We start from the raw sequence: 112753 nt of genomic DNA, 5'->3' as shown, positions 1-112753 counted from the left end.
GTACCCTTCCGTAAAATTGCCTTCTGCAAAATTGTAAATTGTAGGATAGTGTGAGTGCACAGGCGATCGATGGTAGGCGTGGACTCGGTGAGCCCTGCTGTATATCCAAAGGAAGATTTTGACATTGCGATAGACACAACATGCTGGAGCAACTCAGCGGGCCAGCCAGCATCTCTGGCGAGAAGCAATGGGTGACGTTTCGGGTCGAGACCCTTCTTCAGACTTTTCTATCTTCGATGTGAACCAGCATCTGCAGTTCCTGTGTAGGAAGGAACTGCAGATGCTGGTTTACACCGAAGATAGACACAAAGTGCTGGTGTAAGATTACAAAATTCTTAAGGGGTTGGACAGGCTAGATGCAGGAAGATTGTTTCCGATGTTGGGGAAGTCCAGGACAAGGGGTCACAGCTTAAGGATAAGGGGGAAATCCTTTAGAACCGAGATGAGGAGAACTTTTTTCACACAGAGAGTGGTGAATCTCTGGAACTCTCTGCCACAGAGGGTAGTTGAGGCCAGTTCATTGGCTATATTTAAGAGGGAGTTAGATGTGGCCCTTGTGGCCAAGGGGATCAGAGGGTATGGAGAAAAGGCAGGTACGGGATACTGAGTTAGATGATCAGCCATGATCATATTAAATGGCGGTGCAGGCTCGAAGGGCCGAATGGCCTACTCCTGCACCTAATTTCTATGTTTCTATGTAACTCAGCGGGAGAGGCAGCATCTCTGGAAGAAGCGTCTCGACTCAAAACATCACCCATTCCTTCTATCCAGAGATGCTGCCTGTCCCGCTGAGTTACTCCAGCATCTACAGTTCCTTCCTACACATCTAATAATTGATATTTCCTGAAAACAGCCATGTCACACACATGTGTTCAAGAAGGAACTGCAGACGCTGGAAGATCGAAGGTACACAAAATTGCTGGAGAAACTCAGCGGGTGCAGCAGCATCTATGGAGCGAAGGAAATGGGCGACGTTTCGGGCCAAAACCCTTCTTCAGACCGTCTGAAGAAGGGTTTCGGCCCGAAACGTCGCCTATTTCCTTCGCTCCATGGATGCTGCTGCACCCGCTGAGTTTCTCCAGCAATTTTGTGTACCATGTCACACACATCATTGATGCACTGTTCATAGGGTGCTTGGATTCTTTACATGGAACTACAGGGACCTAATAGGATTAATTAGTCTGAAGAAGGGTCTGGATCCGAAACGTCACCCATTCCTCCCTCCGGAGATGCTGCCTGTCCCGCTGAGTTACTCCAGCATATTGTGTCTATCTGCAGTTCCTTCCAACCAAAGATACTAGAGGAGCTCCTCTAGTATCTTTGCTTGCAACACATCTAATAATTGACATTGTGTCGAAAGGAACTGCAGATGTTGGTTTTACACCGGAGAGAGACGCAAAAAGCTGGAGTAACTCAACGGGTCAAGCAGCATCTCTGGAGAAAAGGAACAGGTGACATTTGAGGTCAAGACCCTTCTTCAGACTGAGAGTCAGGGGGAAAGGAAAACGAGAGATACAGTATAGACGGTGATGTAGAGCGAGAGATATGGAACAAATGAATGAAAGATATGCAAAACAAAAAAGAACAATGATAAAGGAAACAGGCCATTGTTGGCTGTTTGCCTATTCACTTATTGCAGGGGTTCAACCCTTTTCATCCCGTTTACCCCTGGCAACTTTAATAGCACATAACAATATTATTTAACTTGTATATGAACAACTAACGATGAACAGAACCAGACACAGTCAGTCAACGAGAAAAATATGTACAAATCCAGAATCAACAAATGTACCCCCTGGGTAGGCGAAATTTACCCCAGGATGGGAACCTTTGCCTATTTCCTTCGCTCCATGGGTGCTGCTGCACCCGCTGAGTTTCTCCAGCACTTTTTGTCAACCCTTGATCTTATTGCTTCAGTCCAGAGATGCTGCCCGGAGATCATAGAGTAGATGCTGCCTGCCCCTCTAAGACACATCTGCACTTTAGTCTGTTTTGACTATTTTACTGTTGTAATGTTCTTTGCACAAACCATGTTCTCGGGGTATCTAAACCTAAATTTTTGTAGTTACTTAAGTTATGATGTCGGATGGAAGCTGCATACCCAAATCTCGTTGCACTTATGTGCAATGACAATAAAATATTATTATTATTATTATTATTATTATTAAGTTACCCCTGGGGGTAAAATTGCCCCCTGGTTGGGAACCCTTGATCCTATTCTACCACTGCACCACAGAGAGCATATTAACGTATGGCATCTCTGTGTGGTATCTCAGCTGCACGGAGGCGGAGAGGAGAGCTCTTCAGCGCGTCGTCCACAGAGCGCAGAGGATTATTGGGACACAGCTACCAGACTTGGAGGGCATCTACCACACACGGTGCCTCAGGAAGGCCGCCAGCATGCATAAAGACTCCTCACACCCTTGTAATGGACTGCCCAAACTACTTCCCTCCGGCAGACGTTACAAGGCCTTAAGGATAAGGGGGAAATCCTTTAAAACCGAGATGAGAAGAACTTTTTTCACACAGAGAGTGGTGAATCTCTGGAACTCTCTGCCACAGAGGGTAGTTGAGGCCAGTTCATTGGCTATATTTAAGAGGGAGTTAGATGTGGCCCTTGTGGCTAAGGGGATCAGGGGGTATGGAGAGAAGGCAGGTACGGGGTACTGAGTTGGATGATCAGCCATGATCATATTGAATGGCGGTGCAGGCTCGAAGGGCCAAATGGCCTCTACTCCTGCACCTAATTTCTATGTTTCTATGTTTCTACGCCCGAAACTCCAGACTCAGGAACAGCTTCATTCCCAGAGCTATAAGCGGCTCTGAACCGGCCCTGCTGAGTGCCCCCTCACCCCCCATGGACTATCTCCCTCGGATGGGCACGTCCCACAGACACATCTGCACTTTAGTCTGTTTGAACTGTTTTGACTATTTTACTGTTCTTTTTACAATCCCTGTTCTCGGGGTATCTAAATATCTAAATCAATATTTTATTAGTTATTTATGTTATGACATCGGATGGAAGCTGCATACCAAATCTTGATGCACTTATGTGCAATGACAATAAAACACATCATTTATTTACTTATTTCTTTATTTTATTATTTATTTCGAACAGAATAAAAGAATAAAAAGCAAGTGTGAAACAGCATACAAAAAAACAAAACAAAAATATTTATAAAGTGTCATAAACAATATACATACATAAATGAAATCGTATGTGTCCGAAAAGGAGCAGGAAGAAGCCAAAGCTTATTAATTCCCACCCCTTATTCAACTGCTTGTAATTATCTTATACAAATTTAGCAGCTATATGTACACCATATGTACACCAGCCACTATATGTACACCAAATTATTTACATTTAAACACTAATCAAATATTTACAAAGCCATACAAAAAAGAAAAAAAGAAAAAAAAAGAAAAAAACCCTTCATATACTATACAGTATCTTAGTCATATATACAACCCATCACTCTATAATCACCCTTCCCAATACAATCAGTATAACAAATATCCCACACAATCACCTATCCTCATCCCAATATCCTTTTAAACAAGTGTTTTTGTACATCTTTTTAAACTTATTATTATTATTATTCAATTGCTTCTCTCCAGAGATTCTTCCTGCCCCTCTAAGGTCCACCAGCATTTTGTGTAAACCAGAATAGATCAGCAGTTTGTGTAAACCAGAATATATCTGTAGTTTGTGTAAACCAGAATATCTGCAGTTTGTGTAAACCAGCATAGATCAGCAGTTTGTGTAAACCAGCATATCTGCAGTTTGTTTGTGTAAACCAGAATATATCTGTAGGTTACACAAAAAAGCTGGAGAAACTCAGCGGGTGCAGCAGCATCTATGGAGCGAAGGAAATAGGCAACGTTTCGGGCCGAAACCCTTCTTCAGACTGACCGTCCCGAAGACCCATTGTCTCTGCCTGTTCGTGCCCCACCGAACTAATTTCCAAATACCTTGACTCCATCCTATCACCCTTGGTTAAATCCCTCCCTACCTATGTTCAAGACACCTCAGACACTCTCCGTCGTCTCCGCGCATTCAATTCTCTAGGCCCTCACCTAGGTATGTTACAAAACTTACCTGAATCGTCATTGGGAATCTGCCCACAGCCATGTCGGCGATTTTGGCGCTGTTTGGAGGGGGCGGGTTTAAAACGCGATTTTTACTAGGCTGTACTAATCGCAGATGTTCAGCCTAGTAAATCATTAACGAAAAATCGCTGCAAGACCCGGTCGCAAAAGGTATTATTAGTTTTATAGGCCTCGATAATATAGTTATAATAGTTTTAAAATTACTGTCTCATTCCGCAACCTCTCGCAGCCCCAGGGTTTTATAAAGCAAACAATTAAAGGTATGTACCTTATTTTTACATTAAATGGGGCATATATATAACCCTGTATATCAAGTTATCTATAACGAGTAGTTCATTTTGGGCTTTTTATATCCCGCAGTATTTTTCTCGGCATTTGAGGGCACTAATCCAGCGCGCTATGTCAACGTTCTAAATGCATTTCGCGTCTCTTGTACACGTTCACGTATGCTCTTCACTGAACCCACTAGAAAGCCGATTTAAATGGGCATTTATTTACAGCAATTGAACACTAAATTCCTTCCATTTGGCCTATAAATTAATGTAAATTAGATATAAAAATCATGTTATATTGTGAATTATTTGTGAATAATCTTTGGACACTTAGGCTATTTAAAAATGTTAATCTTTCCTTAAGAAATGGGCTTTTGACTATCCAAGATCACAGCTTTTTTGTAATGTCCATTGAAAATCAATAGGGAACAAGATGCTAATTTCCGAGTATGAAAATGGCCATAACTTTTTTAATACTTGAGATATGAAAGTGAATTTGGTGTCAAATTAAACTTATTGTAATGCTTTATCTGATGGGATAAATTGCAGACTTGATTTTTAAAATCTCAAAATTTTGTAACATTGCTAGATGCTGCTGCACCCGCTGAGTTTCTCCAGCTTTTTTGTGTAACTTTCGATTCTCCAGCATCTGCAGTTGCTTCTTAAACCCAGAATATATCTGTAGTTTGTGTAAACCAGAATATCTGCAGTTTGTGTAAACCAGAATATCTGCAGTTTGTGTAAACCAGAATATATCTGTAGTTTGTGTAAACCAGAATATCTGCAGTTTGTGTAAACCAGAATATCTGCAGTTTGTGTAAACCAGAATATATCTGTAGTTTGTGTAAACCAGAATATCTGCAGTTTGTGTAAACCAGAATATCTGCAGTTTGTGTAAACCAGAATATCTGTAGTTTGTGTAAACCAGAATATCTGCGGTTTGTGTAAACCAGAATATACCTGTAGTTTGTGTAAATCAGAATATCTGTAGTTTGTGTAAACCAGAATATCTGCAGTTTGTGTATCTGCAGTTTGTGTAAAACAGAATATACCTGTAGTTTGTGTAAATCAGAATATCTGTAGTTTGTGTAAACCAGAATATCTGTAGTTTGTGTAAACCAGAATATACCTGTAGTTTGTGTAAACCAGAATATCCTGTAGTTTGTGTAAACCAGAATATACCTGTAGTTTGTGTAAACCAGAATATCTGTAGTTTGTGTAAACCAGAATATACCTGTAGTTTGTGTAAACCAGAATATCTGTAGTTTGTGTAAACCAGAATATCTGTAGTTTGTGTAAACCAGAATATACCTGTAGTTTGTGTAAACCAGAATATCTGTAGTTTGTGTAAACCAGAATATCTGCAGTTTGTGTAAACCAGAATATACCTGTAGTTTGTGTAAACCAGAATATCTGTAGTTTGTGTAAACCAGAATATACCTGTAGTTTGTGTAAACCAGAATATCTGTAGTTTGTGTAAACCAGAATATATCTGTAGTTTGTGTAAACCAGAATATATCTGTAGTTTGTGTAAACCAGAATATCTGCAGTTTGTGTAAACCAGAATATATCTGTAGTTTGTGTAAACCAGAATATCTGCAGTTTGTGTAAACCAGAATATATCTGTAGTTTGTGTAAACCAGAATATCTGTAGTTTGTGTAAACCAGAATATACCTGTAGTTTGTGTAAACCAGAATATATCTGCAGTTTGTGTAAACCAGAATATATCTGTAGTTTGTGTAAACCAGAATATATCTGTAGTTTGTGTAAACCAGAATATCTGCAGTTTGTGTAAACCAGAATATATCTGCAGTTTGTGTAAACCAGAATATATGTAGTTTGTGTAAACCAGAATATACCTGTAGTTTGTGTAAACCAGAATATCTGCAGTTTGTGTAAACCAGAATATACCTGTAGTTTGTGTAAACCAGAATATACCTGTAGTTTGTGTAAACCAGAATATATCTGTAGTTTGTGTAAACCAGAATATACCTGTAGTTTGTGTAAACCAGAATATATCTGTAGTTTGTGTAAACCAGAATATATCTGTAGTTTGTGTAAACCAGAATATCTGTAGTTTGTGTAAACCAGAATATATCTGCAGTTTGTGTAAACCAGAATATACCTGTAGTTTGTGTAAACCAGAATATATCTCTGCAGTTTGTGTAAACCAGAATATATCTGTAGTTTATGTAAACCAGCATAGACCAGCAGTTCCATTCCAACAACATTTCGAAATGGAGATCGACATTGTCCTCAGCCAAAACGGGTTTGGCGCCAAAAATGCCGAGTTGACGCCGCTGCCTTTGGCCGGAAGCGCCTGCCGTAGCCCCCCCCGCGCGCACGCGCAGTCCCGGCCGCCGGAGCCCTTTTTATTTTAATTTAAAACTAAAGTATTATTTTTAAACTCACAATTTCCAGCTTTTTATTTTTTAAACCGAAGATTCCTTTCCCGCCGCCGTGTTTTCCTTCGGAACCGCTGAAGAAATGAACAATAAATTCCAAGCGTGAGTTACCGATATTATAATGTTTATAATCTCTTTTTTTTTTCTTGTATTTTGTTTCACCTCACGATTTTATGAGGTAAACAGCTTTTCTTGGGGGCCCAGGGTATAGATTTGGGGCCTGGGTTGTGGGGGTTCGGCCTCCACGACTTGGCATTGACTGCTGGCTCTAAGCTAAATAACAAGGAGGCTAAATAATATAATGTCGCCCTAATGAGCTACATGGCCCTTCAAGTTACATGGTCAATGGTAGGGAATTGAAGAATGCAGTTGAACAGAGGGATCTAGGAGTAACTGTGCACTGTTCCCTGAAGGTGGAATTTCATATAGATAGGGTGGTAAAGTCAAGAGAGTCAAGAGTCAAGAGTCAATTTATTTGTCATTTGGACCCCTGGAGGTCCAAACGAAATGCCGTTTCTGCAGCCATACATTACACACAAATAGACCCAGACACAACATAATTATAATTTTACATAAACATCCATCACATTGCTGTGATGGAAGGCCAAAAAAAACTTATCTCTCCACTGCACTCTCCCCCCCCCCCCCCCCCCCCCCCCCCGATGTCAGAGTCAAAGTCAAAGCCCCCGGCTGGCGATGGCGATGGCGATTGTCCCGCGGCCATTAAAGCCACGCCGGGTGGTGCGAGGTCGCACACCGGGTCTTGGTGTTGGAGCCCCCGGTGTGCGCTCGTAAAGTCCCGCAGCCGTTCCAGCCGCGCGGGGCAGTGGTGTTAGGCCCCGCTCCAGGAGCTCTTCGACCCCGCAACTCGGGCGGGAGAATTCACCGCTGCAGGAGCCCCGAAAAGCGGTCTCTCTCCAGAAGCAATAAAGAAAGCAATATCTCCAAGTTTGAAGGCAATATCTCCAAGTTTGCGGATGACACTAAGCTGGGGGGCAGTGTTAGCTGTGAGGAGGATGCTAGGAGACTGCAGGGTGACTTGGATAGGCTGGGTGAGTGGGCAAATGTTTGGCAGATGCAGTATAATGTGGATAAATGTGAGGTTATCCATTTTGGTGGCAAAAACAGGAAAGCAGACTATTATATATTAATGATCTGGATGAGGGAATTGAAGGCAATATCTCCAAGTTTGCGATGACACTAAGCTGGGGGGCAGTGTTAGCTGTGAGGAGGATGCTAGGAGACTGCAGGGTGACTTGGATAGGCTGGGTGAGTGGGCAAATGTTTGGCAGATGCAGTATAATGTGGATAAATGTGAGGTTATCCATTTTGGTGGCAAAAACAGGAAAGCAGACTATTATATATTAATGATCTGGATGAGGGAATTGAAGGCAATATCTCCAAGTTTGCGGATGACACTAAGCTGGGGGGGCAGTGTTAGCTGTGAGGAGGATGCTAGGAGACTGCAAGGTGACTTGGATAGGCTGGGTGAGTGGGCAAATGTTTGGCAGATGCAGTATAATGTGGATAAATGTGAGGTTATCCATTTTGGTGGCAAAAACAGGAAAGCAGACTATTATATATTAATGATCTGGATGAGGGAATTGAAGGCAATATCTCCAAGTTTGCGGATGACACTAAGCTGGGGGGCAGTGTTAGCTGTGAGGAGGATGCTAGGAGACTGCAAGGTGACTTGGATAGGCTGGGTGAGTGGGCAAATGTTTGGCACATGCAGTATAATGTGGATAAATGTGAGGTTATCCATTTTGGTGGCAAAAACAGGAAAGCAGACTATTATATATTAATGATCTGGATGAGGGAATTGAAGGCAATATCTCCAAGTTTGCGATGACCCTAAGCTGGGGGGCAGTGTTAGCTGTGAGGAGGATGCTAGGAGACTGCAAGGTGACTTGGATAGGCTGGGTGAGTGGGCAAATGTTTGGCAGATGCAGTATAATGTGGATAAATGTGAGGTTATCCATTTTGGTGGCAAAAACAGGAAAGCAGACTATTATCTAAACGGTGGCCGATTGGGAAAGGGGGAGATGCAGCGAGACCTGGGTGTCATGGTACACCAGTCATTGAAGGTAGGCATGCAGGTGCAGCAGGCAGTAAAGAAAGCGAATGGTATGTTGGCTTTCATTGCAAAAGGATTTGAGTATAGGAGCAGAGAGGTTCTACTGCAGTTGTACAGGGTCTTGGTGAGACCACACCTGGAGTATTGCGTACAGTTTTGGACTCCTAATCTGAGGAAAGACATTCTTGCCGTAGAGGATTTGAGTATAGGAGCAGGGAGGTTCTACTGCAGTTGTACAGGGTCTTGGTGAGACCACACCTGGAGTATTGCGTACAGTTTTGGTCTCCAAATCTGAGGAAGGACATTATTGCCATAGAGGGAGTGCAGAGACGGTTCACCAGACTGATTCCTGGGATGTCAGGACTGTCTTATGAAGAAAGACTGGATAGACTTGGTTTATACTCTCTAGAATTTAGAAGATTGAGAGGGGATCTTATAGAAACTTACAAAATTCTTAAGGGGTTGGACAGGCTAGATGCAGGAAGATTGTTCCCGATGTTAGGGAAGTCCAGGACAAGGGGTCACAGCTTAAGGATAAAGGGGAAATCCTTTAAAACCGAGATGAGAAGAACTTTTTTCACGCAGAGAGTGGTGAATCTCTGGAACTCTCTGCCACAGAGGGTAGTTGAGGCCAGTTCATTGGCTATATTTAAGAGGGAGTTAGATGTGGCCCTTGTGGCCAAGGGGATCAGGGGGTATGGAGAGAAGGCAGGTACGGGATACTGAGTTGGATGATCAGCCATGATCATATTGAATGGCGGTGCAGGCTCGAAGGGCCGAATGGCCTACTCCTGCACCTAATTTCTATGTTTCTATGTTTATAAATCAGAGCATTGAGTATAGAAGTTGGGATTTAATGTTAAAATTGTACAAGGCATTGGTGAGACTAATTCTGGAGCATGGTGTACAATTTTGGTCGCCCAATTATAGGAAGGATGTCATAGAAACATAGAAATTAGGTGCAGGAGTAGAGGCCATTCGGGCCTGCACCGTCATTCAATATGATCATGGCTGATCATCCAACTCAGTATCCCAATCCTGCCTTCTCTCCATACCCTCTGATCCCCAAGGGCCACATCTAACTCCCTCTTAAATATAGCCAATGAACATAGAAACATAGAAATTAGGTGCGGCGGGGTAGGCCATTCGGCCCTTCGAGCCTGCACTGCCATTCAATATGATCATGGCTGATCATCCAACTCAGTATCCCATCCCTGCCTTCTCTCCATACCCCCTGATCCCCTTAGCCGCAAGGGCCACATCTAACTCCCTCTTAAATATAGCCAATGAACTGTGTGGCCTCAACTACCTTCTGTGGCAGGGAGTTCCAGAGATTCACCACTCTTTGTGTGAAAAAATTCTTCTCATCTCGGTCCTAAAAGACTTCCCTCTTGTCCTTAAACTGTGGCCCCTGGTTCTGGACTTCCCCAACATCGGGAACATGTTTCCTGCCTCTAGCGCGTCCACACCCATAACAATCTTATATCTTTCAATCAGATTGCCTCTCATCCTTCTAAACTCCAGTGAGAAATAGAGAGAGTACAGAGGAGATTTACTATTATCTGAATGGTGGCCGATTAGGAAAGGGGGAGATGCAACGAGACCAGGGTGTCATGGTACACCAGTCATTAAAAAGTAGGCAGGGTACATAAAATTGCTGGAGAAACTCAGCGGGCGCAGCAGCATCTATGGAGTGAAGGAAATAGGCGACGTTTCGGGCCAAAACCCTTCTTCAGCAAAGGAAATAGGCGACGTTTCGGCCCAAAACGTCGCCTATTTCCTTCGCTGTTTTGGCCCGAAACGTCGTCTATTTCCTTCGCAGTTTCGGCCCGAAACGTCGCCTATTTCCTTTGCAGTTTCGGCCCGAAACGTCGCCTATTTTCTTCGCAGTTTCGGCCCGAAACGCCGCCTATTTCCTTCGCAGTTTCGGCCCCGAAACGTCGCCTATTTCCTTCGCACCATAGATGCTGCTGCGCTCGCTGAGTTTCTCCAGCAATTTTGTGTACCTTCGATCTTCCAGCATTTGCAGTTCCTTCTTGAAAACATTAAAAGTAGGCATGCAGGTGCAGCAGGCAGTGATGAAGGCGAATGGTATGTTAGCATTCGTAGCAAAAGGATTTTAGTATAGGGTGATTTCACGAAAGGTCACTGGAGCGTAGATCCGCACCCACGTGACCGAAAATCTCAAGTGGAGTACATGCTATACATCCGGTACATGTTAGTGAATGGGAAAACACGCACTTTCCCACCCGTTAAAAACGGCCAGTTTTTGAGCTGCAATTTACTGTGCCAGTCGGGGTGACCGTGAGGTCCTAGATTTACAGTCCAAAAAAAAGATAGAAACTAAGGTAAATTAAAGAGGGAGCTGAAGGTGCCAATCCAGCGGAAGTGAACAGCGGACATTTGCCGTGGTCCAAAATATCAGGAATTATCACGTTTGCTCGCTGAATTTCATCAAAAGTAAGGCATTATTGACTTTTTTATCTTTATTCATTTGTTATATGAGAAGTTTTAAAAGTGAAAAATCCCTCAGTAAAATTGCAAAATCGCCCATGGTTCTCAGGTGGGTTTTAACATGCAAAATGAAAACGCTTCTGAAGCTACATTTACCATTTAAATAATGGTAAACTATCAATGCATTTTGAAATAAATTTGACTCGGATGCAAGCTAAAGAATGGGATAATTGTCAGCTGTCAGTTGGACAAAATTAGGACATTTTATTATTTGCCAAAATATATTTCTCAATGTTTCTTGTTTAAAGCCTGCACAATCACCCAAACTACTTATTTATTTATTTATCATCTAATAACAGACAAGCCTGCAGCATGGAATGATCTCAACAATCCTGATTTTGGCAAATAATAAAATGTCCACATAAGATAAGAGATAAGAGATAAGATAAGATACATTTATTGTCATTTGGACCCCTTGAGGTCCAAACGAAATGCCATTTCTGCAGCCATACATACAAACACATAGACCCAAGACACAACATAATTTACATAAACATCCATCACATCGCTGTGATGGAAGGCCAAATAAACTTATTTCTCCACTGCACTCTCCCCCCCCCCCCCCCCCCCCATGTCAGAGTCAAAGTCAAAGCCCCCGGCTGGCGATGGCGATTGTCCCGCGGCCATTTAAGCCACGCCGGGTGGTGCGAGGTCGCACACCGGGTCTTGGTGTTGGAGCCCCCGGCGTGCGCTCGCAAAGTCCCGCGGCCATTCCCAGCCGCGCGGGGCGGTGATGTTAGGCCCCGCTCCAGGAGCTCTTCAACCCCGCAACTCGGGCGGGGGAAGTCGCCATTGCGAGAGCCCTGAAAAGCGGTCTCCCTCCAGGGAGCCGCGGGCTCCCGGTGCCGCCGTCCACAGACCTGTCGTTGGGGCCTCCGACTCTCCGGTCGGGCCGCAGCAGCAGCAGCAGCAGCGCTCCTCCACCGCTCCACCCGCTCCGGACTCGGCCAGCCCCGCGACGGCGACGGTGAGTTGTAGCACCAGAGTCCCCGGCTTCTTCCTGTTGGAGGCCGCTCCTCGTTGCGGCCCCAACGACAACGGAAACCCGACGAGAAAAGGTCGGGTCTCCAGTGCAGGGAGAGATTTAAAAAGTTTCCCACCCCCCACCCCCCCACACACACACCCCATCAAAAAATAACAAAAACTACATTAAAACACAGACAGAAAATAATAAAACGCGGACAGACTGCAGAGGCCGCTGCTGGCCAGAGCCGCGCCGCCCACCGGAGTGCCGTATGAAAGCTCTCCAAACTAACTGACTAACATTTAAGCAATTACAAATGTTTAAGTGTCTCCCCGGTCTCCGGGGAGGAGGCAGCCGCTACAGTAGTACAGACCTGGGTTGACTGTGGGTCGTTTCGGGTCAAGTTTGGCGCCAAACGCGAGCTTTGGCGTGCAGACGACATCCTGGAAAAAATGTCCGGTTTTCGGAACTTTTCGGTTTCCGGAACTCCGGATAAAAGGTTGTGCACCTGTATTTGTATATTCTATTTTCACAGCTTAAAAGATGATGATAGTGGAGACCATGAACACTATGAAGAGAACGAGGCACTGAAGGAGAAGGAAACAGAATTGTGTGAACAGGAAAAGACACAAAACACAGCCAAAAGAAAGGTAAGAATTGAAATTTCCTGAACGCAGTCATGCAGCATACATCACTGGTCAAGTATTCACAGGATGTTTTACAGGGAACTACAGATACCTAATAGGATTCATTAGTGTGAAGAATGGTCTTGACCTGAAACGTCACCTATTCCTTATCTCCAGAGATGCTGCCTGATCCACTGAGTTACTCCAGCGTTTTGTGTCTATTTTAGGATTCATTTATCTTGTTTATTGTCACTTCATTGGCAGCATCGTTGCAATGTATCAGAGGTTTGCACCTACAGTTCTGGGATTGTTATTTTCAAATCTAAAGTTGAACAGAAGAGGGTGGACTCTTTAGTTTTCAGTTTGGAGATACAGCATGGAAACAGGTCCTTCGACCCACCGAGTCCACGCTGACCATCGATCACTCGTTCACACTGGTTGCATGTTATCAAGAGTCAAGTCAAGAGAGTCAAGAGTCAATTTAATTGTCATTTGGACCCCTGGAGGTCCAAACGAAATGCCGTTTCTGCAGCCATACATTACACACAAATAGACCCCAGACACAACATAATTACATTTTACATAAACATCCATCACATAGCTGTGATGGAAGGCCAAAAAAACTTATCTCTCCACTGCACTCTCCCCCCCCCCGACGTCAGAGTCAAAGTCAAAGCCCCCGGCTGGCGATGGCGATTGTCCCGCGGCCATTGAAGCCATGCCGGGTGGTGCGAGGTCGCACACCGGGTCTTGGTGTTGGAGCCCCCAGTGTGCGCTCGCAAAGTCCCGCGGCCATTCCAGCCGCGCGGGGCAGTGGTGTCAGGCCCCGCTCCAGGAGCTCTTCAACCCCGCAACACGGGCGGGAGAAGTCGCCGTTGCAGGAGCCCCGAAAAGCGGTCTCCCTCCAGGGATCCGCGGGCTCCCGGTGCCGCCGTCCGCAGACCCGCAGTAGCAGCCTCCGAAGCAACAGCAGCGGCATCGGCAGCAGCAGCAGCAGCAGCAGCAGCAGCGGCAGCAGCAGCGGCAGCAGCAGCAGCAGCGCTCCTCCACCGCTCCACCCGCTCCGGTCTCGGCCAGCTCCACGACGGCAACGGTGAGTCGGCACCAGAGTTGAGTTATCCCTCTTGCTCATCCACTCCCTACACATTAGGCTCAATTTACCAAGGCTAATTACAAACTACACGTCCTTGGAATATAGGAGGAAACTGGAGCACCCAGAGGAAACCCACGCGGGCACAGGGAGAATGTGTATACTCCACACAGACAGCACCCAAGGTCAGGAACAAACCCATGGGTCTCTGGCGCTGTGAAGCAGCGACTCTAACAGCTAGGCCACTGTACTAATTTTTGAAAGAATGGGCTTATATTCCATTTAGAAGGATGAGAGGAAATCTTATCTGTATAATATTAAAACTCTGTGGCTGCTGGCTTGCTGGCTGGCTGGCTGCTGGCTGGCTGTGTTTCTGCCTCACTTGTGGTTGCCAGCCTTTGATTCGTTGCTACGCCAACACCAAACCCACAAACGCCCAGAATATTTCCATTTCGGTAGATTCAAATAATCCACTCCTGATTAAATTTTGGCGTGTTTATGTACGCATTTTTAATAAAATCCTTCTTCCCCCCCCCCCCTCTCACTCATTTTGTCGCCTCCTGCTGGCCAGCGACCATAACGGCTGCTGGCGCCCGCATCTCGCCTCAAAAACGGCATTTAAAATCAGCCGCACTGCTGAGTCCTGAACGGCTTGAGTTGGAGGACCACGTCTCCCGTGGGGGCTACGGGAGGGGGGAGTTGGGGGAGCAGACCCAACGGGTCTGCACTTGGTCTAGTAGAAACATAATATTCTTGAAGGATTGGACATGCTAGATGCATAAAAATGTTCCCCATGTTGGGGGGAGTCTAGAATCAGGGGTCACAATTTAAGAATAAGGGGTCGGCCATTTAGGACTGAGATGAGAAAAATTGTCTTCACCTAGAGAGTTGTGAACCTGTGGAATTCTCTGCCACAGAAGGCAATGGAGACCAATTAACTGGATGTTTTCAAGAGAGTTAGATTTAGCTCCTAGGGCTAAAGGAATCAAGGGATGTGGAAAAATCAGGAATGGGGTACTGATTTTAGATGATCAGCCATGATCATATTAAATGGCGGTGCTGGCTTGTATGTGTGTGGATGTTCCGGTGGGCGGCGCGACTCACGTCGCAGCGGCCTCTGCAGTCTGTCTGTTTTTTTGTTATTTTTTGTCCCGTTTTAATGTAGTTTTTATTTTTTTGATGGGGTATGTGTGTGTGTGTGTGTGTGTGTGTGTGTGGGGGGGGGGGGGAAACTTTTAAAATCTTTCCCCTGCACGGAGAACCCGACCTTTCCCTGTCGGGTCTCCGTTGTCGTTGGGGCTGCAACGTGGAGCGGCCTCCAGCAGGAACGTCCTGGGGCTCCAGTCACGGAGCTGCGGAGCTACTCACCATCGTAGAGCTGGCCGAGTCCGGAGCGGGTGGAGCGGTGGTGGCGCGCTGCTGCGACCCGACCCCGGGGATTCGGAGGCTCCAACCGCAGGTCTGGTGGACAGTGACACCGGGAGCCCGCGGGTCCCTGCTGGGAGACCGCTTTTCGGGGCTTCCGCAACGGCGACTTCTCCCGCCCGAGTAGCGGGGTCGAGGATGACCTGGAGCGGGGCCTGACATCATCGCCCGGCGTGGCTTCAACGGCTGCGGGACTTTGCTAGCGCCCGCCAGGGGCTCTGACTTGGGCTCTGACTTTGACTCTGACATCGGGGGGAGAGGGAAGTGCAGGGGAGAGATAAGTGTTTTTGCCTTCCATCACAGCGAGGAGGAGATGCGCTGTGATGGATGTCTGTGTGAATTGTGTTGTGTCTTGGTTCTTATTTTTTCTTGTATGTATGACTGCAGAAACAACATTTCACTTGAGCCTCTATGAGGTTCAAGTGACAAATAAATTGTATTATATTGTATTGTATTGAAGGGCCGAATGGCCTACTCCTCCTGCACCTGTTTTTCTATGTTTCTATGTCCCTCTGAGCTACTCCAGCATTTTGTGCCAAGCTTAATTTTACTGATGTCTGGTTTCCACAGGTAGTGACTCCTGGAGTTGGCGAGCACCCTCTTCAGTATAACTACACATTCTGGTACTCCAGGCGTACACCAAGCAGACCAGCTAACACCCAGAGCTATGAACAGAACATTAAACAGATTGGTACCGTCGCCTCAGTAAGTCACTTAAAACAATGATTTAAAAAAACGGTGTTTATTTTTATATAAATGAAACAGTGCATTGAATAATCACAGGGAGTGGACATCAACATTAACTTTTAATGAACTTTGTAATAAAAGTTGATGCCAATCTGATTACATTTTTAATACCATTTTACTGCCCCTGCTGAGTACAAATCTACAGACGTATTAGCGGCAAGTACTGATCTAATTCTCCTAACAGTCTCACAAAAACAGTACTGACGTGTGTTAATGCTATCACTCATAACGATGCAATTACTAAACTGGGGTCATTTCTTTCCAACGCCTTTATTACCTGTTGAGTTTCACAATCTGGGCTCTTGCAAAAATGTTTAAAATGAGAATGTGCAGAGCAAAGTTCATTCTGAAAAAGAACAGATAGAAATGTTGGACTGATAAAACAGATAAAAATGTGCAAACAACTTACTTTGGTTGATCCCCAGTGATTTAATTTATAGGAAAATGTGGTATTTATTGCTTAGAGAAATTAATTAATTGCCTGACAAAAAAATTCCCTGATCCTTCTGCTTGGTAAAGAGTTTTATTAGGAAGGTATTCAAAGAGGGCGGTGGAGGCCGGTTCTCTGGATACTTTCAAGAGAGAGCTAGATAGGGCTCTTGAAGATAGCGGAGTCAGGGGATATGGGGAGAAGGCAGGAGCGGGGTACTGATTGGGGATGATCAACCATGATCACATTGAATGGTGGTGCTGGATCGAAGGGCCAAATGGCCTACTCCTGCACCTATTGTCTATCGCCTATTGAGTCTGGCAATCCAAAAGCTAATTTTATTTTCATGACAAGTTGTAATTGACAGACCATTTGTATACAAGGGTCCCAAGCTATAGAGCATTTTGTAGTGAGTGAGGATATGTTGTTTGAGGGATAAGAGTGTATGAGAACCCTACACCATCAACATTAACTTTTAATGAACTTTGTAATAAAAGTTGATGCCAATCTGATTACATTTCTAATACCATTTTACTGCCCCCGCTGAGTACAAATCTACAGACGTATTAGCGGCAATTACTGATCTAATTCTCCTAACAGTCTCACAATGTACTGATGTGCAGTTAATGCTATCACTCATAACGATGCAATTACTAAACTGGGGTTATTTTTTATGTATTAACAAGGAACTGCAGATGCAGGTCTACCAAAGAAAATCCATGGGTTTAACAGTTCTTTATCCATTTTTGGGCTCATACCTGTCTTTTCATCTCTAAACTCCCTGCAGACAGCACCCGTAGTCAGGATCGAATCCAGGTCTCTGGCGATGTAAGGCAGCAACTCTACCGCTGTGCCACCCTGCCCTTATTCCAGCATTTTGTGGCATTCATATGTTTATTAGTCAGAGATTTGTTTGGCATGATGAGAACACGGAGGAGTAATTGTTGAGCTACATGGTCTCCCGTATTAACGGCACTAGTTCCACAATGACTGTCATGCCTTTGGGTGTATAATGTCTAAAACCCAGAATCTTTCTCCTCTCTCTTGCAATAATATGGTTTGCTATTGAGGGAGTGCAGCGTAGGTTTACAAGGCTAATTCCCGGGATGGCGAGACTGTCATATGCTGAGAGAATGGAGTGGCTGGGCTTGTACACTCTGGAGTTTAGAAGGATGAGAGGGGATCTTATTGAAGCATATTAGATTGTTAAGGGTTTGGACGAGCTAGAGGCAGGAAACATGTTCCCGATGTTGGGGGAGTCCAGAACCAGGGGCCACAGTTTAAGAATAAGGGGTAAGCCATTTAGAACGGAGACGAGGAAAACAGTTTTTCTCACAGAGAGTTGTGAGTCTGTGGAATTCTCTGCCTCAGAGGGCGGTGGAGGCCGGTTCTCTGGATACTTTCAAGAGAGAGCTAGATAGGGCTCTTAAAGATAGCGGAGTCAGGGGATATGGGAAGTAGGCAGGAACGGGGTACTAATTGGGGATGATCAGCGATGATCACATTGAATGGCGGTGCTGGCTCGAAGGGCCGAATGGCCTACTCCTGCACTTATTGTCTATTGATAACACAACATAGACATAATTCAGTCGATTAATTAGTAAGTAGGTCTTCGATCTTCCTCTTGCAGGTGGAACAATTCTGGAGGTTCTACAGCCACTTGGTGCGGCCAGGTGACCTGACAGGACATAGTGATTTCCACCTCTTCAAGGAAGGAATCAAACCCATGTGGGAGGTGAGTTGAGAGTTCAATATTTGGTTTCACCTCTTGGCTTTAACCTAGAGGTACCCAAGACCAAAGACTAATACGTTTATCTCATTGCAGGATGAAGCCAACAAGAATGGCGGCAAATGGATAATACGATTGCGCAAAGGCCTGGCATCCCGATTCTGGGAAAATATCATCCTAGCCATGTTGGGAGAGCAATTTATGGTCGGAGAGGAAATCTGTGGAGTTGTGGTATCCATCCGATTTCAAGTATGTCATTGCTAGCAAATGTTAAGAGGTGCTTCAGAAAGCATGAAGGAAAAGATACAAAAATGTTCTTTTTTTGTTTTGTTTTTGGGTCATTCTCTGTTGAAAATGGGATGAAATTTACTTCTTTAACTTTCTCTTGCAGGAGGATATAATTTCGGTATGGAACAAAACTGCTTGTGATCAAGCAACCACTGCTAGGATACGGGACACACTGCGCCGTGTATTAAATCTACCACCAAGCACCATTATGGAGTACAAGACACACACGGACAGTATCAAGTAAGATTTTTTTTCTTCACTTAAATTTGTATTGATTTTTCACAGAGATATATACAAAACAGTGCAACACCATCACCATAAATAAAACAAACTAGGAAAGACAATCAAAATATAAAAATAAATAGATAGGGGGGAAATAAAGGAATAAGACCAGAATGTTGCCTGGGTTTCAGAAACTAAGTTACTGAGCAAGGTTGAACAAGTTAGGTCTTTATTCTTTGGAGCGCAGAAGGTTAAGGGGGGACTTGATAGAGGTCTTTAAAATGATGAGAGGGATAGACAGAGTTGATGTAGATAAGCTTTTCCCAAGGAGAGTAGGGAAGATTCAAACAAGAGGACATGACTTCAGATGTTTAGGGGTAACATGAGGGGGAACTTCTTTACTCAGAGAGTGGTGGCTGTGTGGAATGAGCTTCCAGTGGAAGTGGTGGAGGTAGGTTCGATTTTATCATTTAAAAATAAATTGGATAGGTATATGGATGGGAAAGGAATGGAGGGTTATGGTCTGTGTGCAGGGACTAGGTGAGAGTAAGTGTTCGGCACGGACTAGAAGGGCCGAGATGGCCTGTTCCCGAGCTGTAATTGTTATATGGTTATTATATGGTTATATGGAAGTAAATAAATAAATAAAAGGAATAAGACCATGTGGTTCACTTAACAAATTAAGAAAAAACATTACATTGATTCGTTATCTGGAGACATTTCAATATTCACCCAAACATACCATCTAGTTCTATATAACACAAGCTTCCCATATCTAGCTCGGCATTTATCTAATTGGTGTCAATGGGTGAAAGATGTCTCATAGCGGCTGCTAGTTACTGAACCGGGGAGAATGCAGGGCTAGAGATTATGATACGTATTGGAATCAACAACATAGTTAGGAGAAGCGATGAGGCCCTGCACTATGAGCTTAGGGAGCTATGTAGCTGTTTAAAGAGCAGGACGTCAACGTTTGTAGTCTCTCGGTTGTTTCCAATGCCATAAGGTGGTGCGTATATGAAAGGAAGGATCAATCAGAGGAATGCATGGTTGAAGGGATGGTACAGGGGAATGGACGGTCTGAAGAAGGGTTTCGGCCCGAAACGTCGCCTATTTCCTTCGCTCCATAGATGCTGCTGCACCCGCTGAGTTTCTCCAGCATTTTTGTGTACAGGGGAATGGACGGTTGGTTCCATTCAGAAGGTAGACACAAAATGCTGGAGTAACTCAGCGGGACAGGCAGCATCTCTGGAGAGAAGGAATGGGCGACATTTCGGGTCCCATTATTACAATAGGGAGGTTTGCTTTCGTTTCTTCTTCTTGCGTTTGAGGCAGCAGAGGTTGTGTAACACCCTCCAGGCACTGTGCCAGTGTGGGGAAGGTCACACTAAATTACCAGGGCAATGGACGGCGAGTCGATGTTCAGATAACAAAAAGGTTGGTGTTTCTTCATTGTGGGTGTGTTACAGGGAGAGGCAGATGTGGCACTCGGAGGAGATAAAGTTTGTAGTAATTAGTAGGCAGGTAAACGCACCTTAGGGGAATACAAAACTAAATTGCATCTATTTTGAGGCAAAGACTCGAAACAAAGAAGGTAGATAACATGACAGTGCAACTGGGGTTATGATGTTGTTGCTATCACCAAGGAGCGACAAAACTGGCTTGTGGAATGCAGCTGCTTTTGATGAAGGGTGTGTCAGTGGAGCAGCTTTTTGGAGATACTGACTATAATATAGATTTCAAAGTGATTACGGAGAAGATTTGGATAGACCGGGAATAACAACCTAAAGTGGGGGAAGACCAATATCACTAAAGGAAGACAAGATGTGAACAGTAGATTGGGAGCATCTGTTTGTAGGCAAGTCTACACCTACACAGTGGGAAGCATTCAAAAGAGAAATAGCCCAGCACGTTCCTGTAAGATTGATTCAAAATCCAAGAGAGTTTATTGTCATGTGTCCCAGATAGGACAATGAAATTCTTGCTTTGCTTCAGCACAACAGAATATTGCAGGCATAAATAAATACAGAACAGATCAGTGTGTCCATATACCATTGAATGAATATATATATATATGTGTGTGTGTGTGTAAATATATATATATATATATATATATATATATATATATATATATATATGTGTGTGTATATATGTGTGTATATATATGTGTGTATGTATATATATATGTATATATGTGTGTGTGTATATATATATATGTATGTGTATATATATATATATATATATGTGTATATATATATATGTGTGTGTGTGTATATATACTAGACCAAGTGCAGACCCGTTGGGTCTGTTTCCCCAACGCATATGCACATACACATACATACATACATATGTGTATATATATATGTGTGTGTGTGTGTGTATATATATATATATATACACACACACACACACACATATATATATATATACATACATTTATATATATATATATATAACAAGCAGATAAAGTGCAATAGGTTATTAAAGATTTTTGTTTGAGTTGAGTTTAATAGCCTGATGGATGTGGGGAAGTAGCTATTCCTGAACCTGGACGTTGCAGTCTTCAGGCTCCTGTACCTTCTTCCTGAAGGTAGCGGGGAGATGAGTGTGTGGCCAGGATGGTGTGGGTCCTTGACGATGCTGCCAGCCTTTTTGAGTTGCAGTATTTACTGGGTAATTTTATCCAACTTCCTGCCCAATCTCTTCACACCGACTCACTCGTATGTGAGTCGTTGCTGCTCGTCCATGTTGGTGTACTCTGATCAATCTGTGCCATCTCATCTGCCCTCGCCATTGCCATTACTGCTGTTACTATGCTTCACTCATCGATCGCACTCTGCAAACTCTCCGATTAACCCGCCATTGAGCCTTTGTTCCTTCTTTTATTTCAGGGACAATTCAAGCTTTCGAAACACAAAGATCGCAGTGTGATGTAGACTTCCATGGAGCACTTGCCTCCGTGCGGCAAGGCAGGGGTTGGAGCACCTAAACACAAAGAGAAAATTGGATTGGTGTTGGACTCTCTCATTTTATCATTATTTATTGCCCATCTAAACAGAAGCCATTTTGTTTCTGTAGTTTTTTAAAAAACTCCCTTTTTGAACACCGCAGTTAATCATGCAACCGTAAGCTGGTATCTTGTCGTGGTCTAAGAGCATCTTCTTTTCCCAGTAAGCAGACCGACATTATCTCTACTGCTAAGTCCGCAGTGGCAGGTTCTGATCTCACGCCTTGCCTCAAGATCTGAATGGATTTGGTATCTTAAACCTTCAGTTTCAGGTCAGAATCTTTATTGTGTTGAGAGCCATCTGTTTGAAATCCATTTTCTGTGATTATAGTAGAACTGAAATGCATATGATTTAAAGAATATATCATTTTAAAGTGCAGGAAACTGCTCTAGACAAGTAACACAGCAAGGAGGTTTAATGTGTTAGTATTAAACATCTTAGTTTTGCAGAGAAGCTAACATGTTTAAAATAAATACGTTAATGTTAACATATTGCACAGAGGGTTATTACCAAATTTGTTCCAACAAAATAATCTTAATGCAAAGTATTCCCCAAAAATACTAATATAATTCTTGTCACAATAAATAACTGTTACATTTCTCTGAGAATAATGCTTGTCCTTCAGTTTTTTCACCCCTTCTGATTTGATGTTTGACAAGAGCTATTTTATTTATCTGCAAAGAAGGCAATGTTGTCAAAATGTTTATTTCCCAACTTCCTATGACAAATTACCGCTGGACTTCAAACTGCACTGGTGTCATTCTTGAGTTGGCTCCAATTCAGGAATGCTTTGGAAATTCCCGTGATATTGCTCTACCTACTTCTGTGGCGTAATAGATGTTGCAAGAGAGGGAGGCCCTGTCAATGTAATCTTGGAAAGGTTACTGCCTCTGGTTGTTTACATTGTCTAATCAGTAGCCAAAGGTGGCAAGAGTGTATATTGGGGTACCTTTGTTGCTAACTGCATCATCCCATGCGGTTTTATATTGCAGTCACACCCTTAAAGACAGGTGATGTGTAAACCATATCTGTCATAAGGGTGAGTAGATTAATCATCGATGAGAATATTTCAACCTCTGTCCTGCATTCAGAATTGATGGAATCATATGAATTTTCATCATGATACGATGCGATAGAACTTTCTTTCTCCCAAGAGGGAAATTGGTCTGCTAATGCCCCTGTCCCACTTAGGAAACCTGAACAGAAACCTCTGGAGACTTTGCGCCCCACACAAGGTTTCCGTGCGGTTCCCGGAGGTTGCCGGAGGTTGCAGGTGGTTGCCGGAGGTTGCAAGTAGTGGAAGCAGGTAGAGAGACTGACAAAAACCTCCGTGAAACATGAAATTAAAGTGACAAGTGGAAAGTCTAGGATTGAGTAGGTGGGGGGGGGGGGGGGGGGGGGGGGAGGAAAGGGAGGAGGGGAGGGGTAGCCAGGGGGGGAAGGGGAGGGGTAGCCAGGGGAGTCAGTCTATCCCTCGACAGAAGTGGAAAGAGTTGTACAGTTTGGTAGCCACAGGGGGAAAAAGGATGTTGTGTGGCGTTCTGTGCTGCATCTTGGTGGAACCAGTCTGTTGCTGAAGGTACTCCTCGGGTTGACCAGTGTGTCACAGAGGGAGGGGGAGGGGGGGCGAGCAGTATTTGGGTCTTCACATCTAAGCTAGCGGAGAAACGCTCTGTCATGTTTGTATTTTCCCCAGGTCAGCAGTCTTGAAGGTGGCAGCACCTTACCTTACATGCTCTTTCAAGGACATCTCAATAGACAATAGGTGCAGGAGTCGGCCATTCGAGCCAGCACCGCCATTCAATGTGATCACGGCTGATCATCCCCAATCATTACCCCGTTCCCGCCTTCTCCCCATATCCCCTGACTTCGCTATCTCTAAGAGCCCTATCTAGCTCTTGAAAGCATCCAGAGAACCTGCCTCCACCGCCCTCTCGAGGCAGAGAATTCCACAGACGTATCTGATCAGGGCTTTGCTCTTTTGGGGTGTCAACCTCTGGAGCCCTCCACCTGCTGGGTGACTCAGTTTCCTCTCCAGCTCCACCTTGTTCATCTACCAGTTTAGAGCGTGCCACCAGGATGCAGATCGCACTTATCCACCCAACCAGTCTGTCATAAATGAACACTTCCAGATAACAGCATGATGATAATGGAGTCTTGGCAATGGGTGTTGATATTTACATTCTCTTGTTTTGAAATGGGTTTTCCTTGTCAGCATTGGAGCCTTTGTTACCTGCCACACCAGCCCGAGATTGATGAATCATAGGTCTTGGGGCACTTAATTTGGGAAGATTTGTAAATCGAGCTGTAGATCAGTATTGTCAATGATATGTCCCTATAAGAAAGTTCCAACAACTTGCTTTGCCTCAAGGTAACTAACTTCTCTGGGAACATCTTGAACTGATACAGTGGAACCAGGCCTATCAGCCCACACTGTTCAAGTTCAAGAGAGTTTATTGTCATGTGTTCCTGATAGGACAATGAAATTCTTGCTTTGCTTCAGCACCAGAACATAGTAGGCATGAATACAGAACAGATCAGTGTGTCCATATACCATTGTATAAATATATACACACATGAATAAACAAACTGATAAAGTGCAAATAAGCAGATTTATGGGCTATTAATGTTCAGAGTTTTGTCCGAGCCGAGATTAATAGCCTGATGGCTGCGGGGAAGTAGCTATTCCTGAACCTGGTCGTTGCAGTCTTCAGGCTCCTGTACCTTCTACCTGAAGGTAGTGGGGAGACGAGTGTGTGGCCCGGATGGTGTGGGTCCTTGATGATGCTGCCAGCCTTTTTGAGGCAGCGACTGCGATGGATCCTCACGCTGGAAGGGAGGTCAGAGCCGATGATGGACTGGGCAGTGTTTACTGCTTTTTGTAGTCTTTTCCGCTCCAGGGCGCTCAAGTTTCCGAACCCCATACCCCATCTCCACTAGTCCTACCTGCCCGCATTTGGCCTATGTCCCTCTAAACCTATCCTACCCATTTACCTGTCTAAATGTTTCTTAAACATTGTAATTGTATCTGCCTCAACTACCTCCTCCGGCAGCTCATTCCATACACCCACCGCGCGTGAAAAGGTTGTACTTCAGTTCTTGTTAAATCTTTTCCCTCTGGTCTTAAACCTATGTCCTCTGGTTCTTGATTCCCCTACCCTGGGTAAAAGACTCTGCATTCAACCTGTATATTCCCCCTCATGATTGTATACACCTCTATAAGATCACCTCTCAACCTCCTGAGCTCCAAGGAATGAGGTTGCAGCTTGTCCAACCTCTCATGAGCTATCGTACAAGTATCCGGGACAGTTTGGGGGAAACAATGCAAGTGCTCTGTTGCTGTTTTAATACGTTTATTTTAAATCAAAAAGAAAACAAAATCATTTACAAATTAGGATACAGTGAAAGCTATCTCTACACAATCCTATTAAACAGTCCCTGGACAGGTACAAGTTTGGTGAAGAGCCCGTCCCACTTACGCAACTTTTTCGGCGACCTGCCGGCACCCGTCATAGTCGCAGCAGGTTGCCGAAAATTTTCAATCCAGCGGCGATCAGAAAAAGGTACGACTCTTTGGGCGACTACTCACGACCATACAGGCTTCACCCCGTGACATGTCGCCTGTTTGGTCGTGAGCAATCACCCTAAGATTTGTACCTTTTTCTGGTCACCGCTGGATTTTCAACATGTTGAAAATTTTCGGCGATCTGCTGTGACTATGATGACAGTTGCCGGCAAGTCGCCGAAAAAAATCCCGTAAGTGGGACAGGCCCCCTTAAGATACAGAAAAAAAACTCCTCCAACATTGCTCCATCAAATGCTCTTGGTGTTAGTATAGCACAGGTTGGACACGGAAACGCTCTCGGCATCTCACTGTACGTGACCATAACTCAACTCGATCCCAAATAACAAGTGACTCAGAAATAGCTTCATCCACCCTCCCTTATTTCTGGAAAATATTTACTATCATTACTCTCTAGTTATGGACCCCGTTACCATCACAGTCATAGCAGTAAAACTGTGATTGCATTGGAAAGGGTGGGGAAAATTACTTGGATGTCTACAGATAGAGTCATAGAGAGATACAGTGTGGAAACAGGCTCATCGGCCCAACTTGCCCCACACCGGCCAACATGTCCCACCTACACTAGTCCCATCTGCCTGCGTTTGGTCCATATCCCTCCAAACCTGTCCTATCCATGTACCTGTCTCACTGTTTCTTAAACGTTGGGATAGTCCCAGCCTCAACTACCTCCACTGGCAGCTTGTTCCATACACCCACCACCCTTTGTGTGGAAAAAGTTACCCCTCAGATTCCTATTAAATCTTTTCCCCTTCACCTCGAACCTCTGTCCTCTGGTCCCCGATTCCCCTACTCTGGGCAAGAGACTCTGTGCATCTACCCGGTCTATTCCTCTCATGATTTTATCACCCCTCACTATCCTGCGCTCCAAGGAATAGAGACCCAGCCTGCTCAACCTCTCCCTGTAGCTCAGACCCTCTAGTCCTGGCAACATCCTCGTAAATCTTCTCTGCGCCTTTTCAAGCTTGACAATATCTTGACGATAGCCCCGACCCCAAACATCACCTATAAATCCCAGCTGCTGCCTAACCCACAGAATTTTGTATTTTGACATTTAGAACGGAGACGAGGAAACACTTTTTCTCACAGAGAGTGGTGAATATGTGGAATTCTCTGCCTCAGAGGGCGGTGGAGGCAGGTTCTCTGGATGCTTTCAAGAGAGAGCTAGATAGGGCTCTTAAAGATAGCGGAGTCAGGGGATATGGGGAGAAGGCAGGAATGGTGTACTGATTGGGGATGATCAGCCATGATCACATTGAATGGCGGTGCTGGCTCGAAGGGCCGAATGGCCTACTCCTGCACCTATTGTCTATATTGACTAATGCTGGAAGTTGGTTTAAAGCTGGGTAGCTCTCCCCAAACCAGCACAGACGCGATGGGCTGAATGGCCTACTTCAGTATCATACGTTTTCTTGGTCCTGATTCTAGTCTTATCTTATTGAGTTTTCTTTTGTTTCTTCGAGGGGCTGTCTATAGGCAATAACTTTTGTACATCAGCAGAAAGCGTCGTCTGAAAGCATGAAACTTATCTTGCACTAACTATGGCCAGTGCCAGCACATACTAAGTTTCAATCCTGAGTTAATAAATGAACAACTAAACCTGTTGTTACAGGAGGAGAGCAAGCATGTTATATTTGCTTACTGACCACAACTAAAGAGGCATGAAAGGAACGCAAGGTAGACAAAAATGCTAGAGAAACTCAGTGGGTGAGGCAGCATCTATGGAGCGAAGGAAATAGGCGACGTTTCGGGTCTTCGACCCGAAACGTCGCCTATTTCCTTCGCTCCATAGATGCTGCCTCACCCGCTGAGTTTCTCCAGCATTTTAATCTACCTTCGATTTTCCAGCATCTGTAGTTCTTTCTCAAACATGAGAGTACACAAATGAAAAATAATCAACCCTCAAGATTTTTTTTGTCCGAAACGTGGATTGAGGGTGAAAAGGTTTCTATTTTTTAAATGTTTTACGAATGAACCTGTTTGAAAGTGACCACGAGGTGGCTTGCAAATCACCCACTCTCCCTCCTCACCAACCCACAACATCCAATGTTGCCGAATAATGACCTTAAAACATATCAAAGGAGAGGTAAGCCAACCTGTTATAGACAATAGACGCAGCAGTAGGCCATTTGGCCCTTCGAGCCAGCACCGCCATTCAATGTGATCACGGCTGATCATCCACAATCAGTACCCCGTTCCTGCCTTCTCCCCATATCCCCTGACTCCGCTATCTTTAAGAGCCCTATCTAGCTCTCTCTTGAAAGTATCCGGAGAACCGGCCTCCACCGCCCTCTGTGGCAGATAATTCCACAGACTCACCACTCTCTGTGAGAAAAAGTGTTATCTGGAGATTTACTTTCTAAAACCCAGTCTGGAAGCCTTGTCGCTTACCGCTGATGAACAGATGCAGGAGTTACTAAATTATTTTTAAATATTTTAAAACAGAATGCGAATCACGCAAAGGGCGATAGATTGAGCTGCCAGATGAATTGGTCTCCAGCATCTGTAGTTCTTTCTCAAACATGAGAGTACACAAATGATTGGTCTCCAAATCTGAGGAAGGACATTATTGCCATAGAGAGAGTGCAGACGGTTCACCAGACTGATTCCTGGGATGTCAGGACTGTCTTATGAAGAAAGACTGGATAGACTTGGTTTATACTCTCTAGAATTTAGAAGATTGAGAGGGGATCTTATAGAAACTTACAAAATTCTTAAGGGGTTGGACAGGCTAGATGCAGGAAGATTGTTCCCGATGTTAGGGAAGTCCAGGACAAGGGGTCACAGCTTAAGGATAAAGGGGAAATCCTTTAAAACCGAGATGAGAAGAACTTTTTTCACACAGAGAGTGGTGAATCTCTGGAACTCTCTGCCACAGAGGGTAGCTGAGGCCAGTTCATTGGCTATATTTAAGAGGGAGTTAGATGTGGCCCTTGAGGCTAAGGGGATCAGGGGGTATGGAGAGAAGGCAGGTACGGGATACTGAGTTGGATGATCAGCCATGATCATATTGAATGGCGGTGCAGGCTCGAAGGGCCGAATGGCCTACTCCTGCACCTAATTTCTATGTTTCTATGAAATAGTTGAGACAACAACAACATTTGGAAGACAGGTACATGGACAGAAAAGCTTTTGATGTATATGGACCAAACGCAAGGGACTAGCTTAGATGGGGCACTTTAGTCGGTCGGCATGGACGAGGTTGGCGGAAGGGCTAGTTTGTGTGTTGCGTGACTCCATGCATCAAAATGTTTCTGGAGCTAAATTGTGATTGGGAAGGAGATGGGTGAAGCACTCTATTCCGGTGCATATTTCCTGGAGTCTCCAATGAAGGGGAAGTCTGGTGCTTGGTTGAAGTGCCCTGTGAGGAAGATTGTCACTGTTCCCATAGTGAACAGAAGAAGGGCAATCCAGAAACAAGCCTTGTCAATGACTTTTCCAATGAGAATCCAGTTTTCGTTTTCCTAAACGCACAACAACAAAAAAAAATTGGTGTTATTTTTTTAGCGATACAGCGCGGAAACAGCCCACCGCATCCGCACTGACCAGCGATCCCCGCACATTAACACTATCCCGCACACACTAGGGACAACTTACGCATACACCAAGCCAATTAACCTATATGACTGTATGTCTTTGGAGTGTGAGGAAACCAAAGATCTCGGAGAAAATCCTTGCGGTCACGGGGAGAACGTGCAAACTCCGTACAGACATCACCTGTAGTCGGGATCTAAACCGGGTCTCTGGCCAGCATCAATAGACAAAAGGTGCAGGAGTAGAGGCCATTCGGCCTTTCGAGCCAGCACCGCCATTCAATGTGATCATGGCTGATCATCCCCATTCAGTAACCCGTTCCTGCCTTCTCCCCATATCCCCGTGACTCCGCTATCTTTAAGAGCCCTATCTAGCTCTCTCTTGAAAGTATCATGAGAACCGGCCTCCACCGCCCCCTTCAGACTCACAACTCTCTGTGTGAAAAAGTGTTTCCGCGTCTCCGTTCTAAATGGCTTACCATATGTTTAAGGACATGACTTCAGAATTAAGGGACAGAAGTTTAGGGGTAATATGAGGGGGAACTTCTTTACTCCGAGAGTGGTAACGGTGTGGAATGAGCTTCCAGTGGAAGTGGTGGAGGCAGGTTCATTGGTATCATTTAAAAATAAATTGGATAGGCATATGGATGAGAAGGGAATGGAGGGTTATGGTATGAGTGCAGGCAGGTGGGACTAAGGGAAAAAAAGTTGTTCGGCACGGACTTGTAGGGCCGAGATGGCCTGTTTCCATGCTGTAATTGTTATATGGTTATATGGTTACCCCTTATTCTTAAACTGTGTGTGGCCCCTGGTTCTGGACTCCCCCAACATCGGGAATATGTTTCCTGCCTCTAGCGTGTCCAAACCCTTAATAATCTGATATGTTTCAATAAGATCGCCTCTCATCCTTCTAAACTCCAGAGTGTACATCGCACTCAGAACACAAGCCTGGACTTTGCTTCCATATGTCTGGGGAGGAACTTGTCCCACAATGACACAGTTACATCGGAGTGACCCTTCTATGTCCATGCACATACTCACAGAGCCAAAGTCATTCTGTTCTTTGCTGCTTTTGGCAATAAAGTTGCAGGCATCAACACAGGATTTTATCTCTGGGGAGAAGTGTGCCAGATTTTTGTAGAGGTCAACTGTTGTTCCAATATCGATATCTGTGTTGGAGTGATGTAGAAATATAAGCATCGTTAGAGTCATATAGCGTGGAAACAGGCCCTTCAGGGCAACTTGCCCACGCCAACCAATTGGCCCCCCAGCCATGCTAGTCTCTCCTGCCCACAATTGGCCCGTTTCACTCTAAACCTCAATCAATCAGTTTTATTCGTCGCTTGTCACAAGTGAAATGAATTTGCCAGCAGCAGTACAATGATAAAGAACACACAAAAACGCAACAAAAAAAATCGAACACAAACATCCAGCACAGCATTCATCACTGTGGTGGAAGGCGCAAAAATTGGCCAGTCCTCCTCCATTTTCCCCCGTGGTCGGGACCTCAACCCTCCGCAGTCGCCGCTGCGGGCATCCAGATGAGTAAACAAAGTCCAGGTAAGTCCGGAAACGGTGCCTCCCCACCGGAGACCGCGGCTTCAGTTTGGTGTAGGTGTAGGCCGCAGGCCGGCGGTCGAAGATTTAAAGTCCCCGTTAAAGATTAAAATCCTATCTATGTCCCAGTTTAAGAAAGAACTGCAGATGCTGGAAAAATGGAAGGTAGACAAAAATGCTGGAGAAACTCAGCAGGTGAGACAGCATCTATGGAGCGAAGGAATAGGTGACATTTCGGGTTGAGACCCTTCTTCAGGACCCGAAACGTCACCTAGTCCTTCGCTCCATAGATGCTGCCTCACCCGCTGAGTTTCTCCACCGTTTTTGTCTACCTATCTATGCACCTGTCGAAATGTCTCTTAAACGGAACGTTACTTCCTGCCTCAACTACCTCCTCCGGCAGATGGTTAATTACTAGTACATGGTAAAAGAGCTCCAGTATCAGGCAAAAGCCAGCAACATCCGGGGCAAAGCTGTCCACTTGATCGCCACCATTTATCATGGTTTGACAGTGTCTCCTCTAGAAAGTAATGTACAGCAAGTATTTCATGATGTGTCTGCAGCATCTCCTAAAAGCATAACCTCAGCAAAGAGACTGGTTTTGCCAGTGATGTCCATCTTCTTCTTAGACCCTCTTCAGTCATGGCTGACCAAGCAAGGGTGGCTCCAGTATGCTATTCCTATATGGAGGACACCTGTGCGTGACTTTGTTTAACTTAGGGAGCCATGGTCCTTGACAGACCAGGGTCAGGATCTAGTGGCATGGAGTCCAAGATGACCGGAGACCCTTTCCTGCTGCAGCCTTCATCCGCCTTCCCAGCCGTTGTGACGCTCCACTAAGGTCAGCCATCGTCCTCCGCCTGTTCCACCGTTGAGGTCTCGGTTGGATTGCTCTTTGTCCGAGACCTCCCCCTCGAACTTACCGCCATGGGTGGCCCTACCAGGAGCATAGCTCCAGACGGCATCGCTCTCAGGATCTCAGGACCACACAAGCTTCTCCATATCCCAATGAAATCAGATCAACAAATATTAGAGAAGAAGGTTACACAAAAAAGCTGGAGAAACTCAGCGGGTGCAGCAGCATCTATGGAGCGAAGGAAATAGGCAACGTTTCGGGCCGAAACCCTTCTTCAGACTGATCGGGGGCGGGGGTGGGCGGGGACAAGAAAGGAAAAAGGAGGAGGAGCCCGAAGGCTGGGGGATGGGAGGAGACAGCAGGGGGACTGAGGAAGGGGAGGAGACAGCAAGGACTAACAAAATTGGGAGAATTCGATGTTCATGCCCCCAGGATGCAGACTCCCCAAACGGAATACGAGGTGCTGTTCCTCCAATTTCCGGTGCTGCTCGCTGTGGCCATGGAGGAGACCCAGGACAGAGAGGTCGGAGACGGAGTGGGAGGGGGAGTTGAGTTGAAGTGCTGAGCCACCGGGAGGTCAGCTTGGTTATTGCGGACCGAGCGGAGGTGTTCGGCGAAACGATCGCCCAACCTCCGCTTGGTCTCACCGATATAGATCTGCTGACATCTAGAGCAGCGGACGCAATAGATGAGGTTGGAAGAGATGCAGGTAAACCTCTGTCGCACGAGATTATTAGAGAAGAGTCTGTCGGCTGAATAATTTAATGACATCCAAACCCACGAACCTCTCACCTGCTATCGTCTTGTTTATTCTCTTTAAACCGTGTCTGTCTCTCTGTTGTTCAAACATCAGCTCACTCCTGGGCTTCTTAACAATGTATTCCTCCGCTTTGATCATGATCCCGAAGGAACTTCTGCGTCTGGGCTGGGGCTTGTCCCAGGAATCCTCGGAAGACTCCAAGTGCATTCCCAGCAACTGAGGCAGCAACTCCAGGAACACCTGCAACCATGGCATGAAGTTCTTTGACATTGAACTGACGATCAGAGTTGTCCACACGCCACATTGACCACATTCAAACGCCTTCAACATCCCTGGCAATCTAATTTCCTCACACTCAGTCTTCTCTCTCAACATACAACACTGTGGTATGCTAAAGAGCCCGTCCCACTTTCATGCAGCAGGCAGTGAAGAAAGCAAATGGTATGTTAGCATTCATAGCAAAAGGATTTGAGTATAAGAGCAGGGAGGTTCTACTGCAGTTGTACAGGGTCTTGGCGAGACCACACCTGGAGTATTGCGTACAGTTTTGGTCTCCTAATCTGAGGAAAGACATTCTTGCCATAGAGGATTTGAGTATAGGAGCAGGGAGGTTCTACTGCAGTTGTACAGGGTCTTGGCGAGACCACACCTGGAGTATTGCGTACAGTTTTGGTCTCCTAATCTGAGGAAAGACATTCTTGCCATAGAGGATTTGAGTATAGCAGCAGGGAGGTTCTACTGCAGTTGTACAGGGTCCTTGGTGAGACCACACCTGGAGTATTGCGTACACTTTTGGTCTCCTAATCTGAGGAAGGACATTCTTGCCATAGAGGGAGTGCAGAGAAGGTTCACCAGACTGATTCCTGGGATGTCAGGAGTTTCATATGAAGAAAGACTGGATAGACTCGGCTTGTACACGCTAGAATTTAGAAGATTGAGGGGGGATCTTATAGAAACTTACAAAATTCTTAAGGGTAGATGCAGGAAGATTGTTCCCGATGTTGGGGAAGTCCAGAACTAGGGGTCACAATTTAAGGATAAGAGGAAAGTCTTTTAGGACCGAGATGAGAAAATCATTTTTCACACAGAGTGGTGAATCTGTGGAATTCTCTGCCACAGAAGGTAGTTGAGGCCACACAGTTCATTGGCTATATTTAAGAGGGAGTTAGATGTGGCCCTTGTGGCTAAAGGGATCAGGGGGTATGGAGAGAAGGCGGGGATGGGATACTGAATTGGATGATCATATTGAATGGCGGTGCAGGCTCGAAGGGCCGAATGGCCTCTACTCCTCACCTATTTTCTATGTTTCATGACCTAATTCACAAACGTTTTTTACTCGTGGACATTTTTCATCACGCTAGAAAAATGCCCCGACCTTCTTGATGCCACGAGTACCTACGACTAGCATCACGGCCCGCTACGACCTAATCGTAGGTAGACAATAATGCTGGAGAAACTCAGCGGGTGAGGCAGCATCTATGGAGCAAAGGAATAGGCTTCATTTTGGGTCTGGTCTGAAGAAGGGTCTCGCCTATTCCTTCACTCCATAGATGCTGCCTCACCCGCTGAGTTTCTCCAGCATTTTTGTCCACCTTCTGAACTATATATCATCTGTTTGGCTAGCATGCAAACCAATGCTTTTCACTGTACCTCACTACACGTGACAAGAATGAACCTAAGCCTAACCTTTGCCGTCAGATTGTGTCCCTCAACCCACGCCCACGGTTGGGTCAAGTGTCCTTGACAGAATGAATCCAGAGACACAATGAACACTCATAGAAACATAGAAAATAGGTGCAGGAGGAGGCCATTCGGCCCTTCGAGCCAGCACCGCCATTCATTGTGATCATGGCTGATCGTCCCCAATCAATAACCCGTGCCTGCCTTCTCCCCATATCCCTCGACTCCACTAGCCCCTAGAGCTCGATCTAACTCTCTTAAATCCATCCAGTGACTTGGCCTCCACTGCCCTCTGTGGCAGGGAATTCCACAAATTCACACAACTCTCTGGGTGAAAAAGTTTTAAATTACCTCACCTCAGTCTTAAATGGCCTCCCCTTTATTCTAAGACTGTGTGTGTGGCCCCTGGTTCTGGACTCCCCCAACATTGGGAACATTTTTTCCTGCATCTAGCTTGTCCAGTCCTTTTTTAATTTTCTATGTTTCTATAAGATCCCCCCCCCCCCCCCATCCTTCTAAACTCCAGTGAATAATATTGACATATTATTATTAATGTTTAGTGTTATCTGAGTCATTCGTAACTGTCACTGTATGTCATGTTGACACTTGTGGGCGAAGCAACAAGGCAAATTCCTTGTATGTGAATACTTGGCCAATAAACTTATTTACTTAAAGAAATTTATGTTTCTATAAGATCCTCCCCCTCATCCTTCGAAACTCCAGTGAATACAAGCCTAATCTTTTCAATCTTTCCTCATATGACAGTCCCGCCATCCCAGGGATCAATCTGGTGAACCTACGCTGCACTGCCTCAATCACAAGGATGTCCTTCCTCAAATTAGGAGACCAAAACTGTACACAATACTCCAGATTACACAATACTCATGGGAAGATTTGGAAAAATCTTTTACTAGAATGTTGCCTGGGTTTCAGCAACTAAGTTACAGAGAAAGGTTGAACAAGTTAGGGCTTTATTCTTTGGAGCGCAGAAGGTTAAGGGGGGACTTGATAGAGGTTTTTAAAATGATGAGAGGGATAGACAGAGTTGACGTGGAAAAGCTTTTCCCACTGAGAGTAGGGAAGATTCAAACAAGGGGACATGACATGAGAATTAAGGGACTGAAGTTTAGGGGTAACATGAGGGGGAACCTCTTTACTCAGAGAGTGGTAGCTGTGTGGAATGAGCTTCCAGTGAAGGTGGTGGAGGCAGGTTCGTTTTTATCATTTAAAAATAAATTGGATAGTTATATGGATGGGAAGGGAATGGAGGGTTATGGTCTGAGCGCAGGTATATGGGACTAGGGGAGATTATGTGTTCGGCACGGACTAGAAGGGTCGAGATGGCCTGTTTCCGTGCTGTAATTGTTATATGTTATATGTTATATGGTTATAAAAACCCACCTCTGATAATTCCATGGGGTATAATGTCAGGATCACTTACGTGTTTGATCTTCTGCGACAAGCCGTGGGTGTTGGGGGTCCTCAGGGAGACATTTAAGACGATGACGCAATTCATTACGATCAACGTTGATACGATCATCGCAAATATTAAATATCTGCAGTGAAACCAAGAGTCAGAGCAGCACAGCACGTAAACAGGCCCTTCGGCCCGGCCTACCTAGGTGTCATCTGCGCTACGTCGGTGAGACCAAGCGCAGGCTTGGCGATCGCTTCGCCTAACACCTCCGGACAGTTCGCACTAACCCAACCTTATCTCAGCACTTCAACACCCCCTCCCATTCCCAATCCGACCTTTCTGCCCCGGACCTCCTCCACTGTCAGAGTGAGTCCCACCACAAATCAGAGGAGCAGCACCTCATATTTCCCTTGGGTAGTTTACACCCCAGCGGTATGAACATTGACTTCTCCAATTTCAGGTAGTCCTTGCTTTCTCCCTCCTTCCCCTCCCCTTCCCAGCTCCCCCACATGCCGACGGTCTCAGCCTCTTCCTTTCTTCTTCCCGCCCTCCCCCACCCTCACATCAGTCTGAAGAACGTCATCTATTCCTTCGCTCCATAGATGCTGACTCACCCGCTGAGTTTCTCCAGCATTTTTGTTGACCATCGGCTCACCTTGTCCACGTCGACCAAGATGGCGTACTGGGCTAGTCCCATTCGCTTGCATTTGTCCCGTGGTTCTCTAACCCTTTAAAAAGTCAGATTCGTAACTGCGTCTACATCCCTGGGATGGCGGGACTGTCATATGAGGAAAGATTGAAAAGACTAGGCTTGTATATACTGGAGTTTAGAAGGATGAGGGGTGGGGGATCTTATAGAAACATATAAGATTATAAAAGGACTGGACAAGCTAGATGCAGGAAAAATGTTCCCAGTGTTGGGCGAGTCCAGAACCAGGGGCCACACACAGTCTTAGAATGAAGGGGAGGTCATTTAAAACTGAGGTGAGAAAAAACTTTTTCACCCAGAGAATTGCGAATTTGTGGAATTCCCTGCCACAGAGGGCAGTGGAGGCCAAGTCACTGGATGGATTTAAGGGAGAGGTAGATAGAGATCTAGGGCATTTCGTTGTCTCTGTACTGTACACTGACAATGACAATTAAATTGAATCTGAATCTGAATCTGATAGGGGCTAGTGGAGTCAAGGGATATGGGGAGAAGGCAGACACGGGTTATTGATTGGGGACGATCAGCCATGATCATAATGAATGGCGGTGCTGACTTGAAGGGCCGAATGGCCTCCTCCTGCACCTATTGTCTATTGTCTATGAGAGAAATCAAACCTGTGTATACGCATAGTGTAGTTCTTCTTCCCCCTTAACCCCATTCCCAAATTAACACTGCTCAGCAGCATCTAAATTTAGGAGTGGTGATCAACCATTTGTGGATGTATCGCATAGCTCTCCCACAGATTGGCATGGCAATACTTTACTGAACTGAATGCACAAGAAAGAATTTGACTGTACATCTGTGCACGTGGTAATGGGGAACCATTGACCAGTGAATTATCATTAACCAGCTTATAGGACTAAGTTGAGGATGACACTAATGGCCCAGCTGGGAACAGCTGCTCTTTTCCAGTGTACGTTAACATACACAGTTGATGTTATTAATAGATTGTTAAAAGTTAGGCAATGGAAACTCTGCAGCTATCTTTCCCCAGTTTGAATTAACACCTGTAGTAATAACACCAGCTCGAAATCTCCAAAAGGGATATGTTATGGAAGATCGACAAAAATGCTGGAGAAACTCAGCGGGTGAGGCAGCGTCTATGGAGTGAAGGAAATGGGCAACGTTTCGGGTCGAAACCCTTCTTCAGACTCAGCGGGTGAGGCAGCGTCTATGGAGTGAAGGAAATGGGCGACGTTTCGGGTCGAAACCCTTCTTCAGACTCAATAGTCAATAGTCAATAGTCTATTTAATTGTCATTTGGACCCCTGGAGGTCCAAATGAAATGCCGTTTCTGCAGCCATACATTACACACAAATAGACCCCAGACACAACATAATTACATTTTACATAAACATCCATCACATAGCTGTGATGGAAGGCCAAATAAACTTATCTCTCCACTGCACTCTCTCCCCCCCGATGACAGATTCAAAGTCAAAGCCCCCGGCTGGCGATGGCGATTGTCCCGCGGCCATTAAAGCCACGCCGGGTGGTGCGAGGTCGCACACCGGGTCTTGGTGTTAAAGACCCCGGTGTGCGCTCGCATAGTCCCGCGGCCGTTCCAAGCCGCGCGGGGCAGTGGTGCTAGGCCCCGCTCCAGGAGCTCTTCACCCCCGCAACTCGGGCGGGAGAAGTCGCCGTTGCAGGAGCCCCGAAAAGCGGTCTCCCTCCAGGGATCCGCGGGCTCCCGGTGCCGCCGTCCACAGACCCGCAGTAGCAGCCTCCGCATCAGCAGCAGCAGCGGCAGCGGCAGCGCTCCTCCACCGCTCCACCCGCTCCGGACTCTGCCAGCTCCGCGACGGTGAGGTGAGTCGGCACCTGAGTCCCCGGCTTCTTCCTGTTGGAGGCCGCTCCTCGTTGCGGCCCCAACGACAACTGAGACCCGACGAGAAAAGGTCGGGTCTCCAGTGCAGGGAGAGATTCAAAAGTTTCCCCCACCCCCCCACACACACACCCCAACATAAAATAACAAAAACTACATAAAAACACAGACAAAAAATAATAAAAACGCGGACAGGCTGCAGAGGCCGCTCCTGACCAGGGTCGCGCCGCCTTCCGGACTCAGCGGGTGAGGCAGCATCTATGGAGCAAAGAATGCCCCCCCACCCCCTACCCTCACATCAGTCTGAAGAAGGGTCTCGACCCGAAACGTCGCCTATTTCCTTCGCTCCTTAGATGCTGCCTCGCCCGCTGAGTTTCTCCAGCACTTTTGTCCACCTTGTGTTTCAGTTCGGGTTAAGTAATAAGTAATGCCTCAGAGGGCGGTGGAGGCCGGTTCTCTGGATACTTTCAAGAGAGAGCTAGATAGGGCTCTTAAAGATAGCGGAATCAGGGATATGGGGAGAAGGCAGGAATGGGGTACTGATTGGGGATGATCAGCCATGATCACATTGAATGACGGTGCTGGCTCAAAGGGCCGAATGGCCTACTCCTGCACCTATTATCTATTGTCTATTAAGGATCTTATAGAAACTTACAAAATTCTTAAGGGGTTGGACAGGCTAGATGCAGGAAGATTGTTCCCGATGTTGGGGAAGTCCAGGACAAGGGGTCACAGCTTAAGGATAAGGGGGAAATCCTTTAAAACCGAGATGAGAAGAACTTTTTTTCACACAGAGAGTGGTGAATCTCTGGAACTCTCTGCCACAGAGGGTAGTTGAGGCCAGTTTATTGGCTATATTTAAGAGGGAGTTAGATGTGGCCCTTGTGGCTAAGGGGATCAGAGGGTATGGAGAGAAGGCAGGTACGGGATACTGAGTTGGATGATCAGCCATGATCATATCGAATGGCGGTGCAGGCTCGAAGGGCCGAATGGCCTACTCCTGCACCTATTATCTATTGTCTATTAAGTAGGTTTCTTATGGTCCATTGCTCCATAGATGCTACCTCACCGGCTGAGTTTCTCCAGCATTTTTGTCCACCTTCGATTTTTCCAGCATCTGCAGTTCTCTCTTACACAATAGGTTTCTTGTTATCATTGTCCAACAGGAAAACTGAGGCAGGCATGGGTCACTTACTTTGTAATGAGTGGAACATTTAATGATGTCTCCGGAACTTTCTGTGCAATCAAGAACAGAAAGATAGTTTGCGCTAGAAGAACAGATACAGAAAGGGTGCATTTTTGACCCCCAGCTTCAGGAAGGAGAAAAAAAAGAAAATGAAATTAGGAGCAAGCAATATGATTTACTTATTTAACATAAATATGCAGGAACTGCATGCGTTTGGCGATTCAAGTGGTACATTAGTCCTTATTAATTGGGTGTAGGGTCACAAAAGTAAGAGGGTCATGCTAAGATTGGAGATCTTGGTGAGATCGCTTTGGAAGTTGTGTCCAACTTTTGATTCTTTGTCAAAGTCAGGTCAATTTTATTCGTCACTTGCAGCCGAAGGTGCAGTGATATGAATTTGCCAGCAGCGATACAGCACCCGGGAAGGGGAAACGAGTGCAGTCTGAGTGGTGAGTGTTGGTCAGACAACAGCGGCCAAAGTTAGAATCAAAAGCAGATGCTATACTTGCGAGGCCAACGCACAAATTGATACACAAATTTGTACATCGGTTGACATGAATGAATGAATGAATGAATGAATGAATGAATGAATGGATGAATGAATGAATGAATGAATGAATGAATGAATGAATGAATGGATACGTATTATCTAAATGGTGGCCGATTGGGAAAGGGGGAGATGCAGCGAGACCTGGGTGTCATGGTACACCAGTCATTGAAGGTAGGCATGCAGGTGCAGCAGGCAGTAAAGAAAGCGAATGGTATGTTAGCTTTCATTGCAAAAGGATTTGAGTATAGGAGCAGAGAGGTTCTCTACTGCAGTTGTACAGGGTCTTGGTGAGACCACACCTGGAGTATTGCGTACAGTTTTGGTCTCCAAATCTGAGGAAGGACATTATTGCCATAGAGGGAGTGCAGAGACGGTTCACCAGACTGATTCCTGGGATGTCAGGACTGTCTTATGAAGAAAGACTGGATAGACTTGGTTTATACTCTCTAGAATTTAGAAGATTGAGAGGGGATCTTATAGAAACTTACAAAATTCTTAAGGGGTTGGACAGGCTAGATGCAGGAAGATTGTTCCCGATGTTAGGGAAGTCCAGGACAAGGGGGGTCACAGCTTAAGGATAAAGGGGAAATCCTTTAAAACCGAGATGAGAAGAACTTTTTTCACGCAGAGAGTGGTGAATCTCTGGAACTCTCTGCCACAGAGGGTAGTTGAGGCCAGTTCATTGGCTATATTTAAGAGGGAGTTAGATGTGGCCCTTGTGGCTAAGGGGATCAGGGGAGTGGTGAGAGAAGGCAGGTACGGGATACTGAGTTGGATGATCAGCCATGATCATATTGAATGGCGGTGCAGGCTCGAAGGGCCGAATGGCCTACTCCTGCACCTAATTTCTATGTTTCTATGTTTCTATTGGCCAAATATTCACATACAAGGAATTTGCCTTGGTGCTCCGCCCACAGGTGACAACATGACATACAGTGACCGTTAGGAATGACACATGATACATTAAACATTAATAATAAAACATTATCGATTAAACATGTGAATTAAATAAAATACCAGAGCAAAAGGAGGCTACAGATTTTTGGTTATTGAGTAGAGCTACTACTCGTGGAAAAAAAGCTGTTTTTATGTCCGGCTGTGACAGCTTTGACAGTCCGGAGTCGCCTTCCAGAGGGAAGTGATTCAAAGAGTTTGTGGCCAGGGTGAGAGGGGTCAGAGATGATCTTGCCCGCTCGCTTCCTGGTACAGTTCGTCAATGGAGGGAAGGTACAAGAACTGTTCCAGAGCCGCTGTCTGAAGAAAGCACAGGGAATTGCCAAGGACAAACTGCACCCCCTCCACACACACCTGGATCTCCTGCCATCAGGCAAGAGATATCGAAGCATCAAAGCCCGGACTACGAGGCTGCTAAACAGCTTCCTACCACAGGCTGTGAGGCTGCTAAACAGTCACTCTGCACCCACAGTCACCTGACTTGACTCTGCGGCTGGCACGGACACTTTAATACTGGCACTGGCCACTCAAATCAGCGGCCCCGGACATTTTTTATGATTGGTTTATTGTATTTTAACATTGTGTTTTTTTACCTGCTTTTAACTATTTATACTGTTCCATCAGTGACTGGATTGTTTTTTAGTGTTATTATGTGTGAAGTGTTTTAAATTTCATGTGCGATGCTCCGCTATTCACGAGGAAACGTCTTTTCATTTTGCACTGTACAACTGTTGCTTGCAAGATGACAATAAAGGTTGATTGATTGATTGATTGATTGAAGGTTGCAGCCAACAACCTTGGAATCCTCGACTTACCTTGTGCAGGCAGGAAGTAGACAAGGACCACCAGTGAAGAGATGAGGATACACGGGGCAATAATGTTGATGACGTAGAACAGCGGCTTCCTCTGAATTATCAGGAAGAAGATGACCTCCTGGTACTCGATGTCATCCTTCGTGAACTGCCAGTTGATATTCTTCTTGGCCGGTTTGTGTTTTATCGACCACTCGCCATTCTCTAGTGACAGGAAAAACGTCGTTGTTTTAGTTTCGGTTTTAGAGATACAGTGCGGAGACTGGCCATGCACGCCACCGAGTCCGTGCCGATCACCCGATCATACTAGACACTAGGGGGCAATTTACAGAAGCCAATTGACCTCCTACCCGGCACATCTTTGGGATAGAAACATAGGACGTAGTTGCAGGAGGAGGCCATTCGGCCCTTCGAGCCAGCACCGCCATTCATTGTGATCGTGCCTGCCTTCTCCCCATATCCCTTGATTCCACTAGCCCCTAGAGCTCTATCTAACTCTCTCTTAAACAACAGTCCCTACAGTGAAGATGTGGATTACGGAAATGACAGATACACTACATCTAGAGAGAATTAGGCTTAGACAATAGACAATAGGTGCAGGAGTAGGCTATTCGGCCCTTCGAGCCAGCACCGCCATTCAATGTGATCATGGCTGATCATCCACAATCAGTACCCCGTTCCTGCCTTCTCCCCATATCCCCTGACTCCGCTATTTTTGTGAGCCCTATCCAGCTCGCTCTTGAAAGCATCCAGAAAACCGGCCTCCATCGCCCTCTGAGGCAGAGAATTCCACAAACTCACCACTCTCTGTAAGAAAAAGTGTCTCGTCTCCGTTCTAAAGTTACAGAGATAGGTTGAATAAGTTAGGTCTTTATTCTCTGGAGCGCAGAAGGTTAAGGGGGGACTTGATAGAGGTCTTTAAAATGATGAGAGGGATAGACAGAGTTGATGTGGACAAGCTTTTCCCTTTGAGAATAGGGCAGATTCAAACAAGAGGACATGACTTTAGAATTAAGGGACAGAAGTTTAGGGGTAACATGAGGGGGAACTTCTTTACTAAAGAGTGGTGGCGGTGTGGAATGAGCTTCCAGTGGAAGTGGTGGAGGCAGGTTCGTTGGTATCATTTAAAAATAAATTGGATAGGCATATGGATGAGAAGGGAATGGAGGGTTATGGTATGAGTGCAGGCAGGTGGGACTAAGGGAAGAAAGTTGTTCGGCATGGACTTGTAGGGCCGAGATGGCCTGTTTCCGTGCTGTAATTGTTATATGGTTATAAATGGCTTACCCCTTATTCTTAAACTGTGTGTGTGTGTGGCCCCTGGTTCTGGACTCCCCCAACATCGGGAACATGTTTCCTGCCTCTAGCGTGTCCAAACCCTTAACAATCTTATATGTTTCAATGAGATTCCCTCTCATCCTAAACTCCAGAGTGTACAAGCCCAGCCGCTCCATTCTCTCAGCATATGACAGTCCCGCCATCCCGGGAGTTAACCTGGTGAACCTAGGTTTGTCTTGAATGATAAACCCGAACTATTTCTAAAAATATAGTCTCCTTTTATTGAATTCCTTGACCAACGCAATGCTTGAACACAAATCCGAAACTGATCGTAGGGCTGGGTGAGCGGGCTCATGGATGGGTCGACGGACATATCTCCTCATTATCTCCTCGATAATGTTATTAATTATTATTAAGAGTAGGCGCTACAGGTCTCTCCGTTGCCGAACCAGCAGGTCGAGGAACAGCTTCTTTCCGGCGGCTGTCACTCTACTCAACAACGTACCTCAGTTGTAAATTGTTCAAGTTTTTTTGTACAATTGCTTCCAATAAAATATATATTGAAGGAAAAGAAAAATTAAAAAAAAAATGGAATAACCAAAGACACAAAGCCATGATGTACCAGTGAAGTCTCCAGGATCGGTGTGGATCCACTCAACCAACTGCCCATTCTCATCCGATAGATCCAACTTCACCTCATGCGCATTGTAGGTTTGGGACCTGAAAAGCAAACAGTGATGATTTCTCCCGTCAATTTGGTTTTATTTGAAAGCTCCGTTTCCTGAAAACTCTGCCCAGTCCATCATCGGCTCTGACCTCCCTACCATCGAGGGGATCTATCGCAGTCGCTGCCTCAAAAGGGCTGGCAGCATCAGCAAGGACCCACACCATCCTGGCCACACACTCATCTCCCCGCTACCTTCAGGTAGAAGGTACAGGAGCCTGAAGACTGCAATGACCAGGTTCAGGAATAGCTCCTTCCCCACAGCTATCAGGCTATTAAACTCAACTGAAACAAATCTCTGAACATTACTAGCCCATTATCTGTTCATTTGCACATTATCGGCTTATTTATTGATGTGTGTATATATTTATATAATGGTATATGGACACACTGATCTGTTCTGCCATAGAGATTATTGCCATAGAGGGAGTGCAGAGACGGTTCACCAGACTGATTCCTGGGATGTCAGGACTGTCTTATGAAGAAAGACTGGATAGACTTGGTTTATACTCTCTAGAATTTAGAAGATTGAGAGGGGATCTTATAGAAACTTACAAAATTCTTAAGGGGTTGGACAGGCTAGATGCAGGAAGATTGTTCCCGATGTTAGGGAAGTCCAGGACAAGGGGTCACAGCTTAAGGATAAAGGGGAAATCCTTTAAAAAACCGAGATGAGAAGAACTTTTTTCACACAGAGAGTGGTGAATCTCTGGAACTCTCTGCCACAGAGGGTAGTTGAGGCCAGTTCATTGGCTATATTTAAGAGGGAGTTAGATGTGGCCCTTGTGGCTAAAGGGATCAGAGGGTATGGAGAGAAGGCAGGTACGGGATACTGAGTTGGATGATCAGCCATGATCATATTGAATGGCGGTGCAGGCTCGAAGGGCCGAATGGCCTACTCCTGCACCTAATTTCTATGTTTCTATGTTCTGTTCTGCTGAAGCAAAGCAAGAATTTCATTGTCCTATCAGGGACACATGACAATAAACTCTCTTGACTAGACGACTTTCTTGTCCGTGTTCTGTTGCACACAAGCAACAGGAACGGGCCGGACACATGTGTTAAATTCATACATTAGACCTCCACAATCAGTGCCCCGTTCCTGCCTTCTCCCCATATCCCCTGACTCCGCTATCTTTAAGAGCCCTATCTAGCTCTCTCTTGAAAGCATCACTTACTCCCTATCTATAGAAAAAACTAGAAGCAGAATCAATCCACAACTGATATTAATATTGTACGCTGATATACATTAAATGTTTTTACCATAATATGTGATTGCTTCTAGTAAAAATATATTGTAAAAAAAGAATGGAAGCATCCAGAGAACCTGCCTCCACCTCCCTCCGAGGCAGAGAATTCCACAGACTCACATCTATCTGAGAAAAAGTGTTTCCTCGTCTCCGTTCTATCTTTAAGAGCCCTATCTAGCTCTCTCTTGAAAGCATCCAGAGAACCAGCCTCCACCGCCCTCTGAGGCAGAGAATTCCACAGACTCACAACTCTCTGTGAGAAAAAGTGTTTCCTCGTCTCCGTTCTATCTTTAAGAGCCCTATCTAGCTCTCTCTTGAAAGCATCCAGAGAACCGGCCTCCACCGCCCTCTGAGGCAGAGAATTCCACAGACTCACAACTCTCTGTGAGAAAAAGTGTTTCCTCATCTCCGTTCTAAATGGCCGACCCCTTATTCTTAAACTGTGTGTGCGTGTGTGGCCCCTGGTTCTGGACTCCCCCAACATCGGGAACATGTTTCCTGCCTCCAGCGTGTCCAAACCCTTAATAATCTTGTTTGTTTCAATGAGATCCCCTCTCATCCTTCTAAACTCCAGAGTGTACAAGCCCAGCCGCTCCATTCTCTCAGCATATGACAGTCCCGCCATCCCGGGATCAGTCATCGGTGGGAAAGAGTTCAACTCTGACTGGCTCCTCCTTCAGCAGCTGTTGAAGGCCTGATGCATGTCAAATTAGAAACGTTGGCAGTTGTTCAAACACCACTGACCTATCTGTGTGCCTCCGACTGACTGCCCAGTTAGTTGCCGGATGTGGCATGCAGCTCGGAGGCATTTATAGCAACCTCCTGTCCTCGCTACTTCCACTGAATGAAATAGAATCTCAACACTTCCCTGATTCCCGTATTACTAACCGGGGCTGGGAGATCATCTTTCAGTTGGAAGGTTATTTAATCCTCCTCAAGGATGTCCCATAAGATTGTGACGGTGCAGGCTCGAAGGGCCGAATGGCCTACTCCTGCACCTAATTTCTATGTTTCTATGTGACATTAGTTAGAACTAATTGTTCAAGCGCTTTTGATTGCAACATGCGCCTTAATTTAGTTCAACAAAGAAACTGACATAGAAACATAGAAATTAGGTGCAGGAGTAGGCCATTCGGCCCTTCGAGCCTGCACCGCCATTCAATATGATCATGGCTGATCATCCAACTCAGTATCCCGTACCTGCCTTCTCTCCATACCCCCTGATCCCCTTAGCCACAAGGGCCACATCTAACTCCCTCTTAAATATAGCCAATGAACTGGCCTCGACTACCCTCTGTGGCAGAGAGTTCCAGAGATTCACCACTCTCTGCGTGAAAAAAGTTCTTCTCATCTCGGTTTTAAAGGATTTCCCCTTTATCCTTAAGCTGTGACCCCTTGTCCTGGACTTCCCCAACATCGGGAACAATCTTCCTGCATCTAGCCTGTCCAACCCCTTAAGAATTTTGTAAGTTTCTATAAGAGACATTAGTTGAGAGGGGATCTCATTGAAACATATAAGATCGTTAAGGGCTTGGACACGCTAGAGGCAGGAAACATGTTCCCGATGTTGAGAGAGTCCAGAACCGGGCTAATTGTTTAAAAAATATATATTGTCCAATATAAAATTGTCCGACTTTAAGTATAGTCCCTGGTGGACTTTTCGGAAGGTACAAGGTACAAGCAAAGAGGGAGATACAGAGCGAGTCTGTGCTATTTCCGCTGCTCAACTGCTCCCAGTTCCACAGCACACTTACCTGAATACAAGTGAACAATTCTGCCAGTCGAAAGGGAAGTAAGTCACAGCAATAGGACAAGCGCTTCGATAGATAGCGGGTGGCAGCCAGTACATGCTGCCGCTGCTGTAGACCAGTACGTTGGCATAGTAAGCAACCTCAAACTGGCCGTCAACACTGGGGAAAGGAAAGAGTTAACACAAGAATCAGAGCACTGCACAATCTGTTGTGGTGTGGTGCCCACAATTGCAATCTGACAGCCTTATGCAGTAAAACAAAGAGCTGGCAGAGTGGCACGGTGGCACAGCGGTAGAGTTGCTGCCTTACAGCCAATGCAGTGGTGGAGACCCGGGTTCCATCCCGACTACGGGCGCTGTCTGTACGGAGTTTGCACCACAGACTCCCAACTCGCTGTGAGAAAAAAAGTGTTTCCTCGTCTCTGTCCTTATTCTTAAACTGTGTCTGGCCCCTGGTTCTGGACTCCCTCAACATCAGGAACACGTTTCCTGCCTCTAGCGTGTCCAAGCCCTTGCCAAAAATGTGTCATAGAAACATAGAAATTAGGTGCAGGAGTAGGCCATTCGGCCCTTCGAGCCTGCACCGCCATTTAATATGATCATGGCTGATCATCCAACTCAGTATCCCGTACCTGCCTTCTCTCCATACCCTCTGATCCCCTTGGCCACAAGGGCCACATCTAACTCCCTCTTAAATATAGCCAATGAACTGGCCTCAACTACCCTCTGTGGCAGAGAGTTCCAGAGATTCACCACTCTCTGTGTGAAAAAAGTTCTCCTCATCTCGGTTTTAAAAGGATTTCCCCCTTATCCTTAAGCTGTGACCCCTTGTCCTGGACTTCCCCAACATCGGGAACAATCTTCCTGCATCTAGCCTGTCCAACCCCTTAAGAATTTTGTAAGTTTCTATAAGATCCCCTCTCAATCTCCTAAATTCTAGAGAGTATAAACCAAGTCTATCCAGTCTTTCTTCATAAGACAGTCCTGACATCCCAGGAATCAGTCTGGTGAACCGTCTCTGCACTCCCTCTATGGCAATAATGTCCTTCAATGAGATTCCCTCTCATCCTTCTAAACTCCAGAGTGTACAAGCCCAGCTGTTCCATTCTCTCAGTATATGACAGTCCCGCCATCCTGGGAATTAACCTTGTAAACCTACGCTGCACTCCCCCAATAGCAAGAATGTCCTTCCTCAGATTAGGAGCAGAGTTAGGCCATTCGGGCCAACAAGTCTACTCCACCATTCAATCGTGGCTGAGCGATATTTCCCTCTCAACCCCATTCTCCTGCCCTCTCCTCATAACCTCTGACACTTACTAATCATGAGTCTGTCGATCTGCGCTTTAAAAATACCCACTGACTTGGCCTTCACAGCCATTAATTCCACAGATTCACCACCCTCTGACTATAGAAGTTCCTCCTCCTCCCCTTTCTAAAGTTACATCCTTTTATTCTGATGCGACAGCCTCTGGTTCTGGACTCTCCCACTAGTGGAAACATCCTCTCCACATCCACTCGATCCAGGCCTTTCACTGTTTGATAAGTTTCAATGAGGTCCCCCCTCATCCTTCTAAACTCCAGCGAATACAGGCCCAGAGCTCATCATATGTTAACCCCAATAATTCCTGGGATTATTCTCATAAACGTCCACTGGACACTCTCCCCACACTCGTACATCCACAGATAGTCACAAAATGCTGGAGTAACTCAGCAGGACAGGCAGCATCTCTGGAGAGAAGGAATGGGTGACGTTTCGGGCCGAGACCCTTCTTCAGACCCGAAACGCCACCCATTCCTTCTATCCAGAGCCCCGCAGAGTTACTCCAGCATTTTGTGTCTACGGTTTAAACCATCATCTGCCATTCCTTCCCACAAGAACACCTTCTTGCCATACAGGGAGTACAGAGAAGGTTCACCAGACTGATTCCTGGGATGGCAGGACTTTCATATGTAGAAAGACTGGATAGACTCGGCTTGTGCTCGCTAGAATTTAGAAGATTGAGGGGGGATCTTTTAGAAACTTACAAAATTCTTAAGGGGTTGGACTGGCTAGATGCAGGAAGATTGTTCCCGATGTTGGGGAAATCCAGAATAAGGGGTCACACAGTTTAAGGATAAGGGGGAAATCTTTTAGGACCGAGATGAGGGAATTGAAGAATGTAGGTGAACAGAGGGATCTGGGAATAACTGCACAGTTCCCTGAAAGTGGAATCTCATGTAGATAGGGTGGTAAAGAAAGCTTTTGGCGTGCTGGCCTTTATAAATCAGAGCATTGAGTATAGAAGTTGGGATGTAATGTTAAAATTGTACAAGGCATTGGTGAGGCCAATTCTGGAGTATGGTGTACAATTTTGGTCACCTAATTATAGGAAGGATAAGGGGGAAGTCTTTTAGGACCGAGATGAGAAAATCATTTTTCACACACAGAGAGTGGTGAATCTGTGGAATTCTCTGCCACAGAAGCTAGTTGAGGCCACACAGTTCATTGGCTATATTTAAGAGGGAGTTAGATGTGGCCCTTGGGTCTAAAGGGATCAGGGGGGTATAGAGAGAAGGCAGGGATGGGATACTGAGTTGGATGATTAGCCATGATCATATTGAATGGCGAATGGTGCAAGCTCGAAGGGCCGAATGGCCTCTACTCCTACACCTATTGTCTATGTTTCTATGAGTTACTCCAGCTTTTTGAGTCTTATCTTCTGCCTTGCACTCAACTCTGACGGTTGTGGAGGTGGGGGAGATGATGGCAAGACTGTGATGGATTTGGACACGAGAATGGACATTTTTGCTGCAAAAGCCTAATATAGATCATCAAAACAAACTAAAGAGTCAAAATTATCTGTCTAGACGTTACTTGCCTTCAAGTGAGAGGCGTTTCCTAATACATCAGAAGACTGCCCCAATCTGGCATCCAGCCCTCATAGTACTCATGACACATTGGGTAGAGGTTTGCTCGGACAGCGCGATCACAGCTGGGAGTTGTCTGTACGAAGGCAGCACTGAGTTATGGTACTCACTTGTTCTCAAGGACTATGTCAGGAAGCCACAGCAACCCAGATGGAATCCTGAGCAGATCTATCCCTTCATATTCAGACTCGTTCCAGGAGAGGCGATAATCTACCCATTGCTGGTGGAGGAAAGAAAGTTCACATCGACTCGGACATAGAACAAGGAACGAACACCTCCGACCCAGCATGAAGCCAAGTTACACTCATCTCCTCTGTCTACACATGATCCACACTTGTGCAGACAACCACAGACTTGACCTGACATAGAAACATAGAAAATAGGTGCACGAGGAGGCCATTCGGCCCTTCGAGCCAGCACCGCCATTCAATGTGATCATGGCTGATCGTCCCAAATCAATAACCCGTGCCTGCCTTCTCCCCATATCCCCTGACTCCACTAGCCCCTAGAGCTCTATCTAACTCTCTCTTAAATCCATCTGACTTGGCCTCCACTGCCCTCTGTGGCAGAGAATTCCACAAATTCACAACTCCCTGGGTGAAAAAGTTTTTTCTCACCTCAGTCTTAAATGACCTCCCTTTTGGTAGGGTAGTTGAGGCCAGTTCATTGGCTATATTTAAGAGGGAGTTAGATGTGGCCCTTGTGGCTAAGGGGATTAGGGGGTATGGAGAGAAGGCAGGTACGGGATACTGAGATGGATGATCAGCCATGATCATATTGAATGGCGGTGCAGGCTCGAAGGGCCGAATGGCCTACTCCTGCACCTAATTTCTATGTTTCTATGTTTATTCTAAGACTGTGTGTGTGGCCCCTGGTTCTGGACTCGCCCAACATTGGGAACATTTTTTCCTGCATCTAGCTTGTCCAGTCCTTTTATAATTTTATATGTTTCTATAAGATCCCCCCCCTCATCCTTCTAAACTCCAGTGAATAATATTGACATATTATTATTAATGTTTAGTGTTTTCTGAGTCATTCGTAACTGTCACTGTATGTCATGTTGACACTTGTGGGTGGAGCACCAAGGCAAATTCCTTGTATGTGAATACTTGGCCAATAAACTTATTTACTTAAAGAACTTTAGCTTTAGATTTAGGAAACCGGAACGCCCGGAGAAAGACACGCGACAAATATTGGGAAACTTAGTACTCCGGTTTCCTCCCACATCCCAAAGACGTGCAGATTTGTACGTTAATTGGATTCTGTAAATTGCCCTGAGTGTGGGATCGAACTAGTGAACGGGTGATTAGTGGTCAGCATGGACTCAATGGGCCGAAGAGCCTGTTTCAACACTATGTCTATAAATCACACTAAACTGGGGAGAAAGCTGAGTGAAGTTGAGGCAGATATGTAGCATAGTGTAAAAACTGTAAGCGATATATATACTTACTAATTCAAACCAGACATTCGTAGTAAGTACTTCCTCCTTTTCATTCTGATTGGGAAGAAACAGATGATAGAGGCAGGTTATATTGTCATTCTATCTGAAGAGTGTCCCCCGAAACGTCACATAGAAACATAGAAATTAGGTGCAGGAGTAGAGGCCATTCGGCCCTTCGAGCCTGTACCGACATTCAATATGATCATGGCTGATCATCCAACTCAGTATCCCGTACCTGCCTTCTCTCCATACCCCCTGATCCCCTTAGCCACAAGGGCCACATCTAACTCCCTCTTAAATATAGCCAATGAACTGGCCTCAACTACCCTCTGTGGCAGAGAGTTGCAGAGATTCACCACTCTCTGTGTGAAAAAAGTTCTTCTCATCTCGGTTTTAAAGGATTTCCCCCTTATCCTTAAGCTGTGACCCCTTGTCCTGGACTTCCCTAACATCGGGAACAATCTTCCTGCATCTAGCCTGTCCAACCCCTTAAGAATCTTGTAAGTTTCTATAAGATCCCCTCTCAATCTTCTAAATTCTAGAGAGTATAAACCAAGTCTATCCAGTCTTTCTTCATAAGACAGTCCTGACATCCCAGGAATCAGTCTGGTGAACCGTCTCTGCACTCCCTCTATGGCAATAATGTCCTTCCTCAGATTTGGAGACCAATCCATGTTCTCCACAGAGGCTGCCTGTCCCTCTGAGTTACTCCGGCACTCTGTGAAACGTCACCTATCCATGTTCTCCACAGATGCTGCCTGACCCGCTGAGTAACTCCAGCACTCTGTGAAACGTCACCTGTCCATGTTCTCCACACAGATGCTGCCTGACCCGCTGAGTTACTCCAGCACTCTGTGAAACATCACCTATCCATGTTCTCCACAGATGCTGCCTGACCCGCTGAGTTACTCCAGCACTCTGAAACGTCACCTATCCATGTTCTCCACAGATGCTGCCTGACCCGCTGAGTTACTCCAGCACTCTGTGAAACGTCACCTATCCATGTTCTCCACAGATGCTGCCTGACCCGCTGAGTTATGGTGCAGCAGCATCTATGGAGCTAAGGAAATAGGCAACGTTTCGGGCCGAAATCCTTCTGGAAATAGGCAACGTTTCGGGCCGAAACCCTTACGGGTTTCGGCCCGAAACGTTGCCTATTTCCTTAGCCAAGATGCTGCCTGACCCGCTGAGTTACTCCAGCACTCTGTGAAACGTCACCTATCCATGTTCTCCACAGATGCTGCCTAAACCCGCTGAGTTACTCCAGCACTCTGTGAAACGTCACCTATCCATGTTCTCCACAGATGCTGCCTGACCCGCTGAGTTACTCCAGCACTCTGTGAAACGTCACCTATCCATGTTCTCCACAGATGCTGCCTGACCCCTGAGTTACTCCAGCTCCTCCACCCCCATGGTCCACTATACAGGGATTATTGTATCAAATTGTGATCCTTTTGGTTTGGATTTCCTTACCAGTGAGATGAGATTAGTCAGTGTAAGTTTCAGAGTCACATCATTGATGTCTCCCAGGTTTTTTGCAGGGCGGATCCGTTTATCATAGTTGGCAAACAACTTCTCAAAAAGCTTTTCTTCCAGATTGGAGCTAGCTGTAAGTGAAGTATGATTCATTAGTATCTGTAGTACCTTGTCCTTTGTGCACGAGATCGAACGCAAGAAATAGCAAGTGAGCTGTGGGCGCAGCCCAGACCATCGCGCAAACCATCCTCCCTTCCGTCGACTCCATCTATGCCTCACGCTGCCTCGGCAAGGCCAACAGCATCATCAAGGACCAGTCTCACCCCAATCAAGTCAAGTCAAGTCAAGTCAAGTCAAGTTTATTTGTCACATACACATACGAGATGTGCAGTGAAATGAAAGTGGCAATGCTCGCGGAACAACAAAACAACCAAACAAATTATAAACGCAATCATAACACACATATTACACATATTACACACTCCCAGAACTAGAAACCAGAACCAGGGGCCACACACACACACACACACACAGTTTAAGAATAAGGGATAAGCCATTCAGAACGGAGACGAGGAAACACTTTTTCTCACAGAGAGTTGTGAGTCTGTGGAATTCTCTGCCAGGTGGAGGCCGGTTCTCTGGACACTTTCAAGAGAGAGCTAGATAGGGCTCTTAAAGATAGCGGAGTCAGGGGATATGGGGAGAAGGCAGGAACTGGATACTGATTGGGGATGATCAGCCACGATCACATTGAATGGGGGTGCTGGCTTGAAGGGCCGAATGGCCTCTACTCCTGCACCTATTGTCTATGTTTCTATAAACTAAAATAATTACAAAACCTTGCACTTGCAATTGTTTGAATGCTTTGGTCTCTTCAAATTCTATCACTCAACGTTTGACATGATTTAACTGGGTTAAATGGATCCTTAACACATATCGTTATGTCCCCTGTCCCACTTACGAAACCTGAACGGAAACCTCTGGAGACTTTGCGCCCCACCCAAGGTTTCCGTGCGGTTCCCGGAGGTTGCAGGTGGTTGCCGGAGGTTGCAGGAGGTTGTAGGTAGTGGAAGCAGGTAGGGAGACTGACAAAAACCTCCGGGAACCGTACGGAAACCTTGGGTGGGGCGCAAAGTCTCCAGAGGTTTCCGTTCAGGTTTCATAGAAACATAGAAACATAGAAATTAGGTGCAGGAGTAGAGGCCATTCGGCCCTTCGAGCCTGCACCGCCATTCAATATGATCATGGCTGATCATCCAACTCAGTATCCCGTACCTGCCTTCTCTCCATACCCCCTGATCCCCTGATCCCCTTAACTCCCTCTTAAATATAGTCAATGAACTGGCCTCAACTACCCTCTGTGGCAGAGAGTTCCAGAGATTCACCACTCTCTGTGTGAAAAAACAGATGAGAAGATCTCGGTTTTAAAGGATTTCCCCTTATCCTTAAGCTGTGACCCCTTGTCCTGGACTTCCCTAACATCGGGAACAATCTTCCTGCATCTAGCCTGTCCAACCCCTTAAGAATTTTGTAAGTTTCTATAAGATCCCCTCTCAATCTCCTAAATTCTAGAGAGTATAAACCAAGTCTATCCAGTCTTTCTTCATAAGACAGTCCTGACATCCCAGGAATCAGTCTGGTGAACCGTTTCCTAAGTGGGACAGGGGCATTAGACTTTATGTTAGGTTCCAGAGATAAAGCATGGGAACAGACCCATCGAGACCGCGCCGACTAGCGATTACCCATGCACTAACACTATTGCACACTACCCCACATAAAACAAACCAGAGAACATTAACACAAAGTTTTAAAACACACTAAAAATAACAAAAATAAAAGATGAAAAGGACAGACAGACTGTAGGCGAGACTCCCATCGAAGCACCACCCGGTGGATCTTTCATTTGAAACCCCGAATCAAATGTCCTGTTTACTGGTTCTGCTGAAGTCACTTAGTTACACAGTGTGTATTGAAAATACAACGGTTTATCGATAAGTTCATGGCCAACGTTATCAACACTGTTTGCTTTATTGCGAATAAACTCAGATTATTGAACCCTCGCTCCAGATTAATCATCCAGGTTTCAAGTCGTGTCATTTAATTGAACCAGAATAAAAGGAAGGTTTCATTAGTCAGAGGGTGGTGAATCTGTGGAATTTTGTTACGACAGACAGCGATGGAGGCCAAGTCATTCGGTATTTTTAAAACGGAGATTGACAAATGATTGATTAGTGACAATAGACAATAGGTGCAGGAGTAGAAGCCATTCGGCCCTTCAAGCCTGCACCGCCATTCAATGTGATCATGGCTGATCATCCCCAATCTGTATCCCATTCCTGCCTTCTCCCCATATCCCCTGACTCCGCTATCTTCAAGAGCCCTATCAAGCTCTCTCTTGAAAGCATCCAAAGTCGGGATCCAACCCAGGTCTGTGGCGCTGTGAGGCAGCAACTCCACGGGTGTAGCCCGTACTTATGAACCATTAAGTGAGCAAGAATGTGACAGTGATATGAACTGCTCAGGTGCCAGGTCTGGTGTTGATTTACTGGGGCACATCAGAGCCTTGGCTACAGTCCAGACAAACATGCATCGTGTCATCGTGGAATTTGGATTCTACAGGAGAATCCAGCTCCAAGCCCAGCATCTGTTAGGAAATGTTACCTGTTAGGAAATGAGATGGGTCAGGTGGCAGAGGTATGCGTTGGGGAACAGTTCGGGTCCAGTGATCACAATACCATTAGTTTCAATATAATTATGGAGAGGGACAAAACTGGACCTAGGGTTGAGATTTTTGATTGGAGAAAGGCTAACTTTGAGGAGATGCGAAAGGATTTAAAAGGAGTAAATTGGGACAGTTTGTTTTATGGGAAAGATGTGGAAGAGAAATGGAGTACATTTAAAGGTGAAATTTTAAGAGTACAGAATCTTTATGTCCCTGTTCGGTTGAAAGGAAATCGTAAAAATTGTAAAGAGCCCTGGTTTTCAAGGGAAATTGGACACTTGGTTCGGAAAAAGAGGGAGATCTACAATAATTATAGGCAGCATGGAGTAAATGAGGTGCTTGAGGAGTATAAAAAATGTAAAAAGAATCTTAAGAAAGAAATTAGAAAAGCTAAAAGAAGATATGAGGTTGCTTTGGCAAGTAAGGTAAAAGTAAATCCGAAGGGTTTCTACCGCTATATTAATAGCAAAAGGATAACGAGGGATAAAATTGGTCCATTAGAGAGTCAGAGTGGACAACTATCTGCAGAGCCAAAAGAGATGGGGGAGATATTGAACAGTTTCTTTTCTTCGGTATTCACCAAGGAGAAGGATATTGAATTATGTGAGGTAAGGGAAACAAGTAGAGTAGCTATGGAAACTATGAGGATCAAAGAAGAGGAAGTACTGACACTTTTGAGAAATATAAAAGTGGATAAGTCTCCAGGTCTGGACAGGATATTCCCTAGGACATTGAGGGAAGTTAGTGTAGAAATAGCAGGGGCTATGGCAGAAATATTTCAAATGTCATTAGAAACGGGAATAGTGCCGGAGGATTGGCGTACTGCGCATGTTGTTCCATTGTTTAAAAAGGGTTCTAAGAGTAAACCTAGCAATTATAGACCTGTTAGTTTGACGTCAGTGGTGGGCAAATTAATGGAAAGAATACTTAGAGATAATATATATAAGCATCTGGATAAACAGGGTCTGATTAGGAACAGTCAACATGGATTTGTGCCTGGAAGGTCATGTTTAACTAATCTTCTTGAATTTTTTGAAGATGTTACTCGGGAAATTGATGAGGGTAAAGCAGTGGATGTTGTGTATATGGACTTCAGTAAGGCCTTTGACAAGGTTCCTCATGGAAGGTTGGTTAAGAAGGTTCAATGGTTGGGTATTAATGGTGGAGTAGCAAGATGGATTCAACAGTGGCTGAATGGGAGATGCCAGAGAGTAATGGTGGATGGTTGTTTGTCAGGTTGGAGGCCAGTGACTAGTGGGGTGCCACAGGGATCTGTGTTGGGTCCACTGTTGTTTGTCATGTACATCAATGATCTGGATGATGGTGTGGTAAATTGGATTAGTAAGTATGCAGATGATACTAAGATAGGTGGGGTTGCGGGTAATGAAGTAGAGTTTCAAAGTCTACAGAGAGATTTATGCCAGTTGGAAGAGTGGGCTGAAAGATGGCAGATGAAGTTTAATGCTGATAAGTGTGAGGTGCTACATCTTGGCAGGACAAATCAAAATAGGACGTACATGGTAAATGGTAGGGAATTGAAGAATGTAGGTGAACAGAGGGATCTGGGAATAACTGTGCACAGTTCCCTGAAAGTGGAATCTCATGTAGATAGGGTGGTAAAGAAAGCTTTTGGTGTGCTGGCCTTTATAAATCAGAGCATTGAGTATAGAAGTTGGGATGTAATGTTAAAATTGTACAAGGCATTGGTGAGGCCAATTCTGGAGTATGGTGTACAATTTTGGTCGCCTAATTATAGGAAGGATGTCAACAAAATAGAGAGAGTACAGAGGAGATTTACTAGAATGTTGCCTGGGTTTCAGCAACTAAGTTACAGAGAAAGGTTGAACAAGTTAGGGCTTTATTCTTTGGAGCGCAGAAGGTTAAGGGGGGGACTTGATAGGGGTTTTTAAAATGATGAGAGGGATAGACAGAGTTGACGTGGAAAAGCTTTTCCCACTGAGAGTAGGGAAGATTCAAACAAGGGGACATGACATGAGAATTAAGGGACTGAAGTTTAGGGGTAACATGAGGGGGAACTTCTTTGCTCAGAGAGTGGTAGAAACATAGAAATTAGGTGCAGGAGTAGGCCATTCGGCCCTTCGAACCTACACCGCCATTCAATATGATCATGGCTGATCATCCAACTCAGTATCCCGTACCTGCCTTCTCTCCATACCCCCTGATCCCCTTAGCCACAAGGGCCACATCTAACTCCCTCTTAAATATAGCCAATGAACTGGCCTCAACTACCCTCTGTGGCGGAGAGTTCCAGAGATTCACCACTCTCTGTGTGAAAAAAGTTCTTCTCATCTCGGTTTTAAAGGATTTCCCCTTTATCCTTAAGTAGCTGTGTGGAATGAGCTTCCAGTGAAGGGGAGATTATGTGTTCGGCACAGACTAGAAGGGTCGAGATGGCCTGCTCCGTGCTGTAATTGTTATATGGTTATATGGTTATATGGTTATATGGTTATATCTGATCGTTATCTCTCAAATAACACATTGAAATTAGCTAATCATTGGTAGATATGACGATAGACACAAAAAGCTGGAGTAACTCCGTGGGACAGGCAGCATCTCTGGAGAGAAGGAATAGGTGACCTTTTCTGGTCGAGACCCTTCTTCAGACTTTGCTATCTTCGATGTGAACCAGCATCTGCAGTTCCTGTGTAGAAAAGTGCTGGTTTACACCGAAGATAAGACACAAAATGCTGGTGTAACTCAGCGGGACAGGCAGCATCTATGGAAGAAGGGTCTCGACCCGAAACATCACCCATTCCTTCTATCCAGCGATGCTGCCTGTCCCGCTGAGTTACTCCAGCTTTTTGTCTCCATCTACTTTTTAGATGGTCGGGTTACGATTTGGCCTTAGTCTCTGACTCTGTGATCCTCAGAAAGGTGATACTTGTTTGTTAATATTCGCAGCGCTATATTTGTTGTGTGTTCCTCATTCGGATTTAAATAGAGTTGAACATAAAAATAGACTAATATCAGTTAGATTTAATATTAGCTGGGAAAGGCTCAGGCATTGCCTCAGTAGGGATGAGCTTGGAAAACATAGAAAATAGGTGCAGGAGGAGGCCATTCGGCCCTTCGAGCCAGCACCCACCATTCATTGTGATCATGGCTGATCGTCCCCTATCAATAACCCGTGCCTGCCTTCAACCCCATATCCCTTGACTCCACTAGCCCCTAGAACTCTATCTAACTCTCTCTTAAATCCATCCAGTGACTTGTCCTCCACTGCCCTCTGTGGCAGGGAATTCCACAAATTCACAACTCTCTGGGTGAAATTTTTTTTTCTCACCTCAGTCTTAAATGGCCTCCCCTTTATTCTAAGACTGTGTGTGGCCCCTGGTTCTGGACTCGCCCAACATTGGGAACATTTTTCCTGCATCCAAATCACTGGATGGATTTAAGAGAGAGTTAGATAGAGCTCTAGGGGCTAGTGGAGTTCTTTGGGAACATAGAAACATAGAAAATAGGTGCAGGAGTAGGCCATTCGGCCCTTCGAGCCTGCATCGCTATTCAGTATGATCATGGCTGATCATCCAACTCAGTATCCCGTACCTGCCTTCTCTCCATACCCCCTGATCCCTTTAAGGGGGGTATGGAGAGAACAAGGGCCACATCTAACTCCCTCTTAAATGTAGCCAATGAACTGGCCTCAACTACCCTCTGTGGCAGAGAGTTCCAGAGATTCACCATTCTCTGTGTAAAAAATGTTTTTCCCATCTCGGTCTTAAAGGATTTCCCCTTTATCCTTAAACTGTGTGGCCTCAACTACCCTCTGTGGCAGAGAGTTCCAGAGATTCACCACTCTGTGTGAAAAAAGTTCTTCTCATCTCGGTTTTAAAGGATTTCCCCTTTATCCTTAAACTGTGTGACCCCTTGTCCTGGACTTCCCCAACATCGGGAACAATCTTCCTGCATCTAGCCTGTCCAACCCCTTAAGAATGTTGTAAGTTTCTATAAGATCCCCCCTCAACCCCCCCCCCCCCCCCCATCTCTGCTCAGGACAGGAAGACTCTGCAGAGAGTGGTGCGTTCGGCTGAACGCACTATGGGAGCTACACTCGCCCCCCCCCTGCAGGACCTATACACCAGGAGGTGCACATCCAGAGCCAGCAACATTATGGGGGACCCCTTCCCCCCCAGCAACGGACTGTTCCAGCTGCTACGGTCAGGCAAACGCCTCCACTGTCAAAACAGAGAGGATGAGACGGAGTTTCTTCCCAAAGGCCGTCAGGACTGTAAACATTTATCTCACCAGGGACTAATTTACTGTTGTGTTGTGTCTTTTGTAAAAAAAAACTTTTCTAACATGTTCTGTTCTGTTCTGCAGTTTTTGCACAATCCGCAGGCATTGCCACTTTCATTTGACTGCACATCTTGTACGTGTGTATGTATGTATGTGACAAATAACGTTGACTTGACTAGACATCCTCGTAAACCTTCCCCAAATCCCTTTCCCAGCTTGACAACATCACTCCTATAACATGGATCTATCTCCCTGTGCCACACACATTGCCTGTCGCATTCCCTGCACTACAGCAGTGACTGTACTGCACAGCTGCACGCTGCCAGTGCATGTCATTTGTTTTCTCTCTGAGAGAATTGCCGCTCGACACTTAATGTTCATTTCCGCCCCCACACCGTCGATAGGCTCGCAGACCGACAGCTCCATTGCTAACGCACGGGGACCGTTTAAATCCACCGTTCTGTGTTTCCCCCCTCGGGAAGAGAAATGTGCAACAAGATAGACAATAGACAACAAGTGCAGGAGTAGAGGCCATTCGGCCCTTCGAGCCAGCACCGCCATTCAATATGATCACGGCTGATCATCCCCAATCAGTACCCCGTTCCTGCCTTCTCCCCACCTCACTCCGCTATCTTTAAGAGCCCTATCTAGCTCTCTCTTGAAAGCATCCAGAGAACCGGCCTCCACCGCCCTCTGTGAGGCAGAGAATTCCACAGACTCACAACTCTCTGTGAGAAAAAGTGTTTCCTTGTCTCTGTTCTAAATGGCTTGCCCCTTATTCTTAACTGTGTTTGTGTGTGTGTGTGTGTGTGTGTGTGTGTGTGTGTGTGTGTGTGTGTGTGTGTGTGTGTGTGTGTGTGTGTGTGTGTGTGTGTGTGTGTGTGTGTGTGTGTGTGTGTGTGTGTGTGTGTGTGTGTGTGTGTGTGTGTGTGTGTGTGTGTGTGTGTGTGTGTGTGTGTGTGTGTGTGTGTGTGTGTGAAAAAAACGACGCAGTAGCTGTAGAACGTTTACATATTCCAGTAGAAATTGTTTCTGTGGTCCAAAGTCGCCTTATCTGAAATTTTCAGGCTTTATTTCACTGTTTCCTTGTCTCCGTTCTAAATGGCTTACCCCCTTATACTTAAACTGTGGCCCCTGGTTCTGGACTCCGCCAACATCGGGAACATGTTTTCTGCCTCTAGCGTGTCCAAACCTTAATAATCTTGGGGGAGACGCTTCACTATGAACGGCTTGGACCATCGGGAACATATTTCCTGCCTCTAGCGTGTCCAAGCCCTTAACAATGGCTTGTTAAGTGTAGATGGCCGTGCAACGTTCCTGCTTCAAACTTCAGAAGCAAACTTTCCCAAGAGAAAGCCTTCACCCGATCAGACCCCCCTCTTCTGACAACAGAATGGGGCCGAGTCCTTACCTTCTGAGACCAGACAGAGGAGCAGGAGAAGTAACGAGGCCATGGCCATCGGCTGCTGTCTTAAGCGAGTGTGTGCGGGTGGACTTTCGTGTCGCTGGTCAGTGTGCCAGGTTTGCACCAGCCGGCTGCTGGACACCAGCTGAAGGATTAACCCTTCGTGCCCGAGTAACTGTATCCCGATTGGAACAGCTGGGGAGGCTTCCCAAGGGGAGAGCGGTGAAACATAGAAACATAGAAAATAGGTGCAGGAGTAGAGGCCATTCGGCCCTTCGAGCCTGCACCATTCGCCATTCAATATGATCATGGCTGATCATCCAACTCAGTATCCCATCCGTTTCGTTGTCTAATGCATTTCATTGTCTCTGTACTGTACGCTGACAATGACAATTAAAATTGAATCTGAATCTGAATCCGAATCTGAATCTGAATCCCTGACTTCTCTCCATACGCCCTGATCCCTTTAGCCACATCTAACTCCCTCTTAAATATAGCCAATGAACTGTGTGGCCTTCTCCCCATATCCCCCGACTCCACTATTTATAAGAGCTCTATCTAGCTCTCTCTTGAAAGCATCCAGAGAACCGGCCTCCACGGCAGAGAATTCCACAGACTCACCACTCTCTGTGAGAAAAAGTGTTTCCTCGTCTCCGTTCTAAATGGCTTACTCCTTATTCTTAAACTGTGTGTGGCCCCTGGTTCTGGACTCCCCCAACATCGGGAACATGTTTCCTGCCTCTAGTGTGTCCAAGCCCTTAACAATCTTATATGTTTCAATGAGATCCCCTCTCGTCCTTCTAAACTCCACAGAGTGTACAAGCCCACAGCCGCTCCATTCTCTCAGCATATGACAGTCCCGCCATCCCGGGAATTAACCTGGTGAACCTACGCTGGGCTCCCTCAATAGCAAGAATGTCCTTCCTCAAATTAGGGGACCAAAACTGCAAACAATACTCCAGGTGTGGTCTCACTAGGGCCCTGTACAACTGCAGAAGGACCTCGTTGCTCCTATATTCGATTCCTCTTGTTATAAAGGCCAACATGCCATTCGCTTTCTTCACTGCCTGCTGTACCTGCATGCTTACTTTCATAGACTGATGTACAAGGACCCCCAGATCCCGTTGTACTTCCCCTTTTCCCAACTTGACACCATTTAGATAGTAACGGGCGAACTCCACACAGACAGTGCCCGATGTCAGGATTTAACCCGGGTCCCTGATGCTGTGAGGCAGGGGCTCTGCCCACTGTGCCACCTAGCTTGTGGTAGGTCCAGCAACATCTCTGGGGGACACGAGTAGATGTTTCTCTTCCTCCAGAGATGCTGCCCGACCTGCTGAGTTACTCTAGAACTGCGTCTTTGTAAACCAGTATATTGTAGTGGTCAGTGTCGACATCTTGTGGCAACAATGGTTCACTGCATTGTAAGAATCACACTTAAAATGCCCCCTTTCTTTATACATATTTAAACTCCCTATTTCTAACTAGAAACATAGAAAATAGGTGCAGGCCCTTCGAGCCAGCACCACCATTCATTGTGATCATGGCTGATCATCCCCAATCAATAACCCGTGCCTGCCTTCTCCCCATATCCCTCGACTCCACTAGCCCCTAGAGCTCTATCTAACTCTCTCTTAAATCCATCCAGTGACGTGGCCTCCACTGCCCTCTGTGGCAGGGAATTCCACAAATTCACAACTCTCTGGGTGGAAAGGTTTCTCCTCATCTCAGTCCCAAATGGCCACAGATTCACACAACTCTCTGGGTGAAAAAGTTTTTTCTCACCTCAGTCTTAAATGGCCTCCCCTTTATTCTAAGACTGTGTGTGTGGCCCCTGGTTCTGGACTCGCCCAACATTGGGAACATTTTTCCTGCATCTAGCTTGTCCAGTCCTTTTATAATTTTATATGTTTCTATAAGATCCCCCCCCCTCATCCTTCTAAACTCCAGTGAATACAAGCCTAATACCCTGTCCCACTTAGGAAACCTGAACGGAAACCTCTGGAGACTTTGAGCCCCGCCCAAGGTTCCCGTGTGGTTCCTGGAGGTTGCAGGTGGTTGCCGGAGGTTGCAGGTAGTGGAAGCAGGTAGGAAGACTGACAAAAACAGTCTTATGCCCCTGTTTCCTAAGTGGGACAGGGGGCATGTCCTTAATTCCTAACTCTAGTCCTTAATTCTATAAAGGTGTAAAAAGTAAGAATGTTCTGTTCCCTGGGCAAATGATAATTAAATATTGGTGACACTTACCCCTCTTGCCTTAACTACAAAACCAACTCCCCAGTCAGTCCCCTCTAAATAGTCTCTGTACCCCAGTAAGGGCAGCACAGTGGGAGAGCTACTGCCTCACAGCACAAGAGACCCAGGTTCGATCCAGCCCTCGGGTGCTGTTTGTGTGGAGTTTGCACGTACTCCCTGTGACCACTTGGGTTTTCTCCAGGTGGAGGTCATGTCCTCTTGTTTGAATCTTCCCTATTCTCAAAGGGAAAAGCTTGTCCACATCAACTCCAGGTGCTCCGGTTTTTTTCCCCCACATCCCAAAGGCGTGCAGGTTTTATATGTTAATCGGCCCTCTGTAGATTGATCCCTGGTGGGATAACATAGAAATAATGTTCAAGAAGGAACTGCAGATGCTGGAAGATCGAAGGTAGACAAAAATGCTAATGAAACTCAGCGGGGTGCAGCAGCATCTATGGAGCGAAGGAAATAGGCGACGTTTCGGGCCGTTTTTACTCCACATAGAAATAATAACCATATAACCATATAATTACAGCACGGAAACAGGCAATCTCGGCCCTACAAGTCCATGCTGAACAAAATTTTTTCCCCTTAGTCCCACCTGCCTGCACTCATACCATAACCCTCCATACCCTTCTCATCCATATGCCTATCCAATTTATTTTTAAATGATACCAATGAACCTGCCTCCACCACTTCCACTGGGAGCTCATTCCACACCGCTACCACTCTCTGCGTAAAGAAGTTCCCCCTCATATTACCCCTAAACTTCTGTCCCTTAATTCTGAAGTCATGTCCTCTTGTTTGAATCTTCCCTATTCACAAAGGGAAAAGCTTGTCCACATCAACTCTGTCTATCCCTCTCATCATTTTAAAGACCTCTATCAGGTCCCCCCTTAACCTTCTGCGCTCCAGAGAATAAAGACCTAACTTATTCAACCTACCTCTGTAACTAATGCGTGAAAATAATAATGCGAGCAGGTCGATCGATGGCCGGCATGGACTCGATGGGCCGAAGGGCCGGTTTTCTTGCTGTAAATATTTCATTCATTCAAAAAAAAAAAAATCTGGCAGTAAAACTTTGCATATTTATTGAGCCTTAAAAGTGAACAAATTGAAGCATAGCTTCAATCAACAGCAAATGTGTACACATGCGTACTGTACATTCACACAGTTACATCACACGCATGTCCTGTGGCTGATGTGACCCACTCTGGTCAAGTCTGATCGGGTTTTATAATGGGGAATGTTGATGGATGCGAGCCAACACATCATAACGAGGTTCTATTAACAAGGCCGTTCGATTCTGCGGCACGTGGACTTCCAGCGAATAAACCAACCCTCTATTTAACTCCTTTCTCCGTCTTTGCCCGTAAGTTGCGCGATCTGTCGGGGTAATTTAAATAAAAATATGGAGCTGATTAAAGAGCAAATAAGGCCCAGAAAATCGTAAGTGAGATGGTGGGTGTGGTACGATGTTCCGAGCAAGTCAACAGTCCCAGTGACGAGAGGCAGAGTTATTGATCGCTGGTCAATGAAAGGGATTTTTCCCGATCTGGAAAAAAAAAAATTCCTCTTCTAACATTTCCAATTTGGCAGGTCATGTTACAATAGACAATAGACAATAGGCGCAGGAGTAGGCCATTCGATCCATCAACTCCTTTAAGTCAAGACTTATCTATACTCCCAAGCCTTTCCTGACATCCACTGAACGAGGGCTCTATGTATGTAGTTTGTTTGTTTATACTATTCTTATAACAAATGTAAAGCACTTTGGCCAGCGGGAGTTGTTTTTTAAATGTGCTATATAAATAAATGTGACTTGACGTGATCATGGCTGATCATCCCCAATCAGTACCCCGTTCCTGCCTTCTCCCCATATCCCCTGACTCTGCTATCTTTAAGAGCCCTATCTAGCTCTCTTTTGAAAGTATCCAGAGAACCGGCCTCCGAGGCAGAGAATTCCACAGACTCACAACTCTCTGTGAGAAAAAGTGTTTCCTCGTCTCCGTTCTAAATGGCCGACCCCTTATTCTTAAACTGTGTGTGTGTGTGTGTGTGTGGCCCCTGGTTCTGGACTCCCCCAACATCGGGAACATGTTTCCTGCCTCTAACGTGTCCAAACCATTAATAATAATAAGAGAGAGAATGAATCTCTGGAACTCTCTGTGCCACAGAGGGTAGTTGAGGCCAGTTCATTGGCTATATTTAAGAGGGAGTTAGATGTGGCCCTTGTGGCTAAGGGGATCAGGGGGTATGGAGAGAAGGCAGGTACGGGATACTGAGTTGGATGATCAGCCATGATCATATTGAATGGCGAATGGTGCAGGCTCGAAGGGCTGAATGGCCTACTCCTGCACCTAATTTCTGTTTCTATGTTAACCGGCCTCCGAGGTAGAGAATTCCACAGACTCACCACTCTCTGTGAGAAAACGTGTTTCCTCGTCTCCGTTCTAAATGGCTTACCCCTTATTCTTAAACTGTGTGTGTGTGTGGCCCCGGTTCTGGACTCCCCCCAACATCGGGAACATGTTTCCTGCCTCTAGCGTGTCCAACCCATTAATAATCTTGGTTGGGGAAGATGTTTCGCTATGAACGGCTTGGACCAGCCATCTTGTTACCAGCCCAGACAACTTTGTGGCCAATCCCTTCAGTGCAGGCTGTTGGGAGGCTGCGTAACCATCCTTAAGGCCACGAGTATATAACATATTATTATGTAAAATAATATGTGTGTTATGATTGTGTTTATAATTTGGTTGGTTGTTTTGTTGTTCCGCGAGCATTGCCACTTTCATTTCACTGCACATCTCGTATGTGTATGTGACAAATAAACTTGACTTGACTTGACTTGAGTGTGTAACCTTCCTTCAACTTACTCGAAAATTAGCGTCACAAAACCGATCAAGATGGAACCAGCCGACAGACCGAGGATCAGGAAGACGGATTCTTGCAGATCAAGCATCTCTGTTGGGGAAACGTAAATGATTAGCCCCGGGGACGAGGTGAAAGGGAAAGATCGGAGCTGTCCCAACACCAATTCCATCCCCTGAACGAGTGGTGCAACTGGTAGAGCAGTCTCCTCACTGCCCCATCGACTTGGGTTCAGTCCTGACCCGCTGAGTTACTCACGGGCCCGTCCCACTTATGCGACTTATTCGGCGACTGCCGGCACCCGTCATAGGTCGTTGCAGGTCGCCGAAAATGTTCAACGCGTTGAAAATCCAGCGGCAACCAGAAAGACGCTACGACTCTTTGGGCGACGGAGGTGACTGCTCACGGCCGTACGGGCAACATGTCACGGGGTGGAGCCTGCAAGGTCGTGAGCAGTCAAAGAGTCGTACCTTGTTCTGGTCGCCCCTGGATTTTCAACATGCTGAAAATTTTCTCCGACCTGTGACGGGTGCTGGCAGTCACCGGAAAAGTCGCGCAAGTGGGACAGGCCTTTTAGTACTTTGTGCCCTTTTGCATATTAACCAGTGTCTGCAGTTCCTTGTTTCTGCCTTTTATACTGTTTTGTCTTAACTCTCTGTTAGACAATAGACAATAGGTGCAGGAGTAGCCCATTCGGCCCTTCTTTCTTACTCCTATCCCCTGCAATGTATGAAGATACATTGCGCTGCCAACAACCTGGCCCTTACCTCCAAGAAGACCAAGGAGCTCATTGTAGACTTCAGGAAGTCCAGAGGCGGCACGCACACCCCCATCCACATCAACGGGACGGAGGTGGAACGTGTTTCTAGCTTCAGGTTCCCGGGAGTCAACATCTCCGATGACCTCTCTTGGACCCACAATACCTCAACTGATCAAGAAGGCTCATCAGCGTCTCTTCTTCCTGAGGAGACTGAAGAAGGTCCACCTGTCTCCTCAGATCCTGGTGAACTTCTACCGCTGCACCATCGAGAGCATCCTTACCAACTGAATCACAGTATGGTATGGCAACTGCTCTGTCTCCGACCGGAAGGCATTGCAGAGGATGGTGAAAATTGCCCAACGCATCACCGGTTCCTCGCTCCCCTCCATTGAGTCTGTCCAAAGCAAGCGCTGTCTGCGGAGGGCGCTCAGCATCGCCAAGGATTGCTCTCACCCCAACCATGGACTGTTTACCCTCCTACCATCCGGGAGGCGCTACAGGTCTCTCCGTTGCCGGACCAGCAGGTCGAGGAACAGCTTCTTCCCGGCGGCTGTCACTCTACTCAACAACGTACCTCGGTGACTGCCAATCACCACCCCCCCCCCCCCCCCCCCGGACACTTATTATTATTTATTCAAATCATTTGCTATGTCGCTCTTCCAGGGAGATGCTAAATGCATTTCGTTGTCTCTGTACTGTACACTGACAATGACAATTAAAATTGAATCTGAATCTGAATCTGAAGATGGATCCCCACCAGAAACATTGTTCTCCAGGGATGCAGACAGACCCGCTGAGTTACTCCAGTACTTTAGATGGCATCGTTGCACAGCGGTAGAGTCGTTGACTCACAGCGCCAGAGGCCCAGCTGTCTGTAGCTTTATTTCTGTTCTCCCTGTGACCACGTGGGTTTTCTCCAGGAGCTCCGGTTTCCTCCCACTTTCAAGAGACGTGCAGGTTTGTAGGTTAATTGTCCCCAGAATAGAACTAATATAAGGGGTGACTGCTGGCTGGTACGGGCTTGTTGGGGCACTGAGCCTGCTTTCATGCAGAATGTCTAAACTAAACTCTTTGTGCCTACCCAATAATTTATAAACCATATAACATATAACAATTACAGCACGGAAACAGGCCATCTCGGCCCTACAAGTCCGTGCCGAACAACGTTTTTTTCCCCCTTAGTCCCACCTGCCTGCACTCATACCATAACCCTCCATTCCCTTCTCATCCATATGCCTATCCAATTTATTTTTAAATGATACCAACGAACCTGCCTCCACCACTTCCACTGGAAGCTCATTCCACACCGCTACCACTCTCTGAGTAAAGAAGTTCCCCCTCATGTTACCCCTAAACTTCTGTCCCTTAATTCTGAAGTCATGTCCTCTTGTTTGAATCTTCCCTATTCTCAAAGGGAAAAGCTTGTCCACATCAACTCTGTCTATCCCTCTCATCATTTTAAAGACCTCTATCAAGTCCCCCCTTAACCTTCTGCGCTCCAGAGAATAAAGACCTAACTTATTCAACCTATCTCTGTAACTTAGTTGTTGAAACCCAGGCAATATTCTAGTAAATCTATTCTAGTAAATTCTAATAAAGTTGGACCCTTGAGGTTAACGTCTCACTGCCCAGCACCCATCCCATCCCATCCCGAATTTGCGATATAGTGCCTTGCACCTTCAGACTTCAGAGACAATAGACAATAGGTGCAGGAGTAGGCCATTTGGCCCTTCGAGCCTGCACTGCACAAACTCACTCGGCCAACAAGTCTTCATCGTCCAGCAGTTGACCTTCACCTCCCGACACAGCTTGCAGTTAATGACCTTGGTGGATATTCCTGGAGGGACAGAACACAAGGTGAACCAGGTCATGCGTTCACGTGAGGAGCAGAATTAGGCCCTTTCGCCCATCGAGTCTACTCCGCCTTTCCCACTGCTGTCTGTGGAATTCTCTGCCTGGTGGAGGCCAGTTCTCTGGATGTTTTCAAGAGAGAGCTAGATAGGGCTCTTAAAGATAGCGGAGTCCAGGGGACATGGGGAGAAGGCAGGAACGGGGTACTGATTGTGGACGATCAGCCGTGATCACATTGAATGGCAGTGCTGGCTCGAGGGACCGAACGCCCTCTACTCCTGCACCTGTTGTCACCCCATTCTCCAGCCTTTTCCCCGTAACCTTTGACACCCTTTCCAATCAAGAACCTGTCAAACCCCACTTTAAAAATACCCGAATGGCTTCCAGATTCACCACCCTCTGGCTAAAGAAATTCCTCATCAACTTTCTAAAGGTACAGTATGCCTTTAATTCTGAGGCTGTGACCTCTGATCCTAGCCTCTCCCACTAGTGGAAACATCCTCTCAACATCCACTCTATCCAAGCCTTTCACTATTTCTCTATTAGTGGAGTCAAGGGATATGGGGAGAAGGCAGGCACGGGTTATTGATTGGGGACGATCAGCCATGATCATATTGAATGGCGGTGCTGGCTCGAAGGGCCGAATGGCTTCCTCCTGCACCTATTGTCTATGTTTCTAATCGATGTTTCAATTAGGTACCCCCGCTCATCCTTCTAAACTCCAGTGTGTAGATGATGCCCATAGCCGTCAAACGCTCATCGTATGTTAACCCGGGATCATCTTCAAAGCCAGCACATCATGCCCAAGACTGTTCACAGGTCACAGCGCCAATGACCAGGCCTTTGTACGTTCTACCTGAGACCGTGTGGGTTTTCTCCAGGCGCTCCGGTTTCCTCCCACGCTCGATAAGATGTACAGGTTTGCAGGTTAATTGGCTTCTGTAAATTGTCCCTGGTGTGTTGGGTGATGCTGATGCATGGGGTGATCACTGGTCTGCATGGACTTGATGGGCCGAAGGTCCTTTTTCCACACTGTATCTCTAAAGTCATTTCTGTAACTGATCTATATCCGAAACGTCGCCTATTCCTTCATCAGACTGAAGAAGGGTCTCAACCCGAAACGTCACCTATTTCCTTCACTCCATAGATGCTGCCTCACCCGCTGAGTTTCCCCAGCATTTTTGTCTACCTTCGATATCTCCAGCATCTGAAGTTCTTTCTTAAAACATATCTTGCTGTGTACACTTTCTCATCATAGCCTGGGGATAGTAACATAGAAATTAGGTGCAGCAGTAGGCCATTCGGCCCTTCGAGCCTGCACCGCCATTCAATATGATCATGGCTGATCCCGTAATCCTGATCAACTCAGTATCCCGTACCTGCCTTCTCTCCATACCCTCTGATTCCCTTATCCACAAGGGCCACATCTAACTCCCTCTTAAATATAGCCAATGAACTGGCCTCGACTACCCTCTGCGGCAGAGAGTTTCAGAGATTCACCACTCTCTGTGTGAAAAAAGTTCTTCTCATCTTGGTTTTAAAGGGTTTCCCCCTTATCCTTAAGCTGTGACCCCTTGTCCTGGACTTCCCCAACATCGGGAGCAATCTTCCTGCATCTAGCCTGTCCAACCCCTTAAGAATTTTGTAAGTTTCTATAAGATCCCCTCTCAGTCTCCTAAATTCTAGAGAGTATAAACCAAGTCTATCCAGTCTTTCTTCATAAGACAGTCCTGACATCCCAGGAATCAGTCTGGTGAACCTTCTCTGCACTCCCTCTATGGCAAGAATGTCCTTCCTCAGATTTGGAGACCAAAACTGTACGCAATACTCCAGGTGTGGTCTCACCAAGACCTTGTACAACTGCAGTAGAACCTCCCTGCTCCTATACTCAAATCCTCTATGGCAAGAATGTCTTTCCTCAGATTAGGGGACCAAAACTGTATGCAATACTCCAGGTGTGGTCTCACCAAGACCCTGTACAACTGCAGTAGAACCTCTCTGCTCCTATACTCAAATCCTTTTGCTATGAAACCAGGAGGTGGTACTCACTGCATTTGGGGGCACACATAGCTGCAGAAAGAAAAACAACAAAATTGTCATTACAATTAGTAAACAACACCAAGGACTTCACAAGAACATTACGAGCGACAAGTGGTGTGCAGCAAAGCTCGGTGCTGGGATCCCAGTTCATTATAACCGATTTAGACAAGGGAATTAAATGTGACATATCTCCATGTTTGCGGATGACACAAAGCTGGGTGGCTGAGAGGAGGATGCTATGAGGCTGGGTGAGTGGGCAGATGCAGTATAATGTGGATACATGTAGGGCTATCTGCACCGATGTCCTTCCCCCAAATTAGGAGACCAAAACTGCACACAATACTCCAGGTGTGGTCTCACCAGGGCTCTGTACAACTGCAGGAGGACCTCCTTGCTCCTATACACAAATCCTCTCGCTATGAAGGACAGCGTGCCAATTGCTTTCTTCACTTCCTGCTGTACCTGCGTGCTTACTTTCAGAGAGGCCGTAATCAAAGATCCTACAGCGGAGCAGGATGGTCCACTCGACGAAAAAGACGTAGTACGGTCATGGGTGATTTTCGGCCCCATTTCCGTAACCGGCTTCCGTCCCCGCACCAAAGATCCCGTAGGGCACTAGTGCGGAGACGGAAGCCGGTTACGGAAACATCCTCGTAAAAATAAAAGTTATTTGGGAAAAATCTTCAGAATTATAACTTATTAACACAAACTGTTCCCCCGCAACGTTGATTACACTGCGAGTCGGGTCGGGTTACTAAAATGGATGAAAAAAAGGCCCAACGTTCCGCTCCGTTGCATTTAGAAGGAATGGTCTATTTTGCTCCGCTATAGGGTCTTTGGCTGTAATATCTGGCTCTGTCACCTCCTCCCCCCCCCAATCATTGTCCTCTAGTAGCCAACCCAGCCCTTCCACGTGGAGGTTCACCAGCGTTCTTCCAACATGGTTCTACTGCATTCTACACTGCCAGTATCAGCCCTGCATTGTTGAGGCCAGCAGTCAACTTCAGGAAGGGAAGCGTCACACAAGTTCTTCGGAATTACCAGACTCTGAACATTCCTTCCTGAGTGCGTAGTGTAGAAGAATCTGGGAAAAGTTGGGAATCTGGGAATGTGGGGAGATAGAGGCAGCACATCGAAAAGGCAGCAATCAGAAGCCCCGGTGAAAGGGAAATGTTCCTTACACTCCCTCGTCAGTTGTGGAAGCTTTTTCTCATAAAGCCAGTCCCAGAATTTGGGCAAATCTTTCAGTGTCTGGTTGAACTCTGCGGAGAGAATGAACGAAAGAATAAATAAGTTTATTGGCCAAGTATTCACATACAAGGAATTTGCCTTGGTGCTCCGCCCACAAGTGACAACGACATACAGTGACAGTTAGGGATGAAACATAAAATATTAATAATAAGACATTATTAATTAAACATGTGAACTAAATAAAATACCAGAGCAAAAGGAGGCTACAGATTTTTGGTTATTGAGTAGAGCTACTACTCGTGGAAAAAAAAATGTTTATAAGTGGCAGCTTTGACAGCGTTCCACCCACAGACAACATAGAAACATAGAAATTAGGTGCAGGAGTAGGGCCATTCGGCCCTTCGAGCCTGCACCGCCATTCAATATGATCATGGCTGATCATCCAACTCAGTATCCCGTACCTGCCTTCTCTCCATACCCCCTGATGCCTTTAGCCACAAGGGCCACATCTAACTCCCTCTTAAATATAGCCAATGATCTGGTCTCAACTACCCTCTGTGGCAGAGAGTTCCAGAGATTCACCACTCTCTGTGTGAAAAAAGTTCTTCTCATCTCGGTTTTAAAGGATTTCCCCCTTATCCTTAAGCTGTGACCCCTTGTCCTGGACTTCCCTAACATCGGGAACAATCTTCCTGCATCTAGCCTGTCCAACCCCTTAAGTGACAGTTAGGGATGACACATAAAACATTAATAATAAGACATTATTAATTAAACATGTGAACTAAATAAAATACCAGAGCAAAAGGAGGCTACAGATTGTTTGGTTAATGAGTAGAGCTACTACTCGTGGAAACAAAACTGGTTTAATGTCTGGCTGTGGCAGCTTTGACGGCATTAATAGACAAATGGAGGTTTTGACAAAATGGACTTTCATTGTAGAATAAGTTCATAAGTGGGTCGATCTCCACTACGGGTGCTGTCTGTACGGAGTTTGCACGTTCTCCCCGTGACCGCGTGCTTTCTCCGAGATCTTCGGTTTCCTCCCACACTTGCAGGTTTGTAGGTTAATTGGCTTGATGTAAATGTAGTGTGAATGTGCGGGGATCACTGGTCAGCGTGGACTCGGTGGGCCTGATACTGCGCTGTATCTCTAAATTAAAATTAAAGCCGTAGGTTGAAGTAGGTGTTGTCGTTGGTTGTCGCCAGGTGTCGTAGGTGAATTCCATTGAAACTAGCCCCTGGCAGTCGCCTAGAGAGTCACCTAAATGGAACAGGCCCTTCAGTCAACCCAGATAATTCTCGTAAAATTTAGAAATGTAGAGAAGTACCTATAACACGAAGAACACGGTGAACCTTCTCCGCCAGCATGTTGACTGTGGTTTCATCTGCAAGTAGAACGACCATATCAGAAATAAACGCCACCCTCTCAGATTCAGATTCAGATTCAGATTCAATTTTAATTGCCATTGTCAGTGTACAGTACAGAGACAACGAAATGCATTTAGCATCTCCCTTGAAGAGCGACATAGCAAACGATTTGAATAAATAATAATAAGTGTCTGAGGGGGGGGGGGGGGGGGGGGTGATTGGGCAGTCACCGAGGTACGTTGTTGAGTAGAGTGACAGCCGCCGGAAAGAAGCTGTTCCTCGACCTGCTGGTTCGGCAACGGAGAGACCTGTAGCGCCTCCCGGATGGTAGGAGGGTAAACAGTCCATGGTTGGGGTGAGAGCAGTCCTTGGCGATGCTGAGCGCCCTCTGCAGACAGCGCTTGCTTTGGACAGACTCAATGGAGGGGAGCGAGGAACCGGTGATGCGTTGGGCAATTTTCACCACCCTCTGCAATGCCTTCTGGTCGGAGACAGAGCAGTTGCCATACCATACTGTGATGCAGTTGGTAAGGATGCTCTCTCACCGTCTGCCCTCATGCCAGGGTTACATTCCAGTAAACATATCCTTCCCATTCTCAGAGAACAACACTGATCTCTGCTATGAAACTTTTTTAATTTATTTCAAAATAGACTTTATTCAGGTGATAAATGAACCGTGCGGGAAAAATTCATCCGACATTTTCGGAGTCTATACAAATTGTTCAATACAGTCTATATACATTTCTCAAATTTCACGAATCTGTTTCCCGCCCTTGCCACTCATGTGGCCCACTGGTGTGGGATCCCGTCCCTTGTTTTGAGGGGCGTCTCCACCAAACCCTGCCCCCCACGTCCAGCAGCGGAAGGACCCTAGACTGTGGTGCTCCCCCACCGAGCCTTGGCGTTGGCTGCACCGAGTCTTCAGTGTGTCCCTCAGTAGGTCCTCCTGCAGTCTCTGCAGCAGGCCAGGCAGCAACATTCCCCAACGGACATCTCGCTCCGCTGGGTGGTGAACAACGCTCATAGAAACATAGAAATTAGGTGCAGGAGTAGGCCATTCGGCCCTTCGAGCCTGCACCGCCATTCAATATGATCGTGGCTGGACATGGGGGGCAGGGTTTGGTGGAGACGCCCCTCAACTCAGTATCCGTACCTGCCTTCTCTCCATACCCCCTGATCCCCTTAGCCACAAGGGCCACATCTAACTCCCTCTTAAATATAGCCAATGAACTGGCCTCAACTACCCTCTGTGGCAGAGAGTTCCAGAGATTCACCACTCTCTGCGTGAAAAAAAGTTCTTCTCATCTCGGTTTTAAAGGATTTCCCCTTTATCCTTAAGCTGTGACCCCTTGTCCTGGACTTCCCCAACATCGGGAACAATCTTCCTGCATCTAGCCTGTCCAACCCCTTAAGAATTTTGTAAGTTTCTATAAGATCCCCTCTCAATCTTCTAAATTCTAGAGAGTATAAACCAAGTCTATCCAGTCTTTCTTCATAAGACAGTCCTGACATCCCAGGAATCAGTCTGGTGAACCGTCTCTGCACTCCCTCTATGGCAATAATGTCCTTCCTCAGATTTGGAGACCAAAACTGTACGCAATACTCCAGGTGTGGTCTCACCAAGACCCTGTACAACTGAGGCAGATCAAAGAGCTTGGACCTTCCAGCAGCATTCGATATCAGTTTCTGAATGTGTCCCTCTCAACCCTATTTCCTGCCTGTTTCCCCCGACACCCTCACAAATCAGGAATTTGTCAAACTCCGCCTTAATAATACCCAATGACTTGGCCTCTGTGTCGAAATTCCACAAATTCACCACCCTCTGGCTAAAGGAATTCCTCCTCATCTCCTTTCAAAAGGTACATCCTTTTATTCTGCGGCCGTCCCGTCCTCTCGTCCTAGACTCTCCCACCAGTGGAAACATGGCAATGAATTCCACAGACTCAATGCACTGAGTGCCCGTGATTCTGATGTAGATTCTGATGACAACCTCACCAATCTCAAACTTGGCCAGGTCTGCCTCTGTGTACTTGGTGCAGTTGGCAGTCTCGTTCAAGCTCTTGTACGCTGTGCACAGCATGGCAAACCTGGCCCGTATTCTCTTGTGCGGCAAAGCACAGAGCATGCAGCCCTCTGTCTTGCCCAGGAGAGCCAGCCAGAAGCCGGCGATTGCCACTGCACCAGCTACCGTCCTCATTGCCGTCCCAGTCCGACTCCCAGCGTTAAAACATCGCTCGCTGGTCCCGTTGGAGTAGACGCTGTTGAACGTCAGTTTAACGAGCAGCCTTTACAGTTCCAGCCTTTTATGCTGTCATAAGAATTCCCAGCAAGGCGTGATGTCAGCGATGAACCTGGGGCAGCACAATGGCGCAGCGGGTAGAGCTGCTGACTGACTACAACGGAGTCCCAGGTTCGATCCTGACCTTGGGTGCTGTCTCAGTGCGGATGTTTGAACAGTTTCCCCATCACCCTGCAGGGCTTCCTCCGTCTCTTCCCACATCCCAAAGATGTGCGGGCTTGGAGGTTAAGTTGCGACCCGCTGAGTTACATAAACATAGAAAATAGGTGCAGGAGGAGGCCATTCTGCCCTTCGAGCCTGCACCGCCATTCATTGCTTCTTCTTCTTCTTGCGTATGGTGTGCACAGCCTAAAGTTGTAGGAACAACTTGTTCTATTTGATCTTATTTGATTGTGCACGCCAGGTTGATTGCATTAGTTGGGACAGGGCGGGCCAAATGAAGGTTGCAATCTCCCACCCCGCCATTCATTGCGATCATGGCTGATCGTCCCCAATCAGTAACCCGTGCCTGCCTTCTCCCCATATCCCTTGACTACACTAGCCCCTAGAGCTCTATCTAACTCTCTCTTAAACCCATCCAGTGACTTGGCCTCCACTGCCCTCTGTGGCAGGGAATTCCACAAATTCACAACTCTCTGGATGTAAAAGTTTTTTCTCACCTCAGTCTTAAATGGCCTCCCCTTTATTCTAAGACACGTCTGCCCATTGTGTCTCCGAGGATCCTCCAGCGCTTCTACGCAGCAGCGGTGGAAAGCATCTTGTCCGGGAACATTACCATCTGGTACGGGAATTGCTCTGCCAAGGACAAGAAGGCTCTGCAGAGAGTAGTGCGTTCGGCCGAACGCACTATGGGAACTTCACTCACCCCCCTGCAGGAACTATACAACAGGAGGTGCAACTCCAGAGCAAACAAAATCATGAGAGACCTCTTCCACCCCTGCAACAGACTGTTCCAGCCGCTACGGTCAGGCAAATGCCTCCGTTGCCATGCAGTGAGAACGGAGAGGTTGAGAAGGAGTTTCTTCCCAGAGGCAATTCGGACTGTAAACGCCTTTCTCACCAGGGACTAACTGTACAGAACGTTTTTCCTTCTAATATTTATTATGTAAAATAATATGTGTGTTATGATTGTGTTTATAATTTGTTTGGTTGTTTTGTTGTTCCGCGAGCATTGCCACTTTCATTTCACTGCACATCTCGTATGTGTATGTGACAAATAAACTTGACTTGACTTGACCCATTGCATTTAGCAGGAGTAGCCTATCTTGCTCCGCTATAAGATCTTTGTTCATTGAGGGTCTTGTGACGTCAGCGCGTCGCCGATTCACGCGTGGGAAGCGACGCGTTGACGTCAAGTGCGGGGCAGCCGGCCGTCGGTTGCCCTGCACCAAGATGGCAGAGGGCGGGGCGCCGGCCAGCGCCTCTTCATTGAGGGTCTTGTGACGTCACCGCGCCGCCGATTCACGCGTCAGAAGCGACGCGTTGACGTCAAGTGCGGGGCAGCCGGCCGCCCGTTGCCCCGCACCAAGATGGCAGAGGGCGGACAGACGGCCAGCGCCTCTTCATTGAGGGTCTTGTGACGTCACCGCGCCGCCGATTCACGCGTCAGAAGCGACGCGTTGACGTCAAGTGCGGGGCAGCCGGCCGCCTGTTGCCCTGCACCAAGATGGCAGAGGGCGGACAGACGGCCAGCGCCTTCTCGCCGCTGCTGGGCGCCGCCACCACCGCCGTCAGGTCGCTCTTATGCCGGGGGCCGGTGGCCGTGTTCTCGGTGGAGAGATGCCGCCGGGACCCGAGCAGCGGGGGCGGCCTGCTGCGGGACTGCGGCCTGCCGCCCGAGGCCGACCTGTACGACGTGAGCCTGAGCGACGGCCGCTGGCTGCTCCGGGCGACGCTGCGGCCTCCCCTCAACCCGCTGGTCCGCCGCAACGAGCTGCGCTGCGGCTGCGAGCTGGAGCAGCTGCTCCTGGGCGTCGAGTACGACGAGCGGCGGGCCAGCGCCGGCTGCAGGCTCTTCGTGGTGATGGAGGCCCGGGTGGTTGCCAATGGCGACGGCGCTCCCTCGCCCCTCTTAAAGGAGACGCGCTGCCGGAAGCTGCAGGACCTGAACGACGAGGCGGGGCGGTGGGCGGGGCCAGACCTGCCACTCAGAGCCAGGAGGCGGAGCTACCTCCCTCTATGGGGTGACAGTGACTATTATGGAGATGTCTGGTTCCCAGAGTCCAACAATGGTCGCCCTCCAGCCCCTTCGCAACACCCCAAAGGTGAAGAAGCACCTGCTTCCGCCCGCGACAGAAGGGTTTCGGCCCGAAACGTCGCCTATTTCCTTCGCTCCATAGATGCTGCTGTGCCCGCTGAGTTTCTCCAGCAATTTTGTGTACCTCCGCGTCACTTAAGACTTTTTTAGAAAAAAATAGGTGCAGAAGGAGGACATTCGGCCCTTCGAGACAGCACCGCCATCATTGTGATCATAACAATAATAACAATGGATGGGATGAAAAAGTTTTTTCTCACCTCAGTTTTAAAAGGCCTCCCCTTTATTCTAAGACTGTGTGGCCCCTGGTTCCGGTCTCGCCCAACATTGGGAACATTTTTCCTGCATCTAGCTTGTCCAGTCCTTTTATAATTTTAACTCTGAAGGCCTGTCACACCCGGGGGTGGTGAGCTGCTTTTTAGCCACAGCTGCCCTGGGGCATTGACTGACGGAATATGGCTGCTAATCGCTGACCACGGCCCCTCCGACCACCACCAATCATTCACACACATTCACACACATTCACACGCAGGCAAAGGTGGGTGAAGTGTCTTTCCCTAGGACACAACGACAGTATGCACTCCAAGCGGGATTCGTCCCCTATCAATAACCCGTGCCTGCCTTCTCCCCATACCCCTTGACTCCACTAGCCCCAAGAGCTCTAGCGTAACGTCCTTTTTTTTTCATCCATCTAACTCGACCCAACTCGCAGTGTAATCAACGTTGCGGGGGAACAGTTTGTGTTTATAAATTATAATTCTGAAAATGAGGAGAAGATTTTTCCCAAATAACTTATTTTTACGGGGATGTTTCCGTAACAGGCTTCCGTCTCCGCACTAGTATCCTATGGGATCTTTGGTAAGGAGGGAGCTGGAAGCTGGTTATGGAAATGGGTCCGAAAATTACACAAAAAAGCTGCCCATGACCGTACTATGTCTTTTGCGTCAGCATCTATGGAGCGAAGGAAATAGGCAACGTTTCGGCCCAAAACGTTGCCTATTTCCTTCGCTCCATAGATGCTGCTGCACCCGCTGAGTTTCTCCAGCTTTTTTGTGTAACCCTCCATAAATTCACAACTCTCTGGGTGAAAAAGAGTGGTGGATTGTGGCAAGTCAAAGGGCTTGTTTCTACGCTGTATGACTCGACTCTGCGTTGGATTAGTTGGTGGAAAGTTGTACCCCAATCAGCATGAGATAACGACCAGATCCACTGTGGACTTGTTGGCATAGGAATTAGCTCCAGGATTGTAGGAAGAATTCCTTGTCCTCTGAAATAGTGTCTGTAGACTTTTATGTCCAGTTAAGCCAATACATTGATCTTGCATTCCACCAGAACTACTGTATGCTCAGTCCTGCATTGGGGCCACATTTCAAGATTGTGTGCATCACAGTCTGGCATCAGAATTGAGAATATCCTAGTTATATAATATAAATTATAATGTAAGGTATTTTATCAAGTAAAGATTCATTTGACTTCATATTTCGCTTGGGCAGTTTGCACCCCAGCAGTATGAACATTGACTTCTCTAATTTCAGGTAGTCCTTACTTTCTCCTCCCCTTCTCAGCTCTCCCTCAGCCCACTGGCTCCACCTCTTCCTTTCTTCTTCCCCCCCCCCCCCCCCTCTCACACCAGTCTGAAGAAGGGTCTCGACCCGAAACGTCGCCTAATTCCTTCGCTCCATAGATGCTGCCTCACCCGCTGAGTTTCTCCAGCATTTTTGCCTACCGTGAATTGTTAATTTGACTTCTTTGGGTTTTTGGCAACTGAGGCTTTGTGCTTCTGTGCTGCAGAAGATGTGGGAATGAGGAAATTCAAACTGCAATCTAGCTGCTTCCTGTTTTGCCCAGGCCAAAAAAAACCATTTCAATTGTGAGAGAGGATGAATTTCCTGAGAAGGTGCTAGTTTCTGTGGACAGAAGCCTCGAGTGAGGATGTCTTTCCTTTGGAGTTGGTAGCTTCTGTAAACTTGAACTCCTGTGGGTAGCGTGACTGAAGATTACATTGTTAAGGCAGAATTGTAAATGTTGTGATTGATGGAACCGCAGGGTGATAGGAGTATTGTGTTGGTGACAAGAATGCTTTGAATGGGTATCCTCTGCGATTGTTGTGTCATTGCTCCAACTCTATAAACATGTGACTAAGTTTACAAAATACTGTAAAAAGATGCTGTTTGACTTTGTGTTTAAGAAGGAACTGCAGATGCTGGAAAATCGAAGGTAGACAAAAATGCTGGAGAAACTCAGCGGGTGCAGCAGCATCTATGGAGCAAAGGAAATAGGCAACGTTTCGGGACGAAACGTTGCCTATTTCCTTCGCTCCATAGATGCTGCTGCACCCGCTGAGCTTCTCCAGCATTTTTGTGTACCTTTGCTGTTTGACTTTGTTCATTGGAGTGGTGGCCCAGGTGGGTTGCATACTTGACTTAGTATCCCCTAGCACTCTCGCCGGCTAAATGATCAGTAAAGCTTGTGTTGGTTTACCTAACTTATTGTGAGTTGTCTGTTTTAAGAAATTAACCTTAACAGAATCTGGTTACACACTTAGATATAGATATGCCATTTATTGTCACTACACATGTACAGTGAAAATGAAAGCTGCTCGTACTCAGTGCATACATACAATTTAGCACAAAAAACAAGAAACAGAAAAAACAGAAGGGAGAAGGGGGGGGGGGATGGGGGCGGGAATAGGTGCACAATTTCTGCGGCGCTACATACATATATACAGATGGAAGTTCGTGTTGGGCAGTGAAGTCAGTGCATGTGTGAATTAGAATTAATAGTAGTTATAATTCTCGGAAAGCAACTATTCCTGAGTCTATTTGTCCTGGATTTGATGCACCTATAGCGCCTTCCTGAGGGCAGCAGGTCGAACAGTCCAAACGCAGGATGGGAGCTGTCTTTGATGATCTTCTTTGCCCTGCTAAGGCAGCGGGAGGTGTAGATGGGAGAGGGAGAGGGGAAAAGGGTACCCAGAGAGACGTGACTTTCTTTTTCTGGATGTCCACAGGAGCTGGGAGCATTTGCCTGAGACAGCTGGAGGGATGTATCTCACAAAAGAGGATAGACCACCCACCAGTGCTCGTCCGAATCCTTCGCAAGTACAGACTCTGCCATTATGGACGGCCTGACAGATATGCAGAGTGTCCATTCCAGGTAAGTAGCCACTGGCTATTGTTCCCTGTTGATTGGAACCAACTAGGGGTGTGCACTTATGATACGATACGCCACGATGCAATAGAACTGTATTTATCCCAGAGGGAAATTTGTCTATCAGCTGCCAGAAAAACACAACAAGATAGATTAAGGTGAGGAGCCAGGAAAGTCCAGGATTGGAACCATGGGGGGGGGGTTATGGGGGGGGGGTGGGAGGGGGAGTACAGGGTCTTGGTGAGACCACACCTGGAGTATTGCGTACAGTTTTGGTCTCCTAATCCGTGGATAGACATTAGAGGGAGAAGGTTCACCAGACTGATTCCTGGGATGGCAGGACTTTCATATGAAGAAAGACTGGATAGACTCGGCTTGTACTCGCTAGAATTTAGAAGATTGAGGGGGGATCTTATAGAAACTTACAAAATTCTTAAGGGGTCGGACAGGCTAAATGCAGGAAGATTATTCCCGATGTTGGGGAAGTCCAGAACTAGGGGTCACACAGTTTAAGGATAAGACGGAAGTCTTTTAGGACTGAGATGAGAAAATCATTTTTTACACAGAGAGTGGTGAATCTGTGGAATTCTCTGCCACAGAAGGTAGTTGAGGCCACACAGTTCATTGGCTGTATTTAAGAGGGAGTTAGATGTGGCCCTTGTAGCTAAAGGGATCAGGGGGTATGGAGAGAAGGCAGGTACGGGATACTGAGTTGGATGATCAGCCATGATCATATTGAATGGCGGTGCAGGCTCGAAGGCCCGAATGGCCTACTCCTGCACCTATTTTCTATGTTACTATGTCTCGTCCTACCCCACGACAGAAGGGTGAGGAGTTGCGCAGTTTGATAGCCACAGGGAAGAAGGATCTCCTGTGGCGTTCTGTGCTGCATCTTGGTGGAACCAGTCTGTTGCAGAGGTTATGGGGAGAAGGCAGGAGAATGGGGATGAAAGGGGACAATAGATCAGTCATAATCGAATTGCGGAGTAGATTTGCCTAATTCTGTTCTGATGTATTATGAACATATAGATTCTCACAGCTTGGAAACAGGCCCCTCGGCCAATATGTCTCATCTACACTAGTCACATCTCCCTGTATTTGGCCCCATATCCCTCCAATCCTGTCCTATCCATGTACCTGTCTAAATGTTTCATAAACAGAAAATATTATTTTGTGGCCAGCATGTTGTTGCAGCTTTACAGCGCCAGAGACCCGGGTCAAATCCCGACTACGGGGCCTGTTTCCGCGCTGTATCTCTAAACGGAAAACTAAAACTGATTTCTACCTCCAGGCCAAATTCCTAGCGGCAGATAAATCAGGGATGGCCACGTTAGTGCTGTGGAACTCCTTCTGCATGGACTGGTACAGACATCTGGAGCCGGGGATGGTGATACAGCTGTACAACTATGTGGTGAAGGAGAGCTATGCCACTCGGATGGGGCAAGACCCTGGACTTACAATGGAACCTGCCTTAGGTACTGTAACCCATGCCCTCTAATTCACAATTCCCCTACTCTGGGCAAGAGACTGTGTTTGCCGAATCCAATCTATTCCCCTCATGCACCTCTATAACATCACCACAAGAGGGCACATTGCACGAGGGCTACAAAAAACTAATAGACTATATACATAGTTCATTGAAAGTGGCAAATTTCTCTGCCCCATCGGGCAAAAGGTGGAGGCCGGTTCTCTGGATGCTTTCAAGAGAGAGCGAGATAGGGCTTAAAAATAGCGGAGTCAGGGGATATGGGGAGAAGGCAGGAACGGGGTACTGATTGGGGATGATCAGCCATGATCACATTAGAAACATAGAAAATAGGTGCAGGAGTAGAGGCCATTCGGCCCTTCGAGCCTGCACCGCCATTCAATATGATCATGGCTGATCATCCAACTCAGTATCCCGTACCTGCCTTCGCTCCATACCTCTCTGATCCCCTTTAGCCACAAGGGCCACATCTAACTCCCTCTTAAATATAGCCAATGAACTGTGGCCTCGACTACCCTCTGCGGCAGAGAGTTCCAGAGATTCACCACTCTCTGGGTGAAAAAAGTTCTTCTCATCTCAGTTTTAAAGGATTTCGCCCTTATCCTTAAGCTGTGACCCCTTGTCCTGGACTTCCCCAACATCGGGAACAATCTTCCTGCATCTAGCCTGTCCAACCCCTTAAGAATGTTGTAAGTTTCTATAAGATCCCCTCTCAATCTCCTAAATTCTGGAGAGTATAAACCAAGTCTATCCAGTCTTTCGTCATAAGACAGTCCTGACATCCCAGGAATCAGTCTGGTGAACCTTCTCTGCACTCCCTCTATGGCAATAATGTCCTTCCTCAGATTTGGAGACCACATTGAATGGCGGTGCTGGCTCAAAGGGCCGAATGGCCTCTACTCCTGCACCTATTGTCTATTGAGATTAAAAAAAGACAAATAGGATTCTGTGGTTTATAAATAGAGGTAAAGAATAAAGATCAAAGATCCTATAATGGAGCATTTTGTGTCTACCTTCTTTCTAAAAACAAACCCTGGTCCCGAAATGTTTTAAAACACACACAAAAAAAAGATGACGTTTTTTTGCAGCATTCGGGATAAAGGGAATAACGTTTAATGCAAGATAAAGAGTGGAAAGGTCCGATTAAAGGTACTGTAGTTTGAAGGTGTGGTGTGGAGTTGCCTGATGATACCTGTCCCTGAATCTGGAGGTGTACGTTTGCAAACTACTGTACCTTTTGCCCGATGGGGTAGAGAAACTTGCTATTCGAATGTTCGCCTTCGAACAGAGGAGGTTGCGTGGGACTTTGTTGGAGGTTATGAAAGGTGGAGAGAGAGAGAGAGTGAAACTGCTCTCCGAAGACTACGTAAAGCAGGTCTCCCCACTACACACCTACGGACTTTTTATAGGGGGACTGTCGAGAGCACATTAACCTACGGCATCACTTCCTGGTTCGGGAGCTGCAAGGCGTACGAACGGCACCAACTAGACAGGATTGTGAAGACCGCCAGCAGGATTATTGGTGCTCCACTCCCCTTCCTGCTGGACATATACAGGAAGAGATGTATCAGCAGAGCCATCTCCATCATCAAAGACCCCTACCACCCATCGCATGACATTTTCTCCATCCTGCCATTGGGAAGAGGTACAGGAGCATTAGCTGCAAAACCAGCAGGATGCTCCTCAGCTTCTTCCCACAGGCTATAAGACTGCTAAACGGACTTTGCCCCCTGCCAAGTATCGCGCACAAACCCCCACACTGCAGCAGAGCCACTGTTGTGCCGCTGCCGGTCGGAACGCCTGTTGAATGTTTAGTAGAGTGTTAAATTTGTTCATGATATATGTATTTTTTATTTCTATTTATTTTTAATGCACATTGAATGGACACTGGTTGAGCAACGTTTTTTTGTTTCCTCTGGGTATGTGAATACTCAGGAAATGACAATAAAGATATACAATACAATGATGGTGGGCCAAAGAACCACGAGACATAGATTGAACGCAAGGATTGGTGACGTTTTGGGCCGGGACACCTTCTACGCACAATATGAAGAAGGGTCCCAACACGAAACGTCACCTAGATGCTTTACCCCCAGAGATGCTTCCTGACCCGCTGGAGTTACTCCAGCACATTGGGTCTGTTGTTGGTGTAAACCCGCGTCAGCAGTTCTTTGTTTCTGCTAACTAAAAGATATGGCATGCTGTGTACAACATTTTGATCTTTGCTCTTTGCAGAACTGAATTTAAACACAAGGAATCCAGCGGCCGACATCACCATCATCAATGACCAGCCTGGGAATGCAGAGTGGCAGGTACCGCCGCTCCAGTACACCTTTGTCACCAGGTAGCTCAGATTCAGATTCAGATTCAATTTTAATTGTCATTGTCAGTGTACAGTACAGAGACAACGAAACATCTCCCTGGAAGAGCGATATAGCAAATGATTTGAATAAATAATAATAAGTGTCCGGGGGGGGGTGGTGATTGGCAGTCACCGAGGTACATTGTTGAGTAGAGTGACAGCCGCCGGAAAGAAGCTGTTCCTCGACCTGCTGGTTCGGCAACGGAGAGACCTGTAGCGCCTCCCGGATGGTAGGAGGGTAAACAGTCCGTGGTTGGGGTGAGAGCAGTCCTTGGCGATGCTGAGCGCCCTCCGCAGACAGCGCTTGCTTTGGACAGACTCAATGGAGGGGAGCGATCGAGGAACCGGTGATGCGTTGGGCAATTTTCACCACCCTCTGCAATGCCTTCCGGTCGGAGACAGAGCAGTTGCCATACCATACTGTGATGCAGTTGGTAAGGATGCTCTCGATGGTGCAGCGGTAGAAGTTCACCAGGATCTGATGATACTCTCTCGTTACGTTACGTAGCTCTCTCCTACCTCTCCCTCCTCCACCTCTGTCTGTACCTAGTACTTTCCCACTTGGCAATAAGGGGGGGTGGGTGTGTGAATGGACTGGGCTGCATCCACGCCTCTCTGCAATCTCCCACACTCTTGAGCAGAACTGTGACCAAACCAAGCCGCGATGCAATCCGATAGTGTCAGAAGGAACTGCAGATGCTGGTGGAATCGAAGGTAACACACAAAATGCTGGAGTAACTCAGCGGGAGAGGCAGCATCTCTGGAGAGAAGGGAGACAAAAATGCTGGAAAAACTCAGCGGGTGAGGCAGCATCTATGGAGCGAAGGAAACAGGCGACATTTCATAGAAACATAGAAACATAGAAATTAGGTGCAGGAGTAGGCCATTCGGCCCTTCGAGCCTGCACCGCCATTCAATATGACCATGGCTGATCATCCAACTCAGTATCCCGTACCTGCCTTCTCTCCATACCCCCTGATCCCCTTAGCCACAAGGGCCACATCTAACTCCCTCTTAAATATAGCCAATAAACTGGCCTCAACTACCCTCTGTGGCAGAGAGTTCCAGAGATTCACCACTCTCTGTGTGAAAAAAGTTCTCCTCATCTCGGTTTTAAAGGATTTCCCCCTTATCCTTAAGCTGTGATCCCTTGTCCTGGACTTCCCCAACATCGGGAGCAATCTTCCTGCATCTAGCCTGTCCAACCCCTTAAGAATTTTGTAAGTTTCTATAAGATCCCCTATCAATCTCCTAAATTCTAGAGTTTCGGGTTGAGACCCTTCTTCAGACTCTGCCTGAACCGCTGAGTTACTCCAGCATTTTGTGTCGACCTTCTGAATGGAACCAACTGTCCATTAACCCGGTACTATCTCTTCAGCCATGCATTCCTCTGATTGATCCTTCCTTTCCTATACTCACTACCTTATGGCATCAGAAACAACCGAGGGACTATAAATGTTGACACAAACGTAGCTCTTGAAACAGCTACCTAGCTCCCTAAGCTCATAGTGCAGGGCCTCATCGCTTCTCCTAACTAACTTGTTGATTCCAATACGTATCATAACCTCTCACCCTGCATTCTCCCCGGTTCAGTAAGGTAGAAAAGTCTGAAGAAGGGTCTCGACCCGAAACGTCACCCATTCCTTCTCTCCAGAGATGTTGCCTGACCCGCTGAGTTACTGCAGCTTTTTGTGATGCACGCAGCCCGATAGGATGCCTGTGGAGAATCAGTTTCTGTGCTGTATCAGTAATCTAAACCAAGTGCCCTGTAGGGTACATGGTGACAATAAACCAAACCACTCCACATCTATCAGTCTGAAGAAGGGTCTCGACCCGAAACGTCACCTATTCCTTCGCTCCATAGATCTGTTGAGTTTCACCAGCATTTTTGCCCACATCCATCGAGATTAGTTCCGTACCCCATCCAGAGTAGACGTCCATCGGAGTCTCGTCTCCACCCTCCCTCCCCCCGTTAGAAACATAGAAACATAGAAATTAGGTGCAGGAGTAGGCCATTCGGCCCTTCGAGCCTGCACCGCCATTCAATATGATCATGGCTGATCATCCAACTCAGTATCCTGTACCTGCCTTCTCTCCATACCCCCTGATCCCCTTAGCCACAAGGGCCACATCTAACTCCCTCTTAAATATAGCCAATGAACTTGCCTCAACTACCCTCTGTGGCAGAGAGTTCCAGAGATTCACCACTCTCTGTGTGAAAAAAAGTTCTTCTCATCTCGGTTTTAAAGGATTTCCCCCTTATCCTTAAGCTGTGACCCCTTGTCCTGGACTTCCCTAACATCGGGAACAATCTTCCTGCATCTAGCCTGTCCAACCCCTTAAGAATTTTGTAAATTTCTATAAGATCCCCTCTCAATCTCCAAAATTCTAGAGAGTATAAACCAAGTCTATCCAGTCTTTCTTCATAAGACAGTCCTGACATCCCAGGAATCAGTCTGGTGAACCGTCTCTGCACTCCCTCTATGGCAATAATGTCCTTCCTCAGATTTGGAGACCAAAACTGTACGCAATACTCCAGGTGTGGTCTCACCAAGACCCTGTACAACTGCAGTAGAAACCTCCCTGCTCCTATACTCAAATCCTCTATGGCAAGAATGTCTTTCCTCAGATTAGGAGACCAAAACTGTACGCAATACTCCAGGTGTGGTCTCACCAAGACCCTGTACAACTGCAGTAGAACCTCCCTGCTCCTATACTCAAATCCTCTATGGCAAGAATGTCTTTCCTCAGATTAGGAGACCAAAACTGTACGCAATACTCCAGGTGTGGTCTCACCAAGACCCTGTACAACTGCAGTAGAACCTCCCTGCTCCCTAGACTCCTTTTGCAATGAAGTTAGGGCCCAGTGAGTGAATGCTCAGACTGGGGGCGGGCAGCCAGACTGGCCCGGTTTGAAACTTGCCTGAAGCGAGCCTCATGTTCTGTAACCCCGATCCGGTTTGATTGTTGGAACAGGACGGAACTGTCGCAGCTTCGCCCGGGAGATCAGTGCGACGTGATCGGCCTCGTTACGTTTGTCGGGAGGCAAGAGCGCATCCGGAGCCAAGGTACGTATCTCCGTTCCCCCACCGCCTGACTCCCGAACACCACACATGCAGAGGCCACCGTGTCCTGGACCTCATGCACCGCCGCCCCCCCCTGCTCTCTCGTCAGCTTCCCCTTCTGTGAACAAACCAGTACTAGGTGAACCACAAAGCACTAATTAAAACCCATGCAGAGAGAACAATACATACTGTCACACTCATCGTATCAACCTTCTGACCACTAAACGTTCCCGATGTTAGGGGAGACCAGACCCAGGGGCCACACACACACAGTTTAAGAAAAATTGGTAAGCCATTTAGAACAGAGACGAGGAAACACTTTTTCTCACAGAGAACCTGCCTCCACCACCCCCCTGAGGCAGAGAATTCCACAGACTCACCACTCCCTGTGAGAAAAAGTGTTTCCTCATCTCCATTCTAAATGGCTTACTCCTTATTCTTAAACTGTGTGTGGCCCCTGGTTCTGGACTCCCCCAACATCGGGAACATGTTTCCTGCCTCTAGTGTGTCCAAGCCCTTAACAATCTTATATGTTTCAATGAGATACCCTCTCATCCTTCTAAACTCCAGAGTGTACAAGTCCACAGCCGCTCCATTCTCTCAGCATACGACAGTCCCGCCATCCCGGGAATTAACCTGGTGAACCTACGCTGGGCTCCCTCAATAGCAAGAATGTCCTTCCTCAAATTAGGGGACCAAAACTGCCACAATACTCCAGGTGTGGTCTCACTAGGGCCCTGTACAACTGCAGAAGGACCTCTTTGCTCCTATACTCATCTCCTCTTGTTATGAAGTCCAACAGGCCAAAACTGCACACAATACTCCAGGTGTGGTCTCACTAGGGCCCTGTACAACTGCAGAAGGACCTCTTTGCTCCTATACTCGACTCCTCTTGTTATGAAGGCCAACAGGCCAAAACTGAACACAATACTCCAGGTGTGGTCTCACTAGGGCCCTGTACAACTGCAGAAGGACCTCTTTGCTCCTAGACTCAACTCCTCTTGTTATGAAGACCAACAGGCCAAAACTGCACACAATACTCTAGGTGTGGTCTCACTAGGGCCCTGTACAACTGCAGAAGGACTTTGTAGCTTAAAGCAAGTCAATGAGAACATTAGGTTCGAAACACTGGTGCAATCTTTAGCCGTCCATTAATATGGGTGGCACAGCAGTAGAGTAGCTGCCTCACAGCACCGGGGGCTCGGGTTCAATTCCGACCTGGGGTGCTGTCTGTAAGGAGTTTGCAGGTTCTCCCCGTGACCCCGTGGGCTTCCTCCGGGCGTTCCGGCTTCCTCCCACACTCCAAAGACGTGGCTGGGCTGGCTTCTGGAAACTGTAACTGTCCCAACTACACTGCGCTGCGCTGCTTTGAACTAGTACACAGGCCGATGATCGCTGGCTTGGTCGGTCCTGTCATCTCGCTTGTGACGGTGTCCTCCCTCTCGCAGAGCACGCCGGCGAGTTCGTGGCTTACCGCTGGGTGCACCTGACCGACGGGACGGCGCCAGAACCTTTCGTGCTGAAGCTTTTCTCCACTTGCCAACCGGAGATCCAGGCGCAGATATACCCCTGCAGCATTTCCGAAAACACTGGTGAAACATGCATCCTTTAGTTTGGTTTTGTTTATTGTCATTGTCTGCACATGTACCTATCCACAAGTCTTTTCAATGCCACTCACGTAGCAGCTTCCTGAAGCGCGGAAAGTTGGAGATATTTCACAAGATTCAAGAGAGTTTGTTGTCATGTGTCAAGTCAAGTCAAGTTTATTTGTCACATACACATACGAGATGTGCAGTGAAATGAAAGTGGCAAAGCTCGCGGACTTTTGTGCAAAAGACAAACAACCAAACAAACTATAAACACAATCATAACACACATATTCTTTTACATAATAAATAATGGAAGGAAAAACGTTCAGTAGAGTTAGTCCCTGGTGAGATAGGCGTTTACAGTCCGAATTGCCTCTGGGAAGAAACTCCTTCTCAACCTCTCCGTCCTCACCGCATGGCAACGGAGGCGGCAACGCATGGCAACGGAGGCCTATCTGTCCCAGATAGGACAATGAAATTCTTGGGTTACACAAAAAAAGCTGGAGAAACTCAGCGGGTGCAGCAGCATCTATGGAGCGAAGGAAATAGGCAACGTTTCGGGCCGAAACCCTTCTTCAGTCTGAAAGAAGGGTTTCGGCCCGAAACGTTGCCTATTTCCTTCGCTCCATAGATGCTGCTGCACCCGCTGAGTTTCTCCAGCTTTTTTGTGTAACCTTCGATTCTCCAGCATCTGCAGTTCCCTCTTAAACAATGAAATTCTTGCTTTGCTTCAGCGTGTCCATACACCATAATATAAATATATACACACATGAATAAATAAACTGATATAGTGCAAATAACAGATAATGGGTTATTAATAATCAGAGTTTTGTCCGAGCCAGGTTTAATAGCCAACGTGGGTTTTCTCCAAGATCTTCGGTTTCCTCCCACACTCCAAAGACGTACAGGTTTGCAGGTTAATTGGCTTGGTCCCGAGTGTGTGTGTGTGGGATAGTGATAGTGTGCAGGGATGGACTCGGTGGGTCGAAGGGCCTGTTTCCGCTCTGTATCGCTAAACTAAAGTTTCTAGCAAGCTGAGATCGAGATAGTGATTCTGTTAAAATGCAGACACAAGCCTCTAACGTGTTCTTTTCTGTTTGATTGCAGTGACCTTCCTTGTGTGCACCAATGTCAGGGTGGAAGGCAAAATGGTCGATGCCAGTGGACAGACCATGTGCCCTCACCTCTTCAGCACCAAGTACAGTCAGGTGTTTATCAATGGTATGTATGTAACACACATACCATGTAGTAACTCAGCTGCTCAGGCAGCACGCTGGAAACATAGACAATAGGTGCAGGAGGAGGCCATTCGGCCCTTCAAATATTGCTTTGCTCATTTCAATTAAGCTTTGCCCCATTCACTTTAAAGATACAAGATACAATTTAATTGTCATTTGGACCCCTTGAGGTCCAAACGACACTGCACCCTCTAATTTATTTTACATAGAAACATAGAAAATAGGTGCAGGAGTAGAGGCCATTCGGCCCTTCGAGCCTGCACCGCCATTCGATATGATCATGGCTGATCATCCAACTCAGTATCCCATCCCTGCCTTCTCTCCATACCCCCTGATCCCTTTAGCCACAAGGGCCACATCTAACTCCCTCTTAAATATAGCCAATGAACTGTGTGGCCTCAACTACCTTCTGTGGCAGAGAATTCCACAGATTCACCACTCTCTGTGTGGAAAAAAAAATGATTTTCTCATCTCGGTCCTAAAAGACTTCCCTCTTATCCTTAAACTGTGACCCCTTGTTCTGGACTTCCCCAACATCGAGAATAATCTTCCTGCATCTAGCCTGTCCAACCGCTTAAGAATTTTGTAAATTTCTATAAGATCCCTCCTCAATCTTCTGAATTCTAGCGAGTACAAGCCGAGTCTATCCAGTCTTTCTTCATATGAAAGTCCTGCCATCCCAGGAATCAGTCTGATGAACCTTCTCTGTACTCCCTCTATGGCAAGAATGTCTTTCCTCAGATTAGGAGACCAAAACTGTACGCAATACTCCAGGTGTGGTCTCACCAAGACCCTGTACAACTGCGGTAGAACCTTCCCTGCTCCTATACTCAAATCCTCTATGGCAAGAATGTCTTTCCTCAGATTAGGAGACCAAAACTGTATGCAATACTCCAGGTGTGGTCTCACCAAGACCCTGTACAACTGCAGTAGAACCTCCCTGCTCCTATACTCAAATCCTCTACGGCAAGAATGTCTTTCCTCAGATTAGGAGACCAAAACTGTATGCAATACTCCAGGTGTGGTCTCACCAAGACCCTGTACAACTGCAGTAGAACCTCCCTGCTCCTATACTCAAATCCTCTATGGCAAGAATGTCTTTCCTCAGATTTGGAGACCAAAACTGTACGCAATACTCCAGGTGTGGTCTCACCAAGACCCTGTACAACTGCAGTAGAACCTCCCTGCTCCTATACTCAAATCCTCTATGGCAAGAATGTCTTTCCTCAGATTAGGAGACCAAAACTGTACGCAATACTCCAGGTGTGGTCTCACCAAGACCCTGTACAACTGCAGTATAACCTCCCTGCTCCTATACTCCAGGTGTGGTCTCACCAAGACCCTGTACAACTGCAGTAGAACCTCGCTGCTCCTATACTCAAATCCTTTTGCTATGAATGCTAACATACCATTGGCTTTCTTCACTGCCTGCTGCACCTGCATGCCTACTTTTAATGACTGGTGTACCATGACACCCAGGTCTCGCTGCATCTCCCCCTTTTCCTAATAATTTTAGTTTAGAGATACAGCGTGGAAACAGGCACTTTGGCTCGCATCGATCGCCCGTTGCCACTAGTTCCATGTTAAACATAGAAACATAGAAATTAGGTGCAGGAGTAGAGGCCATTCGGCCCTTCGAGCCTGCACCATTCGCCATTCAATATGATCATGGCTGATCATCCAACTCAGTGGGACTCCCACTTCCTTGTCCTCTCCCTACCCACTAGGGGCTACGATTAACCTACAAACCCGCACGTCTTTGGGATGAGGGAGGAAACCCACGCGGTCACGGGGAGAACGTGCAAACTCCACACAGACAGACAGACGGCACCCGAGGTCAGGATCGTACCGGGGTCTCTGGCACCGTCTGCCGCTGTGCTGCAGTTAGATAGTTTTACATCACTTGATGTTTCCCGCTGTCAACATCACTCGCCTCCACCAGGTGGCACCACATGCTGGAGTTTATTTCCTGCTTCTCCTCCCTAGGTCACCATCGGGGGAAACTTTACGTGAAGAATCCCAAAGTGAAGGAGTTTATCCAGTGGATACGGATGGCGAAGGACAAGGAAAGGGAGCGGCTGAGCCAGACTCAGATTGGCGGATGTTACAGCTTCCCCCCGCTACCCTGCAACGAGCGGAACTTCCGAAACGAAGTGCTCGGTGAGGCAGCGTGTACTGAGTGTGCCATCACTTGCTCACCCTCATCTCCCTCACCCACTCGACTCACTGGCCCCTAATGGAGGGGAGGGAGGGATAGGGGCCAGTCCCACTATACAAGTTCACCCAAGAGCTCTCCCGAGTTTAAAAAAAAAAATCAAACTCCTGGTAAGTACGTAGAGGGTACATCGGAGCTCGGGGACATAGAAACATAGAAATTAGGTGCAGGAGTAGAGGCCATTCGGCCCTTCGAGCCTGCACCGCCATTCAATATGATCATGGCTGATCATCCAACTCAGTATAGAAACATAGAAATTAGGTGCAGGAGTAGAGGCCATTCGGCCCTTCGAGCCTGCACCGCCATTCAATGTGATCATGGCTGATCATCCAACTCAGTATAGAAACATAGAAACATAGAAATTAGGTGCAGGAGTAGAGGCCATTCGGCCCTTCGAGCCTGCACCGCCATTCAATATGATCATGGCTGATCATCCAACTCAGTATAGAAACATAGAAATTAGGTGCAGGAGTAGGCCATTAGGCACTTCGAGCCTGCACCGCCATTCAATATGATCATGGCTGATCATCCAACTCAGTATCCCGTACCTGCCTTCTCTCCATACCCCCTGATCCCCTTAGCCACATCTAACTCCCTCTTAAATATAGCCAATGAACTGGCCTCAACTACCCTCTGTGGCAGAGAGTTCCAGAGATTCACCACTCTCTGTGTGAAAAAAGTTCTTCTCATCTCGGTTTTAAAGGATTTCCCCTTTATCCTTAAGCTGTGACCCCTTGTCCTGGACTTCCCTAACATCGGGAACAATCTTCCTGCATCTAGCCTGTTCAACCCCTTAAGAATGTTGTAAGTTTCTATAAGATCCCCTCTCAATCTTCTAAATTCTAGAGAGTATAAACCAAGTCTATCCAGTCTTTCTTCATAAGACAGTCCTGACATCCCAGGAATCAGTCTGGTGAACCGTCTCTGCACTCCCTCTATGGCAATAATGTCCTTCATCAGATTTGGAGACCAAAACTGTACGCAATACTCCAGGTGTGGTCTCACCAAGACCCTGTACAACTGCAGTAGAACCTCTCTGCTCCTATACTCAAATCCTTTTGCAATGAAAGCTAACATACCATTCGCTTTCTTTACTGCCTGCTGCACCTGCACCTGGGACGTCTCTTAGTGGCTCGTAACGCTAACGGCAGGTACTCGTGAAGACTCGTGAAGATTTGTCGACATGTTGAAAAATGTCCACGAGAGCCCCGAGTACCCACCAGTGGCTATTATCGTCATTCTCCGAGTTCGAATCAGGGGAAACTCGGGAGAACTCTTTGAATGAATGAACTCGTACAGTGGGACAGGGCTTTAGATGCATTGGTAGTTAAGTTTTTTCCGATTTACTTAGTCTCTGAAATTGATGTTGAGCTCGGATTCAGAGTCGGGGTCAGGACTTTTTTACCGACTCCACTGCCTTGTTTAAGAGCAGGGTGTGTTGTGCCTTAAACAGTTGTTAAAGAGTAAATGGCCTTTCCTCAGGTGTATCGACATTGACCACCATGGGGGAACTGAAGCAGCTCCTGGAGCAGTTGGAATACAGAGAGTACAGAAGAGTCAATGTCCAAGGCCACATCTGCTGCGTGAAGTACAAGTCACTGGGAACTGACGGAGAGGAGGTAAATACACTGTGTATCTGCACAGAGCCCGCTGGCCTGGGTGTGGAGAGAGAGAGAGAGAGAGGCTTTGTGATGGTCGCCTCTGTGTACATGTGCATGTTTCGTAAGAGCGGCACAGTGGTGCAAGGGCAGACACGGTGGTGCAGCGGTGGGCAGCGCCACGTTCCTGCACCATCTTTCCACATCCAAGACCAAGTCTTGCCTCGGGGAGATCTGCAGTTTCTTATTTTCTCACGTCAAGGCCCAGTGTCTTGTGGTGCATGAAGACATCGTCCTCTCCCCCCGCTCACTGAGAACAATTCCCTCCACTCTTTGAGTCCGGCGGGGAGCCTCTGATCCCCTTCAGAGCTTTCGAGTTTGTGATTCACTCTGAGGGAACGCTGGCCTTGCTCGAGCCAGCACCGCCATTCAATGTGATCATGGTTGATCATCCCCAATCAGTTCCTGCCTTCTCCCCATATCCCCTGACTCCACTATCTTTAAGAGCCCTATCTAGCTCTCTCTTGTAAGTATCCAGAGAACCAGCCTCCACCGCCCTCTGAGGCAGAGAATTCCACAGACTCACGACTCCACTATCTTTAACATAGAAACATAGAAACATAGAAATTAGGTGCAGGAGTAGGCCATTCGGCCCTTCGAGCCTGCACCGCCATTCAATATGATCATGGCTGATCATCCAACTCAGTATCCCGTACCTGCCTTCTCTCCATACCCCCTGATCCCCTTAGCCACAAGGGCCACATCTAACTCCCTCTTAAATATAGCCAATGAACTGGCCTCAACTACCCTCTGTGGCAGAGAGTTCCAGAGATTCACCACTCTCTGTGTGAAAAAAGTTCTTCTCATCTCGGTTTTAAAGGATTTCCCCCTTATCCTTAAGCTGTGACCCCTTGTCCTGGACTTCCCCAACATCGGGAACAATCTTCCTGCATCTAGCCTGTCCAACCCCTTAAGAATTTTGTACGTTTCTATAAGATCCCCTCTCAATCTCCTAAATTCTAGAGAGTATAAACCAAGTCTATCCAGTCTTTCTTCATAAGACAGTCCTGACATCCCAGGAATCAGTCTGGTGAACCGTCTCTGCACTCCCTCTATGGCAGGAATGTCCTTCCTCAGATTTGGAGATATCTTTAAGAGCCCTATCTAGCTCTCTCTTGTAAGTATCCAGAGAACCGGCCTCCACCGCCCTCTGCGTTCAGCAAACCCCGATCAAGGATAGTCCGAGGGTGACCAATGAGGTAGATAGTAGTTCAGCACTGATCTGTGGTTGTGGTGGGGTGGTCGGTTGCTTGGTAACAGCCGGGTAGCGCCTGCCACTTGTCTGGTAACTCCTGGTTGTTGCTTCTTGCAGGAGGTCCTTGTCTTCAGGCCTGGTGTTACCGGCTCCACAGGGAAGCGGGCTGGTGTCACCCAGTCACCCGTTGTTGACCGATCCTACCAGGGCACGGGGAGAAACCGCAGCCCTGAGATCCCCATCATCAGGTGAGCCTTGCTCTCTCCGGAGAGATGCCAGAGGCTGGTGGCAGTCGGCTTGGAGTCCTAGGATCATACAGGCCCTTCAGCCCAAACTGTCTGTACTGACCCATCAACCATCCACCTCCCCTAATCCCATTCTGTATTGTCTTAACATTCCCACCATCTCTTCCCGGTGCCCATCCCTCTCCCACACTGTTTACAGCGATCAGTTGAAACATAGAAATTAGGTGCAGGAGTAGAGGCCATTCAGCCCTTTGAGCCTGCACCGCCATTCAATATGATCATGGCTGATCATCCAACTCAGTATCCCGTACCTGCCTTCTCTCCATACCCCCTGATCCCCTTAGCCACAAGGGCCACATCTAACTCCCTCTTAAATATAGCCAATGAACTGGCCTCAACTACCCTCTGTGGCAGAGAGTTCCAGAGATTCACCACTCTCTGTGTGTAAAAAAAAGTTCTCCTCATCTCGGTTTTAAAGGATTTCCCCTTTATCCTTAAGCTGTGACCCCTTGTCCTGGACTTCCCCAACATCGGGAACAATCTTCCTGCATCTAGCCTGTCCAACCCCTTAAGAATTTTGTAAGTTTCTATAAGATCCCCTCTCAATCTTCTAAATTCTAGAGAGTATAAACCAAGTCTATCCAGTCTTTCTTCTTAAGAAGAGTCCTGACATCCCAGGAATCAGTCTGGTGAACCGTCTCTGCACTCCCTCTATGGCAATAATGTCCTTCCTCAGATTTGGAGACCAAAACTGTACGCAATACTCCAGGTGTGGTCTCACCAAGACCCTGTACAACTGACCCACATGTGTCTGGGATGTGGGAGGAAACTTCGGGAAAAGCCACTGGAGACTTAGGAGACCTTGGAAAAGGTTAGAAGGTGGCTAAGTCGGGCATGTTGTTGGGAGCCTTCAATGTTCCACAAGCGGTAGAGTTGCTGCCTCACGGCGCCCGAGACACGGGTTTGATTCTGACCGTGTGGAGTTTGTCTCCCTGTGACCGCGTTTACATCTGTAGATTAATTGGCTTCTGTAAAAAATTGTAAATTGTCCCAAGTGTGTAGGATAATGCTACTGATATCACCGACTGGCACGGACTCGGTGGGCCGAAGGGCCTGTTTCCACCCCGACTCGCTCTAAAGTCTAGAAGTCTTGCCGTGGCCCCAGCAGGTCACTTCCTCAAGCTAGGGTGTCAGGAGCTTTTTGTCGGCAGCCAAAGGCTTGAAGTGGAACTTTGTGGAGCAGAGATTGAGGTAGAGATGATATCCAACCTTTACCATTCCCACCGTGGCCAAAAGCATCTACAGGGATCAGATCAGGTCATGGTCCACCAGTCATTGAAAGTAGGCATGCAGGAGCAGCAGGCAGTGAAGAAAGCCAATGGTATATTAGCATTCATAGCTAAAGGATTTGAGTATAGGAGCAGGGAGGTTCTACTGCAGTTGTACAGGGTCTTGGTGAGACCACACCTGGAGTATTGCGTACAGTTTTGGTCTCCTAATCTGAGGAAAGACATTCTTGCCATCGAGGGAGTACAGAGAAGGTTCACCAGACTGATTCCTGGGACGTCAGGACTTTCATATGAAGAAAGACTGGATAGACTCGGTTTGTACTCGCAAGAATTTAGAAGATTGAGGGGGGATCTTATAGAAACGTACAAAATCCTTAAGGGGCTGGACAGGCTAGATGCAGGAAGATTGTTCCCGATGTTGGGGAAGTCAAGAACAAGGGGTCACAGTTTAAGGATAAGGGGGAGGTCTTTTAGGACCAAGATTCACACAGAGAGTGGTGAATCTGTGGAATTCTCTACCACAGAAATTAGTTGAGGCCACACAGTTCATTGGCTATATTTAAGAGGGGGTTAGATGTGGCTAAAGGGATCAGGGGGTATGGAGAAAAGGCAGGGATGGGATACTGAGTTGGATGATCAGCCATGATCATATTGAATGGCGGTCGGTGCTGGCTCAAAGGGCCGAATGGCCTCTACTCCTGCACCTATTGTCTATGTTTCTATGATCCAAGCAGCCACTTTGTCAGCCAACAGACCAGCGAGTCACCACAGGCCAAGAGTCAATAGTCAAGAGTCAATTTAATTGTCATTTGGACCCCTGGAGGTCCAAACGAAATGCCGTTTCTGCAGCCATACATTACACACAAATAGACCCCAGACACAACATAATTACATTTTACGTAAACATCCATCACATAGCTGTGATGGAAGGCCAAAAAAAACAGGCCCCAGGTAGGGAGTGTGATCCATGCCTTCAAGCCTCAAGGTCTGGTGCTGCACAGTTAGGGGTCTGGGGAATAAGGAGAGGAGACGTTGGACGGGGGCTTTCCTGCCGCGTACAGGCACGTGGGGGGCAGCGAGTGAGACCCCGTTAACGAACCGCCGCTTGCATTTCACCAGGACTTCACCGAGTCAAAAAACAACCCCGTCACCACGACAAAAGAGATCAAGGAAAGGGTTGACGTACAGGAAAAGACCAATTCGAATGAGGTAACATCACCCTCCGCTCTCTGCTCCCTTCTCCCTCCCCCGCTCCCCGCTCCCTCCCATCTTGTCCGCAACCTCGCTCATCCTGCCCGTGCTTCCCGCTCTTTCCCGCATGGTCTCCTCCCTCCCCCGCTCCCCGCTCCCACCCTCAGCATCCATTTGCTTCCTGGGCCTTCCTCTCTTAGCTTTCGCTCCCTCTCCCGTCTCTTGTCTGACGCCCAGACTCCCTCGAGGGGGGGGGTCCAACCTCTGCTGAGGTGGAGGTGTCTCTAGACCAGTCAGATGGCCTGGATACGGACTTGTACTGGAAAGTCTTGCAGGGCAGTGGGACTGAGAGGGGCAGTCGTGGGACTGAGGGGGACAGTGGGGCTCTCATTTGATTATAGACAATAGACGCAGGAGTAGAGGCCATTCAGCCCCACGAGCCAGCACCACCATTCAATGTGATCATGGCTGATCATCCCCAATCAGTACCCCGTTCCTGCCTTCTCCCCTGACTCCGCTATTTTTAAGAGCCCTATCTAGCTCTCTCTTGAAAGCATCCAGAGAACCGGCCTCCACCGCCCTCTGAGGCAGAGAATTCCACAGCCTCACCACTCTCTGTGAGAAAAAGTGTTCCCTCGTCTCCGTTCTAAAGTTACAGAGATAGGTTGAATAAGTTAGGTCTTTATTCTCTGGAGCACAGAAGGTTAAGGGGGGACTTGATAGAGGTCTTTAAAATGATGAGAGGGATAGACAGAGTTGATGTTTCCTCGTCTCCGTTCTAAATGGCTTACCCCTTATTCTTAAATTAGTGCGGGTGTCAGGGGTTATGGGGAGAAGGCAGGAGAATGGGGTTGAGAGGGAGAGATAGATCAGCCATGATTGAATGGCGGAGTAGACTTGATGGGCCGAACGGCCTCATTCTACTCCTAGTCCTTATGAGCGAGGGGGAGAGTGGGGCTGATTGGACAGCTGGCTGAAGGGTTGTGGCACTGGCATAACACTGAAGACATCCCGTGCTGTAACAAAGCGTGCAATGTGGCTGATTTACCCACACACCACCAGAGTGCTCACATCTAATTAGTTCTATTTTTGACACAGGCTGAATGAAAGCACAGAGTCGAGCGAAGGGGAAACTGATGTCACTCAGAAACGCACTTGTTCGGAAAACCCGACCCCTAAACAAGGTTTGCACTGGGCAGGATGGAACTGCAGCGGGACAGGCAGCATCTCCGGGTCGAGACCCTTCTTTACACTGAGAGTCAGTCAGGGGAGAGAGAAACTGGAGATATTGGAAGGGTTGATAGAGCATGTCAGGTGTGAACTCGGCAGGTCACAGCAGAATGTTTAAGAAGGAACTGCAGATGCTGGAAAAATCGAAGGTAGATAAAAATGCTGGAGAACTCAGCGGGACAGGCAGCATCTATGGAGCTATGGACATTTCGGGTCGAGACCCTTCTTCAGACTGATGAAGGAATAGGTGACGTTTCGGGTCAAGACTGTGTGGCCTCAACTACCTTCTGTGGCAGAGAATTCCACAGATTCACCACTCTCTGTGTGTGGAAAAAAAAATGTTTTTCTCATCACGGTCCTAAAAGACTTCCCTCTTATCCTTAAACTGTGTGACCCCTAGTTCTGGACTTCCCCAACATCGGGAATAATCTTCCTGCATCTAGCCTGTCCAACCCCTTAAGAATTTTGTAAGTTTCTATAAGATCCCCCCTCAATCTTCTGAATTCCAGCGAGTACAAGCCGAGTCTATCCAGTCTTTCTTCATATGAAAGTACTGCCATCCCAGGAATCAGTCTGGTGAACCTTCTCTGTACTCCCTCTATGACAAGAATGTCTTTCCTCAGATTAGGAGACCAAAACTGTACGCAAAACTCCAGGTGTGGTCTCACCAAGACCCTGTACAACTGCAGTAGAACCTCCCTGCTCCTATACTCAAATCCTTTTGCTATGAATGCTAACATACCATTCGCTTTCTCACTGCCTGCTGCACCTGCATGCCTACTTTCAATGACTGGTGTACCATGACACCCAGGTCTCGTTGCATCTCCCCCTTTCCTAATCGGCCACCATTCAGATAATAGTCTACTTTCCTGTTTTTGTCACCAAAGTGGATAACCTCACATTTATCCACATTGTTACGGTTACAGTCTACAAGTCGTTGTTGAGGCCGCATTTAGAATATTGTGTTCAGTTTTGGTCAAGTTACAGTAAAGATTTATGAGGATGTTGCCAGGCCTGAGCTGTGGGGAGAGGTTAGGGCAGGCTAGGGACTTTATTATATGGAGCGCAGGAGGATGATGGGTGATCTTGTGTGTGTAGAATCATAAGAGGCATAGATCGGGTAAATGCACGGTCTTTTACCTGGAGGATAGAGGTAAAGGTGAGGGGGGAAAGAACGTATAGGAAACTTTTTTACACAAAGGGTGGCGAGTGTATGGGACGAGCTGCCGGAGGAGGTCGTTGATGCAGGGACTATCATAACATTTAAGAGACATATAACCATATAACAATTACAGCACGGAAACAGGCCATCTCGGCCCTACAAGTCCATGCCGAACAAACAGTCCCACCTGCCTGCACTCGTACCATAACCCTCCATTCCCTTCTCATCCATATGCCTATCCAATTTATTTTTAAATGATACCAATGAACCTGCCTCCACCACTTCCACTGGAAGCTCATTCCACACCGCCACCACTCTCTGCGTAAAGAAGTTCCCCCTCATATTACCCCTAAACTTCTGTCCCCTAGTTCTCAAGTCATGTCCTCTTGTTTGAATCTTCCCTATTCTCAAAGGGAAAAGCTTGTCCACATCAACTCTTTAAAGTTTATGGAGCATAATCTCCATAGGAAAATGACATTAAAATTGGTACATGGAATTTGTAGGGTGTTTAAGAAGGAACTGCAGATGCTGGAAAATCAAAGGTAGAGAAACTGAGCGGGTGCAGCAGCATCTATGGAGCGAAGGAAATAGGCAACGTTTGCTATATTTAAGAGGGAGTTAGATGTGGCCCTTGTGGCTAAGGGAATCAGGGGGTATGGAGAGAAGGCAGGTACGGGATACTGAGTTGGATGATCAGCCATGATCATATTGAATGGCGGTGCAGGCTCGAAGGGCCGAATGGCCTACTCCTGCACCTAATTTCTATGTTTGGGGTTATGGGCCAGACACGGCAAGTGCAGATGGGGCATGTTAGTCGGTGTGGGCAAGTTGGGTGGAAGGACACTGTGTGACTCTATGCTCGGCGAGAGTGGTTGTTTGTAACACAGTGTAGAACGCACGGAGCAGTCACTACCCACAATGTGCTGCAGGCAGTGAAGTTAGTGGCACTCATGGACTAAGTGACATTTCCTCCCCCACAGACCTCAGTTTTGCCAAGGCTTGCAAGGAGTTCTACACGAGCTCTGACGACACAGAGATGGAGTCCAGCGTGTGTCCAAGCAGCGGCTCATGGACCGGCAGCCTGAGTAAGCAGCAGCATGTCCCCCACAGTGGACACGTCTGTGAGATGGTGGCCCGCAGCTTCCACTTGAGGGACAAGGCCCTGCTCCTCAACACGTTTGAACTGCAGCCGTCCAGTTTCAATGGAGTGCGGCCTGATTTTGGCAAGAAGCTCCATCAGTGCGAGTTGGCGTGTTGCCGTGGTTACTACACCGTCACCATTTTAGGTAAGGCTCCAAAATATTCAGAGGATCCTCCCTCAACCTACCCTAACCATGCAGGTACAGCAGGCTGTGAAGAAAGCCAATGGCATGTTGGCCTTTATAACAAGAGGAATCGAGTATAGGAGCAAAGAGGTCCTTCTGCAGTTGTACAGGGCCCTAGTGAGACCACACCTGGAGTATTGTGTGCAGTGTTGGCCTGTTGGACTTCATAGCAAGAGGAGTTGAGTCTAGGAGCAAAGAGGTCCTTCTGCAGTTGTACAGGGCCCTGGTGAGACCACACCTGGAGTATTGTGTGCAGTTTTGGCCTTCATAGCAAGAGGAGTTGAGTCTAGGAGCAAAGAGGTCCTTCTGCAGTTGTACAGGGCCCTAGTGAGACCACACCTGGAGTATTGTGTGCAGTTTTGGTCCCCTAATTTGAGGAAGGACATTCTTGCTATTGAGGGAGCCCAGCGTAGGTTCACCGGGTTAATTCCCGGGATGGCGGGACTGTCATATGCTGAGAGAATGAAGCGGCTGGGCTTGTACACTCTGGAGTTTAGCAGGATGAGAGATCTTATTGAAACATATGAGATTGTTAAGGGCTTGGACACGTTAGAGGCAGGAAACATGTTCCCGATGTTGGGGGAGTCCAGAACCAGGGGCCACACACACACACAGTTTAAGAATAAGGAGTAAGCCATTTAGAACGGAGACGAGGCAACACTTTTTCTCACAGAGAGTGGCGAGTCTGTGGAATTCTCTGCCTCAGAGGCCGGTTCTCTGGATGCTTTCAAGAGAGAGCTAGATAGGGCTCTTAAAAATAGCAGAGTCAGGGGATATGGGGAGAAGGCAGGAACGGGGTACTAATTGGGGATGATCAGCCATGATCACATTGATTGGCAGTGCTGGCTCGAAGGGCCAAATGGCCTCCACTCCTGCACCTATTGTCTATTGATGGGCCGAATGGCCTAATTCTGCTCCTAGATCTTTGGTACGCATAGTGAATAATTACAATGGATCCAATCTCCACATCCTTCCTCCAAGAGGAGTTCGAACCAAACCCTGCAGTGATGAACGGGAATCTCATGCGGTATTTTCTCACCCTCCAGGGCTGAACGGCGAGCTGTCCTTGGACACGATCTTCCTCCCCACCAATCCCAGGTCGGACCATCGGGATTTGTGGCCCGCCAAGCACGACAACTCCTTCATCAACGTTTTAGCTCATGGAGGTCTATCGTTGGGGCAAGATGGTGGCAGCAACGCAGAGATTGAAGAGTTCCTCCCACAGCCTCCTGGTAAATATCTCCTCCTCCTCGACCAAACACAGGCCCAACCATCCACTAAATACCTTCCCAATAATGCCCGAATGGGACATTCTCCTATGCTCCATAAAAAATCTCTTTTCCCACCTTCCTCCACCATTCCTCTGACCCTCTTCTTACGATCGCCCCGACTATTCCGCGAGTAGGAAGGAACTGCCCACGCTAGTTCACACCAAAGATAGACACAGTGCTGGAGTAACTCAGCGGGTCAGGCAGCATCTCTGGAGAACATGGATAGGTGACGTTTCACAGAGTGCTGGAGTAACTCAGCGGGTCAGGCAGCATCTCTGGAGAGAAGGAATGGGTGACGTTTCGGGTTGACACTAGTCTGAAGAACGGTCTTGGACCGAAACGTCACCTATTTCTGAAGAAGGGTTTCAGCCCGAAACGTTGCTTATTTCCTTCGCTCCATAGATGCTGCCTCACCCGCTGAGTTTCTCCAGCATTTTTGTCTACCTTTGATTTTCCAGCATCTGCACAGTTCCCACTTAAACCCATTCCTCCTTCCTCGTGGGGAAGAGTTCTGCATTCCGTCATGCTCGTGTTCCTGTGTACGAGGTTCCTGCATTCACTGGATTTGTTTGAGCCTTTATTTACCGGGCCTGAGTTCCAGACTCTCTCAGAGTTCTGTCCCCGCTAGAGACCTGCAGGGAGTGACACTTGCTGTGGCAGTCTCTGACCAGCAGAGGGGGCCCGTGGGCCATGCCTGCTGCATTGAGAGGGATGGGATGGACTTTGGTTTGCAGCTCAGTGACTGGCATCATGAGATCACTGGCAGTCTGTGGAATTCTCTGCCTCAGAGGCCGGTTCAAGTACAGGGTCTTGGTGAGACCACACCTGCAGTATTGCGTACAGTTTTGGTCTCCAAATCTGAGGAAGGACATTATTGCCATAGAGGGAGTACAGAGAAGGTTCACCAGACTGATTCCTAGGATGGCAGGACTTTCATATGAAGAAAGACTGGATAGACTCGGTTTGTACTCGCTAGAATTCGGAAGATTGAGGGGGGATCTTATAGAAACTTACAAAATTCTTAAGGGGTTGGACAGGCTAGATGCAGGAAGATTATTCCCGATGTTGGGGAAGTCCAGAACAAGGGGTCACAGTTTAAGGATAAGAGGGAAGTCTTTTAGGACCGAGATAAGAAAATCATTTTTTACACAGAGAGTGGTGAATCTGTGGAACTCTCTGCCACAGAGGATAGTTGAGGCCAGTTCATTGGCTATATTTAAGAGGGAGTTAGATGTGGCCCTTGTGGCTAAGGGGATCAGGGGGTATGGAGAGAAGGCAGGTACGGGATACTGAGTCGGATGATCAGCCATGATCATATTGAATGGCGGTGCAGGCTTGAAGGGCCGAATGGCCTACTCCTGCACCTAATTTCTATGTTTCTCTGGATGCTTTCAAGAGAGAGTTAGATAGGGCTCTTAGAGATAGCAGAGTCAGGGGACATGGGGAGAAGGCAGGAACGGGGTACTGATTGGGGATGATCAGCCATGATCACATTGAATGGCAATGCTGGCTCGAAGGGCCGAATGCAGCAGCGTTCATCTCTTTGACTCTTCTGCTTCCCTTCACCCCTTACGGTAAAACTCAAACTAGTCCGAAGAAGGGTCCCGACCCAAAGTGTCGCCCATTCCTTCTCTCCAGAGATGCTGCCTGTCCCGCTGAGTTACTCCAGCATTGTGTCTAGCTTCTGACAATCTGTTATGTAGAAACACGATGGGTTTGGCATCTAATTCATCAGGCGATGATGGTTGTGTATCCCACCCCCACCCCCACCACCTTCAGTTCACCGGGACTCGTGCTACCCCTGTACACATGCCCCCTACTCCTCACCCTCACGATCCCACGAGCGCTGTGATGATGATAGTGGGCAGATTATGTGTTCAAGTTGCTCGTGCGCGGGTCTTTAACCTCCTGTTTATACGAATTTAGGGCACACGTGGACTTGGTTTTTGGTCTCCTATACTCTCTAGAATTTAGAAGATTGAGAGGGGATCTTATAGAATTTAGAAGATTGAGGGGGAATCTTATAGAAACTTACAAAATTCTTAAGGGGTTGGACAGGCTAGATGCAGGAAGATTGTTCCCGATGTTGGGATCACAGTTTATGGATAAGAGGGAAGTATTTTAGGACCGAGATAAGAAGAACTTTTTTCATACAGAGAGTGGTGAATCTCTGGAACTCTCTGCCACAGAGGGTAGTTGAGGCCACAGTTCCTTGGCTATATTTAAGAGGGAGTTAGATGTGGCCCTTGTGGCTAAGGGGATCAGGGGGTATGGAGAGAAGGCAGGTACGGGATACTGTGTTGGATGATCAGCCATGATCATATCGAATGGTGGTGCAGGCTCGAAGGGCCGAATGGCCTACTCCTGCACCTAATTTCTATGTTTCTATGTAACATTGAATGATAGGCTTGGAGAGAGAGGATGTTTTCACTAGTGGGAGAGTCGAGGTCCAGAGGTCATAGCCTCAGAGTAATAGGACGTTCCTTTAAAAGGAGGAATTTCTTTAGTCAGAGGGTGGTGAATCTGTGGAATCCATTACCACAGAAGGCTGTGGAGGCCAAGTCAATGGATATTTTTCAAGACAGCAGAGAGATAGATTCCCGATTAATGCAGATATCAGCAGTTATGGGGACAAGATAGGAGTGGGGTTGAGGGGGAAGAGTTCTATCAGCCATGATTGTACATCTTGGTACACATGACAATAGACAAAACCAAAATAAAGTACATACCTTGAATGCTGGATTAATACAACCCTTCAGGACAGAGGTTGATGAAGTTTAATCAGACTTGTATTCTAATCAGGCTTGTATTCATCGGAGTGTTTAAGAGAGAACTGCAGATGCTGGAGAATCGAAGGTTACACAAAAAAGTTGGAGAAACTCAGCGGGTGCAGCAGCATCTATGGAGCGAAGGAAATAGGCAACGTTTCGGCCCGAAACGTTGCCTATTTCCTTCGCTCCATAGATGCTGCTGCACCCGCTGAGTTTCTCCAGCTTTTTTGTGTAACCTTGTATTCATCGGAGTTTAGAAGGATGAGGGGGGGATCTTATAGAAACATATAAAATTATAAAAGGACTGGACAAGCTAGATGCAGGAACAATGTTCCCAATGTTGGGCGAGTCCAGAACCAGGGGCCACACACACAGTCGTAGAATAAAGGGGAGGTCATTTAAGGCTGAGGTGCGAAAAAACTTTTTCACCCAGAGAGTTGTAAATTTGTGGAATTCCCTGCCACAGAGGGCAGTGGAGGCCAAATCACTGGATGGATTTAAGAGAGAGTTAGATAGATCTCTAGGGGCTAGTGGAGTCAAGGGATATGGGGAGAAGGGTTATTGATAGGTGACGATCAGCCATGATCACAATGAATGGCGGTGCTGGCTTGAAGGGTCCTCCTGCACCTATTTTCTGTTTCTATGATGGGATAGCAGAGTAGGCTTGATGGGCTAAATGGCCTAATTCTGACAGCATTAATTCTTCATTTGCCCACTGACAGGCGACGTCCTCAGTCCTGTGTGTGGCCTGGAGAAGATGCTGTTCATCTTTGTCCTCGATGTGTGTAGCCAAGGCAGCTCCAGAGTCGAAGTCGCCCTGAACCGAGCCTACGTCCAACACCACGCTCTCTGAACAGTTGGGTCTCTTCATTACTTAACACCAGCTTCCCAAAACAGAACAGATACTGTGACTTACGGCAGACAGTGTTTTATATTATTTTTAGGTAGCCTTGTTTCTGAAAAGAGAAAAATATGTTTTTTTTGTTCCTGTGGAATGTATCGATATCTCTGTCATCGTTAGAAATCATTGGCTGGATTGACGAGCTGGCTAGATTCAATGATACTTTACTCACATTAAATGTGGTGTCCAGTGATGGTTTTTGGTCAGTCTTGGCCCTAAAGCAGTGCGCTGGGAGCCATCAAAGGGAGCCATCAGAGGGAGTGCAGAGAAGGTTCACCAGACTGATTCCTGGGATGTCAGGACTGTCTTATGAAGAAAGACTGGATAGACTTGGTTTATACTCTCTAGAATTTAGGAGATTGAGAGGGGATCTTATATAGAAACTTACAAAATTCTTAAGGGGTTGGACAGGCTAGATGCAGGAAGATTGTTCCCAATGTTGGGGAAGTCCAGGACAAGGGGTGACAGCTTAAGGATAAGGGGAAAATCCTTTAAAACCGAGATGAGAACTTTTTTTTCACACAGAGAGTGGTGAATCTCTGGAACTCTCTGCCACAGAGGGTAGTTGAGGCCACAGTTCATTGGCTATATTTAAGAGGGAGTTAGATGTGGCCCTTGTGGCCAAGGGGATCAGGGGGTATGGAGAGAAGGCAGGTACGGGATACTGAGTTGGATGATCAGCCATGATCATATTGAATGGCAGTGCAGGCTCGAAGGGCCGAATGGCCTCTACTCCTGCACCTAATTTCTATGTTTCTAAAGGGGTTGGGCAACACTGCTAACCTTCCTCTAGTGTTACAGAGACTAGCCCAGGATAAAGAGAGTTATTGCAGGCAACAAGCAGGTGCCCTGGCCACAGATGCAGAGCAGGTAGCTTTGGCTGTTCTCCTCCCCCCCCCTCCTCTCCTCTCCTCCTCCCCCCCCCCCCCCCCCCTCCCGGAGGTGGCCAGAGCTCTCTTGCAAAAATAAATCATCGATGGGGACAATCCCTTCCCCCTCTGCACTATTCTTGGGATATGGGACTATTACTTCCCAAAGAAAGGCACAAAATGTCGGAGTAACTCATCAGTGGAGAAAGAATGGATGATGTTTCGAATCAACGCACTTCTTCAGACTGAGAGTCGGGGAGGGGAAGATTACAGATACAGTGCCCTCCGTAATGTTTGGGACAAAGACCCATCATTTCTTTATTTGCCTCTGTACTGTGTGTGTGTGTACAATTTGAGATTTGTAATAGAAATAATCGCATGTGGTTAAAAGTGCACATTGTCATTCTTGAGTGGCCAAGTCAATCACCTGATCTGAACCCAATTATATGCTGAATAGGAAACTGAAGGGAACTAGCCCCCGAAACAAGCATAAGCTAAAGATGGCAGCAATACAGGCCTGACAGAGCATCACCAGAGAAGACACCCAGCAACTGGTGATGTCCATGAATCACAGACTTCAAGCAGTCATTGCATGCAAAGGATATGCAACAAAATACTAAACACGACTACTTTCATTTACAGGACATTGCTGTGTCCCAAACACTATGGTGCCCTGAAATGGAGGGGGGACTATGTATAAACACAGCTGTGATTTCTACATGGTGAAACCAAAATGTGTAAAAATGGCCTTTGTTAAAATCTGACAATGCGCACTTTAACCAGGTGATTTTTTTCTATTACAAATCTCAAATTGTGGAGTACAGAGGCGAATAAATAAATGAAGAAGGGTCTCGACCCGAAACGTCACCTATTCCTTCGCTCCATAGATGCTGCCCCACCCGCTGAGTTTCTCCAGCATTGTTGTCAGCGGGTGCGGGTGCGGCAGCATCTATGGAGCGAAGGAATAGGTGACGTTTCGGGTCGAGACCCTTTGGGTCTCGACCCGAAACGTCACCTATTCCTTCATCAGTTTGAAGAAGGGTCTCGACCCAAAACACATGAAGCTAATCGGAGATAGCAAAAATGCTGGAGAAACTCAGCGGGTGAGGCAGCATCTATGGAGCGAAGGAAATAGGCAATGTTTCGGGCCGAAACCTTTCTTCAGACTAGGTTAGGGGAGGGACGGAGTGAGAGGGAACACCAGGGCTACTTGAAGTGAGAGAAATCAATATTCATACCACTGGGGCGTAAGCTGCCCAGGCGAAATACGAGGTGCTGTTCTTCCAATTTGCTTTGGGTCTCACTCTGACAGCGGAGGAGGTCCAGGACAGAAAGGTCAGTGTGGGAATGGGAGAGGGAGTTAAAGGTGTTTGGCAACCTATACAGTGTAGATGTTGCCCCGTATTTCCCCTGCATTTTTGGACATGCAGCTTACGGAATTTTGGGGCCTTAATGTCGAGGCTTCCATTTTTGTGTTGATGGCATGTTTTTTTAAAGGCAACAATGACATTAAAATAACCTCAGCGACCTGGATACAGTCTGCACCTGCAGCAGCCACAGATCACAGGCGGCTTCAAGGAAAATGTAGTATAGATCATTGTTAGCTAGGGGAAGGTAGCAACAAAAACAAACAGAGATATAATGTAGGTTACACAAAAAAGCTGGAGAAACTCAGCGGGTGCAGCAGCATCTGTGGAGCGAAGGAAAATGTAATATATAATGATATAATGTAATCGGGGACAGTCAGACTGCTCGGAGAACTTGGGAAGAGGGATGGATGGAGAGGGAAATCAAGGGTTACCTGAAGTTAGAGAAGTCATTATTCATACCGCTGTTTAAACGGCCCAAGTGAAAAATCTTCAGTCAGGTGGCAAAGAAGATCACCACAACTGGCAAGGAGCAGCCAAATAGGACACCTGTACGTGTGGTATGGAGGGCACTTCTGAGAGCTATCACTGTTCGGGTCACACCCCTGTGATGCAATGGAACACGTTCCTATTCATCTGGGCAGATGGAGCTGCAAGAAGGTGCCAAGAGCTGGAGGAACTCAGTGGGGGGCCGGGCAGCATCTGCGGAGGGAATGTTTTGGCATCAGGGCCCTTCCTCAGGCTGGAAGGAAGGATGCAATGTGGGACCCAGGGAGCCATTTGTCGTCACTTGCGGCAGCACAACATGGTACAGCTTCATATTTTCCCGGCCACACAAAAGCTCTGAAGTGTGAACCGCTCGGATTGGCAGCGAACATGCCGGAAAGTTAAGGATTTCTGCGCTCGCTCACACCACCCTCAGGAGTGACTCCGGCCGTCCATCCCCACGAGAGGAAGCACTTATTTAAGACCTTGCGGGATAACATATGGTCGGTCGCAGTCATTCAGTGCCAGCCAAGATTTCCCGCTCGTAGTTTCCCCGAGGGCAGCCCGCATTCAAACCCTCAGCCTCTCCTGCTAATAGCAAGCACCATTTCCATTCGCTTCTGAATGGGTGCCAGAGTCACTAAAAATAACCCGGGCAGTCTGGTGCGGATGCCGGGACAGGTCACAGAGCAAGCACAGAAAGAGTTTGAATCTGTGGAAAGACATTCTTGCCATCGAGGGAGTACAGAGAAGGTTCACCAGACTGATTCCTGGGATGGCAGGACTTTCATGTGAAGAAAGACTGGATAGACTCGGCTTGTACTCGCTAGAATTTAGAAGATTGAGGGGGGATCTTATAGAAACGTACAAAATTCTTAAGGGGTTGGACAGGGCTAGATGCAGGAAGATTGTACCCGGTGTTGGGGAAGTCCAGAACAAGGACTTTCATATGAAGAAAGACTGGATAGACTCGGCTTGTACTCGCTAGAATTTAGAAGATTGAAGGGGGATCTTATAGAAACGTACAAAATCATTAAGGGGTTGGACAGGCTAGATGCAGGAAGATTGTTCCCGATGTTGGGGAAGTCCAGAACAAGGGGCCACACACACACACACAGTTTAAGGATAAGGGGGAAATCTTTTAGGACCGAGATGAGGAAAACATTTTTCACAGAGAGTGGTGAATCTCTGGAACTCTCTGTCACAGAGGGTAGTTGAGGCCAGTTCATTGGCTATATTTAAGAGGGAGTTAGATGTGGCCCTTGTGGCTAAAGGGATCAGGGGGTATGGAGAGAAGGCAGGTACAGGATACCGAGTTGGATGAGATCATATTGAATGGCGGTGCAGGCTCGAAGGGGCGAATGGCCTACTCCTGCACCAATTTTCTATGTTTCTATGTCTATGAAGGATGGTAAATCAACCCAGAATGAAAATCGAAGGTAGACAAAAATGCTGGAGAAACTCAGCGTGTGAGGCAGCATCTATGGAGCGAAGGAATAGGTGACGTTTCGGGTCGAGACCCTTAGGGTCTCGACCCGAAACGTCACCTATTCCTTCATCAGTTTGAAGAAGGGTCTCGACCCGAAACATCACCTATTTCCTTCGCTCCATAGATGCTGCCTCACCCGCTGAGTTTCTCCAGCATTTTTGTCTACCTTCGATTTTTCCAGCATCTGCAGTTCTCTCTGGAACAGAAGGAAAACCAGAATCATTCTTCATGTTAAAGACTTGCCTTTTATTTGGACATCAGTCACAAATCCCACGACGTTACAACTCCTGGGTGAAAAAGGATCTTGCACTGAGCAGCAGTGGAGTAACCAGGAGATCCCCTCTCGATGGGCAGCATGTGTCAGACCATATTGGAGCAGCACACACAACATTGGCAAAACAGGGCTGGAACCTGCCAATATTTATGTGCTGCTAAAACAGAGCCGACAATACGTTCCTTCATTCTCCTCGCAATTCCCACACCCGGGGATGTGGCCACATGGATCACTGCATGAGCATGCAGCTTCAAGCAGGTATTTTAAACATTTGTTCCCGAGTGCATCTCACGCATATATATATATATACACCCCACAAGTTAAAGTGTGGCCTCACTTTACAGGAAGAGGGAATTGTACTTGAATTGTTTTCAGCCTAAGCAATTGGTTTGTCTCTGGCACACGGTTTAAGGGAGGAGAGGCGGTCGAAAATATTCAAACTCTGATCTCAGCAACTTTCCAAACAGATTAGAATCCAGGTCCAAACTAAAAACACAGATTGGTTGTGTGTGTGTGTGTGTGTATATGTATGTATAGGTGTATATGTATGTGTGTATGTAGGTGTGTGTGTGTCTATATGGTGTGTATATGTATGTATGTGTGGGTGTGTGTATATATGTGTGTGTGTGTGTCTATATATGTGTGTATATGTATGTATAGGTGTATATGTGTGTGTGTATGTATGTATAGGTGTATATGTGTGTGTGTGTCTATATGTGTGTATATATGTGTGTGTGTATATGTATGTTTGTATGTATAGGTGTATATGTGTGTGTGTGTATGTGTGTGTGTGTATATATGTGTGTGTGTGTGTATATATATGTTTGTATGTATAGGTGTATATGTATGTTTGTATGTATATGTGTAGGTGTGTGTGTGTATATATATATGTGTGTGTGTGTCTATATGTGTGTGTGTGTATATGTGTGTGTGTGTATATATGTGTGTGTGTGTGTATATGTGTGTGTGTATATGTATGTTTGTATGTATAGGTGTGTGTGTGTGTATGTATAGGTGTGTAGGTGTGTGTGTATATATGTGTGTGGGTGTGTGTATATATGTGTGTGATCAAAACTAAAAAATCATCATAGTTTGCACCAATTCCTTGGAGCACGTAATTTTCAATGCAATTTTTTCTGAAAAAAAGCCCACCGTTTTATTTAGATACAGACACACACATTAACTCAGCAGGACACTTGCATTTGAAGAGAAGGAATACATCATAGAAACCAAATGGTGCAAAAAATTCGGCCCTTCGAGCCCACGCCATTCAATACATGATCATCCAATCAGTATCCCGTACCTGCCTTCTGCATGACAGTGATCCCCTTAGCCAATACATTATATTCTTAATTAGCATATGATTTTCAATGCAGAGAGTTTCACTCTCTGTGTGAAAAAAAGCACCACCGGTTTTTAAAGGATTTTTATCCTTAGAACCCCTTGTGGACTTCCCCAACATCGGGAACAATCTTCCTGCAACTCAGCCTGACAGGCCCTTAGCATTTCTGGAGTT

General features: G+C 46.8%; 4 protein-coding genes across 4 annotated transcripts; 2 read left to right on the top strand and 2 right to left on the bottom strand.

Moving 5' to 3' along the window:
* The first annotated feature begins 6710 nt into the window (after nt 1-6710).
* On the top strand, nt 6711-22519 carry LOC129694241 (eukaryotic translation initiation factor 4E type 2-like). Its single transcript, XM_055630954.1, has 7 exons — nt 6711-6890; nt 12879-12993; nt 16055-16189; nt 18292-18396; nt 18487-18639; nt 18782-18918; nt 21792-22519. The coding sequence occupies exons 1-7, from the start codon at nt 6871-6873 to the stop codon at nt 21829-21831; spliced, it is 705 nt and encodes a 234-aa protein (XP_055486929.1). The 5' UTR covers nt 6711-6870; the 3' UTR covers nt 21832-22519.
* A 5102-nt stretch (nt 22520-27621) lies between these two features.
* On the bottom strand, nt 27622-61938 carry chrne (cholinergic receptor, nicotinic, epsilon). The gene is made up of 12 exons (XM_055630955.1): nt 60547-61938; nt 52154-52287; nt 50690-50734; nt 49350-49459; nt 46337-46492; nt 43231-43328; nt 41334-41534; nt 39024-39138; nt 35319-35433; nt 32230-32437; nt 30066-30193; nt 27622-28955 (listed from the first exon to the last, which is right to left on the bottom strand). Exons 1-12 carry the CDS (start codon nt 60848-60850, stop codon nt 28788-28790), a joined length of 1782 nt encoding a protein of 593 aa, XP_055486930.1. The 5' UTR covers nt 60851-61938; the 3' UTR covers nt 27622-28787.
* A 1885-nt stretch (nt 61939-63823) lies between these two features.
* LOC129694258 (sperm-egg fusion protein TMEM95-like) lies at nt 63824-75865 on the bottom strand. Its single transcript, XM_055630974.1, has 7 exons — nt 74852-75865; nt 72817-72873; nt 71479-71559; nt 70307-70327; nt 68163-68243; nt 65652-65739; nt 63824-64161 (listed from the first exon to the last, which is right to left on the bottom strand). Exons 1-7 carry the CDS (start codon nt 75051-75053, stop codon nt 64119-64121), a joined length of 573 nt encoding a protein of 190 aa, XP_055486949.1. The 5' UTR covers nt 75054-75865; the 3' UTR covers nt 63824-64118.
* Nucleotides 75866-76821: 956 nt separating this feature from the next.
* On the top strand, nt 76822-106945 carry LOC129694257 (RPA-related protein RADX-like). Its single transcript, XM_055630973.1, has 15 exons — nt 76822-77419; nt 80420-80565; nt 81851-82034; nt 84281-84389; nt 87384-87475; nt 88921-89064; nt 90169-90282; nt 92286-92459; nt 93997-94133; nt 95485-95615; nt 98021-98110; nt 99191-99276; nt 101465-101770; nt 102856-103041; nt 106574-106945. The coding sequence occupies exons 1-15, from the start codon at nt 76822-76824 to the stop codon at nt 106702-106704; spliced, it is 2628 nt and encodes an 875-aa protein (XP_055486948.1). The 3' UTR covers nt 106705-106945.
* The last annotated feature ends 5808 nt before the right edge of the window (nt 106946-112753 follow it).

Source organism: Leucoraja erinacea, unplaced genomic scaffold, assembly GCF_028641065.1.
Source record: "Leucoraja erinacea ecotype New England unplaced genomic scaffold, Leri_hhj_1 Leri_58S, whole genome shotgun sequence".
Taxonomy (NCBI): domain Eukaryota; kingdom Metazoa; phylum Chordata; class Chondrichthyes; order Rajiformes; family Rajidae; genus Leucoraja; species Leucoraja erinaceus.
The sequence above is the reverse complement of the archived record's forward strand: the minus strand, read 5'-3'. Positions and strand labels throughout refer to the sequence as shown.

What these genes read in the sequence shown, in the direction of transcription:
- LOC129694258 (XM_055630974.1), bottom strand. Translation starts at nt 75,053, where the DNA reads ATGAGGACGGTAGCTGGTGCAGTGGCAATCGCCGGCTTCTGGCTGGCT. An exon ending in TATGTGTGCCCCCAAATGCA is followed by an intron (nt 68,244 to 70,306) that starts GTGAGTACCACC and finishes CTGTCCCTCCAG; the next exon opens with GAATATCCACCAAGGTCATT. An exon ending in TTTGTGACGCTAATTTTCGA is followed by an intron (nt 64,162 to 65,651) that starts GTAAGTTGAAGG and finishes TTACCCCGACAG; the next exon opens with ATCGCGCAACTTACGGGCAA.
- LOC129694241 (XM_055630954.1), top strand. Translation starts at nt 6,871, where the DNA reads ATGAACAATAAATTCCAAGC. An exon ending in ATGAACAATAAATTCCAAGC is followed by an intron (nt 6,891 to 12,878) that starts GTGAGTTACCGA and finishes CTATTTTCACAG; the next exon opens with CTTAAAAGATGATGATAGTG. An exon ending in AGATTGGTACCGTCGCCTCA is followed by an intron (nt 16,190 to 18,291) that starts GTAAGTCACTTA and finishes TTCCTCTTGCAG; the next exon opens with GTGGAACAATTCTGGAGGTT.
- chrne (XM_055630955.1), bottom strand. Translation starts at nt 60,850, where the DNA reads ATGATCATATTGAATGGCGAATGGTGCAGGCTCGAAGGGCCGAATGGC. An exon ending in CCTCTGTCTGGTCTCAGAAG is followed by an intron (nt 52,288 to 60,546) that starts GTAAGGACTCGG and finishes CTTCACTTACAG; the next exon opens with CTAGCTCCAATCTGGAAGAA. An exon ending in AACAGAATGACTTTGGCTCT is followed by an intron (nt 28,956 to 30,065) that starts GTGAGTATGTGC and finishes TTGTGCGTTTAG; the next exon opens with GAAAACGAAAACTGGATTCT.
- LOC129694257 (XM_055630973.1), top strand. Translation starts at nt 76,822, where the DNA reads ATGGCAGAGGGCGGACAGACGGCCAGCGCCTTCTCGCCGCTGCTGGGC. An exon ending in TACAATGGAACCTGCCTTAG is followed by an intron (nt 82,035 to 84,280) that starts GTACTGTAACCC and finishes TGCTCTTTGCAG; the next exon opens with AACTGAATTTAAACACAAGG. An exon ending in AAAAGACCAATTCGAATGAG is followed by an intron (nt 98,111 to 99,190) that starts GTAACATCACCC and finishes TTTTTGACACAG; the next exon opens with GCTGAATGAAAGCACAGAGT.